This window comes from Dipodomys spectabilis, unplaced genomic scaffold, assembly GCF_019054845.1.
Source record: "Dipodomys spectabilis isolate Male_0828 unplaced genomic scaffold, ASM1905484v1 ptg000289l, whole genome shotgun sequence".
Classification (NCBI taxonomy): domain Eukaryota; kingdom Metazoa; phylum Chordata; class Mammalia; order Rodentia; family Heteromyidae; genus Dipodomys; species Dipodomys spectabilis.
The window spans coordinates 1,473,577-1,609,168 of record NW_024870966.1 but is presented as its reverse complement, the minus strand read 5'-3'; the positions used below and the strand labels follow the sequence as shown (position 1 = coordinate 1,609,168).

General features: G+C 45.7%; 2 protein-coding genes across 8 annotated transcripts; both read left to right on the top strand.

Annotated features, from left to right (window-relative positions):
- Window positions 1-36,362: 36,362 nt before the first annotated feature.
- Tial1 (TIA1 cytotoxic granule associated RNA binding protein like 1) lies at window positions 36,363-61,136 on the top strand. Of its 6 annotated transcripts, XM_042701303.1 has the most exons (14): window positions 36,427-36,914; window positions 38,975-39,042; window positions 39,507-39,568; window positions 43,756-43,852; window positions 50,995-51,144; window positions 51,384-51,438; window positions 51,607-51,694; window positions 53,549-53,624; window positions 55,156-55,264; window positions 56,281-56,376; window positions 56,485-56,569; window positions 56,810-56,933; window positions 57,316-57,455; window positions 58,371-61,136. In XM_042701303.1, the coding sequence occupies exons 4-14, from the start codon at window positions 43,841-43,843 to the stop codon at window positions 58,495-58,497; spliced, it is 1,062 nt and encodes a 353-aa protein (XP_042557237.1). In that variant the 5' UTR covers window positions 36,427-36,914; window positions 38,975-39,042; window positions 39,507-39,568; window positions 43,756-43,840; the 3' UTR covers window positions 58,498-61,136. The 6 variants fall into 6 exon arrangements, with proteins under 6 accessions (XP_042557236.1, XP_042557239.1, XP_042557235.1 ...); XM_042701304.1 differs by lacking the exon at window positions 38,975-39,042; XM_042701302.1 differs by lacking the exons at window positions 38,975-39,042; window positions 39,507-39,568 and having other exon boundaries at window positions 36,363-36,914; window positions 51,046-51,144.
- Window positions 61,137-75,254: 14,118 nt separating this feature from the next.
- Window positions 75,255-115,441, top strand: Rgs10 (regulator of G protein signaling 10). Of its 2 annotated transcripts, none has more exons than XM_042701363.1 (5): window positions 75,255-75,382; window positions 91,247-91,365; window positions 92,683-92,769; window positions 102,186-102,329; window positions 114,865-115,441. In XM_042701363.1, exons 1-5 carry the CDS (start codon window positions 75,334-75,336, stop codon window positions 115,009-115,011), a joined length of 546 nt encoding a protein of 181 aa, XP_042557297.1. In that variant the 5' UTR covers window positions 75,255-75,333; the 3' UTR covers window positions 115,012-115,441. The 2 variants fall into 2 exon arrangements, with proteins under 2 accessions (XP_042557297.1, XP_042557299.1); XM_042701365.1 differs by lacking the exon at window positions 75,255-75,382 and adding an exon at window positions 82,681-82,702.
- Window positions 115,442-135,592: the final 20,151 nt, after the last annotated feature.

Here is a 135,592-nt window from a genome sequence, read left to right as displayed (position 1 = left end):
AAGACTCTGGTAATAGGTTCTATAAATACACCCTGGTGGAGGAGGAGGGGAGAAATCAATATGGCTTAGCTGCAGTGTTTCAGATTGCAGCACTAACTTTGCATCTGTTTGTCATTAAAAGTTAGTCTGGGTGTGCTCTCTAGCTTAGCTGCCCTGTGCTCTCTGAACTCATGTGGCAGGTACATCCTGTAACAAGCATCTGGACCTTTAATCATAAACTCTCCTTTCTTGCTAATTAATTGTCTGCATTCTTCCCTGAAAGAATGGCAGGAGCTGTGGAACCTGGGGCTCTGGTGGTAAAAGCTAAGAAAAAGTGTGTGTGTGTGTGTGTGTCTGGTGGTAAAAGCTAAGAGAGAGGGTGTGTGTGTGTGTATGTGTGTGTGAACTCCACCAGCTTTTATGCTCAGGGCTAGTACTCTACCATTTGAGCCATACTTCCACTTCTGGCTTTTTGGTGGTTAATTGGAGATACTGGTCTCACAAACTTTTCTACCGAGGCTAACCTCAAACCACAATCCTCAAATCTCAGCCTCTTCAGTAGCTAGGACTACAGATGTGAACCTGTAAAGGTGCTTGGCTAAAACTACATTTTTCTTTTTTTTCTTTTTCTTTTTTTGGTCAGTCGTGGGGCTTGAACTCTGGGCTTGGGTGCTGTCCCTGTGCTCTTCAGCTCAAGGCGAGCGCTCTACCGCTTGAGCCACAGCACCACTTTTGGTTTTCTAGTGGTTTTTATTGGAGATAAGAGTCTCACGTGGGCTGGGAAGATGGCTCAGTGGTAGAGCTCTTGCCTTGCATGCCTGAGGCCCTGGGTTTGATTCCTCAGCACCACATAAGCAAAAATGAAAAAAGCCGGAAGTGGCGCTGTGGCTCAAGTGATAGAGCGCTAGCCTTGAGCTGAAGAGCTGAGGGACAGCGCCCAGGTCCAGAGTTCAAGCCCCACGACCGGACCCCCCCCCCCCAAAAAAAAAAAAGAGTCTCACAGACTTTCCTGCCTGGGCTGGCTTTGAACCACAATCCTCAGATCTCAGCCTCCTGAGTAGCTAGGATTACAGGCATGAGCCACCAGCGCCCGGCAAAACTATGTTTTTCTGATGAGAGGGTAGGAAGGAGTGAGGAGCACTGAGACCTGAAGTATTATGCTGGCCAGGAGAAGGCTAGATGCGCAGGAACAGGGCCAGGGGGTCTAGAGAAGAACAAGTCATATGGGGAAAGACGCTAAGAGTTGCAGCATGACTCTAGGCATTGCTGGGCAGGTAGGAGAGAGCTGAGCATTCTGGGGTAGGAGAGAATAGATCTCATCAGCTGTGACTGGTGTGGATGGAGAAGTGAAGGCTATCTAAGGTGTGGGCAGGAGCTCTTCAACATAGAAGCACTGCCGTTGCTGCTCACTCCCATCCTAGACAATTTCAGGGTAGGGAAAGATAGCCCAGCTGGTTTTCAGTGACAATACATCTAACCCCAGTGTGATGACATACTCCTGTAACTCCAGTTACTCTGGAAGCAGAAGGATCACAAATTTGAGGCGAACCTAGGCAACACAGACCCTGTCTCAAAAAATAAAATAGCTGGGTGCCGGTGCTCCACGCCTGTAATCCTAGCTACTCAAGAGGCTGAGATCTGAGGATCATGGTTCAAAGCCAGCCCAGGCAGGAAAGTCTGGAAAAATATTTTTTTTTTTTTTGGGTCCGGTCGTGGGGCCTGAACTCTGGGCCTGGGTGCTGTCCCTCTGCTCTTCAGCTCAAGGCTAGCGCTCTACCACTTGAGCCACAGCACCACTTCCGGCTTTTTTCTTTTTGCTTATGTGGTGCTGAGGAATCGAACCCAGGGCCTCAAGCATGCAAGGCAAGCGCTCTACCACTGAGCCACCTTCCCAGCCCTGGGAAAATCTTATTGCCAATAAACCACCAGAACACCAGAGGTGGCGCTGTGGCTCAAGTGGTAGAGTGCTTGCTTTGAGCTGAAGAGCTGAGGGACAGCGCCCAGGCCCAGAGTTCAAGCCCTATAGCCAACCAACAAATAAAATAGACACATCCTGTGAGAATAACTACTTCCTTCCTCCCCAGGTCTCAGACCCAACCTGTTCCCCTCACTTTCATCTCAAGACTGTCAATGCCCTTCTCGTTGCCCAGCAGCCTGAGGAGGCATGACTGCTAGTAGATACACTGTATGATTGAAGAGCTATTAAATAACTTGCTCAAGTTCACGTAGCTGAAGAGCCAGGATCTGGAAGCAGGCCTGTCTGCTTCCATGACCTATATTTAACAGACTAAACAAGCCTCTTGCCTTTTGTGGCAGCCTTTTCTTCCAATGCAAGTCCTAGCTGAGAGACTGCACTGGGTTACACAGTATTCCCGCCAAGTTCATGCCCACCTGGAACTGCAGAATAAGACCTTACTTTGCACTTGGGATCCAATCAAGACAAGGTTATACTGGATTACAGGAGGCTCTCGCTTGATGTCCTTATGAGAAGCTGGAACTGTGGGCAAAGAGACACAGACACACAGGGAAAAGGCTGTACGACTGGAGTCATCACTCATCTAGAAGGACCATGGATTTCACAACCATCAGAAGACTGAAGAGGCAGACAGAATCCTCCCCTAGAGGTTCTGGAGAGCATGGCCCTGCAGACACCCTTCTGATTTCTGGCCTTCAGAACCATGAGATAATAAATTTCTGCTGCTTTAAGCCATTCAGTCTATGGCCCTTGGTTAGGAAATGAAGGCTGCAGTCACACCATAGATCTTTATTGCTCAGCCCAGCTGTCACTTCTGTAACCACAGCAGGAATACCTCCTCCCTCCTCCTCTCTCCAATCCCCGCCCCAGCATGATGGATACTTTTTCTGGTTTGTTCTTCATTTGGTGTGGTAGTCCAGTGAGGAAGAGTTTCCTGGTTCTTTATCCATCCTTTTTCCAGGCAAAAATTATCCTGTTTGAGAAATACCTCTTCTAAATTGTACTAAACACTTCAGTCATTTGAAGGGCAACTCTTAAAATCTTGTAACTGATTTTTTCCCCCTCTTCTACCTATTAAGAATCTCCTAATCTTGGCTAGGCACTGATGGCTCATACCTATAATCCTAGCTACTCAGCAGGCTGAGATCTGAGGATCAAGATTGAAAACTAAGCCATTGCACCGGTGGCTCAGGCCTGTAATCTTAGCTACTCAGGAGGCTGAGATCTGAGGATTGCGGTTCAAAGCAAGCCCGGGCAGGAAAAGTCTGTGAGACTTTTTTTTTGGTCGTGGGCTTGAACTCTGGGCCTGGGCGCTATCTCTCAGCTCTTCAGCTCAAGGCTAGCACTCTACCACTTGAGCCACAGTGCCACTTCCAGTTTTCTGAGTGGTTTATTAGAGATAAGAGTCTCATGGACTTTCTTGCCCAGGCAGGCTTTGAACCTTGATCCTCAGATCTCAGCTTCCTGAGTAGCTAGGATTAAAGGCGTGAGCCACCAGTGCCCTGCTGATTTCTTTTTTCTTTTTTTGTCAGTTGTGGGACCTGAACTCTGGGCCTGGGCACTGTCCCTCAGCTCTTCAGCTCAAGGCAAGTGCTCTACCACTTGAGCCACAGCACCACTTCTGGCTTTTTCTGATTTTGTGGTGTTGAAGAATCAAACCCAGAGCCTCATGCATGCAAGGCAAGCACTCTACCACTGAGTTACCTTCCCAGCCCCCATGAGACTTTTATCTCCAAAAAAACCATTCCAAAAGTGGCACTGTGGCTCAAGTAGTAGAGCGCTAGCTTTGAACTGAATAGTTGAGCGACAGAGCCCAGACCGAGTTCAGGCCCTTTGACTGACAAAGAAAGAAAAAAGATAGAAAACTAGCCTGGGGGCTGGGAAGGTGGCTCCGTGGTAGAGTGCATGCCTTGCATGCATGAGGCCCTGGGTTCAATTCCCTAGCACCACATAAGCAAAAAGAAAAAGCTGGAAGTGGCACTGTGGCTCAAGTGGTAGAGTGCTAGCCTTGAGCTGAAGAGCTGAGGGACAGCGCCCAAGCCCAGAGTTCGGACACCAGGACCGGAACCCCCCCCCACCAAAGAAAAAAAAAGAAAAAAAAAACTAGCCTAGGCAGGTGAAATTTATCTACAATTAATTACAAAACACGCACACACACACACACACACAAAACCAAAAAAAAACAAGTGAAGCTGTGGCTCAAGTGTCATATGTTCAAGGTATCTGTCAGTTCTCCAGTAGCCAAAGGCTTGATCAGGGACGTAGGATCCCTCTCCTCTAAGGTGGCTCATGCACAGACTTTGTATATTGGTGCTTCAACTCCTCATGGGGATCTCCACAGGCTGCTGAGTGACTGGCTTCCTCCAGATTCAGTGTTTCAAGAGAGCAAGGCAAGGGCTGGGAAGGTGGCTCAGAGGTAGAGCGCTTGCCTTACATGCATGAGGCTCTGGGTTCTATTCCTCAGAAGCAGAAAAAGCCGGAAATGGTGCTGTGGCTCAAGTGGTAGAGTGCTAGCCTTGAGTTGAAGAGCTGAGAGACAGCGCCCAGGCCCAGAGTTCAGGCCCCATGACTGACAAAGAAAGAAAAAAGATTGAAAAAGATTGAAAACTAGCCTAGGCAGGTGAAACTTTGATCTCCAATTAACTACCAAAACAAACAAACAAACAAACCCAGAAGTGAAGCTGTGGCTCAAGTGCTAGAGCACTAGCCTGAGTATAAAAGCTCAGGTACAGTACCCAGGCCCTGAGTTCAAACCCCAAGAGACACAAACACACACACATATACACACATACACACATCTCCTAATCTTAGGATCAGGAGTCAGTTGTCATCTTAACCATAAATGAATTGCCAGGTTATTGAACAGAACAAAACAAAACAAAACAAACAAAACATGTAAGCAAACAAAAAAATACAGGAAGGAAGTGAAAACTGTCTAGGTACTAATTGCTTGTTTCAGAAAACATTGGTGACTGGTTCTGGGACTGTAATGTGCTCTCAGGAGTTAGGTTTTTTTGTTTGTTTGTTTGTTTTGTTTTTTGTCAGTTGTGGGGCTTGAACTCTGGGCCTCGGTGCTGTCCCTGCGCTCTTCAGCTCAAGGCTAGCGCTCTACCACTTGGGCCACAGCGCCACTTCTGGTTTTTTAGTGGTTTATGGGAGATAAGAGTCTCACAGACTTTCCTGCCTGGGCTGGCTTTGAACTGCAATCCTCAGATCTCAGCCTCCTGAGTAGCTAGGATTACAGGTATGAGCCACTGGCGCCCAGCAAGTTAGGGTTTTGTAGAGGTGAAGACCCTGTAAACAGTGAAACTACATTTACAATCTGGAAGATACTGTAGTAGACACAGCTACAATATGTTTGGGAGCCCAAAAGACAGAATGACCAGCTCAGCTTTTTATTTTTCTTTCTTTTGGTTGTGGGGCTTGAACTCCGGGCCTGAGTGCTGTCCCTGAGCTTTTTTTTGCTAGTGCCTTACTACTTTGAGCCACAGGTCTATTCGTTTTTAGGTTGTTAATTGGAGATGAGTCTCATGGCCTTTCCTGCTTTTGTACATTGAACCATGATCCTCAAATCTCAGCCTCCCGAGAAGCTAGGATTACAAGTGTGAGCCACCAGCTCCTGGCTCCTCTTAGCTTTTTTATTCAAGGCTTTTTAAAAAAATTCAAGCACCATTTCTACCGTGAGAGCCACACCTCTACTTCCTGTTTTCTGCTGGTTAATTGGAGACAAGAATCTCTTGGATTTATCTGCCTGGGCTAGCTTCAAGTGGGAGATCCTCAAATCTCACCTTCTGCATAGCTAGGAGTACAAGTGTGAGAAACTGCCACTGGCTTAATTAATTGTATCTGTAATTTATGTTGCCAAATAAGGTCACAATTCTGGGTACTGGAGATTAGTATATGAATATAGGGGATATGATCCAACCCTTAATAGGAATTCAATAACAAAAATAAAAATAGTAAGTCTCCTTTCCTCTGATGTCCCACAGCCTTCCTGTTCTCTGCCCAGTGGCCACATCCCCAGGTTACGAGGCGTTTTTCCAGGGGTCATTGTGCTGCTCATTCCTCCCCATCACCAATGCTAGCACAAAATGTGCTTAACAGAATCTGAAAAAAAAAAAAATTCAAACCTTCTTTACTCCTTAAAGTGGCTGTATTCCATATTTATTTAATGTTCACTTCTCAATAGACAATTGGATCGTTCCAGTCCTCTCTTACAAACAATGCCACAATGGATGGTGTTAGGCACATGTCATTCTGCATGAATGTACAAATAGATCTATTAGTACCTGGCAGTGAAAGTGCATGTTCCTCGGGCAGTAGATTTTAAAACGAGCTTTTCTGCCACCTTCCTGCCCCCAAGGAGGTCAGGGAAGGAGAGCCTCACACCAAGGATTCGCTGGACTGTACTAGTGAACATCCTGATGTTTGCCAATCTGATATTTTCCCCCTTGTGCTTTTAATTTGCATTGCTATCATTATGAGGGTAATTGGGCATCTTTTCATGCACTCAAAAGGCATTTGTGATTCCTGTGCTGTGAACAGTTTGTACCTATCCTTTGCCATTTTTTTTCTGTTGAGACTTAGTGGGAATTAAAAGGATTTTCCAGATGCAGAAGAAGAAATGAAACAAGACCACCAGGTAATTGTGGGCACACATAGATGAGGGATGGCACTGAAAAAATGGTCCAAAGTCTTTTAACCTCTGTGCCAATTACCCAGGATTTCTTACCCTCCTGCTCCTACCCAAGCAACAAAAGCAGCCTAGAACTAAGGGGAAAGATCAAATTCTGAGTGTAGAACTGCAGTTTTGCCCTTGGAATGTGAATTATCTAGAATCACCAAGTCCCTCTGCTGCGCTTCCAGGGGGCCAGTGTAAGACTGGTTGGTGAAATGAGAAATGAGAGGATGGAGTTTGTTGACTGCACCAGGAGAAGGCTTGAGAGAAACATGATGATCAAAGTAGGTATGTATGTCATTAAATGATGGTCAGAGGCCAGAGTCAGAGATTTTTTTCCCTAGGCCACGACATTTCTTTGTGTTGTTTGTCTTTTCTTCATGAACTGGCTAAGCTTGTGCTAAGTTCAAACTCAAATGAGCAGATGTTTCTGTCTGGCTCTGTGATGATCTTAGAACAACGGATGACTAGCCAGAGTTTGGGGGATGGGGAAAAGGATGAGGGTTGTGCTGTTGTGTTTCCGATGCCAAGTGATGTGCATAATGTTTCACAGTGGGGACATATCCTGTATAATTTCCAGAAGGGGCACAAAGTTGCCTCCAGAGGATAAATCCCATGCTTCCATGCTACACTTCAGGGATTTATTGAGTATCTGCTGATAAATATCCCTAATCAGGTCCCTATGGAAGATTTTAAGAACATATAGAAGCTGACTCATGCCTTCCAAAGATAGATTCTAGCTAAGGGATTAAGTGTTCTGTGGATGCTGATTTTATGTTAACCTGGCCCAATTATTTGGTCAAATATTATTTTGGATGATCCTGTGAAGGTATTTTTTTGGATGAGATTATAACTTAACTCTATGGACTTTGAGAAAAGCAGATCACCTTCCATAATATGGACCCCATTCAACTGGATGAAGGCCCCTGAGCCAGAAGGAATTCTGCCCCCAAATGCCTGCAAGACTCTCTTCCTTGGGTTTCTAGCCAGCCACCCTACCATACAGATTTTGGACTTGTACTTCCACAATCTCATGAGTCAACTTCATATGATCTCTCTTTGTATGTATAACAAATATAAATATATGAACATATATAAATACATATGATGAAATTATATCTATTTATATATTAATAAAAACAGAACCAACAGGATGGGTGCATACATGCTATATGTATGATTCTGCTTCTCTCGGGGAGCTCTAATACAAATACCGATGAGTTGTGACCCTCGAGATGACCTGTGACAGCACTAGCATGATCGATGCCAGCAGAAGGGACACCTCCACTCAGGGAGACTCTGATAAGGAGCTGGAGCCTAGAGCAGAATTTGGAATCAAAATCTACTTCGAAAAGGTGAGGAAGAAGCTAAAGCTTATGGGTAGGAAACATACAGAAGAGCAAATGTGTAGTGTGGGACTCAAGTAGGGACCAATTGCAGGGTCAGAGGTGCCTGTGGTGCTAGCATCTCCCTTGCGGCATCTGTCACTGCTGCAACTGGACTCTGATTGGTGGGAACATGTGGTGCTGCCCCCCCCCCCATCTTTAGGCCAATCACAAATGCCTTCCTCAGGCCTACTTAGTTCCATTCTCAGCATGATGATGTTGAATAAGTACTGCGGAATTAGTGAATTCACTTTGTCCTGGTGACTGATAATCTATGGCATAATTAGTTCCTTATACTGTTCCAAATGGTGTCAGGAACTTGGCAATGATGGTTATGAGACTCCCCTTTTCTGCTAAGAGATGATTTTATGACTTTTTGTTCCAAAAGACAGAGTTGTAAACAACACAGACAATGCATAAAACTAAAAATTTGAACATGTGTTCCCATTGCCCAGAGATGAGATATGAACGTGAAATCACCATTGGCTGTAAAATGTGACACATTATTATTGCCATGTTACTGGCTCTTTCCTTGCTCATGAATCCAGAACTCTGTACTTATGAGTACCTATTCACCTATTCTGTGCTGCTGAGAGGATAAGCCATGGAATATAAAGGTGAACAAGACAGCCATAGGGCAGGAGTTGCCTTCCAGGAGTTGCCTCATTGATGAAAGTTCTAGAATTGAAGCTTTATTTTTATTTTTGTGAGTCATAGGGCTTGAACTCAGGGCCTAGGTGCTATCCCTGAGCTCTTTTGCTCAAGGCTAGTGCTCTACCACTTTGAGCCACAGTGATACTTCTGGTTTTTGAATGGTTAAACAAAGATAAGAGTCTCACAGGGACTTTTCTGCCCTGGCTGGCTTCAAACCACGAACCTCAAATCTCAGCCTTCTGAGTAGCTAGGATCACAGGTGTGAGCCACAGAACCCAGCTGAATCAAAGCTTTTATGGGCAATGCGTTGTTGTTTTTGTGCCACCTCTAGGCTGATGGACACAGTCTGTTTTTTATGATTGAAAACCTTTTTTCAAAACCCCACTGTACAATAGCACCCCCAACCCATTTTCCTCTAAACTATGGTGAAACGTTTCTCAGAATATCTCTGCAAAGTCATTTTCATTTCTTAGACACATGGTTTATTAAATTTTGAAGGGCCCTTTTGTTGAGTTCCTTTAGGTCCCTCTGAAGCTTGCCCTCCTTAGTTTACTGGTGTGTTTTTGTTTTTTTTTGTTTTTGGTGGATTTTTTTTTTTTTTTTGTGGTTGCTTGGGTCTGAAGATTACATTCTTCTGCTGGGGAACAGCATTCACCCTGACAGGCCAAACTGGTTTAGTTTGATCCTTTTCACAAATAAAAAGAAGCATTGTTCTTACTAAGTTGGAAAGAACACTTGGCACTATATTCTTTTCTTCATGTTTGCATTTTTTGTTGTTGTTGTTCTTGGTTGTAGGGGCTGAACTCTGGGCCTGGGAGCTGTCCCTTAGCTCTTAAGTTCAAGGCTAGTACCCTACCACAGCGCCACTTCTGGATTTTTCTGCTTATGTGGTGCTGAAGAATCAGACCCAAGGCCTCATGCATGCCAGGCAAGCACTCTACCACTGAGCCAACTTCCCAGCCCCTGAAGTGTGTGCGTGCGTGCATGTGTGTATGTGTGTGTGTGTGTGTGTGTGTGTGTGTGTGTCTTTCATGGGGCCTTGAACTCTGAGTCTGGGCACTGTCCCTCAGCTCTTCAGCTCAAGGCTAGTGCTCTACCACTTGAGCCACAGACAGCACCACTTCTAGCTTTTTCTGCTTATGTGGTATTGAGGAATTGAACCTAGGGCCTCATGCATGCAAGGCAAGCACTCTACCACTGAACCACCTCCCAGCCCTTTTAATGTAAATCTTGAAGTACATGAATATATAAAATCCATCATTATTTGAAAACATTTTCAGAGATTTAAGCCATTGTGCAAAAGCCACTTTTCATCTAACAAGTCTTAATTTGAACTTTCCTTGCTGTTTTTTCTTTTTCTTTCTTTCTTTTAAGCAGTGCTGGGGACCAGATCTAGGGCCTTAGGCATGTAGGCCAGGCTCTACCACTAAGCTATATCCCCAGTTCATTTCTTTGCCTTCTTTGGGGTTGTTCTTACTGGCCTAGGCTTGGAGTTTAACCTTGCTGCAAGCAGGAAAACTCATTAGTTTCTAAGTTTCTCTGATTAACTTTATTAAAGACCAATTGGTTAACAATTCAACTTTCCTCTACAGTTCACTGGCAACAGTATCCTAAGACCTGCTCATGTTGGTCTCTGCCTTTAAGGACTCTGGAACCTGGTAAGGCAGCTGTAACCTCTCTCATAGGACTAGTCATATGTTAATTCCACACACAGACCACCATGTTGGTAAAGTGGAGAGAAGCTCATCAGCCTCTGACCTTACAGAGGAATCCTCAGTGAGCTTCCTGTCTTACTATGTTGGAAGGCATTGACTACAAGGTATGCAAGAGTTCCTAAAAACACAAACCAAGCGTGCTAGTTCTCTGCTTAATTATACAGGAGAATCCATTTCCCTTGGGATTAGCTCTCACACCCCTGTAGGGGCTTTCTGATGCATGCTGGCCCTGTCTCCTTTCCTAAAGATCCCTTAGCACAGACCTCACAACTCACTGAGAAGCACTTCCTCCCTCTAGTCTTTGTGTGAGGGCCATTAGGTTACTTTTCAGTCTTGCTGAGATACTCTGGGAACCTTCTCCTTTGTTCTGTCCCACACAGTTGCAACATTAGGTCTCAATAAAGACAAGAAGTCTTTCATTGCACATGGCCTTGTATTGCCACTTGAGATCTTCATCACAGGTAGAGTAGACTGAACTTGTTGCATAAAGAGCAGAAGAGCTCCTGGGCTTTTAGCCCCTGACCCACCCAGCAACAGTGAGAAGACTGCCAGAGTGCCTCGGAGCTGCTGGGACCGGAAATGGTGGGCCATGAGACTAGGGAAGGCAGAGGCTGTGCAGAGGCGAAGGCAAGAGCTCCGTGCCAGGCTGCTGAGACGAAGGCAAGAGCTCCGTGCCAGGCTGCTGAGAGGGCGTCTGAGAACCAGGGGCTAAGAGCCGGAGGTCTGACACCAGGAGCTTAGAGCTACAACGATGGTTGCTGGGCTGCTGGCACTCATAGCCAAGTGCAATAAACTTCTGATCTGAGCACCTAGAGATGTAAATCTCTGACTAGCTTGGAGCAGTAAACATCTGATTTTCAGCCTAGACTCTAGGGCCACAAACTGCTGGAGTTTTTGCTTTTATTTTTTTTTGGGTCCGGTCATGGGCCTGAACTCTGGGCCTGGGCGCTGTCCCTCAGCTCTTCAGCTCAAGGCTAGCACTCTACCACTTGAGCCACAGCGCCACTTCCGGCTTTTTTTTTCTGGTTATGTGGTGCTGAGGAATCGAACCCAGGGCCTCAGGCATGCAAGGCAAGCACTCTACCACTGAGCCACCTTCCCAGCTCCCAAACTGCTGGTTTTTAGAGCCCAGCTTTCTTTGCTCTGAGAACCTAGCGCTACAAGCCTCTGGATTTTAAAACCTAGACCCATGAACTACAGGCTTAGAGCTGTAAACTGGTTCTGTTTTCCTAACCTATAAGCCCCTAGGACTCAAAGAGCTCATGGCTGCCTATTATCAGGGAACTTCTTGCCATTTCCATCTGAAAACAGCAAAAGGACATTTAGCTATTCTTTTATACATCACGATCCCATGAGTAATAATACATCTCATTCTTACTGTTGACTAACAGACAACGTGGAAGCTCAGAGAAGTTAAGAAACTTGTCCAAGGTTTCAACTCAGGGCTTTCCTATCTATACCAGAGAGAACATGGACAGACTCAAACTTACTCTGGAGTAACTAAGAAGCATTTGGTGCTGGATGGGATAGATACTTCTGTGAGCCCAGCTATCTAGTTAGTTTCATTTGTTATCATTGGGACAGCTAACACAAGGTGCAAATATATTATAGATATAGCTACGAGAGAAAAGTTGCAGGTTAATTTACACCAAATAATAGCAAGCACTTATATGAACTGATGTCACATAAAGCTCATCTACTCTTCCCTTACTTCTCTTCTCTTCTCCTCTTCTTCTTCCTCTTTTACCTCTTCCTTCTCTCCCCACTTTCCTGCTGAAGATCCAGCCCAGGGCCTTGTGCGTGCTAGGCAAGCACTCTACCACTGAGCTCACCTAAAACTCTTTTCAGAGTATAATCCTTAGATGACAGACACATTGAATCTTCACCCAAAGCCTAAGATACATGTCACAGATAACAGGCATAGAGAGCTCAAGGAACTTGCCCACAACCATACAGTAGGAAGTAACAAAAGGATGCTGTACGTCAGGGCAGGCTTGTGACAGAGTGAGGCCTTTGAGCCCCTTCCACAGTGGCTCTCCGTGAGGCCAGCCTAACCAAAGCCAACTATGTCTCTGAGCAAAAAGCCCAGGAGCACACTTTTGCCTCTTGGATCATTCTATAAATGTAATCAGTGACAATGGAAATTGACCCTAAGCCATTTGAACAATAAAGTTTGCAGTCTGGCACTTCACTTCCTCGTGTGGGAACCTCAGGTTGCTCTATGCTTCTTGTTGATTCAGCCTTGACTGTGAAAAAGGGTCCTTTGTTCAGACACTGTATTCTGAATTGGCTGGATATTGTAGGAGCCTGAGGAGTTATTTGATGAGTCTCCGGGGAAACACTTCCTGGGCTTCCGATGAAATCCTCATTATACAGATGTGGTCTCCCTGGTACTTACTAAAGGTTTGCTTAATTTGGTGCTTGTGAGATTACATTCGGAGAGATTGCTATTAACAGAAACCAGTGGAGGAGCAGTCATGAATTCTCATGAGCTTAGATGTCTTTCTATAATGGAGAATACATCTTTCGAAAGAAAAAAATCACACTTAGTCTTTGTGAACTGGACTCAGTAAGGGAAGGGTGCTCACCTACATCTTAGCTTGGGTCCAGTCTTTCTTAGGTTGTTGTCAGGTGAGCCCCCGGAGCCTCCAGAGTCCTCATTACTGTGCAGAATCTTTCACTGCTCACAGAGCCTGCCAAACCCATCCCTGAGACCCCACAAATGTCCAAGCCAGTTTTCCTCCCAACCCATCTCCAGCATTAGCTACAATATCTCACCTTCTCCCAGAATACCTTCAGCAGCCTCCAGGAACGTAGTTCTCACTTCTCTTCATGTGGTAAACATCTCGTCCTTCAAAACTCAGAGTCCTCTTAGGAGTGTTCCCCATCTGCCGCACAATGGTTATCCTCACCATAGAGCTAGCACCCGGGGTGCTTCTACAACAGCCTTATTAGGCACACATTGTTTTGCTCTGAGCATCCTCCTCTCTAAATAATAAGGCTAAGCATCTGTGTCTTTGCCTTTGTTTTCTTTCTCACCCTAGCCTCTGGTTCCTATATAGGCACAATGCCTACAAGGCAGTGACCATGTTGGACAGCCTCGAGACTTGTCCTGACTTATCATACCTGCTATCTCATCTCAGCCGCACTACCCTTACTACAGCTTTAGCTGCAGCGAGGGTGCCTATAAATCCCTACGTCTAGGCTAGGCATGGTTCTTTAGAAGCTAATACATCATATGACTTAGGGTGACCTGAAAAAAAAAAAAAAAAAGATGAGTTGAGCTACCAGGCTCTGCTTCTAGGAATGTGAGCTAAGAAACATGGGAAGCAGGCATGAGGACAGGGAAGGGGCATGGCTGAGCCATGTGAAGGAGAGAACAGGACTAAAGACAGCCACATCTACTATGAAGTGCCCAGAGCTGCCTGAGCTCTTAGGATGATCTCCAGTTCTTGCTTCTGGGAGGCTCACCTTGATTTCTGAGACTCAGTGTTCCTTGACAGAAGCTATTCTCCAAGATGGCCCCATGATCACGATGTCCTGGTATCTGTCCTTGCACATCCCTTTTCACATTGAATAAAGTGGACTTGTGCTACCAATATCAGTAGGCTATTGAAGAAGTCATGGGTCTTCAATAGAAGTTTATCTCTCTTCTTAGGTCATAGAAATCATTTAAGAGTATGCCTTGCTCTCTCTGTCTCTCTCTGTCTCTGTCTCTCTGTTGGTCATGGGGCCTGAACTCTGGGCCTAGGCACTGTCCATCAGCTCTTTAGTTCAAGGTTAGCCCTCCACCACTTGAGCCACAGCACCACTTCCGGGTTTTTCTGCTTATGTGGTGCTGAGCAATAGAACTCAGGGCCTCATGCATGCAAGGCAAGCGCTCTACCTCTGAGCCACCTTCCCAGCCCCTGCCTTGTTCTCTTGAAACACTGAATCTGGAAGAAGCCAGTTACTCAGCAGCCTGTGGAGATCCCCATGGGGAGTTGAGGCACCAATATACAAAGTCTGTGCATGAGCCACCTTAGAGGAGAGAGATCCTACTTCCCTGATCAAGCCTTTGGCTACTAGAGAACTGACAGATACCTTGAATACATGACACATAAGCTAAAACCCTCTGCTAACCCACAGAAACTGTAAGATGATAAATATTTGCTGTCATTTTATGCCATTAAATGTTAGGGTAAGATGTTATGTGGCTGCTTTACAAAAATATTCTGGGGTCAGTTTGTAAAAGCAGTCAAAAACAGCCAAATGCTTTTTGGACTGTATATGCCATGATGGTCTTATAGATTATGTTGCCTTAGTAACTGCATAGTGTTCTCAGGTTTGTGTAGGTACATCCTATGATGTTTGTACAATGACAAAATCACCTAATGATGGCACTTCTCAGACTATGTCCCTATCTTCAAGCAGTGCTTGGCTCATGGTTACTTTGTGTGGTTAGTGGGTCCTACATACCAGGAGACAGTTTGTGTGTGTGTGTTTGTGTGTGTGTGCATGCCAGTCCTGGGACTTGAACTCAAGGGCTGGTCACTGTCCCTGAGCTTTTTGCTCAAGGCTAGTGCTATACACCTTGAGCCTCAGTCCCACAACTAGGTTTTTTTTTTTTTTTTTTGGTGCTTAATTGGAGGTAAGAGTCTCATGGACTTTCTTGCCCAGGTTGACTTCAACCTGTGATCCTCACATCTCAGTCTCCAGAGTAGCTAGGATTATAGGTATGAGCCATCAGCTTCTGGCTTACTAGGGGACATTTATGTTCTGCTACTGGCACATTGGAAAGGCCGAAGAGGAAGAAACCTCTCTGCTTTCCCTCTCCCTCCTGCCCTTTGTCGCACACTCATTCACACATAACAATATATGGATAATGTGCATTTTGTAGTGCTTTCACTTATATATGTGGCCAATAGATTCGTTCAACAAATATTTATTGAGTTCCTGCTATGAATAAGGGTTAGAAGACATAGAAAAGCAGAAAATAATCTTGCCTTCAGAGAATTTATAATCTAGTAGGAAACTTCAAACGCATTAAAAAATAAAATGTTAGGCAGCAACTTCTGAAGCCCTATGCATAGGACTAGGCAGTAGCCTTATCTTAAGTGCTGTACCAAAAGCTTTAAGTGGATAATCTTCCCTGCTAGAATATCATCTGCATAAGAGCAGGAATTGTCCTTAACTCCAACCCCCCAGAGCTGTACTCAGCACAATGTGCTACATTTGGCACACAGTAAATATTTATTAGCAAATTCCACCGTGTCCTCATAATAACATTATGAGAATTACTTAGTGTTTTTAGATCTAGAATCAGTTTCCTGAATTTGGATCCTGGCTCTACTATTTGTTGAGAAGTGATGATGGAGAAGTTACTGTTTCTTTGACTCAGTTTCCCAGCATGACAAGTATGATAATAATAGTACCCAGCTACACACTAAATAATGCAGAATTATCATGAGGATATCATGAGATAATTCATGTAGCACACTTGGCACAGAGTTTTGACACATGATAGGCATGAATACTGTCACTCCAATGAGCCCTGTTTCATAGACAAGGAAATGGAGGCTTAGAGGTGCTCCCTAAGCCATGCCTGCTGGGGATACAGCCCAGGATGGATGATGGGAAGTGCTCTCCTGCCAAGCTACACCCTCACCCTTATGCCAGCGACTTTCTGTCACCCTATCTTTGAAAAAGATGGTAAGAAAGCAGACTGAGATCAGTGCATTTTTCCCTCCCGCCAGTTCTGGAGCTTTAACTCAAGGCCTAGGCACTGTCCCTGAGCTTCATTTGCTCAAGGCTAGCACTCTACCACTTGAACCATTTCTGGCCTTTTCTGTTTATGTGGTACTAAGGAATCAAACCCAGGGCTCCATGCATACTAGGCAAGCACCCTACCACTAAGCCATATTCCCAACCTCAGTGCATTTTCTTGTAAAGATAAGGAAGAGTTTGCTTGCATACAAAGATGATGGTCCAGCCTCTTGAAAACAGTCTGTTCTAACCTGAGGCCAATGGAATCTTTGCCACAAGTAGCTTTTACTACTTTCCCTCTTGAGAGGGTTGATGGTTTCTGGCGTATAAGCTCTCTGGGGTGGGGGAGACAGGCTGGCTCTTGGTGCCACAATTTCTGCACGACTCATGAGGCAGTTTATAGCACAACTTGGAAACACCAGGGATAGCAGGATTACTAATCAGGCTGTCTGCTGATGAAAACTCTATTTAGATACAATAATGGTCTAAAATAACCTACAATACAATTACCACCCTGAAGATGAGCCCGGTTCAATGACTACAGGAATATCATTCAGATCGTTCATTAACTAATTACAGAGCCCACAAACAGAGCTTCCTGCAAGGCAGGGGCTGTGGGGATGATTCACCAGGATGAGCTCAGGGCCACAGGGGCATTCAGTTTTCTCTTCTGGTGCCAGTATCACAAAGTGGCGTGTGTGTGTGTGTGTGTGTGTGTGTGTCCACACTGGGATTTGAACTTGGGGCCTCTCACTCTGAACTTGGCTTTTTTGCTCAAGACTGGTGCTCTACTACTTGATCTACCCACCTACTTCTGGCTTTTTGCTGGTTAATTGGGGATAAGAGTCTTAAGCCTGCGCCGGGCGCTGGTGGCTCACGCCTGTAATCCTAGCTACTCAGGAGGCTGAGATCTGAGGATCGCGGTTCAAAGCCAGCCCGGGCAGGAGAGACCGTGAGACTCCTATCTCCAATAAACCACCAGAAAACCGGAAGTGGTGCTGTAGCTCAAGTGGTAGAGCCCTCGCCTTGAGCTGAAGAGCTGAGGGACAGCGCCCAGGCCCAGAGTTCAAGCCCCACGACCGACCAAAAAAAAAAAAAAAGTCTTAAGCCTTTTTTTTTTTTTTCTTGTCGGTCATGAGGCTTGAACTCTGGGCTTGGGCGCTGTCCCTGTGTTCTTCAGCTCAAGGCTAGTGCTCTACCGCTTGAGCCACAGCGCCACTTCTGGTTTTCTAGTGGTTAATTGGGGATAAGAGTCTCATGGACTTTTCTGCCCGGGCTGGCTTTGAACCGGGATCCTCAGATCTCAGCCTCCTGTGCAGCTAGCATTACAGGCAGGAGCCACTGGTACCTCCATTGCTGTCTATAGCACCCATGAGAAGGTATTGTGGAATCCCAGAAATACTTCCATGCCATACTTACATGGCATGAGAACTACCCTCCCCCCCCCCACCCCACCCCCGCCCACATGGTTCAGGATAACTCAACACAGAATCTCAGATAACTTCAACAAGGCAGTGTCAAGCCACTCAGTCTCAATCTATTGTCTTTGCTGTCTTGAACGGTTCGTTGTGTGCTGCATGGGAAAAATATTTACAAGGACAAAATGACTCCACTGCCCTACTGCCTAGGAGGTTCCTGCCAGGGCAGCCCCCTGTCCACTGCGCTGGTGTCCTACCCGCAAAAGTGGATTTTTTTTGCTAGTTCTGAGACTTGAACTCAGGACCTGGGCTCTGTCCCTGAGCTTTTTTTTTTTTTTTGGGGGGGGGGGGGTCCAGTTGTGCATCCTGAACTCCAGGCCTTGGCACTGTTCCTCAGCTCTTCAGCTCAAGGCTAGTGCTCTACCACTTGAGCCACAGCGCCACTTCCGGCTTTTTTTTTCTTTTTGCTTATGTGGTTCTGAGGAATCGAACCCAGGGCCTCAGGCATGCAAGGCAAGCGCTCTACCACTGAGCCACCTTCCCAGCCCCCTCCCTGAGCTTTTTTTGCTGAAGGCTAGCACTCTACCACTTGAGCCATAGCTCTAATTTAAGCTGGGCACTGGTAGCTCACTAAGAGCTGAAGATCATAGTTCAAAGATAGCCCTGGCAGCAAAGTCTGTAAGATTCTTATCTCCACTAACCACCTGAAAACTGGAAACAGAACTGTGGCCCAAAGTGGTAGAGCATTAGCCCTGAGAAATAAAAAGCTCAGGGATGGTGCCCAGGCCCTTCAGTTCAAGCCCCATAAACCAACCAAAATTTTTTTTAAAAGGTATATATTTAGTTGCAAAGCTATCTGCAAAGCATGTAGATATCCTGCAGCTTTGGACAAACCACTTGAACCTTAAGTCTGTTCAACTACAATGGGGTAGGTGATGCAAAGAAAAAGTGAATCAGATGCCATGGGAATGTAATGTTTTTGGCCAGAACCTTGGCTGGGCAAATGTGTAGTGGTCTTCAGAGAACAATTCTCCTTTCCTTGCATGCAGCTCTGTCGGGGCTCAGGCCTCATGTTCAATCGCTAGTCTTGTGATAGTACTTACAGGCAACTACTCCCCAGGTGCCAGTGGCTCACATCTGTAATCTAGCTACTCTGGAGGCTGAGATCTGAGGATTATGGGCCAAAGCCAGCCAGGGAAGAACAGTCTGCAAGACTCTATCTCCAATTAACCAGCAAAATGCTGGACTGGAGGTGTGGCTCAAGTGTTAGAACACTAGCCTTGAGCAAGAAAGCTGAGCAAAAGTATGAGGCCCTGAGTTCAAGCCTTTGTACTGGTGGAAGGAAGGAAGGAACGAAGGAAGAAAGAAAGGGAGGGAGGGAGGAAGACCAACTACTGAAAAAATTTTCTCAGCTTTTAGAATGACAATAGCATTCTATCTCCTGCCTGGCTAAAGTCAACAGTACCATTTTGGAAAAAAAAAATCTTTGTGTCACATAACTGAGCCTAGCTGGCCATAGTACCCTATTTTTCTATTTTCTCCAAAGTCAGTGCCAGAGATTTCTGGGGCCAAAGATAGGATTAACATTTCTCGGCCTAGTAAATAACTCCCATCTGGATTCATCACAGGGAGCATTAGTGTTCCAACTATTTCCTGTAATCAGCTTAAACAATCTAGGTTACAAGCTTGGAAATTAAATTCTAGAAGTGATTTCCCCCATCTTGGATGCTGTTTCAATTACAGTGTCTTGCAGATGAAACTTGGGTAAGCAGCAAACTTAAAAGCTCTGGCACTTACGTAATGAGTTGGCAGGAAGAGAAGCTGGCCATGACACAAGGAAGACGCCACCTGGAGGCTGAGACCATAAGCACCATGCAGAGCTGGGCAGGGCCGGGCAGGGCAATGCACCTGCACTGAGCACTTGAGATAAGCCAGACATCCAGAGACTCAAGCAACCACAGGGAGCAGGATTGGACTCCTCCTTAAAGACTTGTGAGCTGATGGAGCAGACAAATTACCAGGTCATTTCCAGGCAAAGGTATTGTGGAAGCACACACTCTGCTCAGCGTGGGGCTGAGGAGCTGATGCTCCATGATTAAACATCAGTCAGCTTTCTGAAGAAAGGTGAGGTGGTTATTTCTGGTAGCATAATGAGCAGGCAAGGACCAAACGGTGTGCACAAGTGTGTGTATTTCACGTCTGTGCAACTCCAGCCAAGATTCAAGTGCAAAGATGACAGTTCCAGAAGACAAGCTGGGCACACCTGCCTTTCATCTTTTTTTTTTTTTTGGGTCCGGTTGTGGGGCCTGAACTCTGGGCCTGGGCGCTGTCCCTCAGCTCTTCAGCCCAAGGATAGCGCTCTACCACTTGAGCCACAGCGCCACTTCCGGCTTTTTTTCTTTTTGCTTATGTGGTGCTAAGGAATCGAACCCAGGGCCTCGGACATGCAAGGCAAGCGCTCTACCACTGAGCCACCTTCCCAGCCCATCTGCCTTTCATCTTCAGACACTACCTGGGTATCCTGTCTTTAACAAACCAGGTTTCTAGGGTGTGAGATATGAGTCCCAGGAGTCCCCCCTAAGATTTGTAGTGGGTACACCTTTGCAGCTCCAAGCTCCTTTTTAAGAATGCAATAGGGCCTTGTAGTAGCATTAGGCAGAACAGCCAATCCACCAGGGCCAAGGAGCCAGGTCTTGGGAGAAGACCTCACGAGACAATATCCAAGCCTGGAATGTCTCTACTAGGCCACAGGAATGAATATTAGAGTGACATCACAGGTCATTAGGGAGGTGGCCATAGGGGGATTTGATAGCAGGTACTTGGTGAAAGTTCCTTGTGTGGAGATGAGCTGGGAGTCAGATGGAGGCCTTTCCACACTTATGATGCTTCTTTTTTTCCCTGTGTTTCACAAATTGGGTGAAGGCTACTCAGTAAGTGAAGGTTAAATGGAGGAGACCCAAAGGATCTGGCTGCCCTCAGCTCACTAAGAGTAGTCTCAGACTGTGTGAATTAGGTCCTAAAGGAGCACTTGTTTGTGGAACCTACATGACTTCATTTTGCAAAATGTTATGTTCTTCACTGTTAAATGGGGATGCGCATCACAAGGAGTGTTTAATAACAGGTTTCATTCAGGTGCACGTTGTAGCTAATGCTCACTGCAGGGGGGTGTTTGGAGTTGCCCTGTGATGTCCCCATATTGGCCATAGGGTTAGCCTGCCTGTAATCACACAGGTCAGAAAGCAACACCAACGATTCCTCAGTGCCTCCTCCAGCCCTTTCTTCCTCCCTGCTCCGCTTCCACTGAGTTCTGCACACGAGCCTGCTTGCTCCCTAACCACCTTCTCCACACCAGGCTATCAGAAAAAGGCTACCTGCTAGAAGTAATACAAAGCTGAGTTGCCTTTTTTCATTTTAAAATTCCAGAAGGAAAGATTTAATTAGTTTATTCAGCTAAAAAAAATCCCATCACGTACTGGTGACTCATGCCTGTAATCCTTGCTAGTCAGGAGGCTGAGATCTAAGGACTATGGTCTGAAGCCAGCCTTGGCAACAATATCCATAGGTCTTTTATCTCCAATTAACTACAAAAAAAGCCAGAAAGTAGAGCAGTGGCTCTAGTGGTAGAGTGTTAGCTCTGAGGAAAAAAAAAAAAAAAGCTCAAGGCCAGCGTCCAGGCCCTGAATCCAAGTCCCAGGACCCATGGGTGCACACACGTGCGCACGCACGGGCACACACTCACTCCCACCATAAATGGTATAGGACGTTAAAGTTAAATTGCCTTGCTTCTCCGGGCCCAATTGCTAATCTGCACATGAGAGAGAGTGGAACTACCTCCCTTTTAGGATCACAGTGGAGATTTGAAAGGTAGCAAAGGAGAAGCACTTGGTGCAATGCTTGGCAGGAAACAAGTCCTGACGTGCTGTAGCAATTGCCATCATAGCCGTCCAGCGGCAGTTTAGGATCTCGTTCCAGAAACACTCCATGCATGTTTGCAAGAAAATACATTTATACACCCATGCACATAGGGAGAAGTTTTTTTGTTTTTGCTTTTTGCCATTACTGAGGTTTGAACTTAGGGCCTTGAGCTTGCTCAGCTGGTGCTCTACCACATGAACCATGCTTCCAGACTAGCTTTTTTTTGTTGGTCTTAGGGCTTGGGTGCTGTCCCTGAGCTCTTTTGCTCAAGGCTAGAACTCTACCATTTTCATTTATTACACCACTTCTAGTTTTCAGGTGGTTAATTGGAGAGAAGAGTCTCACAGACTTGCCTTTTTTTTTTTTTGATTGGTTGTGGGTCTTTACTTGGCCTGGCCACTGTCCCTGAGCTCTTCAGCTCAAGGAAAACACTCTACTGCTTAAGCCACAGTGCCATTTTCCATTTTCTGGTGGTTAATTAGAGATAAGAGTCTCACGGCTTTCCTGCTTGGGCTGGCTTTGAACTACAATCCTCAGATCTCAGAGATCTCAGCCTCCTACTGAGTAGCTACTGGCCTAGCCTATTTATTTATTTATTTGTTTTTTGCTAGTTAACTGGAGTGGGATCACAAGGACTTCTCTGCCTAGCTGGCTTCAAACCTTATTATTCCAGATCTCAACCTTCTCAGTAGCTAGAATTACAGGCATGAGCCACTGGGGCTGAACAGAGATACTCTATTTAATGCTCTTCAACTTGCTATTTTCACTTAATAATCTTGGGTGTTTCCACGATGTATATTGATTCCCCACATTCTTTTTTAATTATTGATCAGCATCCATTACCATAATTTATATGCACAAATGGGGAGATTTAAAATATAGAAGTACATATTCATTCTGAGGGTTTATATTTTAAAATGAACATGGACAATCATTTGAAGAATTCAAAGGTAATTTTCAGCATTCACAAATCTGATAAACAATGCTACTGAGAGACAAACTGGAATCTCAAATTAAGAGCATGATGGGCCAGAATGGACATGTCTAATGGGACAAATTAAAACTACTATAAATTACTAAATTTACCCCAGATTAATTTGGAACAGAATGCAGTATTAGAGGAGGTGTGATAGTTGTTTATTCAAGCTTTTAACTAAAACATAAAAGGTCCAGTGGTTTTAGTATTGTATTTTCCAATTGGTTTCCCAGCACCTCAAATTCAATCAGTGTCCTGCTGTTCAAAAGTATTTTGAAATCTGCCAAGTCTTAATTGAAGTGGAAGTGCCTGAAACCAGAGCATCAGGGAGTCAGATCTGTGGAGGTAAACTGTTGCTGGCTCTGCATTTCAACTCCTCCTTGCTCCTGGGGCCAGTTTACATTCTGACTGCAGACTGGATGGTGGGGGACTGGATTAGACAGGTCAGAGATGCAGCTCTACTGATCCTAAGCTTTGGGTTCCTGTGGAATTAAGTGTTATGCTACAAGTTCCAGGGCTTGGGTCAGAGGGCACCTGGCATGGCTTCTATCAATAATTACAAAGCTTATAGAGTACATCAGACCCTGTTCCAGGAGCCTGAAATAAGATGGACAACGGGATGAGACTGCGGCTCCATCCTCAAAGGGCATCCATTTTAGTTGAGGAATCTGACATAAATAAAAGCAAGTAAACCACACAGAGCTTTTAATTAACACCATGAAAGAAAACTACTAAGTGACGATATACAGAACACCACAACACCACGAGAATTTACTGCATCCATCCATTTTCTGTCATGATAACAAATATCTAGTGCTGGGAACTTTATAGAGAAAAAGTGTTATTTAGCTCACAGTTCTAGAGGTTCAAGAACCTTGCATCAGCGGCTACTTGTCTCTGGAGAGGTCTTCATGACGGATGACATCATGGTGTGAATATATGCAAGAGGGAAAGATTGCCTGGGGAAGCACAAAGCAAGAGGCTGGGAAGGAACCGGCTCACTGGTTTCTTGTTTTTTTTTTTAATGTTTTTTATTGTGAAAATACTGTACAGAGGGGTAATGAGTACATTTCTTACCCAGCATTGTTGCCTCCTCCTTTGTTTTTCCCCTACCATCCCTTCCCTCCTACCTCCACAACTACACTCCCCTCCAGCCCCACCTAAATTCTAAAGTTCGTTGTTCAACAGTGTCTTGTACATCTCATTGTTACAATGGGTCCAGGCTCATTTGTATCTTAATAACTCATTCTTTCGCTTGTTCTGCTTTCCTTCCAAATTTTGGAGACAAGAGTCTCACAATATAGCTCAGGCTGGCTTCAAACTCACAATCCTCCAGCCTTAGTCTCCCAAGTGTGGAGATTACAGGCACCTATTACCACAACCCATTACAGCTGGACCTAATCCAGTCCCAAGACCTACCTTAATCACTTCAGAAGGTGGAGCCCATGACCTACTTACCTTCTACTAGGTCCCACCTCTTAAAGGAACCACGCTGTCAACACCAACATAATGGCATCCAAGTATCCAGTACATAAACCTTTGGGATTACACACACTTTTTTTTTTTTTAAACCACAGCACTAGCTTTGAGTAGATATGTGAACTATGACTTGACAGTGAGAAGAGCCCAGCTCTGGGGAGAGCTGCAAAAAGCATTCCAGGCAAGCAGAACAGGGAAAAAGGCACTTGGGTAGAATGCTTTATAGTCTTTTTTTTTTGGGGGGGGGGAAGGGGGTCTGTTTTGGGGCTTGAACTCAGGGCCTGAGTGTTGTCCTTAAGACTCTCTGTGCTCAAGGCTAGTGCTATACTACTTGAAGCACCACTTCTGTTTTTTGAGTGGTTAATTGGAGATGAGTCTCATAGGGACTTTCTGGCTTGGGCTGGCTTTGAACCATGATCTTTAGATCTCAACCTCCTGAGTAGCTAGGATTATAGGTGTGAGCACCAGCTGCTTTGTACTCTTACCAAGAAAAAGCCCACATGGATCATGAAGAACAGAAGAAGCAAAACCAATAGGTGACAAATCTTGCAGGGGGTTGTATTAAACACAGGGAGTAGTTTAGATTTTGTTTTAAATGCTATGGAGGGGCTGCAAAGGTGGCTCAGTGGTAGAGTGCTTGTCTATAATGCATGAAGCCCTGGGTTCAATTCCTCAGTATCACATGAACAGAAAAAGCCAGAAGTGGATCAAGTGTTAAGGTGCTACCCCTGAGCAAAAAAAAAGCCCAGGGACAGTGCCCAGGCCCTGAGTTCAAGCCCCAGGACTAGGGGGAAAAAATGCATGTTATACACAATAAAAAAAAAAAATTTAAAAATGCATGCTATGGAGACCACAGATTTTAAGCAAACAATTGAATTGTCTGACTACTGTGTGGAGACACTTTTAAAAGAGAGAGACCAGTGGAGGAGGAGGCTACAGATGATGCTGGGGAGGCAGCAGCTGGAGCTGTGGATGAGCAGCATGGTATAAATCCCCTCTATCAGGCCAGAGCCCTGTGTAGGCTCAGAACACAAACATACCCAGGGATTCCCAACCAGCTGCTCATCAAGAAGTTAAGGCCACATGTGCCTCCCTGGGAGGATCAAACATGATATTTTAATCGTAAGATGCCAGGGCACAGGCATTAGTGAATATGGACACTAGAGTCAAAAAAAGCAAGGACAGGGGCTGGGAAGGTGGCTCAGTGGTAGAGTGCTTGCCTTGCATGCATGAGGCCCTGAGTTCAATTCCTCAGCACCACATAAGCAGAAAAAGCTGGAAGTGGCTCTGTGGCTCAAGTGGTAGAGTGCTAAGCATGAGCTGAAATGCTGAGGGATAGTGCCTAGGCCAAGAGTTCCATCCCCATGACCGACAAAAATAAAATAAAAAATTTAAAAAAGCAAGCAAGGACAACTTTGTTGGCATCCCACATGCCTGCCTTTGAGACTAGACAAAGCTATGAACTGTGGGCTGTCGACGCCATTTTCCTTTCCCTGTCAGGAGTTCAGTCTGACCCATCTCTCATGCTGACACTCAACCCAGACCCCAACACTCATCAGGTTTTGGTTGACAGCTTAGTGTTCCAACTCTACCTACAAAGATGGAGTGACATGACAGTTATGAAAGCATTATGGCATGTCTTAAGAATCACTCTGTGTCTGCAGTTACCCAAGATCATTTAAGAAAAACCCACAACAGAGGGCTGGCGATGTGGCTTAATGGTAGAGTTCTTGCCTAACATGCATGCAGTCCTGGGTTCAATTCCTCAGTACCACAAAAGGGCCGGAAGTGGCGCTCTGGCTCATGTGGTAGAGTGCTACTAGCCTTGAGCAAAGCAGTTCAGGGACAGTGCCTTGGCCCTGAGTTCAAGCCCCACGACTGGCAAAAAGAAAAAAAAGGAAAACTGACAACAGTGAACTGGGAAGAGGGAGGGAAAATAGGGAGAGAATCTAGGATTACAATTAGATTAAAATGATGCCAAGGTAACTAACTCTTGGTCACTCTAACCAGTTTGAGCTGGAACTCAGGCAAGTGGGCCTTGGCAGCATGTACCTTCTTTTCTACAATTGGACAGGATGATATGTCACTTGTGTAGCTGACTGTTTTAGCCTTGGAAATTAATATGTTGTAGGCATGTACCAAACACTACTTTGTGTCTCCTTGGCTCACTGCTTATCTCTACCTGCTACCCAACCCCCTGGAGACCCTGAAGGATCCTCAACTTTAAGTTAACTTTGCATATCGCTATTACCTGTGTCTAATCTATGGAACTTAGGACCTTATCACGTGTCAGGCAAGCATCTACCTCTGAGTTTTAACCTCGTCCCACATCTCCTTGAACTCAGGGTCTGTCCTTTTTGATCAAGGTTAGTGCCCTACCACTTGAGCTGCAGCTCCACTTCTGGCTTTTTTGGTGCTTAATTGGAGATAAGGGTTTCACAGACTTTCCTGATTGGGCTGCTTTTAAACTGATTCTCAGATCTTAGCTCCCTGAATAGCTAGGATTACAGGCATGAGACACTGGTGCCTGGCCCCACATCTGATTTTAAAGAGGTGCTGTTCCTCAAATGGATTTTTCGCTTTGAGAGTTTGGTAGAGACATTTAAGGTCTATCTCTACCTAATGACTTTGACAAACAAACCTCTGCTATTGGTGAATGCGCCACACATATTATGTCACACATATTGGGTCTTAACAACTGTTCTGTACGTTCAGATAAAATAAATCTCTGAGCATAGAGACAAGCCCGGGGCAAAGCCTGGCTGGCTTTCACAGGCCAGTTTTTGAGGATGTGGGATATCCAACACAGGAGAAAAGGGGAGTGCTCAGGGAACAGTGTTGGCTCAACCTGGATGGAATACAGGCTGTGCTTTCCACAAAGGGAAACAGGGTAGGGCTGTGCCATGGAAACAAATCAAAATACCAGTCTGAACATTTGAAATAAAGTAATACTCTCTTCTGTTAAGAGAGGTGCAGCTTTTCTTTCTGGTTGCGTTTAAGACCTTCTCTGCTGTTCTGAAGTGTGCATTTCTTGTTATCATTTCTATTATTATGTGTCTGTCCACCAGTCTCTGTGTTGAAGTCCTAATTCCCAATGAGTTAATATGTGGGTATGTTTGGTGATAAGGTCTTTAAAGAGGTTATTATTTTAAATGAAAGAAGGCTGAATTCTAGGGCTGGGAAGGTGGCTCAGTGGTAGAGTGCTTGCCTTGCATGCCTGAGGCCCTGGGTTCGATTCCTCAGCACCACAGAAGCAAAAAGAAAAAAGCCGGAAGTGGCGCTGTGGCTCAAGTGGTAGAGCGCTAGCCTTGAGCTGAAGAGCTGAGGGACAGCGCCCAGGCCCAGAGTTCAGGCCCCACGACCAGACCCAAAGGAAAAAAAAAAAAAAAGAAGGCTGAATTCTAATCCGACAGGACTGCTGTCCTTGTAAAAAGGGGAGGTCAGGACACAGACACGCCGAGCAACCACGGAAAGACCATGTGAGGAAACAATGAGAAGAAAGCTACCTGTCAACCAAGGAGAGAGGTTTAGGAGGAAATAACCACATCTTCATCTGGATTTCAGACTTCTATCCTCCAGAACTGAGAGGAAAAAAAAAAGAAAAGAAATTTCCATTACTTAAGCCACACTGTCTGTGGAATTTTTTTCTTTTTTAGAATACTATTAGCAAATGAATGTACTTCTACGAATTCACGCCTTTCAAATTCTGGAAAATTCTAGAACACGTCAATATTCTAAAAAGAACATTGCTTCTTGTTCTGCTTTACTAGTCTGGAGTTCAACTTCATCACACACACACACACACACACACACACACATACACACACACGTTTCAATACCACACACACACACACACGATCTCACACACACACACACATGATCACACACTTGATCACACACACACGTTTCATCAATACCACACACACACACATGATCACACACACACACATGATCACACACACACGATCACACACACACATGATCACACACACACATGATCACACACACACACACACACACACACACACACACACACACACACACACGTTTCTTCATCAATACTCCATGGGCTGTTTAGTATTTCCCTTCTTCCCCTCTGGGTTGCATGCTGAGTAAGTTCTTCAGATCTTTTAGTTCACTCAATTTGTCAAATTTGGCTCTGACCTATCTACATTTATTTAAACAATTACACTTTTCACTGACAAAGTTTCATTTGCTTTCAAATTTATACTTTCTTATATTTCTTCTGTTTTTATTCCTTTTTAGTCTTTTTTTTTCTTTTTTCTTTTGGCCAGTCCTGGGGCTTGAACTCAGGGCCTGGGTACTGTGAAACTTCTTTTGCTCAAGATTAGCATTTTACCACTTGAGTCACGGAGCCACTTCCAGTTTTATGTGATACTGAGGACTCAATCCCAGGGCTTCATGCATGCTAGACAAGTACTCTACCACTAAGCCACATTCCCAGCCCCCCTTTTAAAAACTTTTTGAAAGAAGATGTTTCTCTATAGCCCAAACTGGACTCAAACTCAAGATCCTCCTGCCTCAGCTAATCTTTCATGTCTTGATACAAGTTAGATCCCCTACGAAGTATGAGGATTACTAACAATTCTCACTACCAATAAGAGAAGCTAAAAACAAGTAGACAATGACTTCAAAATGCCAGAGAGAAAGAAAAATGTAAATAAAAAATAAGCTTTGTGATTGCGATTTAGCAAGAAATGAATATTCAAGTCAAATACTAATACTGAGAGGGATGAGGTTTGTGAAATAAAGAGCAAAATTTGTAACGTGGGTATAGTGATTGAGTCAGGCAGGAATCATAAAAAATTACTAAAAACATCAATGAAATAATGTGGAGAAAAAAAGGTATTTACTTAGACTCAAATGATTATCTTATAGATTACTTACTAGCTACAAAGAGTAAAAGGCATCTTTCCAAAGGGGCAATCTGGCGGATGTTATTTTAAGCAAGTGTTAGACTTTCATTATTGTGACAAATTCCTGAGAAAAATGACTTAAGGGAATACTTATTTTACACGTGGTTGCAGCACCATGTGGGAAGTGGTGGAGACAAGTAGTTCATATCACAGAAAAAGTACTTCCCTCCTCACTTTTTTGTTGTTGTTGTTCTTGTTGTTGTGGGGCTTGAATTTAGGGTCTGGGCGCTGTCCCTGAGCTCTTTTGCTCAAGGCTAGTGCTCTACCACTTTGAGCCACTGTGCCACTTCTGGTTTTCTGGTGATTAATTGCAGATAACAGTCTCAGGACTTTCCTGCCCTGGCTGACTTTGAACTGTAATCCTCCTGGATAGTGAGGATTATAGAAGTGAGCCACCAGTGCCTGGCCCCCTTTACCTCTTCTCCTATCTGGCCTGCAGCCTGTGGGATGTCAGTGTCCATGTCAGGGTAGGTAGTCCTCCCTTTGATAAACCCTGAGTATATCTTACAGGTATACTCAGAGTTGTGTTACTAAACTCCTACATATTTCCCAATCAAATCAAGTTGACAAGATTAATCATCACACCAAATGGTCGAACTTAATATTGTCTGTAATGGACTAATCCATTATCAGGTAGCTTGGATGGGATATTCTGAGGGCAGAACATCCTCCTGTATTTCTACCAAAAGGACGTAGCCTGAATCTAATAATGAGGAAACAGTAAGATGAATCAAACTTGGGGACCTGAACTACCAAAAACTATCCAGTAAGAGAATAAATACAATTGTGATTAGTATTTTATTATTCCCAAAGAATCGTACCATCAATTGCCAGAGGTGCAGATTTTAAAAAATTATGCTTCCCAGTAATTGTGTGCCCTGGCAAATGTGACCCACTCCAGAGAAACTCCCTTTGGCTTTGTGGTCCTAATCAGGTTCAGGAGGGGAGGACAGGAAGGGATTGTGAATTTCTTTTCCTGGAAGACAACTCCCAAGAAAGCAGATCTAGTTCCTTATTATTATTATTGTCGGTTGTGGACCTGAACTCTGGGCCTGGGCACTGCCCCTCAGCTCTTCAGCTCAAGGTTAGCGCTCTACCACTTGAGCCACAGCACCACTTCCAGCTTTTTCTGCTTATGTGGTGCTGAGGAATCAAACTCAGGGGCTCATGCATGCAAGACAAGCACTCTACCACTGAACCACCTTCCCAGCCCCTAGTTCCCTATTTTATAAATTAAATGGATGCAGATAATTTGGGGCTTAATAAATATTGTTTTGCTTCCTTTCCATTCCATCTCCTGGAATAACAGGCTGGCTCAAGCCTTTCCATGGTGACTGGTATCACCTTTTCCTTTATTCCCTGCTAGGTCAGCCTAAGGAGGCAGGCTGCTAGGGCCAGAGCTCCCCCTACTGGCTCATAGGCAGGAGCATGTAGGATGTGGAACTAGTCTTTCCTAAGGTGACATCAGCTTGAAAGAATTGTATAGCATGGCCTTGTTTTACAAGGAAAACTGTCAGTTGCTGCAGATTAACAGTGTTAATATCAAGTATGGCAAGGGCTTTGGAGTCACCTAGGCTCCTAGATGACTTGTGGTAAACATCTGAGCTTCAGTCCTCTCATCTTTACAGTAAATGTAATAATGCTTCATCAGGGTTCAGTGAGGAAGACAGAAATTACATCTGCTGCCCAGAGATAAAAAAAACAAATAGGAAGGAACGTGTTCCTTCTTAGGGCCTTCTGTTTTTCAAATGTTCCGAACTGAGAGAATTTTTTAGGAAGTCTTCTGACAAAGGAGATGTATCCTGGCTCCCAGAGCACAGTACAGAATGGCAGGGGCTGAAACAAAATCTCAAAACTATACAGGGATGTTGGGAAGACTGGTATTGTCTGCACAGTTCATACCAAGATTATTGTTATTAAAAATCCTAACATTTGGGCTGGAAGCATGGCTCAAGTGTGAGGTCCTGAGTTCAAACAGCAGTACTACCATTTAAAAAGGGGGAGGGGGGACGACTGTACTTCAAAATGGGCATTGGTTCCTCACGTCTGTAATCCTAGCTACTCAGGAGGCTGAGATCTGAGGGTCCGATTCAAAGCCAGCCTGGGCAGGAATCCATGAGATTCTTTTCTCCAATTAACCACTAGAAAACCAGAAGAGCTGTGGCTCAAAGTGCTAGCCTTGAGCAAAAGAGCTCAGGGACAGGGCCCAGGCTCTGAGTTCAAGCCCCACAACCAACCACCCCCAAGAAAAACAAAAACCAGAAACAACAGTACCAATATCGAATAGGTACACTTTATTTCCTGACATTATTCCCTAAACAATAGTGTAACAACTTTTTGTATACATTGTATGTATTAGGCATTCTGAGTAATCTAGAGAGGACAAGATATGCAAGAGGATACAAGTAAGTCCTAGTAAGCACTGTCATTTATCTGAAATCGATGTATTTACCTTTTTTAAGATAGAATTTATACATTAGTCTTTCTTATCTGAGGTTATACTATCTGCAATTTCACTTAGTCAATCATAGTCTAAAATAGTAAATGGAAAATTCAAGAAATAAACATTTCATTTGTTAAATTGCTCATCACACAGGAATGACAAAGCTGCCCATCTATAGAGCAAACCGCAGATACAGTTGGGACTTTTTGGTTATTCTTCCTCCCATCTGCCTAGGAAATACTTTTTCTTAGGAAGTTTGGGGGTCTTATATCTGGCCTAGATACAGATGGTTGCAGGTGGTTATCTGCGAGACTATCTGCATAAAGAACGAACTTAAAACATTTTTCTTTTGTCAGTCCAGGGGCTTGAACTGAGGACCTGGGTGCTGTCCCTGAGCTCTTTTGTTCAAGGCTTGTGCCCTACCATTTTGAGCCACAGCGCCACTTCTGGTTTTCTGGTGGTTAACTGGAGATAAGAGTCTTACAGGTACTTTTCAGCCCAGGCTGGCTTTGAACCAAGATCCTCAGATCTCTGCCTCCTGAGAAGCTAGGATTATAGGCCTGAGCCACTAGAGCCTGGCTTTCTTTTTTTCTTTTTGAGGTCTTGCTAAGTTACCCAGCCTGGCTTTGAACTTTTGATCCTTCTGCAGCAGCCTTCTGAGTAGCTGTAATTACACTCGGATTACATGTGTACGCTACCTCACCTAGCACAGACAGCCTTTAGCAAGGTGCACTTTCCTTCTCCCATTTCTTATTACTTGCCTTCTCATTTACTACCAAAAAAACCTCCGGAGCTCTGGATTGTATATTACACACACTTCAAATGGCTTGCCCTCCAGTGGTTTGTCTTGTGTGACTCTGCTGTGTGTGTGTGTGTAGATTTATTCCTGTCCTTGCTTTTGTTACACAGAATAACAAAAAGGCTAGGATGTCATGACGCTTAGGTGAGAACGGATGACCCTCTGTTCTGCTCCGACATCACACAGCCTTCTCCTATTAGTTTCCCCATTCTTTTTTTTTTTTTTTTTGCCAGTCATGGGGCTTGAACTCAGGGCCTGGGCACTGGCCCTGCGCTTCTTTTTGCTCAACGCTAGCACTCTACCACTTGAGCTACAGCGCTACTTCTGGCCTTTTCTGTTTGTGTGGTCCTGAGGAATCAAACCTAGAGCTTTATGTATGCTGTGCAAGCACTCTACCATTAAGCCATATTCCCAGCCACTAGTTTCCCCATACTTAACATCTTACATATTAACAACTTAAGAGGGTATTTGGTTGATTTGGAGTAATTATGAATAAAACTGCTGTAATCATTTGTATGTAGGTCTTTGTGTGGATGTTTTCAACTCTGCTATGGTTTGTCTCCCAAAAGGTTCACATTCTGGAAGATTGGTTCTCAATGTTGAGGGGTAATGAACTTTAGGAAGTGGGGCCTAGGAAGGTCTTTAGATCGTTGGAGACAATGTCCTTGGGAGGGATAAATGTGGTTCTTCTAGGTCTCTACTTACTATAAGTGTCATCTTATAAAAAGAGGGAGCTTCACTGGGTGCCAGTGGCTCACACCTACAATCCTAGCTACTTAGGAGGCAGAGATCTGAGGATCATGGTTCAAAGCCAGCCCATCAGGAAAGTCCGTGAGACTCCATTAAACCACCAGAAAACCAGAAGTGGCGCTGTGGCTCAAGTGGTAGAGTGCTTGCCTTGAGCTGAAGAGCTAAGGGACAGCCGAGGCCAAGAGTTAAAGACCCATGACCAACCAAAAAAAAAAAAAAAAAAAAAAAGAAGGAGGTTGGGCCCCTGGCTTCCTGTCTTTCCACGTACTATCTCCCTCTCTCTTCCATTGCCATGCAACCTGCCACCCTGCCACATAGTGACATAACCAAGGGTCCCTACAAAGGCAAATCAGATGGGACCACATTCATCTTGGACAAGCCTCCAAAGCTGCTGACTACAGTATGCAAAGGATCTTACTATGTAGCCCAGGCTGGCCTTGAATTTGCCATTCTCCTACCCAAGTGCAGGGACTACACCTGTGTGCAGCTGTGCCTTTTCTGTGTATGTACCTCATTTCAGATATTTTGTTAAGACAAAATGACTTGAGAAATACCTAGAAGTTATGTTTAGCTTTGTAAGAAATTACCAACCTGTCTTCCAGAGTGGTTTCCACCAGCAATGAATATAAACTACTTCACATTCTAGGGTTGTGTTTTGAACTTTAGCCATTCTAATAGGTGGGTAGTGGCCATATTCTTTTATTATTAAGTTAAAAAATACTGACAATTAAACTGGGTGCTGGCGGATGATGCCTGCGGTTCTCGCTTTCTGGGAGGTAGGGTTTGGGAGGATCAGTCAATCAATACCTGGGAATAGTGGGATGTACCTGAAGTATAAATAGGAGGATCATGTTCCAGGCTGCCTTGGGCAAAAAGTGAGATCATACCTCAAAAATGCTGTAACAAAGCCGACGCCTGTAATCCTAGATACTCAGGAGGCTGAGATCTGAAGGTCATGGCTCAAAGCCAGCCCAGGCATGAAAATCTGTGAGACCCTTATCTCTAATAAACCACTAGAAAACCAGAAGTGGTGCTGTGGCTCAAGCAGTAGAGCCCTTGCCTTGAGCTGAAGAGCTGTGGGATAGCTCCGAGGCCCAGAGTTCAAGCCCCATGACCGACAAAAAAAAAAAAAAAATGCTGTAACAAGTGTTGGAACATGAAGCCTTAAGTTCAAACCTCAATATTAAAAAACAAAAAGTGAATATACCACACTTCTAAAGACTGTATATGTGGAACAAAACTTTATAACAGGAAAGAAGCAGTAAAGACAAGACAGATGATGACCTCAGATGTGGGAGGAAAAATTGTGTGTGGAGGCATACTCTCGATGAACGATCGTCAGATGGGGATGATGAAACTATCTTGACCAAAGTAAAAAGAGAGGACGATCAGAGCAGAAAAGGACAAAAAAAGCAGAGGTCACTATGCTGCTTTCTTGGTAGATGGGGCCAAGAGCCAAAGAATGCAGATTGCTTCTAGAAACCAGAAAAGGCAGAGATCCAGCCCTGCAACACTCCAATTTTTAACCTACTGCATTGCATTTGGACTTCTGACATCTAGAACTGTAAAATAGTCTCATATGTACTATTTTGCAGTAATTTTTTTTCTTTGCCAGTCCTGGGGCTTGAACTTAGGGCCTGGGCACTGTCCCTGAGCTACTTTTGCTCAAAGCTAGCACTGTACCACTTGAGCCACAGCACCACTTCTGGCTTTTCTGTTTATGTTGTACTGAGGAATCCAACCCAGGGCTTCATGAATGCTAGGCAAGCACTCTACTGCTAAGCCACCTGCAGTAATTTTCGTAGCAGTCATAGCAAACATATTGGGCAGATAGGGGCTCCTCAGCATGGTATATATTCTTGGCAAAATGATGGTCCATGACTGCCTCTCCAGCTCTAGCTTCACAGACCTACTCCATGTTGCACCATTAGTATCCCCCAGACCATGTTACATTTAGCCCTGCATCCTGCCCTCTGAGCCCCTCTGCTGTTGCTACTTTTTTTAAGATAGGGTGTCTTGGTATGTGGCTCAAGCTAGCCCCAAATTCAGGATCCTTTTGAGTGGAGGGATTACAAGCTAAAACACCATGCCTGGATCTCCCACTCACTCTTCCTTCCTTCACTCCTTTATCTCAGTCTCTGTAAAGTCAAGTTGAAATTTCTTCTACAAATACACATTATCGTGTTTTCCTGCATGGTGGCTTGTACCCACAAAAATAGTCAGCGGCACCTTACAACAGGAATGTTAACTGCAGATTTTTCTTCACTATTCCCTTTCCCTGACCTGCAAGGGCAACTTTTTCGTGAAGACGTTGGAGTGTGGGAAGCACATCATAAAAGTGCTTGTTTAAAAATTAAAATAAATGAAATAAAATGGTCGGGTGCTGGTAGCTCCTGCCTGTAATCCTAACTACTCAAGAGGCTGAGATCTGAAGATCCTGGTTCAAAGCCAATCTGGGTAGGAAAAGTCTGAGACTCTTACCTTCAATTAACCACAAAACCGGAAGGGGCGCTGTGGCTCAAAGTGGTAGACTAGCACTAACCTTGAGCAGCAAGCTCAGGGGCAGCGCGCCCAGGCCCCGAGTTCAAGCCCCATGACCAACAAAAAGATCAAACAAGAAAAGACACTCAACAAGACTGGAGAGCTGGTGTTTCCGGTCCCAGTCCCTCCACGGCTAGCTTCCCAAGGCCAGCGCAAGCCTGGCAAGTGCGCCTCGCTGATAGTTTGAACGTGGCTTCCCACATCTTTGGTCTGCCTCACATAACTTGATGTCAAAACACCACCTATGCGTTACCTCTTTTTATCCTCATTGCAAGAATGAAGGCGTTTCGGTGCCAGGATTTGAACTCGGGACCTCTGTGCTTGCCAGGCAGGTGCCTCACCACTTCGCCACGTCTCAGCCCAGGACAAAGTCACCCCCGAATCCGATGAGATCACGGATAAACCAATTTACCAGCACGAGACCAAGGCTAGAAATACCTATTTGCAGGAAAACGCGCCCCAAAGACGTGCCTGGGCTCCGGGGAGCACAAGGCCCGCCCCGTCCCTCCGGCGTGAGGGGCTAGCCTCTCTCCAGCCCGTCGCGTGAGGCGGCGGTTGCTGACCACGGGCCAGCAGTCGGACCAACAGAGGAGCCGGCAAGGCTTGCCGGGCGGGACACCACGCGGAGCCGGCGCACCAGCCAGGCCTGCGGGCCGGGAACACCACGCGGAGCCGGCGCACAGCCGGAGCCGCAGTTGAAGAAACCGCTCTCCGGCCAGACGGAGGCGGAGCAGAAGCACACGCTGCGCCAACAGAAGAGCCTCAGTATGCCTGAAGCGGTCCTGAGACAACCCCCGGCGCGAGGCACTCTGGGACTTGTAGTTTACTTCCCGGACAGCGCCTTCTCCACTTTGCGCGCCGGCCTGTTAACGTCGCTTTTATTCCTCCCTCCTTCCTTCCCGACACACCGACTTCCTGTTCGCCGCACAGCCTCACGTAAGACTACAATACCCAGAAGTCCCTTCTTCGGACTACAGTTCCCAGAAGGCCCCTGGAGAAGAAGTGCTTCCCTCGCTCCTTCCCTGGACCACAGTTCCCAGGGACTTCGCTTCACGGCGTCTGTCTTTCTGTCGGACCTCTTCTGGAGCTGGCTGGGCCTCGGCCGGTCAGCAGGCCCACAGCGACGACGTGGCCCGTCGCGACCCGGCGCAGGGTTCCCCCCGCGGCCCGGCTCTCTGCCCCCTCGGCTCTCCCCAGCCAGGCCGTCGCTGCTGGCCTGAGCGGTGACCTGGCGGGCCGCGCCTGCGCCCTGCCCCGTTTCCTGCCTGGCTGGTGGCGGCGGCCATTTTGTTCATCCTCCTCCTCCTCCAGCTCCTCCTGGTTGGAGCGCAGTGTCCGGAGCGGGCTGGGGGGAGAGAGCCCGAGAGCAGGGTTCGGTACCTTCTCCTCTGTCCCCAGCCGGCGCCCGGAGCCCCCCTCCCCTTCTTCCCCGCCCCCTCCCCTCCCCAGCCCTGCCCTCCCCCTTGTCCCGGGATCGCTCCGTCGCACCCACCATGATGGAAGACGACGGACAGCCCCGGACTCTGTGAGTACCCGAGACCGGGGGTGCCAGGCGCCGAGAGGCCCGGGCACCGCGGGACGCGGAGGGCGGGCGCTGGAGACCGGGGCCGAGCCGGGACTCTCGGCGGCTCCTCGGCCGCGGTGGCGCGGACGCAGCGAGCATTCCTCCTCTGTCCGCTGCTCCTCGGGAAGGAAGAAGCCTTCCCTTCCCCCAAACGCAGTCACTTCCTGGGGTCCGGGGCTTGGCTCGACCCCTTTCTCTCTCACCCTCCTTGGCGCACCCTTCCTGGGCTGGGTCTCTGCATGGCTGAAGCTGTCAGGCCCGGGCGAGCTCCTGCTCCCCTTGGCTCCGGGGGCCCGGCCCTGGGCCCGGAGCTGCCGGACCCCTCGGGGACGGGGCCTGCTGGGGGTGGTGGGACCACCTTTGCATCTCCTGCGGACCCGGAGGAATCAGCCCTCACGCCCTCCCTGTCCTCAGCTTCAGTCTCTCTCGGCTCTTCTCCGGAGAAGGCGGGATTCTGTTCAGCCGCCGGAGCCCCTTCTCTCTTTCTGCCCCCACGTGCCCCCGCCCACGCTGTCAGAAACACCCGCCCAGCGCCCGCTACTTTTGAAGTGCCAAAGGGATGCCGGCGCATCTCTCCCTTCTTGGATTACGAAGTTTACTTTGAGCGCTCGCTACGCCACACTGACAACCAGTTGTTAAAACTCCTTTCGCTCTGTTGGTGTTGCCGCTTCTCAATCTGTCTGTGCGTCGAGGCCATCGGAGGTGGATACAATGCTGTCTCCATCCGCTATTTGATGTGTGTCTCTTGGGGAGTTTCTGCAGTCTTGCTGTTGCGTTTTACCTGAAGCCCAATCTAATGAATGAATTTCATCTTCCAACCGCCTAAATCGAGTTTCCTAATGTAAGAGTGATGAGTCAGCACTTGCATGCTTTCCTCTCCCCCCCCCCCCCCAAGTAGTTTGACACTTCTCTTTTTCTAGCATCCTTTTTAGAAGCCAGAGTACTTTTTCAAATAAAGTGTTTAAGTTGAACGCCTTTGGCTTTCCCCAGCGTCTGGAGGCCCACTACTCTTGTCTGGAATACAGGGAGTCAGATCACTGCTGTTTCTTTTGCCTCTGCCAGTATTGATAAGATCAGAGTTCACTTGGCTGGGTTATTTGATGGGGAAAGTACTTTTTGAGGAATAGGTAGAAAAAGGTGGATGGGCCCTCGGGAAGTGTTAACTAGCTTTTCAGAGCTTCAGTTCTCTCAGAGATAGTGTGCTTAGTAAAGAAGATAGCTATCTATATTCAGAACTTGATTTTGATTTTTGTCTTTTCAGACTTGTGCTCTTTCTTTTTTGTTTCTCAGCATCTTAAAGTATTCACCATCCTGTTTTGGGAGTTTGAGGCCAAAAAGCTCATCTATGAAAAGCTTGCTTGGACCTTTCATGTTGCCTTTCATTTCTGCCGTCTCTTCCCAGAAAAGAGGGAATGGAGACAAATTTGAAATTTGTCCTTCAAAATTTGTTAAGCCAAAACTTGACATTCTGCTATAGTAATATGTACTTGGATGGAAGTATTTGGGAAAAGTTAGATTTAGGGCCTAGCTAAGCGTGTATTTAAGGTAACAATTACATTCTATCTAAAGTGTCTGAGATGTCATCATTGCATCATAATAGCTACTGAATAATTGGTAAATTCTCCTGGCACATGTCTCATTAACTGTATCTATTTGTTCCTTTGAAGAGGAATTACTGGTTTTGTCCTGCTAAGTAATATGCTTTTTTAGTATCTTTTCCTGTAACTCTTTACATCCTGCTTGTCTTCATCTCTGAGATCTTTCAGTAGGCTAATGAGCTCATTCATTGTTATTTTATCCCTCTCTTCTCCAGCCTCTTTTCTTTAAAATACTTGAGTTGTTTGTATTTACTGTTGTCTAAAAATATGATGCATATATAGATGAGTAAATAAACAACATAAGCTGTTATTCCTGTATGTCAGTACATGTTTACTATTCTGTCTTCCATTTTTCCTTCTGGAACTGTCTTATACTGTTCTCCATGGGAAGGGTTTTTTTGTTTGTTTGCTTGTTTTTTTTAGACAAAGACTGCTACATCTTCCTAGGTTTTACCCCTCCAGCACTTAGTTCACTGCCTGGATCATAAGAGGTACTCAGTAACTATTTAACAATGATTATACTTCTTTCACTAAATTAAGTCCTTTAAAAAAAAATCCTGAGTGACTTAAATTATAGGCAGACATTGTCATATCTGATGAAGTTTGTTGACTTTTATGTAGTTTTTAAAACTTTTTAATATAAAACCTTGAGATAAAAGTAAATGTTTCACAATTGAGATTATAATAAAAAATAATGCATAGTGGTTTTTAAGGGTATATATTTTACGTGTTTCTTCTCAAATGGCCTTTTTTAAGATCCAAATAATGGGATGAAAATTTTGAACATAATTTTAGAGATTTTATTTTGTTCATAGAGAGCCTATATTTTGCATTGTGATCTATGGACTAGGTTTTCAAGTGGATAGTATGCTTTAAAAGAATGTACTCTTAAAGCTTATCTTAACCTGTTTCTTTAAAATGCCTGTGTGTTACTAGTGAGGTTTTTTTCCCGCAGACACACACAAGCTAAGACATATGGTTCTATCTTCAGAAAACAATATGGTGTTTATAGCCTAGGTAGGTCTTTAAATATTCATTACCTATAGTATTACTAATTTATTTGATGGTATTTAAAGTGGTATAGAATTGCTTTTATATTGAGACTAAAGTTTTATTTGTCATACAGTTGCTGTAAAGGTCTGTTTTCTGATGTTCTTCATTTTCATTTGACATTTGTTTTGGGGTATTTTGTATTTTATGTAGTGGGTAACTTGTGATCTTAAAACAAAACAAATGAGATCATGCTGATGTTTGGAGTGGCTCGGCCTTGTAGGACACACATTTCAGGCTTGTGTTTTGTGTGTCTTTGTAGTGCAGTGATTTGATCCATGGTATATCTGAATCTACAGTATGGCACTAATTATACTAGTGTTCTATTGAAGTTTTTTTTTTTTTTTTTCATCAATTTGATACACCAAAATCAGTAGGAATTGGGATTCTTGGGTAATAAGTTATGTTATGCAATGCCATCCTTTAAGGCTATTTGTTCTTCCTGCTAATCAAAAGGAAGAAATAAACCAATGATTTAGAGTATAATCTGAACATGTAAGAACAAAGCAGAATAAAATAGTGTAAAATCTCATTATAAAATTGACTAGCTATACTATGGATTTGGTTATATTGTGGCTATAATCAAGTCTCTCATGCAATTTAATCATGTTCTCTTTCTTTGAAATGTGTGTGTCATATCCCTATAGATGCTCAGTTTAGTTGTATTACTTGCACTTTTCACCATACCTCCTTCCTAAAACCAAATACTGACAAATCAAACAATTCTTTAGAAGGGCTTAATATTAAGGAATATTATTGCAAAAAATCTCCTCTTGTCTAGGAACTTGTCAAGAACAAAAGCAAAAATGTTAGCTTTGTGGAAATTTAGCCATAGTGTTTTGTGTAAAAGTACTGTAATTCAACTTTCATAGGGCTACCCTTTTTAGAGTGAGAGCACATTCAATGTGCAAAAGCTGTCATTAGTTTTCTGCAAGGCATGATGTTCTTAACTCAAAAATTCTGCCCAGTTGGACATAGGAAGTAGTTTAGCAATGTGAACTTCTGCCTACTGTGTAACTGCCAAGAGTCTAGTTGCAAATTGGATTTTAACCCTGATGTTAGGGATAAAGGTATCATTTTCAGTTTTTAATGCTTCAGTTCCTACAGTTCCTGTTCTTAGAAGACAGACTGTAAGGTATGCCTTTCTTTATTTTTTTCCCTTTAGTTAAAAATCATTTTGGAGTTTTCTACGTGTTTTCTCCTTTGAATTGACCTCTCAATATAAAACCTCAAGTCATTTGTCGTTTTCTGTTATTTTGTATATGCTCCTCAGGTAGAAATTATATATTTAAAATCATGAAACTTTAGAATATGTTGACTACTTCATAACCACAGCAGAAAGAAATTGAAGTATAGAGACTCATATGGAAAAGGAAAAATCTATTTTAGATAAAACTACCAAATAATGTTGCTTACTAGATCAAATATAAACTTTGTCTTAAATGTTTTTTTTTTGGTATCTATTTTCAGCCAGATTGTCTTATGATAAGCAGCATAGTACATTATTTTTAAAGCTACAAAATGTGCTCTACTATGATGCATGAAGACATACTTAAATACATGAATTACAGAACTATGAGTAAAAGAAAGGGCAATCTAACTGGGTGCCAGTGGCTCATCTCTGTAATCCTAGCTATTCAGAAGGCTGAGATTTGAGGATTGCAGTTAGAAGACAGCCCAGACATTTCTGCCCAGAAGTGGAGCTGTGGCTCAAGTGGTAATGTTAGCCTTGAGCACAAAAGCTCAGGGACAGTGCTGAAGCCCAGAGTTCAACCCTAGGACTGGCCAAAACTAAACTAAAAGCAGGCTGGGATGGTGGCTTAGTGGTAGATGGCTTGCCTTGCATGCATGAGGCCCTGGGTTCGATTCTTCAGCACCATGTAAATAGAAAAAGCTGGAAGTGGCACTGTGCCTCAAGTGGTAGAGCACAAGCCTTGAGCTGAAGATCTGAGGGACAGTGCCCAGGCCCAGAGTTCAGGCCTGACAAAACAAAACAAACAAACAACTAAATAAAGGGCAATTTAAAATGTGGATAAAATTGAGGTGAAATTATATAGTATATTGTATCTTTTGCATCCCAGTAAGCTAAGATGTTGTATATGTTGTGGAAGAGCTTAAGTATATCATGACATTCTAAACAACTTATTTGACATCAGTGCTAGAAATGCAGATAGATAGTACATGTGAAGGTAGTGCCCCTGGAAATTCTTCAGGATCTTTAACTGATTGAAAATAAGTTGACTTGAAATGTGAATCCTTACTATTAAATAGCAACCTCTTCTTTTGTGACTGTTAGATATGGAAGCTAATTAATGCCATGCAGTTTTTCTTGAACAGATCAATGTTTAAGGAGTGTAAACCATTTAAACTTTTATATTAACATAATAATTCTACTTTTGTTACTAGCTAGTTTTCAGCAGGTAAAAGTCTTATCCAGTCTTCTTTTCTCTCTGAATTAATTACTAGCTTTTTAGGTTGGATGAGCACAATATTTAGGATATCGAGATCATCTGTTCATTTTCCTTTTAGATAAGTTGGGGATACAGGCACACAAACCTACAAGTTAAAAAGAGCGAAGCTGTTAGCTATGGCTAGCTCATAATCCTATATGACTTTTCATTGACATGTATGGGCCAGCTCAACTTAAATGTAAGGAAAAGATGGCAAGACCTAAACCAGTTTGTCAACTAATTTAATCTTCAGTTTTGATAACATTGGACTTTTGTATTTCAACTTTAGAATATATATCCTAAAGTAGTTATAACCATTACAGTGAAATTCCTAACTAAACTGGAAAATCGCTGCTCATCCTTACCTCCTACTATGAAATTGTCCTTTGGGTTTTTAACTTATCTCAGTCTTTCTCTTTCAGCATGCTCCATCTTAAAACAGTTAATGTATCTAATGTGGCAACTATGTTGCAAGACCTTTTTTAGTCTGTTTCCAGATGTTATTTATTATGGTTAGAAAAATAAAACGTAGGTCCTTTTACTTTCCAGAAGAAACTGTGTTAAATTTTACAAGTATTCTTTGGTTTATGAGGTGTTCATGACAGATACAAGTTTGAGGAATTATTGTTAAGTACCACAATAGCTTAAAAGTTTCTCAGTTTGTTGAGAAAAATTAAGTCCATGGTATAATACAAACCAAAGGGGTCAGCTCTTGACAGTGACAATGATATTTCTTTCTTTAAACTTCTTATAATATAGAATGTACACATACACACATGATTTGTAATTAGGAGGAAAAAATCCTACGGCTTTAAATATTCATAGTCAGAAATATATTTGGAATTGTCCTAATTTTTTCTAAATTGCTTTTATTGGGGGGTCCAGTCGTGGGGCCTGAACTCTTGGCCTGGGCACTGGTCCCTCAGCTCTTCAGCTCAAGGCTAGTGCTCTACCACTTGAGCCACAACGCCACTTCCAGCTTTTTTCTTTTTGCTTATGTGGTGCTGAGGAATCGAACCCAGGGCCTCAGGCATGCAAGGCAAGCACTCTACCACAGAGCCACCTTCCCAGCCCCTTTTTTCTAAATTTCTAAAGAAATCTTCATATTTGCTTTTAAAAATTCTATGTAAAGGTATAGTTTATTCATTCTAATGCATTTTTAATTAGGAAATTTTATTATTTTGCTCTGTTCACCTAAAAAAAGAAGGCATACTATTGCCAATAAAAATAAAACCCACCACCTTCTGTATGTTTTGTTGCAGCTTTACTCTGATTCTGTTCTTTGCTTATGTAATTACTTTGGTTGGGAATCCTAGGACAAACCCACTAACGTCTAGTGTCTAATATCCTCTTATGGTGAGGTGTTTTAGTGTATCAGAATTTATCAAATTTCTGTGTTAAAATTATTTTAAAGTAAGACTTGCTTGAATTTTTAATCACTGTAATAAGAACATGCTATAAGGGGTATAAGATAATATACCTTTGGGGCATCAAGGTCATACTGATTTGTTCTCTAAAATGCCTTTGAAATAGTATTTTAGTGGTGTATGAACAACTTTTGTTTTCCCAAATAAGGGTTAATCTTTATAAGATTAGCTTTATTTGGAGGAATTTTGATAAGATGCTATAGAAGATAATGAATTAAAAGATACTATTAAAGCTATGGCTAAGAAAAGTTGCTGATAATTTTTTTTTCTTGTTTAGATACGTAGGTAACCTCTCCAGGGATGTAACGGAAGTCCTTATTCTTCAATTGTTCAGTCAAATTGGACCCTGTAAAAGCTGTAAAATGATAACAGAGGTAAGATCTTCCCAGTTCCCAGTGCTGTCTATTCACATGATGTTTACCATTTTGAGATATTTGGGCTGATTAGCATAATTTTCAACTTTTATTTTATGCCTCAAGCTATTCTGTTGGAGAGAGAGTTGTGTTGATTTACTTCAATTTGGCTGATAAACTAGCCCTAGAGTAGAGTTTTATTTGGTTATTCTTCATGGTATTATATCTTCAGGTGATACTTCTTGTACATAGCTCTTCTAAGAACTGTGAAAACATTGGTATTTCATACCATTAATAAGAATATTAATTCCTCTATACGTTTTAAAAGTTTAGGACTTGGTATGCATGTAAAAAACAACATAAGGCTTATGGGCATAGTGAAGCAGAATATGTCTTGTGCGTCTTTAGGATAGTCCTTTTTTTTTTTTTTTCGGTCATGGGGCTTGAACTTTGGGCCTGGGCGCTGTCCCTCAGCTCTTCAGCTCAAGGTGAGCGCTCTACCACTTGAGCTACAGAGCCACTTCCGTTTTTTTAGTGGTTTATTGGAGATAGGAGTCTCACAGTCTTTCCTGCCCGGGCTGGCTTTGAACCCTGATTCTCAGATCTCAGCCTCCTGTGTAGCTAGGATTACAGTCGTGAGTCACCAGCGTCCAGCTATCATCCAACACAATTTTTGACTGTGTGTACCAGATACTGTAGTAAGTGTTAGGGATACAGCAGTAATAAAAAAGTTCCTAGGCCTTATCAGTAGAGAGACTTAGAAGTTAGCAGGCAGTTAGGATATAGAATCATATGTCACTTGGAGGCATATGGTCTTAAGTCCAGGAAGCTTCTTGTAGGAACCAGTGCAGAGGCTGAAACTCAAAAGGATAATGATAGAAACTTGCTAGAAAGGAATCGAGGGAAGAAGGGATTCTAGGTAGAGAGAAGAAATGTTGGTTAAGGTTGGTAGACTGGACAACAGGAGTGTATGTGAAGGTAATGGGAAAAGAAGTCTGTTTTCTGCTAAAGAACTAGGGTTAGAATGGTCGGAGTTCAAAATGGGATTAGTGATAAGAGATGCCAGGAAATGAGGCAAGAGTGTTTGGAAAGTGCCAGCAGCTGTGTTCCTGTTTTATCCTGAAATGGGAAAACCTGTTACTTACCTATTGATCGTTCTAGCTAATGACAGTCTTCATTCTGTCTGATATATATTACCCTTTTTATTCCTAGCTTTGGCCATTTATTCATGCATCTTTCATTAATCAAAACTTACTTTGCACAACTAGGTTATCTTCAAGACACTGAGGATGTAATAGAGAGCCAGACAAATAAGGTCCCCAAACAAATAGGGGTAAGAGCTATAAAGAGAATAGAGTTTGAAGATGAGGATTGAAGGATTGGTGCTAACATAGGCTAAATAGTGAGGGAAGTGTTGCTTCTGAGCTGAGGCATGAATTAAAAAGGACTTGGCGATGGGTGGAGAAAATACAAAGGCCTTGATTTCTGAGCTTGTTGTGTTTATGGAGCCAAAGACCCCAGGGTTTGCTGGTTTAATGATCGAGGGTAAGTGGTAGGAAACAGGCCCAACAAGATAGATGGGATTTAGCATCTTAGAGCAGTATATATTATAACAAATTTTAAGATGAAGTGGCAGACCATTAGAGAGGTTTAAACAGGAGAGTGAGGTACTCAGATTTGCATTTTTAAGACTTTGTGTGGAGAAGGACTGACTAGGAAGTAAAAACAGGAGGAGACAAGCTAACTGGTTTTCTGCAATACTCTAGGTAAGAGCTAGTGGATTCTTTAGACATTTGGTTAACAAGTAGAGCTAGGTAAATTTGGAGTGCATTTTGGAGGTAGAATCAATGACTGTATTGGCTGTGGGAAATAAGGGAAGGAAATCAGGAAAGATTTGTTAATGCAATTGTGTAGATGGTAATACTAACTAAAATGAGGTGACTGAAAGGAACACAGGATGGATGGGAAGAGATGAGAATCAAGAGTTGTCTTGGCATTGTCAAATTTAAGATGTATACTTGATAACTAAATGCACATTAAGCTTAGGCTATTGGATAAGCTAGTTTAGAACTCTGCAGAGCCCAAAGCTAAAGCTTGCAGTGGTATTTGCAGCATTGAGACATGAGCTCATTTAGAATGATGCCAGAGAAGAGGGACTGAGGTCTTAGTCCTTGTCCTGGAACAGCATAGCATCTAGAATTCCAGGCAGAATTAACTTGAGGCTGGGTACCAGTGGCTCAAGCCTGTAATCCTAGCTACTCAGGACACTGAGATCTGAGGCTCATGGTTCAAAGCCAGCCCGGAGAGGAAAGTCTGTGAGACTCATCTCCAGTTAACTATCAGAAAACCAGAAATGGCACTATGACTCAAGTGGTAAAGCATTTGCCTTGAGCTGAAGAGCTCAGGGACAGCACCCAGGCCCAGAATTCAAGCCTTATGACCAACAAAATAATAATAATTAAGGAGAAAGATCTTCCAGTGAGAAAACAGGAAAACCAAGAGTATGATAAAGAGTTTAAAGGAGGATGGACCACTGTTTTGAATTTTTACTGAAAATCAATAGAAACAGAAAAGAATCAACAGTTTTGGTGGCATTGTTGGTTTGGAATCTCATAGAAGTTGGTTTAGGAATAAATATGAGAACATGTTTGAATCCTTAGAAACATTTAATAACAATGTGATAAATACTTGTTTTAGTAATAGTTTTCTTAAATGTCTGGTTTACACAGACATTTGAGGAGTGAATGACTTTTTACAATTGATAGTCTGTAATTCCTAGAATTTGTAAATAGTTACAAAATCTTATGTTTTTCTGTCTTGACATTTATGTCATTCAACAAAAATTGGTGACAACAACTTATTTAAGGTAAGGACCTGGTTGAACTTTGGAGTTTTGCCTGGTGGTGGTTTAACTGGGAAACTTGGAAGGACATGAATTTTAGTACAGAATATGTAGTGTCTAGATATTTCTTTTCACTTATTTTGATATATGAAAAAATCCTGTTTTATGGTTTTATTACATTAGATGTTTCTTCAAGTTCTAGCTTTTTTTGTGTAATATAATACATATTCTATTTTCTGGATTTCTAAAGAAAACATTAAACTTCTTTTCTCTGGCAGTTGAATTGATGTTTGACTTAAAAATCAGTGGATATCTTAGGTGAAACACAGAGTGATGTGAAGATACAGTTCTATGTAATACAGATATTTAACAGTATGTGTGTAGAGTGGTTCTCCTTTACCTGGTTTCAGCCAATCTGTTCAAAAATGTTAATTAGAAAATTCCAGAAGCTGGGCACCTGTGGCTTACGCCTATAATCCTAGCTACTCAGGAGGCTGAGATCTGAGGATTGTGGTTCAAAGCCAGCCCGGGCAGGAAGGTACGTGAGACTATAACCTTCAATAAACCACCAGAAAACCAGAAGTGGCGCTGTGAGTCAAGTGGTAGAGCACTAGCCTTGAGCTGAAGAGCTGAAGGGACAGTGGTTCAAGCCCAGGACTGACCAAAAAAAAAAATCCAGAAAAACTATCCAGAACTTGAAAATTACACACAGTTGTGAGTAGTGGATTAATCTCTTGCTGCCCTAGCTTGGGCATGAATCATTCTTTTGCTAAGTATATTCATGCTGTAGATGCTTAGCCACCTGTTAGTCACTTAGCATTCCTCTCTAATCAGATTGACTAATGTTCCAGTTAACCATATCTAACTTGATAGAATGACCCCAGAGTGCAAGAGCAGTGACCTTGGCAATTGGGAATGCCAAGATGGTTCCTTTATGTGAAAAGGTGAAAAATCTCAATAAGCAAAGATAATCACGTGTTAAGCTTCCACAGTAAAAATGACAGTCCTGTTAAATTATTATTATTTTATTTTATTTTTATTTTTTTGGTCGGTCCTGGGGCCTGAATTCTGGGCCTGGGCGCTGTCTTCCAGCTCTTCAGCTGAAGGCTTGTGTTCTTACCACTTGAGCGTCAGCCCCACTTTGGGCTTTTTCTGCTTATGTGGTGCTGAGGAATTGAACCCAGGGCCTCATGCATGCAAGGCAAGCACTCTACCACTGAGCCACCTTCCCAGCCCCATGTCCTGTTAAATTATGAAAGTAAAAAATTTGTTAGTTTTGCTGTTGGACTTAATACATACTGGCCACTGTATGAGTTAAAGTGCTTAGTTAAGATGGAAAATACATGGTATCTATAGGGTTTGGTACTATGCTAAGTTTCGGATATCCACCAGGTCAAAACACATTCCCTATGGATAAGGAAACATACATATGCACACATACACACACATACATACATACATTAAATGGCATCTGCCCTACTGATAGTATGATAAAGTCTCGGGCTTTTTGTAGCTCTGCCTTTGAACTTCTGTAGTTTAAAAATAATTATCAATGTTTCTCTTAGAGACACTTAGAGAAAAAGGAGTAAGATAAAATATGAAGCAGCCCAACTTGAGCTTTTTACCATTGTGTGTGTGTGCTGTCCTGGGGTTTGAACTCAAGGTTTGGGCACTGTCCCTGAGTTTTTCTGCTGAAAGCTAGCATTCTACCACTTGAGTCATAGCTTGAGTCATAGCTCTACTTCTGGCTTTGTTGTTGTTGTTTTAGTAGCTAATTAGGATAAGAATCTCACAGGTGCCTAGGCTGGTGGTTCACACCTGAATCCTAGCTACTCAGAAGGCTGACATCTGAGGATCAAGGTTCCAGCCCAGGCAGAAAAGGCCAAGTGACTCTTACCTTCAGTAAACCACCCAGGAAAAGCTGGAAGCTGCACAAGTGGTACAGCACTGTCCTTAAGCAGAAGCTCAGGGACAGCACCCAAGTCCAGAGTTTAAGCCCCAGGACCAGAAAAAATATTCTCACAGACAAACGTTCCTGCTCAGGCTAGCTTCAAATCACCATCCTCAGATCTCAGCCTTCTGAATTAGATAGCATTACAGGTATGAGCCACCAATGTCCAGCTGAGCTTTTTCTTTTAAATCATTTCTTCAATGACTGTTTCTGGTGAATGTTAATTTCATGAGAGGAACTTAAATGTATGTTCTCATTTGGAATCTTTTCCCCTGATTTTCTTTCTCTACCCCTTAGGAACAGTGTTTACATGGCTTTGACAGTAGGATTTGTATGTGAACCCATGGTTTTCTTGTCAGTGCAAATGACCCCACTTCTTTTTCTCAAGGAAATGTTTCTGGTTGCCTTGTTACTATTGTTATATGACTAAAACTTTTCTGGAAGGAAAAACAGTGGTTGTTGAAAAGATCTTTATTTTATCTGATTTTTCTTTTTATCCCTTAGGAATCCATTTAAAATTCCCCAGATCTTAAATACTACTCTTTAAGGGCACTTTACATTAAATACTGATTGTTTTTAGTCTTAAATAAAAATGTATTTGGCTGGGAAGGTGGCTCAGTGGTAGAACGTTTGCCTTGCATGCATAAGGCCCTGGGTTCGATTCCTCAGCACCACATAAGCAAAAAGAAAAAAAAAGCCGGAAGTGGCGATGTGGCTCAAGTGGTAGAGCACTAGCCTTGAGCTGAAGAGCTGAGGGACAGCGCCCAGGCCCAGAGTTCAGGCCCCATGATCGGACCCCCCCCCAAAAAAATAAATAAAAATATATTTGTACAGTTAGCCAATACAGGTCCCAGTTTTTATAAAAATCCATTTTTATTTTGGTTGTTAGATGGCATTCCTTATATGTACTTGCCAACTACAAAGCATATATTTAATAAAGTATATCTTTAATATACTTTGTTTTTTGTCAGTTGTGAGGCTTGAACTCAGGGCCTGGGTATTGTTCTTGAGCTCTTTGAGCCACAGTGCCACTTCTGGTTTTTGAGTGGTTAATTGGAGGTAAGAGTTTTATGGGGACTTTTCTGCCCTTGGGCTGGTTTTAAACTGCAATCCTCAGATCTCAGCCTACTGAGTAGCATGAGTCACCAGTGTCCAGCCTAATATAATTTTCTTTTTTTTTTTTCTTGGCCAGTCCTGGGGCTTGAACTAGGGGCCTGGGTTCTGTCCTGAGCTTCTTTTGTTCAAGGTTAGCACTTTACCATTTGAGCCACATTGCTGCTTTCAGCCTTTTCGGGTTTATGTGCTACTGAGACTTCATCATGCTAGGCAAGCCCTCTACCACTAAGCCACATTCCCAGCCCCCTGTACTTTTGAGTTATTGGTGTTTTTGTGATATTAAATTGTGGGTTTGTCCTAGATTTTTCTTTTGTTTATTTAATGTTCTGAGGATCAAACCCAGGGCCTAGTTTATGTTAGGTAAGTGCTTCTACCACTGAGCTACACTCCAGCCCTGAGACTCATTTTCAGAAATTCTGTTCTAGATCGCTAGTGTATTTTCTGGACTTTGGAAAGACCAAAATCAAAGTCTATCAAAACTCTAGTGCCTATTTGTTTGTCTTGTTTTTTGAGGCAGGGTTTTGCTATGTAGCCTAAGCTAGCCTTAACTCTCACCAATCTTTGAATCCTCCTGAGTGTTAGCATTTACAGGCATGTACTCTACTATTCTCAATTAGACAATTTTGAAAGATAGGGAATTCATTTTACTAGTTATAAATGCCAAATTTTTCTATTTTTATTCTCATTCTTTCCTTATCCAAAAAAGAGTTAGCAATGCAAAGTACTTATAGCAGGAATCCTAATTTGGATCAGGAGTAAAAAGTAATGTGGGCCCTCTTGGGTGGCTCACAACTGTAATCTTACCTACTCAGAAGGCTGAGGTCTGAGGAACAAGATTTGGAACTAGGTAGACAAATCTAAGAAACTCTTACCTGCAATTAACCAGCAAAAAGTCAGAAGTGGAGATGTAATTCAAGTGGTAAAGTGCTAGACTTAAGCAAAAATAAGCAAGAGTGTAATGCCTTGAGTTCAAGTCCCAGTACCAAAAAAAAAAAATTGGAGGAATAGTGGTAAGAAGTGGACCTTATTCAAATTTGAGTTCAGGGTTTTGCTTAGTATGTAAGTTGCTATTTTATGTTGAACACCAGAATACATATTTTAATACTCATACTCATAATTCTACAATGTTCTGAGCTGCAAAGTCAGCTTTGGCTTTGTCTTTTTTTTTTTTTTTAAGTGTTAGGCTTTCATAAACTTATGCACCTTGTACATTCCTAGCTATCAGTAATGTTTTTTCCTGGATTTTCTTCTCAGCAACCCGATAGCAGAAGGGTCAACTCTTCTGTTGGATTTTCTGTTTTGCAGCATACAAGCAATGACCCATATTGCTTTGTGGAATTTTATGAACACAGAGATGCAGCTGCTGCATTAGCTGCTATGAATGGGAGAAAAATTTTGGGAAAGGTAAGACAGTAGGATGGTGCCACCTTATGAGTGCATATATTTGCATGTTAAATTAGTTTTGTGTTCTTCCTTAGCAAGTTTTTAAACAGACATTCACCTGCTGAGTGATGGCTTTATTTTATCCAGCCTAGTGCTGTTACAAAAGTAATCCAGCTTGATAAATGATTTATTAAGTGGTAAGTGTTACAATTCATAATGACATGCCTAATAATTGTGTTAAATATAATCTTTATTTTTAGGAGGTCAAAGTAAACTGGGCAACAACACCAAGTAGCCAGAAAAAAGATACTTCCAGTAAGTACTCCTGCTGCATTTTACTGTGGGAGATTCTGAAATTATCTTGGCAGCATTTCCTGGCAGCTTAACTAGGATTTTCCCCCCTCCTTTAATACTACCTTCAAAAGGTTTCATAACTTTTTTTTTTTTTTTTAAGTATTTGATTACCAAATGCTTTGATTTCAGATCACTTCCATGTGTTTGTTGGGGATTTGAGTCCAGAAATTACAACAGAAGATATCAAATCAGCATTTGCCCCCTTTGGTAAAATATCGTAAGTATCATAAGCAGTAATAGACTAAATAGTGGATAGGCAGAATTGTATATGATTAACTTGTATTGGAATTAAGGTTTTCTTTCTCTAAGTAGTGTGTTTTCCTTTTAGTTTTGGTTTTCTATTTTTGGTTTATTTTCTTTTTGAGTAGATGTGGTTACAAATGTTAATGTCATTTCAATGTTCTGGGGTCTTGTTTTTATAAAATCCTGTGTATAATAATGTTTATAAGTTTTAAATGATTCTCTTATATTTGAAAAAAATGTTTGGATGATAAAACTTACGTCTAATTCTTTTGTCAAATGTTTTCAAAACTTGGTGGTTAAAGAATAATGGGCTAATAAAAAGTAAATGTGACTTAAACTGTGTATTAAGCTTTTTAAAATTTATAAGTGGGGGAAAGGAGGTAAATCTTTGGATACATTGTGTTTAAATTGGATATGTTCATGCTTAGAATAATGACAAATGTGTTCTGATATTTTAGCTGTAAGTTAAAAGTAGTACTATTACAGTATTAAGATATTTTGTGTCTGAATCTTAAATGTGAGATTAATTTAATTTTTGTGGTAACATTCGATTTGCTAGTGAGAGGCAAATGTTTGTTTAGTAAAGTATTTATCCTCAAATTTTATTAACTTGATCAAAATATATCAAAAAGTTAAAAATGGTTACAAGTTTGATAATCTGTGTGATTAAAATCAGTTCATATTGTATATTTTCTATAGATTTAAATTAATCACTTTAGTACTACTTTACAGAAATGTTATAATTAAGAACAACAACTTTTTCTCTGTATAATTTGTTGTTCTATAGATTTATCTCAAAGAAGTAATTCTAAATTTTCTATTTTGATATTTGCTTTGCTTTTTAATCTTAATGTGGTAAGTAGTGCTGTTTTAAAATTAGTATAAAATAATACAGGTTGCTGTTTTTTTATCTTTATTTATACCTGAGACCTGCAGTTTTCTAAAGTCCAAGTCACAATTAAAAGTAATAGCATTCTGGTTATTTTGCAGAATTGCTCATAAGAATGGACAGGATCTTGAAGGCTAACTGCAAGGAACTGTGCACACTGGAACTCAGTTGTAGATTTTTTTTCTCATTTCTATTTATTCTTATTATACATTATTTATATATACATACTTTAGTATTTACATTTTAACATTCTATATTCAGTGGAGTTCTATATTTCCAATCATTTTAACTTACTCACTAAAATTTCTGTGTAAATTTGTTGTTTTCGTACTGGTGTGCTTAGCATTGTTGTTAGTTTTTTATTCTCCTTTCTTAAATTTCTGAAAATGTCAATTTTTCAAAATTTACAGCTGCCCAAACTCCAAAATGATGGTAGAGAATTGACCAAGAAAAATAAAGAAATCTGTTAACAGGCCATGTATGCCTTTTTAATTCCTATTTTTTCCTCTTTTTCAATTTTTTAATATTTTATATATTTTGTATCACTAGGCAGAAGACATTTAACTATTTAGATATTGCATGGTAAAGTAGTTAGCATTGTTACAGTAATTTATAGAATCAGTAAATCTTAGAGGACACTAGTAAATAGAATATTAGAAAAGGAAACTATTGTTCCTATTAATCTTCAAATTTGAGCATTTAGTTTAGAAAGCTCAGGCTGTTTGATTAGGTTGCATGTTTATTACATGTTTTTGTCCTACTGCTTTTTTCTAACAGGTAAAGAAGCATTAGGGAGAGTTCAGGAATGGCAGTAGTTAATTAGGGCTAACTGGAATTTTATTTTAAAAAATGCTCACAATACAGTGTGTGTGGTTCCTTTTAGTTTTTATTTTGAGGATGACTCTTACTTCCCTCATTTAGCTGTGCTTCTTTTCACAGGGATGCTCGGGTAGTTAAAGACATGGCAACTGGAAAATCCAAAGGCTATGGTTTTGTATCTTTTTATAACAAACTGGTACGTTCTTTCCAGTTCAGATTTTTAACTCTAAGCTTAATTCATTTAGTTTGTATTAAGATAACTGAAACTGGGGCTGGGAAGGTGACTCAGTAGTAGAGTGCTTGCCTCACATGCTTGAGACCCTGGGTTAGAATCTAAGCACCACATGAGCAGAAAAAAAGCCTGAAGTGGGGCTGAGAAGGTGGCTCAGTGGAGAGCGCTTGCCGTGCATGCCTGAGGCCCTGATTCCTCAGCACCACATAAGCAAAAAGCCGGAAGTGGCGCTGTGACTCAAGTGGTAGAGCGCTAGCCTTGAGCTGAAGAGCCGAGGGACAGCGCCCAGGCCCAGAGTTCAGGCTCCATGACCGACAAAAAAAAGATAACTGAAACTTAAATGTGCTTGGATGTTAACTACAAATAATTTATTGTATAAATTAATAATGGAATATAATTCATTCTTTCATAAAATTGAAAATAAGTAACCAGGAAGGGATAGTGGTTACACAGAAAGGAAGATATTAAAACTGCATTTGTGCAGTGGGTGTTGGTGGCTCACTTTCATAATCCTAGTTTACTCAGGAGGCTGAGATCTAAGGATTAGGGTTTAAAGCTGGGGCAAGAAAGACTGTGAGATGTGAGACTCTTTTCAATTAACCCCTCCCTCACCCCCCACCCCCCCCCCCAAAAAAAAATAGAATTCCAAATCAAGCACAGATGAATGGGAGGCAAGTTCTTTTCAGTCTTCATCATGAAAATCAGAATTTCACCAGGCGCCAGTGGCCTACGGCCTGTAATCCTAGCTACTCAGGAGGCTGAGAGCTGAGGATCATGGTTCAAGGCCAACCTGGGCAGGAAAATAGTCTGTGAGACTATTGTCCAGTTAACTGTCAGAAAACTGGGAGTGTTGGTGTGGCCCAAGTGGTAGCGCACTAGTTTTGAGCTGATGAGCTCAGGGACAGCACCCAGGTCCAGAATTCAAGCCCCACGACCGACAAAAAAAAAACCAGTTTCAGCAACTTAAATTACATACATTTTATTGATATGGTAAGATAAAAGACTAGTTATATTCTGTGTTTGGATTATCTGTTCACATTGATTTGAATAAACTTTTTATTGTTAGCCTTTAAAAATATTCTAAATCATAATTTATCCATCTTCTGTCTTAAAACAAATTCTTAATTTTATGGCATATTCATAATTTATAACTAAAAATACAAGTAGAATTTGAAAACTTCTTGTCTTCTGTGATTTTTGTATTTCTTTAATTTGGGCTAGTAACTAGTAACTGGCATTGTGATTTTGATTTTTTGTTTTTGTTGTTATATTTGAATGTCATGAATTTTCATTTACTTGAACTTAAATGTTTTCTTAGTATTTGGATTCACTCCTAGCTTTTACAATTCACTCAAGTTCACTTTCTAAGAATGTTACTTTGATAAGATTTATTGGCTTCCGCTATGCTAACTTCCTTCTGTTTCATCATGCTAGGACTTGTATATCACTCTATTTTGTTAGTAATTGCTCTTATTTTCTCTTCTTTCCTCCATAGGATGCAGAAAATGCAATTGTGCACATGGGAGGTCAGTGGCTGGGTGGCCGGCAAATCAGAACCAATTGGGCTACACGTAAACCACCTGCACCTAAAAGTACACAAGAAAGTAAGCTATCTGCAAGAATGTTAAAAGTATAAATTCTTCACTAGCTGTAAATAGGCTTTTAATACAAATACCTCTGAAGCTGTGAACCACTTGACTTATTTATAGTTTGTCCACATAGCTTGTCTAAATCAAGCACTAAAATTATGTCTTCTCATCCCACCAAGACATTTCTTTTTCTTTGGTAACTCAGGGCCTGGACACTGACCCTGGGCTCCTTTGCTTAAGCTAGCCACTCTACCATTTGAGCCGCAGCTCTGCTTCTGGTCTACTGGTAGTGAATTGGAGATAAGAGTCTCATGGACTTTTCTGCCTACTCTGGCTTTGAACTGTAATCCTTGGATAACAGCCTCCTGAGTAGCTAGGATTACAGGCATGAGCCACTAGCGCCCAGCTATAAAGACATTTCTTTTTTGCCTCTGCTTTTTTTTTTTTTTTTTTTAATGTCAGTCATGAGACCTGAACTCTGGGCCTAGGCACTGTCTCTCAGCTCTTCAGCTCAAGGCGAGTGCTCTACCACTGGAGCCACAGCGCCACTTCACCTTTTTCTGCTTATGTGGTGCTAGAGAAGTAAACCCAGGACCTCATGCATACAAGGCAAGCGCTCTACCACTGAGCCACCTACCCAGCCCCCCCCCCCTTTTTTTAAGGCATTTGTTAATAGTATGTAATAATAAAAGATAGTTTGTAGACTGGGAATGTGGCTCAGTGGTAGAGCACTTGCCTTGCATGCATGAGGCCCTGGGTTCGATTCCTCAGCACCACATAAGCAAAAAGAAAAAAAAGCCGGAAGTGGCACTGTGGCTGAAGTGGTAGAGCACTAGCCTTGAGCTGAAGAGCTGAGGGACAACACCCAGGCTCAGAGTTCAGGCCCCATGACTGGACCCCAAAAAAAAAAGATAGTTTGTGTATATGTTGTGCTGGTATTGAACCCTGTGTAATGTAATATACCCCTAGCTCAAAAGATAGTTTTACAACACTGTAAAACAGTTGCATTTTCATTTTCTTCCTGCATGTAGATAACACTAAGCAGTTGAGATTTGAAGATGTAGTAAACCAGTCAAGTCCAAAAAACTGTACTGTGTACTGTGGAGGAATCGCTTCTGGGCTAACAGGTATAGTGTTAGGTTTCCTAATCACCTTCTGTTTGGGACTCCTTACTGTTCTATGAATTTCATGACTTATATAATTTTCATGAGGTATTTTTATGATTTTGTTTATAGATCAGCTTATGAGACAGACATTTTCACCATTTGGACAAATTATGGAAATAAGAGTTTTTCCAGAGAAGGGCTATTCGTTTGTCAGGTAGTGGTTCACATGTAATCCTCCTGTTGCTGCTCTTACATTTAATAATTCGTTGCACTTTTGTGTTTGACTCTTCCATGGTATGTTTGCTAATTTAGTACTTTATAATATAGCACTTTTCACACCTAATGTAATTTGAAAAATCTACATTAAAAGATGTCAGTTAATGGGTTTATTATTTACTCATGTTTTTTTAAAAAAATGAAAAGACAAAAACCTTACTATATTTTCTTCATTTAGGTTTTCAACTCATGAAAGTGCAGCCCATGCCATTGTTTCAGTGAATGGTACTACGATTGAAGGACATGTGGTTAAATGCTATTGGGGTAAAGAATCTCCTGATATGACTAAAAACTTTCAACAGGTAATTGAATTTTTCTTAGCACTTTTTAAGGTTTCCATCTTACCTATCTATATAAGAGCTTTGGAAACTATTATATATATATATATGATATATATATATGATATATATATATATACACACATATATATGTATACATAAAGAATATAGCTACTTTCAGTTGCTTGTATTAATGCTATTTCAAAATTATTTTGCGGTATTAACTGAATCTTAATACTTTCTTTTCACAGGTGTCACCACCCCAATAAACTTAGACAATGATAAATAACAGAGTCCTATTCACATAAGGGTGCTTACTTAGTTTTTCTCTTCCTTGTCTCCCACTCTTTCTTCAAATACGGTGTTTCTTACTAGTTCCCTGAAATAGTACTTTGTTTTTTCCTAGGTCGACTACAGTCAGTGGGGCCAGTGGAGCCAAGTTTACGGAAACCCACAACAGTATGGACAATATATGGCAAATGGGTGGCAAGTTCCACCTTATGGAGTATACGGGCAACCATGGAATCAACAAGGATTTGGAGTAGAGTAAGTTGTTTGAATAGAGACAGATTGATTTCTGCCATAAGAAATGAAAAAAGGGAGGATCTGTTTATAGTATATACATGGAAGTATTTGGATTATAAACATTTATAGAAACAAATGAAATGAATTTAATTATGCTGGGAAATTCTCATTACCTAGGTGAAAAAGCATAGTTAGGGTAATACTGGGTATATCTGTAATTAGCTGGTAGAATCAAGGTTGGCTACTTGTAATCCTCCCCCCCTCCCCAGGCCAGTCTAGACATTTTTTTTTTTTTTTGGTCAGTCATAGGGCCTGAACTCTGGGCCTGGGTGCTGTCCCCCGACTCTTCAGCTCAAGGCTAGTGTTCTACCACTTGAACCACAGCACCACTTCTGGCCTTTTCTGCTTATGTGGTGCTAAGGAATCAAACCCAGGGCCTCATGCATGCAAGGCAAGCACTCTACCACTGAGCCACTTTCCCAACCCCTTGTTACTTTTTTTGTTGTTGTTTGGTCCAGTCTTGGGGCCTGAACTCTGGGCCTGGGCACTGTCCTTCAGCCCTTCAGCTCAAGGCTAGCACTCTACCTCTTGAGCCACAACGCCACTTCCGGTTTTTTTTTTTTCTGCTTTTGTGGTGCTGAGGAATCGAACCCAGAGCCTCATGCATGCAAGGCAAGCCACCGAGCCACCTTCCCAGCCCTTGTTACGTTTTTTTTAAGTCAGATCTTTTCAGACTTGTGGCACATTGTGATTATATTATCAGAGCTTTACAATTAATGTCTGAATATGTATTGTCTATATGCATATTGTTTACATTTTAATTGTTATAATTTGTTGATTTTTTTTGTTGATTTTTACTTGTCTAATATGAACATCTAGATTTTTTTTTTAAGCCATGTTTACTGAAAATTGTCTTTTTTTTTTTTTCCTTCCAAGTCAATCACCGTCTGCTGCTTGGATGGGTGGATTTGGTGCTCAGCCTCCCCAAGGACAAGCTCCTCCCCCTGTAATACCTCCTCCTAACCAAGCTGGATATGGCATGGCAAGTTACCAAACACAGTGAGCTGGGACTCTAAACAAAATTGTAATTCATGATAGGCTTCGATTTCCTGTGACACTCTGAAGACATGAAAGTAGACATCGGAAAATGAAAATATTTATTTTAAAAATTGAAATGTTTGGAACCTTTAGCACAGCTTTGCTTTGGTGAAGGACACATGTCTTCTAGTTCTGCCTTTTTAAGTTTTTGTTCATGATGGATATGAACATGATTTTTCTTTGTGTACAAAAACTAAAATAAAGTCAATAAAGACAATTCTGACTTCAAATTTTGATATAATAGGCGAAATGGGTAATTTTGATTCTTAGATACTATTACATTTTTATCTTGCTGTTCAGTATTTTAATTCACTGTGTTTTTAAAAGAGCAAAAAAGGGAGAATCGTGGAAAAAAAACAAACAAACTGGGAATTACCTAAGTTCATCCTGAATCCTGATCCTCCCCTCCCCTTCCCTGATGTGGACCACATTTGAAGTCAGCAGAAAAAAAGTGATATTCAGAAGAAATGCATGATTTTGGAATCGCTCTGGAGGAATTATTTACTTTCTCTATGCCTAAAGAAACTGAAGCCAGACAGACTGAAATTTTGCAACCTAAATAAGGAGCAGCGTTGTCTTAAGTTTCTTGAGCAAATGTTGATGGTCCATATTAAGACATATTTTTTAAACTTCAGAAAGTGTTGATTATTAAAACTGTAGTATATTACATTTCATTGGGGGTGGGGAAATTCCAAGTATGGTGTTTGTATTAATACAAAGACAGTCATACTTGTGCTTTTACATGAAGTTTAAATGCTATACATTGTAAATATTGAATAACTACAGTGTTTAATGAGCATGCTTCAACATAGAAGTAGCAACAATGTAATTTGAAGTAACACTTAACACATTCCACTGCAATCAATGCAGTGGATTGATAAGAATGTTTAAGACTGACATTTTCAAGGTTGGCTATGTAAATTAAAATAACACAAATTACACAGAAAAAGCCTTAAATTTTAATTTCATACAAATCTTTGATGCATTAGTACATTCTAAAATGTAATTGGAAATTAGGGTTTTGGGGGGTGTCTTTTTTGTTTGTTTTGCTTTACATTATTTGGTATGTAAATACCTTGATTAAAACCTTGTGAAACAATTTCAAGGTTCCTATAAGTTGTATAGCACAAATGTTTTTTAAAAATATTGGGGTGTTTTTAAAAATTAGATATATTTTGCCCCAGGATTTTTTTAAACAGATTGCTAAAACATCTTATTTAGACAGTTTGATGTACCAATTTATAATTGGATATTCAGTTTAACTAGTACACAAAGTTGTGACTTCCTCATGAGGAGTGTGAGTGGATGACAGGCCTGAACGGAGGCTTGAGTTTGTTGTATGTGTGTAGTTTGTAAATGAATCAATTGGGAAGATGCAGAGATTGAGGTTTGCTTCCAAGATATTTTTAAGTCTGTGTGGATCAAATCTGCCTCAAATTTCTATAAAACAGGAATGTATAATAGATAAAATCCTATGTATTTAAATTGTGACAGTTAGGGGGTATGCAAGTGTTTTGGAAATGTATTCAAAATGTTGGCCAGGACTCCCAAACAGAAAATAGTGTTTACAGTAAGTTAAGTGGTAAGATGTACCTGGCACCTACCAATGGTCTGTTTTAAGCCTTCAAGATAATGGTTTTATATATTGGTGACCACATAGTTTTAGTATTGTTTTCCTTTTTTTTCCCCACTTAGAAATATAGCCAGATGTATTCAGCATAAAAATTCACAAGGTTCTTTGAGCCAAAATTTATATGGTACCTTGGTTTTAGCCACAATAGTTATGTGTTACACTCTCCTATTATTAAATATACTCTTTATTTTGTTCATACTGTCTTTGGAGATGTGTTTTTGGAAAAGTTACTTCATATTTTAATGAGAGGACCTAAGAAACTATGTACTGTGCCCCTGAGTTAAATTTTTCATGAACATTTGTGAAATTTGGACTAAAGACTTAGTGATAACTGGTAAGAGCCTGTTGAGTTCTCAGTTTGCCTCCTTTTTTTTTTGTTTGTTTGTTTGTTTGCCAATATATTTTGAAGTGGCTTATGGAAATACCAGCTGAATGCAGCTGTATTTTTCCAAGTTATATATTCTATGATTTAACAAAATTATCCAGACTAGATAATTGCTGTAGTAAATGTGATCGATGAATCCATCTGAATTTGGGCAAGAACAAGAGTTCATGATCAGTTAATTCCAGTTATTTCATAGTAAACCATTATAAAATACAAAGGTACTTATCCTCGTGAAACCTGTTTAGAAAATAGGACTACCAAGTTAGCACAGACCCAAACTGTTTCATAACACAAATTGAAGTCAGTGCTGTCTTGATCCAGTTTATACCTAAGAATCGTTGCCTTTTTCCCATGTTCACTAAAAAAAAACAGCAGAGATTTCTTAGCTACTTTGAAATTTATTTTAATAATGTGTTTCTGCCTGCCCTCTTCTTTGCTTGAATCATCTTTCTATTAGTATTTCCCCCCACCTCATTTCCACTTGATTTTTATGTCTGCTGGCAGTGAGAGGCTAAAATGACTGGCCAATTAAAGCCAAAGCTGTAAACCACAGTTGAAGTAAGTCTTCAATAAAGACTAGACTATATGACAAGTGGGTTTTTTTTCCTTATTGTCGTTGATTACATAAAATGTACTTTTTAGCTTGCCATGAAACAGTGTGGTTTATTTCTATGTTAAAGTCCACTAAATGGACTTGAAGTGTAATCTCTGGATGCAAAGGAATAGAAATTTGTATCCCAAAAATGTGTCTTCTGTGGAATATTATGGATTAAAATCTCATCAATCTGGAGTCTACAAATATGAAAACATCATGGCTTAAGTTGATCATTGGTATTAACTATGAGTAATGATTATCCTTGGCAAAGGGAAATAAATATAATCAATGTTCTAGATATTTTTGAAGTATGTATGCCCTAATTAAATCTTCGACCATATGGGCATCTACCTAACACATTACAAATATTAACTTTGCATTTTTGGTTTGTATTAGAAAATAGATAACTTTGTTAAAGCCTTTTAACAGTTATTAAAATGCCTTCTCTGTTGGGCATAGGGTACATACCTATAATCTAGGCCTCTGGAAACTGAGACAAGAGGATTTTGAGTTGGATGTGTGTTCTACATTTTGTAATGAAATATCCTAGTAAGAATAATTACTTGAGGTTGCTAAGAGATTTCAGTCGATGCCATGTATATACGTATGTATGTATATCCTTTTATTTTTTTGGTCAATCAAAGGGCTTGAATTCTGGGTCAGGGCGCTGTCCTTGAGCTCTTCAGCTAAAGGCTAGTGCTCTACCACTTGAGCCACAATACCACTTCCAGTTTTCTGGTGGTTTACTGGAGATGAGTCTCACAGACTTCTTACCCAGTCTCCTTTGAACCACGATCCTTATATCTCAGCCTCCTTAGTAGCTAGGATTACAGGTGTGAGCCACTGGCACCTGGCTCATTTTATTTTATTTTATTTTATTGTGCTGGGGATTGAGCCCAGGGCGGTGAGCATGTTAGACAAAATACTGTACCTCTAGCCCTCTGCTTTCTTTTTATTGAGTGTCTCATTGTGTTACCTAAATTGGCCTCAATCTTCTTATGATCCTCCTGTCTCAGCATTCCCAAGTACTAGGTATGAGTCACCACTTCAACTTCATTTGTAAAGAAGGAATTATAGTAATAATTGTGGCTTGAAAATTTGTTTTAGATTTTGTGAAAAGACAAGCTCTAATTACAGAGCTCAGGTTGACCTCAGACTCAGGATCTTCCTCCTGCTTCAGCCTCCTGAGGTGCTGGGATTATAAGTATGAGCTGTCAAGGGTGACTGGTATGTTTTAAGTGCCATGTTAATGTGAAAAACTTGTGTGGAAGTTGGGTTTGTTTTGAAAGGTCGTAGAGATAGGCTAGGTGCTATGATAGGACACTTTGAAAATAACTTTTTTTTTTTTTTGGGTCCGGTTGTGGGACCTGAACTCTGGGCCTGGGCATTGTCCCTCAGCTCTTCAGCTCAAGGCTAGCACTCTACCACTTGAGCCACAGCGCCACTTCCGGCTTTTTTCTTTTTGCTTATATGGTGCTGAGGAATTGAACCCAGGGCCTCAGGCATGCAAGGCAAGCGCTCTACCACTGAGCCACCTTCCCAGCCCCGAAAATAACTCTTTTAAGGCAAGAATGACTTGGTTTTAGAACTGCCTAAATATAAGAGGTTCTGTTTATGAAATGAGTAGGGATGAGGGAAGTGTGTGTGAGAAAAAGATGTTGAGGAGGAAAGGGGAAATAATGATCTTTTACTAAAATTACACTTATTTAGGGGGGAAATTACAGAATTTTTTTTTTTTGGGTCCGGTTGTGGGGCCTGAACTCTGGGCCTGAGCGCTGTCCCTCAGCTCTTCAGCTCAAGGCTAGTGATCTACCACTTGAGCCACAGCGCCACTTCCGGCTTTTTTTCTTTTTGCTTATGTGGTGCTGAGGAATCGAACCCAGGGCCTCAGGCATGCAAGGCAAGCGCTCTACCACTGAGCCACCTTCCCAGCCCGAAATTACAGAATTTTTAAGGTTTGGTGCATAAGAGACTCAGATAGACCTAGGGCTTGAGATCAAGGCCTGGGTACTATCCCTGAGTTTTTATGCTCAATGCTAGCACTCTACCACTTAAGCCATAGCTTCACTTCTAGTTTTTTGGTGGAGCTAAGAGTTTTATGGACTTTCTTGCCCCAGCTAGTTTTGAACCACGACCCTCAGATTCCAACCTAGAGTGAGTTGAATTAATGGCTAGAATTGGAGGCATCACTTGGTTATTTGTGTGGAAGAGTCATCCATACTTGATGTCAGTGTTCCAACAACCGTTGGTGGTAGCGGTCAAACCCAAGACCTTGCACATGCTAAATGTGTGTCTGTCACTGAGCTCTATGCCCCAGAACTGGCACTTCCTGTCTCCCACCTTTTTCTTTTTTCCCTTTTTTTTTTTTGGTCGGTCACAGGGCTTTAACTCTGGGCCTGGGTGCTGTCCCTCAGCTCTTCAACTCAAGGTTAGTCCTCTACCACTCGAGCCACAGTAGTTTATTGGAGATAAGAGTTTCACAGCTTTTCCTGCCTTGCCTGGATTTGAACCTCGATCCTCAGATCTCAGCCTCCTGAGTAGCTAGGATTACAGGTGTGAGCCACCAGCACCCAACTTTTTTTTGTGGTGATTTTGGGGCTTGAACTCTAGGACTGGGTGCTGTCCCTCAGCTCTTCAGCTCAAGGCTAGCACTCTACCACTTGAGCCACAGCACCAAGTCTCATGGACTTTTCCAGGTTGGCTTTGAACCTTGATCCTCAGATCTCAGATTCCTGAGTAGCTAGGATTACAGGTGTGAGCTACCAGCACCCGGCAGCTTTTTTTTTTTTTTTTTAAGGAGAGTTTTTCTAGGTTGCACAGGCTGCCCTCAACTCCCAGATTTAAGAGATCCTTCTTTCTTAGCCTCTAGGGTAGTGAGGACTGACCACAGGTGTGCATTACTAATCCTGTCTCAGTTTTGAAGTCGGCTTGAGAATCCACAAAATGAATAAAAACTGAAGTGATTTTGGATAACTGTTAGAGGAAAGTATACTGAAAAGTAATCTGGTTACACTATCTAGTAGTTGAATTTGAAGCTGGACTTAGCTTTCCTATAAACCTCTTTTTTACTTCTTGAGCATTGATGAGGTTTGCAAAAAGCCTGGTCATGAAGTGAAACTAGAATTGTGGCACTTTTAAGACTTACCAAGGTCTGGGAAGGTGGCTCAGTGGTAGAGCGCTTGCCTTGCATGCATGAGGCCCTGGGTTCAATTCGTCAGCACCACATAAGCAGGAAAAAAAAAGCCGAAAGTGGTGCTGTGGCTCAAGTGGTAGAGTGCTTAGCCTTGAGCTGAAGAGCTGAGGGACAGCGCCCAGGCCCAGAGTTCAGGCCCCACAACCGGACCCCCGCCCCCCCCCCCCAAAAAAAAAGACTTACCAGAATTTGCTATATATATATCTGTTAGATAAACCATGAATATTTCTGTTTTTAAGCTTTCTTCATTAGATTTGTGTATACCCATACAAATAAGTCCAAAATCAGGCAAGATGAGCTTGAAATATGTAAACATGTAATTGCATATTCTGACAGCTGATACTGTGTCAGTTTTTCTACATTCAGTTCATTGATAGAATTGAGGGTTGAATTTTTCCATATGTCATTGCTTTTGCACAAGAATAAAGCTAATGTATAGGTCTTAACATAGATTCAAAAAATTGAGAACTCTTCTTTTTTACCTTAAGCTTCCTTTTGAACAAAGTGTGATAAACTAAGCTTCCTTGAAAAAGATTTTAACTGATTCCCTCTTAACTATCCTATGTTTCAGCATGTGGTACAGCTTGTGGCTGTGTGACCTGTTTACAAAGATTCTGATCAGGAGAAAGAAGTCAGGGTTGTCTCCTAGACAGCCCTGGGCAGATTTAGTAAGCCATTTGTGAGTAAACTAGGTTGGATGTCAATGTAGTTTATGAGCTATTGGTTTAAGATTATACATGTTGGGGGGGAGGGGGGCGCATGCGCGCATGCACGCCTGCCTGCTGATGCTCGGAACCTGATTATCTGAGCTGCTTTGCTTAAGGGTAACACTCTACCACTTGAGCTAGAGCTTTACTTCTGGCTTTTTTGGGGGGGTTGGGGGTGGGAGGAGGGGAGTAGTAGTTAATTGGAGCTAAGAGTCTCATGGACTTTGCTGCTTATCAGCCTCCTGAGTAGCTAGGATTACAGGTGTGAGCACCCAGCTTAATGATCTACATTGTATCAAGTCTAGGAGCATTATCAAGTTATTTGTTAACAACTTCTTTTCTGAGAGATGGTCCCTCCCAGTAGTACTTTTTGTGTGTGTGTGTGCGTGTGTGTGTGTGTGTGTGTGCCAGTTCTGGGGCTTAACCTCGGGGCCTGGGCATTGTCCCTGAGCTTTTTTTTTTGGGTGGGGGGATCGGGTCGTGGGGCCTGAACTCTGGGCCTGGGTGCTGTCCCTCAGCTCTTCAGCTCAAGGCTAGCGCTCTACCACTTGAGCCACAGCGCCACTTCTGGCTTTTTTCTTTTTGTTTATGTGGTGTTGAGGAATTGAACCCAGGGCCTCATGCATGCAAGGCAAGCGCTCTACCACTGAGCCACCTTCCTAGCCCTGAGCTGCTGTTTTTTTTTTTTTGCCAACAGTACTTTTCAATGTCCACTTTGGTGAGTTTTCTATCTATATTAGGATTTGGGGCACATATTACTGTTTGGCAATAATTGCCTTTGAACACTTGTAAAATAATGATGTTAGAAGAGCCTTTAAGATTCATATTTAACTTTGTATATGCGGGTGCATGTATGCATGCGTGTGTACACACGCGCGTGAGTGTGTGTGATATTTCTAGCAGCTTACCTATCTTGATTTTTTTTCTTTTTCTTTTTTTTTTGTGTGTGTGTGCTGATCCTTGGGCTTGAACTCAGAGCTTGGGTACTATATTTGAAGGGTTTTTCTTTTGCTCAGAGTGAATGCTCTACCACTTTAAGTCACAGCTTCACTTCTAGCTTTTTGGTGGTTAATTGGAGATAGAGTTTCACAGACTTTCCTGCCCAGGCCAATCTTGAATGGCAATCCTCAGTTCTCAGCCTCCTGAGTACCTAGTATTTATTACAGGTGTGAGCCACCAGCACCTGCATTTTCAATTCTTTGTGTTTCTCCACGAGGAATGGAGTAGGTGCTCTTCTTCCTTTTCCTTCATCTACACAATTCTATGGCCTGTACAGCACTTGGCGCATTGTAAATGTCATGCTCAAGGGATCACCATTGAGGAAATAAAAGCAAACAGGGGTTTTCATTTTCCTCTTGAAACCAGAACACCACCTGGTGTTCTATTTGAGTAGCATTTAATTAGAACCAACTGGCGACTTATCTAAAATGCAGGTTCGGGGGCTCTACAATTGTGAGTGAAGGTGCTCGGAGATAAAATGAATTAGCCTAGATTCCTTTTTTTTTTTTCCTCCTTCCTCGCTCCATCCTGACCATGTCATAGTTAACACTGGTCTTTTTGGAGTCAGTGATTTTTGTGACTACACCCAAGTATAGTTTGCCAAGTGTCTCTCCAAAGTGATGGAGATAGGCTTTGAATGGTAATGCCTGGATGGGCCTGGTCAGAGCCCCCGTGTAGCACTCTTCAAGGCTGGGGATAGTTGGGGTGCAGGTAGCTTGAGGAGGGTTGCTTTTCAGAACAAGCGGAGGCTGCTAGTGTAGCAGGATTGGATTTCTGAGGTCTGAGGGTGACAAATGGAACTAGCCATGGAAGTGACACAGTTGAGGTTTTTTTTTTTTCCTTGCCAGTCCTGGGGCTTGAACTCAGGTCCTGGACACTGACTCTGAGCTTCTTTTGCGCAAGGCTAGCACTCTACCACTTGAGCCACAGCGCCACTTCTGGCCTTTTCTGTTTATGTGGTACTGAGGAATCAAACCTAGGTCTTCATGCATGTTAGGCAAGCACTCTAAGCTACATTCCCAGCCCACAGTTGAGATTCTTGAAGTGGCAATTTTAAATGGGTGTGTGCTTCAGAATTCTGTTGGTAAACTGTAGCATAGTAGGACGTTTCTGGATTGTGAGAGTTAAATGAGGGCGATAAAGCAAGTTATAAAGACTGTAGCAAACCTAGGAAACAGTTTAACTGTGCAGCTCATCTACTGCTTGACAGCCCCCACAGTAGGGCATAATTAAATGCGTGTCACTGAATGTTATTTGGCCTTTCTATCTTGAGGGATAAATGTTTCCTAAAGACTATATTCTTAATTTTGTTTCGTCGGGTCTTAAATGTGTACCTTGAATCTAGATGTCCTATAAAAAAACAGCTTTTAAATTTTAATAGGTATGAAAATTATTTGTGCTTATTCACAGATAGAACCTTATTGTCAAGCAAATGCTTTGTTTCAACCTTAGATTTTCTGATGGTTCTATTAAACTTACTGGCCAGGAGACAATGCAAAATCAGAAAAAACAAAACTTCACCTTAATAGATCTTATTTTCATCTATTCTTTTCTACCTTAGTCTATATGATTAATGCCTTTCAGCCAGACTTCTGCGATATCTTTGTTGAGGTGTTGGGGATTGAATCCTGGACTTCAGGTATGCTAGACAAGTGCTGTACAACAGAGCTAGAGTCCCAGCTTGCAGTGTCTTCTTACCTTGCCTCCAACACACACACATACATGGCAGAAAAGATAAAATTAAGATTTCACAGAAAATTTTGCATCATATGAACAGCTTAGAATTTCTACAAAGTGGCTGCATTCGGGCACTTGACCTCAGGTCTCCGTAGCCCTGGGCTTCCTTCAGAGTGGCATGCAGTGCTGCCACACAGCCTCAGGCAGAGGACTGACACCATGAGACTGCCCTGGGAAGGATCACCCTCGAGGCAGGTCCTGTTAGGAGGCCTCTGCCATATCCTCACAGAGCTGGTGACTTGGGCAAAGAGGAACTGGCGAGAAGTGGGGGGTTCTGGGTTTCTTGTTGAAGGCTCCTAGAGATGTGGGAGATGGCCCTGTGGTGACTGCCTGGGAGCAGCGGCAGTGTGGTTGCACTTCATGGGGACAGAGCAGGTATGGGCAGAAGTGTTCTGTTTTGAATAGGGTGCACTGAGAGTCTGTTAAGCATCCTTGAAGTCAAGCGGAGAATCTAGGCTGAAGAGCACAGGAGGGGAGCTCTGCAGTCTGAAAGTGGCACTTGGCACTGGGCGGTGATGACAAGTCAGTGCAGGCTTGTCCGTGTGGCCCGCGTGCAGGAGTTCGGATTTGGGAAGACAGGACAACTTATTCTCTGTTCAATTTTGCTATTAACGTTTCTTTAAAAATTAAAGTTGAGGGGCTGGGAAGGTGGCTCAGTGGTAGAGTACTTGCCTCACATGCATGAAGCCCTGGGTTCGATTCCTCAGCACCACATATGCAGAAAAAGGCAGAAGTGGTGCTGTGGCTCAAGAGGTAGAGTGCTAGCCTTGAGCTGAAGAAGCTTAGGGACAGTGCCCGGGCCCTGAGTTCAAGCCCCTGGACTGGCAACACACACACATACACGAGATTTTTTTTTTTTTTTTTTAATTTAGGGCCAACCCAGAGCCTTGCTTGAAATCTGGACCTGGATACCTAGCTTTCTTCTCAAGGCAGGCTGGGGCTTTTCACCTGAGCCACACCTCTACTGGCTTTTTGCTGGTTAAGCACCTGGCTTTAACATTTTTTTTTAATTGATGCGATTCAGAGGCAATGAGAAAAGTAAGCAGAGCAAAGCGAGTCCAGGACTAAGAATACAATGTACCACCACTAGAGTTGGGGGAGCGGGAAGGGCTGAAGACGGTGCTGTTCCAGAAGTGAGAGGAAGAAAGTGGCCAAGAGGGAGGAAGCCCTGGACAGGATAACATGCTGAGAAAGATCGGGTAAGGCAGGCTGAGGACAGCGCTGGATTTCTCAAGGAGAACAGCACCCCTGGGTGGTGGAGATGGGGAGCAGCAAGAAGGTGTTCCTCTGAGCAGTGGCCATGTGAAATGGGGACAAAGACATGTTTTAGGTTTTGTTTTTGTTTTAGATCTGAGACCTGGACTCAAACTCAGTACCTGACACTTCCTATTGCTCATTGGCTAGCATTCTACCAACAGCCACACCTCAACCCCTTGTTTTAAAATATATTTTTACATGGCAGCTGGGCACCGGTGGCTCAAGCCTGTAATCTAGCTACTCAGGAGGCTGAGAGCTGAAGATCAAAGTTCAAAGGTAGCCTGGGCAGAAAAGTCTGCGAGACTCTTTATCTACAATTAATCACCTTGGATTGGAGGTGTGGCTCAAGTGGTAGAGTGCTTGGTTTGAGGGGGGGGAAAAAAAAGCCAAGCAAGAGTACAGGCCCTGAGTTCAAGCATCAGTACTGGCATACACACACACACACACACACACACACACACACACACACACACACACACACACACACACACACACACACACACACACACACACACACACACACACACACACACACACACACACACACACACACACCACACGGGACAGTAATTGGGAGAGAGCATTTGACTGGGTGTTCCGTATGCATGTATGGAAGTATCACAATATAACACCCTTGTACAACTAATGGCTGCTAATAAAAATGTCAAAAATAATTGACAAGTTAAAACTAAATATTCTAAGTATACAATGTAATGATGTAATGTAGGCTTACTGATGATCACAATCGAGTTGTTGAATGTGCCCCTCATCTCCCACGCTGAATGAGATCCTGGAACTCATTCATCTTATAACTGAAAGTTTGCAGACTTCATCACCATCTCCCCATGTCCCAGAGCCCTGACACCTGCCCTCCTCTTTCCAATTTCCATAAATTTGGCTCTATTAGATTGAATCGTGTTATTTGTCTCTCTGGCTCTGGCTTATTTCATTGAGCCTCATGCCTTCCAAGTTTATCCACAGTGTCACAGATAACAGGACTTCTTTCTATTTTTACAAGCTGATTGTTTTGTCTTGAGAATGGAGAAATGCAAGTTTCAGTATAAGCTGATAGAATTAGTTTTAGAATTGTTTAAGTAGAAATTCTAACTAGGACCTAAGGTTTACACATACAATGTCTTCATGCCTCTTCGTGGATTCAGAGTACCTCTGGGGAGAGGCACTCTGTAGTGATATTCTTGCCCGCAGTCAGGACCTGCCAAACATAGGTTCCACTTGGGTCTAAGCCTCAGTTTCCTCATCTGCAGCACAAGATACTGACCTCTTCCTCAAGCTGTGATATGCCAGGAATGTGTGACTGGAAATAGAGAGATCAAAGATGGGAAAGGCTGACTGCTTGCTTCTTCCATGGGAAACAGATGTATTTTGTTTTGTTTTGTTTTGTTTTGCCAGTCCTGGGGCTTGAACTCTGAGCCTGGGTTCTGTCCCTGAGCTGCTTTTGCTCAAGGCTAATGTTCTACCACTTTGAATCACAGTTCCACTACTGGTTTTTGAATGGTTAATTGGAGATAAGAGTGTCAAGGAACTTTTCTGCCCAGGCTGCCTTCAAGCCACAATCCTCAGATCTCAGCCTTCTGAGTAGCTAGGATTAAGCCATGAGCTACCAGTGCCTGGCATGAAACAATTTAAAGAAAGCAAAACTAATGTAAAAATGAGGGCTTACATATTTGTAGTGCTAAATCCAGTGATGATTTCAACCAGTTTCTTATTATTGAATCCCCCCTCTTGCCCTAGTTTCAAAGTGCATACACTGCAGATATTTTGCACGAAGGAGGAAATATACTAAAGCAAATCACTCAATATCCTATCATCCAGAGGTAAATGCTAGAAATATTCATGTGTAGTTAGCTGCTAACTTTGTATACATAAATATATATAACTGAAAATGTTCTGTATATATCCTGATTTGTTTCAATGAAAGCCTCATATGCATGCTCACACATCATCAAATAGCCTACACATAGTCTGTTACAACTGTTAAATAGTCCATCATAAGCATGTGTTATAACCTGGGCGCCAGTGGCTCACGCCTGTAATCCTAGCTACTTAGGAGGCTGAGATCTGAGGATCATGGTTCAAAGCCAGCCCAGGCAGAAAAGTCCGTGAGACTCTGATCTCCAATAAACCACTAGAAAACCAGAAGTGGCACTGTGGCTCAAGAGGTAGAGCACTGACCTTGAGCTGAAGAGCCCAGGGACAGCGCCCAGGCCCAGAGTTCAAGCCCCACGACTGACCAAAGAAAAAAAAAATGTATGTTATAACACCAGTGTTAGAATATATTATAGGCACCCATGTCTCATGCCTATTAATCTTAGCTACTTAAGAGGCTGGGATCTGAGGATCAAGGTTTAAAGTCAGCCTGGCCAAGAAAGTCTGAGACTCTTAGCTCAAGTTAACCAGCAAAAAGCCAGGAGTGGAGCTGTGGCTCAAGTGTAGATTGTTAGCCTTGGATGAAAAAGCTAAGGGACTGCACCCAGGCCCTGAGTTCAAGCCCCAGTAACATCACACACACACACACACAACCACACACACACACACACACACACACACACACACGTATGTTATAGTGAGCATTTTTAGCTACTATAAAACAAAAAAAGTATTAAGACAAATTTTTGCATTATTCTTTGACATGAATGACAAGTTGTAGAATAATATTTACTGGTCCAATAAACATGTTGCAGACTTCTAAATGTATTACCAAATCAAGCATCTTACTATATTTGCCTCTCCTGACCTACCAGGGAGGGATTGGGGTTGGTAACATTTGCTTTTCTCCTCTCACGTTTGTGAGCCTCACACTGTTCCTAGCCTGCCAACTTCCTAGTTATTATTATTTAAAAATAATAATAAAGCTGCCTGTGTCTCACCCCTGTAATCCAAGCTACTCAAAATGCTGAGATCTGAGGGCCCAGGCAGGAAAGTCCATGAGATTCTTATCTTGAATTAACGACCACAAAGTTGAATGGAGGGGTGGCTCAATTTGTACAGTGCCATTCTTGAGTGAAAGAGCTAAGGAACGGTGCCCAGGCCCTGAGCCCAAACCACAGTACTGGCACCAAAAAGCAAACAAAGCCCACTTTATTTTGGGACTTGAACTTGGGGCACTCCACCTTATACTTGTACCACACCTGTAGCCCTTTCTACTTTAGGTTATTTTTCAGATAGAGTAGCTCTTTGCATGGCGAGCGGGGGCTGTCAGCTACCTCTGCTTCCCATATGTGGAGCTGATCACCAGATGTGTACCACTATACTTGGCTTGTCTATCAAGGTGGAGACTCACTAACTTTTTGACCACACTGATCTCTTGGATCTCTGCTTTCCAGGTAGCGAGGATTACAACTCCTAGACCCTCAAAAGAGCCATTCAGAGCCATTTTTGTCTGTGTATAGGTTAAAGTTTATTATTTATCAAAACAGGTCTTGGAGGAGGAGGAAGAGTAATTCAGATGCCAGTAATTTTTGTGCGCCTACATGTGCTGGGCACAATGCCAGATGCTATTTTGTTTATTTCTGCTGCTCAACACCCCCTTGGAATGTACGTGTAATCCCTTCCTCGTGTGTCCCAGAAGGCTGTGCTGTGACAGAGGAGACACAGCTGGTCCTCTTCAGTCAAGCCTGGTACCCAGGTCTGCCCATCTCTAATAGAGAGTACTTATGTATTTAGTTACTGTTCTTTCCTTCAACTGGCCTCGCATAGTCTTGTTTCTATACATCCTGGTCATAAGAGAGACACTCTAAAATAGATTCACAGCTTACCACTTTCTTTTAAGTTTCTGAGTAAAACATGTTGACCTCAAAAGCCCGCTGAGGGTGGGAAGGTGGCTCAGTGGTAGAGCGCTTGCCTTGCATGCAGGAGGCCCTGGATTGGATTCCTCAGCACCACATAAGCAGAAAAAGCTGGAAGTGGTGCTGTGGCTCAAGTGATAGAATACTAGTCTTGAGCTGAAGAGCTGAGAGGACAGCACCCAGGCCTAGAGTTCAGGCCCCATGACCAAAACAACAACAATAACAACAAAAGCCTTCTGAATATTGTTTCTGGAAGACTCTAGGCTTTCTCTTCCCACCTGATCTGAAGGTCATGGAACCAAAGGTGAGACAGGGAGAAAAGTGTCTCCTTTCACTATGAATAAGGCTTGCCATTGTCTCCAAAGGCTTGATGTGAGTGAGGGGGGGAGGGTTAGGGATGGGCTGGGTGGGTTGCTGGACTGGACTTGGTGGTGGGCGCCTCCAAGGCATGAGTAAACTACAGGTAGGACCTATGTGTGTGTGTGTGCTTGGCAAGCTTTGGAAGGGAAGATGCTTTGTAACTTTTGTTTTGGTTTTCGGCACACTACATGTTGAAGACTAGCTTTTGGATTGTAGGACACTTAAAACAGAGTTCCCCAAGCCAAAAAAAAGAAAAAAAGAGAGAAATTGTATACATTAAACCTTAGTCATAGTCTTCAATACTATTTGATATGATAACAAGGCAGTGAAAGTGGTTTGAAGCTGTTACGTCTTTCCCCTTATTTAGGAAACGGCTGAGGTTCTAAGCTCAGGAAAGACCAGAGCAGAATGTCTGGCTGCCATTGTTTGTCTCCTTATTCCCTGCCTTAGGATTACTTGTGATTTAGTCTCTGGGGAAGTTTTCTCAGGAGGTGTGTCCCACAAATTCTGTTATTGTTTCGGAAACACAGTGATCTCATTGAGATCCAGAATCCTGCCAGTATTTAAAACCCCATTCTTACAAAGTCCTGAGTATATGCAAGTATCATTTCAACAGAACAGAAGCTTGTCCCTGGAGTTGGCCTATAAAACTTTTTTTGGGGGGGGGGGGTGGGGGGAGGAGAGTTGGTCATGGAGCTTGAACTCAGGGCCTGAACGCTGTCCTTGAACTTTTGTGCTCAAAGCTAGTACTCCACCACTTTGAGCCAGAGCGCCATTTCCAAAAAGAGGACATTTTTAAAGACCAGCCTGGAAGCTAGGTTCTAAGGCTCTTCACCTGTCACCTGTTCCCTTCCACACCTTGTCTGCAGGCAGGCCAATCCTCCGCTGGCCACGGAGGGCCAAGATGTGCAACTACTCTGCAGAAAATGACTCTGACTAAGAAGAGTAGGGAGAGAAATGAGAGGCAACCAGAGGGCCAGAGCTGGGGTGGAATTGGGACTGTGGGATGGGCAGAGGGAGGACGAACAAGCAGAACAGGAAGCTCAGAATAGAAGATAAAAAAGAAAGTGCCAACTAGTGAAAATACTTCAGAAGAATGGGGGGGGAGGACGACGACTGGGCTTAGAAAAATAGCAATTAGTACAGCTAAAAATAAAGAGCAATTTAGAGACAAAGCCAGATACACAAGGAGGAAAAAAAAACTCGCCAGAAAGACAATTCCTTGCAAACCAAATGCTCAAGAAAATGGGGCTAATGACCCCAATTCCCCCTTGGGCTGTTTTGTAGAAGAAGTTATAAACTGGAAGCGGTGGAGGGAGACGCTGCGCAGGTGACTGGGGGAGGGGGAGTGCCACGGGAGCCGGGAGCCTGGCAGGCCCTGCGTGATTCCAGTCTTGGAGCGGAAAGTCCCCCAAAGTTACACCAGTGTCTCGGGTCCGCAGAGCCTCGGGCCCAGGGCAGAAGGCGCCTGGCTTGTGGCGCCCACTCGCGGCGGCCCGACTCCCGCGCGCGGGCACCGCGGCCGGGGCCCTGGCGGCGCCTGTGGGGTGCGCGCGGGAAGGAGCGGGGACCTCAGATCGCCGGGACCCGGGACGCCAAGAGTGCGCACACGGCGCCGGCCTGTGCCGTGCCCGGCTGCCGGGAGCGGGCGGAAGCCGGGGTGGACTAGGGAGTGGAAAACCCGGCGCGCGGGGCGGCGTGGCAGGCGAGCCCCGCGGGGACGCAAGGGGCCCGGCTCTCCCCGCCTCCGCCAGCCGCCCGGGCAGGGCTCCTCAGTCCCGGACGGCGCCTTCGGCTGCCTGCTGGGCATCCCCGGCTCACTCACCGGTGTGTGTGTGGGGGTCACCTGGGGTCGCCCCGCCCCGCCCTGGCGCCCCGAGGCTGCATCCCGGGCCACGCGGCGCGGGCGGGCTGGGCGCACGGAGCGCGCCACGCGGCGCCTCGCCGAGAGGAGGCGGCGGGCGGGGGCTGGGCGCGCCGGGGCGGAGCCGCGCGGGCTCCTCCTCCTCCCTGCCCTCTCCGCCCTCCTCCTTCCTCCCTCACCGTCCTCCTCCTCCTCTTCGCCTCGCTCCGGCTCGGCCGCCGCGCCGCGGGGCTGCTCCACCTTGGGAGCCTGGGCGCCCGCGGCGATGTTCAACCGCGCCGTGAGCCGCCTGAGCAGGAAGCGGCCGCCGTCAGGTAAGCGGCGCCGGGACCTGCGGGGATCCGAGGATCGGGACCCCGGGAGAGACGGCGAGGAGCCGCCCGGGCCGGCGCTGCCCGCTGGGCATCCTTCCCTCCCTCCGGGCTCGGGCGTGGCTTGGAGGTGCCTCCCCGACGGGCGCCCCGGCCGCCCGCCGCTGCTCGCGGCTCGGTTCGCGCTCCCCGGGATCGCAGCCGCGCGCGGGAGAGCGCAGAGCTGCCGAGTCGCGCGGGGAGGAAGTTTGGCTGAAAGCAGAGGCAGGAGCCGGGCTTCGCTGTATTAATGATGGTCTGGGAGGGAAAGGAGAGCCCAACCCCAAAAAACTCTGCAGGGGGAGTGGGATCCGGATTCCGAAAGCGGGGTCCCCCTCGGGGCGGCGGGCGTGGTGGGACGGGCGCCCGCGCGCCGCGCGCCCGTCCCGGGGAGGCGCGGCGGGACCTCGGGCGCCCCGGGGCCGCGGCTCCGCGGTGCGCGGCCCAACCGTGGGGCCGCGAAGGTGGCCCAGCGCCGGGGCGGAGAAGGTTCCCGAGTGGGTTGCCCGGGCGGAGCCGTGGCGCGGCCGCTGCGGCTGTCACCGTGGCCCGGCCCAGCCCCAGCCCGGTGAGACGTCCGGAACCCCCACCCGGACCGGCCGAGCGCCTTTTGTGGGCCGCCGTCTCCAGTTTTGTCTCTTCACACCCCTTCCCTTCCCCGGAGAAAGGGGGAACCGAAGCTCGGAGTGTTGGGTAACTCGCCCAGAGTCACAGCTGCCAGGTGATGCCGCGTCTTTCCACTGCGGCCTGACCCCGCTTCGGAGCTTTCCCGTCGCCCCCCTTCAACATTCGCTTCGGCAAAGCGCCCGGAGTCGGCGGGTCGGCGGTTCTTCCCGCTTCCCCTAACATTCAACGTGGTTGGAGAGATTGCCACCAGCCTGGCCGGGTCGGGATGGCACCTTCACCGCTGGGCAGCCTGCGCGCGCCACGCTCATTGAGCACCGCATTGGAGCCTGCCCTCTCTCATCCACTTTAGGCAAACCATTCCACGTAATACTCAGGACCACCGTAATAAGCCCAGGCTTCACAGGGTTACTGTGAAGATCTTACATGCTGAGTGTCAGTGTGTTGCACGTGCATCAGGGTTCCCTTGGTGGGTGTGCGTGGACCTCGGTGTGGTGTGATGAACTTGAAGGTCTGACACTAAACAAGTTGCAGCACTGTTGCGGGCTGCAGTTTCAAGTATGTTGCATGGATTTGGCCCAAACTGGCTTGCAAAAGCCAGCTGTGGAGCCAGGTGCTGGTGGCTCATGTCCAGAATCCTAGCTACTCAGGAGGCGGACATCTGAGGATCTAGCTTCAAAGCCAGCAGAGGCAGGAAAGTTTGTGAGACTTTCATCCCCAGGTAACCACCAAAAAAGCCAGTGATTCACGTGGCAGAACTCCATCCTTGAGCCGATAAGCTAAGAAAGAGCACAAGGCCCAGTGCAGCATTTAAAAAAAAAAAAAGCTAGTTGTTAAATATTCAAGAAATTTGGGAACTAGTTGCTAAGCTTAGCCATCATGGGATATTAGCATCATGGAAATCAGCAGATGCTAGAAATCTAGGCTTGGCACCTGTGGGTCAGTTTCTTTACCAGTAAAGTGGGTTTCACAGGGCCATGGGCTTAACTTCACTAACACTTACAAGCCCGGAGCAGTGCCTGACATAATAAATGCATAAGTTTACTAGCTCTGTCTTTTCTCTCTTATCCTAGTATAAATAGAGCTGCCACGCACATTTCCACGCAAGTTGCTCATTGCTTTGGATCATATTTGGGATGAAGACTCACAAATAGAACCAATGAATCATGGGAGATGCATGGATTTAAGGTGCTTTTGCTTTTTTTTTTTTGGCCAGGCTGTATCCTCTCCCCAAAATAAGGCTCAGGGCAGTTTCTGGAACAGCAGTGTGCTGTACCAGATTCAGGGCAACAGACTTAAAGTCTGCTGAGATAGGATGGTGTCGCTGGTGGAGCGGTCAGCAGCCTGCACTCCAGGAGCTGGATTTCCTTGGAATTTTTAGGTAAATGTATGCTCTCCACAGGCAAAGAGACATCAGCCCCTGCCAGGTGGTCACCACAGCCAGCAGTAGGAAAAGGAGCCAAGTAAGAAAGGGAGAAGTATTGGGAAGCCAGCCAAGTGTAAAACTCTGCTGACTTTTGGGTGGGAATCTTGATTTCTCTTCCTTCAGATCTAGGGATTGGAGTCAGGGTCTTGCATATGCTAAGCAAGCGCTCTCTCCCACAAAGCCACCCCCAGCTGAATTATTTTTTCTTAAAGACTCTTGAAATTGTGTAAGCAAGCTCAGGCTCCACAAAAGCTGGATCCACCCCTGCATGAGTGCTGATTTGGGCCTGGCTGCAGTCCTATCTCCTAGAGAGCCTCTTGTTAGACTTCTTGCAAAATCTAATTGAAGTGATACCTTTAAACTAAGGCTCTGAGTTCTTCACCCCCACTTCCAAGATTCAAAGAGGAATTATAGTCACCTTTCAGGGTTTCACAGTGTGTGTCTTCCACCAACCAGGTGCGGATAGATGGAGCTTGATAACAGTCAGCTAGGCGCTGGTGGCTCACGCTTGTAATCCTAGCCAGTCAGGAGGCTGAGATCTGAGGATCACAGTTCCAAGCTAGCCTGCACAAAAGAGCCTGAGACTCTATCTCCAGCTAACCAGCAAACAAAACAAAACAAAACAAAACACGGGCCTGAAGTGGAGCTGCGACCCTAGTGATAAGAGTGCCAGCCTTGAGCGACAAAGCTAAGGGGCAGTGCCCATGCCCTCAGTGCAAGCCCAGTACTACATGCGTGCTTGAGCACGCACATGTGTGCACACACACACACACACACACACACACACACACACACACGCATATCTTGGCCCAGGTTTGCCGTTTCGTCTTGGGTTGACAAGAGTTGGCTGTATTTTTAACAGGTACCCCAGTTGATTGTGTTTGTGCCAGTCCTGGGGCACCCAGCTTGTCCCTCACAACAACTTGCATTATTGCAATGTGCCCAACTGACAAGCAAAGTTGGGGCCACACCTCTGCCTCCCTCTCCCTTTTCGCTTCCCCCAACCAGGTCAAGGGGTGACTTGGCAGGGGATTTCCCACCCTGCCAGGCAGCCACCCGGCCTGTTCTACATTATCCCATTCAACTCTTGGGAACTGTTTCAGATTTAGTGCTGGGCTTCAGTTTTTATTTAAAGATGACAGTCTACATAGCAATTTACCATCTTTGTTTTAGCAACCCAGCAGCAGAGCATTTTGGCAGCTGGGGACGCTTTCCCTGCAGAACCTCATGGGCTGGTTCAGGGAGAATGAGGCCAGCCTGGCCTGCAGGGACAGAGAGGCCAGGATGGGGAAGATGTTCTGAGCAGCTGAAGTCAGCCCAGCAGCCTTCTGACCCCTGAGCGAAGCCTGCAGACAGGTGGTCGGGGGTGCTCCTAATGTTTTCTTGGCTGCCACTGGTCTGCAGTTAATGTGTGTTAATTAATGTGTGTGTGTATGTGTGTGCACGTGCATGTGTGCTAGTACTGGGGTTTGAACTCAGGCCTGGGTGCTTTGCCTTAGTTTGTTTTGCTCAAGGCTAGCACTCTAGCACTTGACCACACCTCTTGACCACACCTCCACTCCTGGCTGGTTCATTGGTGTGTAGAGTCTGACAGACTTCCCTGCTGAGGCAGACCTTGAATCACAATCCTCAGATCTCAGCCTCTAGTAACTAGGATTATAGGTGTGAGCCGCTGTGTGCCCAGCCAGTATTTAGTCTTCTCTCTCCCTTCCTTGCTGGTGGCAGACCTGGAAACCTGGGCTGGGACCTGGCTTGGCCATTTCTTAGCGTTTCCTGGGTGAAGGAGCCGCTCCCCTCTCCAGGCTGAGTAATCCTCTCAGCCCTCTGAGGCTGGAACCTGCTGTTTCAATGGTACTAAATATACTTTCCTTGGTTCTTTCTGCTTCCCCAGATAGCTGTCCACTGCAGCAGCCTGGGGGTGGCCGTGGGAGCTGAGGGGGCCCAGGCAGGCAGCAGCAGCCCCTGATAAGAGCTGTCAGGAGGCGTCCACTGCAGCGAAACAGTCCCCAGCAGACTTCCGGGCTCTGCCATGTGCTCTAACCCAGTCTGCGATTCCTCCCAGTTCTAGTCCCCTGTTCCCCACCCTGAGGGGCTGGACACTCCACCTCTGTGCCTTTTGTTCCTCCAGATATTCTCTGACATCCCACAGCTCTGGTCACCCTGCTCCAGGCCTCGCTGCCCCTGATGGTGCAGCCTGGTGAGCTGAAGGCAGCCAGGCACGGGGATTTGTCCTAAACCAGCCATCACCTGAGGAAAGGTCTTGGGACAGAGAGCATGCCCTGGAACTTAGCCCAGCGCTACCTGAATCTGCATTCATGTAGTCACCTGCTTACAAATATTTAGAAGCTTGGCATAGTGGCTCATGCCTGTAATCCTAGCTGTTGGGGAAGGGGCAATAGGAAGATTGTAATTCAAGGTCAGCCCACGCAAAAATTTTGCAAGACCCCCATCTCCACGAATAAAACTGAGTGTGCTGGTATGAGCCTGTTGTCCCAGCTGAGTGGAGAGTGTACACAGGATTGTGACGCAGGCCAGACTGGGCATCAAGACATTTTTCTCTAACATAACCAGAACGATAAGGACTAGAGACATAGCTCCAAGTAATAGAATACACTAACAAGCACGAGGTCTTGAGTTCAAGCCCTGGAGCTTCCCCTAAGCGCGTGCGTGCGTGCGCACACACACACACACACACACACACACACACAGATCCACATACACACTTGGAGAATGGATATGAAGGTACCAGGCAACTCCTGGTCTCATCTTAACTCATAGTGCATCCCATGACCGAAAGTGCTGCTTTCATGTATGGAATCTTTTCTTTTCTTTTCTTTTTTTTGGCTGGTCGTAGGGCTTGAATTCTGGGCCTGGGCATTATCCCTCAGCTCTTCTGCTAAAGGTGAGTGCTCTACCACTTGAGCCACAGTGCCACTTCCAGTTTTCTGAGTGGTTTATAGGAGATAAGAGTCTCATGGACTTTCCTGCCAGGGCTGGCTTTGAACTGAGATCCTCAGATCTCAGCTTCCTGAGTAGCTAGGATTACAGGTGTGAGTCACCGATGCCCAGCTTATGTATGGAATCTTTTACATTACTTTTCTTCCCAGGCTCTGCAGCCAGCCTGCCTGGTGTGTATGGGTTGGGGATGAGGATGGTTGGGGAGCTTCTGCTTTTTCCTCTTCCTCTTCCTCCTCCTACTTCTCCTCCATCTCCTCTTCTTCTTCCTCTTCCTCCTCCTCTCCTTTTCCTTTCCCTTTTCCTTCTCCTCTCTCTCTTCCTCCTCCTCCTCCTGACTTTCCTCCTCCTTCTCCCTCTTCTCTTCCTCTCCCTCTTCTCTGCCTCTTCCTCCTCCTCCTCCTCCTCCTCCTCTTTTTCCTCCTCCTCCACCTCCCCTTCTTCCTCCTTCTTTTCCTTCTCTTTCTTCTTTCTTCCTTCTCCTTTCTCTTTTCTCCTTTTGGTGCCAGTACCGGGGCCTGAATTTTTTTTTTTGGGTCCAGTCGTGGGGCTTGAACTCTGGGCCTGAGCGCTGTCCCTCAGCTCTTCAGCTCAAGGCTAGCGCTCTACCACTTGAGCCACAGTGCCACTTCCGGCTTTTTTCTTTTTGCTTATGTGGTGCTGAGGAATCGAACCCAGGGCCTCAGGCATGCAAGGCAAGCGCTCTACCACTGAGCCACCTTCCCAGCCCCTGGGGCCTGAATTTAGGGCCTCATTCTCTCTCTTGGCTTTTTTGTTCAAGGCTAGTGTTCTACCACTAGCATCACTCTTCTCTTTCTGGCTTTTTGCTGGTTGGAGAGAAGAATCTCATTGACTTTTCTGCCCAGGCTTGCTTTGAACTACAATCTTTGGTCTCCTAAAGAAGGCTAGGATTTGTAGACATGAGCCACCAGTGCCTGGTTCCTTGCTTTTTTGGGGGGGTGGGGTGTCAGTCATGGGGCTTGAACTCTGGGCCTGGGCCCTGTCCCTGAGCTCTTCAGCTCTAGGCTTGTGCTCTACCCACTTGAGCCACAGCACCACTTCCAGTTTTCTGGTGGTTAACTGGAGATAAGAGTCTCATGGACTTTCTGTCTGGGCTGGCTTTGAATGGCGATCCTCAGATCTCAGCCTCCTGAGTAGCTAGGATTCCAGGCGTGAGCCAGCAATGCCCCACTGGTTCCTTGCTTTTCTGTAACAAGTTTCTTTACCTCTCTGCACCCCACTTTCCTTAATTTGAAGATGGGGCCACCAGTGGGAAAGTTTGGATAGTTACAGTAAGTGCTTCGTGAATGATAGCTATGTCTATTTACTGGCATCTTCCTTTCTGTGCCCTCTGATCCCTCGGTCAGTGCCCAGCTCAGCTCATTCCCCAGGAATCATTGATCATTGCAACCTGGATACAGGAGAGCCAGACTAGAGGCCGGCCTTGAGGAAGACATATCCCCGTGCTTAAGAAACATGCGGTCCTGAAGGGAAAAAGCCACTTAGCTTTAAAAAAAAATTAGATGAATTCATTAATTATTTTTTCAGAGCTGGGAATTCACCTAGAGTTTTATGCAGGCTAGGCGCACTCTCCCACACACAGCCACACCCTCAGCTCTGAACTCCCTCGTTGGAACTTGAGGCTGGAGCAGGGAACAAAGAAGAAAACAGAAGTGAGGCCACGGAGGAATCACGAGGCTTCTGGGAAGTAAGAAAATCAAAGACAGCCAGTTGCCAGTAGCTCACACCTGTAATCCTAGCTACTCAGGAGGCTGAGATCTGAGGATCATGGTTCAAAGCCAGCCCAGGCAGGAAAGTCCACGAGACTCTTATCTCTAATAAACCACCAGAAAACCGGAAGTAGCACTGTGGCTCAAGTGGTAGAGTGCTCACCTTGAGCTGAAGAGCTGAGGGACAGGGCCCAGGTCCAGGGTTCAAGCCCCACGACCAACCAAAAAAAAAAAGAAAAGAAAATCAACGACAGTCTTCATTTTCAGCTCAGGATGAGGCCTCTGGGACATTTGCTTTACTCTGAGCCTCTATCTAAAAAGTGGGGAAGCTACAAATAAACAGGTCCGGCCTTCTTATTTCCTTCCCTCCAGCAGACATTGGAAACTAGTGGCCATCTGTTGTTTGGTCCACTCAAAAGAGGATGTTGAGGCTGGCTCTTTGTCTGGACCTGAGGGTACTGGGAAGCTTGCTTGTCCCTGCCTTTCTCTCATGAAGCAGCTCTGAGAGAGCCGTGTGGAACATCTCAGGCGGACCCCAGAGCATGGAGCGTAAGGAATGCCCTCCCGCGCAGCTCCCTTAGTGGTCTTGGCTTGCTCATGGTGGTGACTCTGGTCCAGGGTGGGCAGAGGGGAGGAGAGAGGAGGGTGCCAGGCAGGCACAAATGCCCAGGTGCTCTAAAGCGCCGTTTGATGCTCTTCAAGGCCAGAGCTCTCCTGGGAAAATGCCATCATGCCTTCTGAGCTGAGCTAACTTTCTGCTGTATGTCTTTCTGCTCTTTATCACGCATGCTTGCCATTGTGATTATTTGAAAATACTGTCACTTTTATTATTATTCTCTACTATCTGTAGCTCACGTCTCCTCAGCCAGGGTGTTGAATGCCTATTAGGTAGTTCTTAGAGCTATAAGCTAGAGTAATGAACTTAAGTAATATTTAGATATAGAGTTTCCATGATTCTGTTTCTTCCCTGCCATTTGCAGATCACCATTTAGAGCAAATGGACTCTTATTTTAAATTGGGCTGAATTTTTTTTAGTGTAGTCCTCTTTATGTGGTATGGATGATGGTAGGCTTTTAAATAAGTTATGTGGGGTATGTACCTTGAAACTTCAGAGAAGCAGAGGGTATTTTGAAAGGAGAATGGAGTATGTGTGCATGTGCACACGTGCATACATTACATCAAACCACTTCGGAATTGAGAATTAATTTCGCTGCCTTTTCCTGGCCTTGATGATTTACTTTGGTTTCTGTAAAATTCTGGCGTTTGAGAGCACTTAAGACTGATCTTTTGAGGTGGAAAGTTCCCTTTGCAGTTGAGGTAGGAAGATAGTGCGCTCTTACTAAAATGTTATTTGACCTGGGGAAATTGTCCATTGCTAGGTCACTAAGTAGACCTTTCTGCAGATTAATGGCAGAAATTCGAGCTGCCAGCGTTCCGTTCTGAGGAGTGTTGTAGGTGCTTTTTGAGTGAGGATTTCTAGGGAATTAATATCTGGAGAGAAAGTGTCCATTAGCTATGACATCATAGCATCCATAAATAATGCATTATGAAGTAGGCTGCCGCCATCTGCATGGTCGCGCCGCACCCATCTCCCAAGACACAGCTTTCACTGAAATCAGAAACCTCATGACACAGATATAGATGGGAATGTATGTACACTGCGTTTGTGTACTAGATGTCTTGCCCCAGTCTCTTGTGGCTTTTTCCTGCATGGAATGGGTCCGCATTACCTAGGGTTTTCCTTGGCCAGCCTCAGTGTGACCATTAGCAGAAATAAAAAATATAAGCTGCAGGGCACCGGTGGCTCATGCCTGTAATTCTAGCAACTCAGGAGGCTGAGATCTGAGGATCGAGGTTCAAAGCCAGTCCAGGCAGGAAAGTTTGTGAACTTTTATCTCCAAATAACCACCAGAAAATTGGAAGTGAAGCCGTGGCTCAAGTGGTAGAGCACTAGCCTTGAGCTAAAGAGCTCAGGGATAGTACCTAGGCCCTAAATTCAACCCCCATGACCAACCCCCAAATATATATTTGCAGCAGTAGAGCCTTAGTCAAGACTGCTTGGCTTTGGACCATGACTCCGAATTTCCTAGCTAAATGACCTTTGGAAGTCCCTGTGCCTGTTTCCTCATCTAAAATGGTAAGGAGCTGTTAACCACATTGAGTGAGGGTTGAACGCTTTAGCTCACATGGAAAGCTCAGAGCAGATCTCTCACATTGTAAATAAATTTACAAGTGTTAAATGCTATTATCTCATGAATCCAAAGACAAATTAACTGAAAAAGTAGTAATGTACAAACAAAAATGTCATGATCTAAAGTTATTTTTAAAGAGTGCTAGAAGCCTCAGGGCTTGGTCCTGATGGTTTATACCTGTAATCCTAGCTACTTAGGAGACTGTAATCTGAGGATTGTGGTTCAAAGCCTGTCCAGGCAAACAAATCCCTCCAGCAGTTATCTCCAGCCAACCAGCAAAAAGCTGAAAATGGAGGTGTGGTTCAAGTGGTAGAATTTGCCAGCCTTGAGCAAAAAAGCCAAACAGGAACATGGGGCTCTGAGTTTAAGCCCCAGTACTTATACACACACACACACACACACACACACACACAGAGCCTAGGAGCTGTGTGGTTCCTTGTAAAGACAGTTTAGAGCTGAGCAAATAAAAACAACTAGACAAAATTGAAACAAGCAGCTGTTATCACAAACAGCTCCTCACAAGCACATGGACAGCTGTGACATCTCGGTGCTGCTTTAGATTTACAAGTAAAACAGCTGGATGGTAAGAAGGTTACTATTTCTTGTGTACATCATAGGTGAAGCATCAAAAATGTATGAGGTGGCTTGGCAGGTGCCAGGATTAGAGACTGTTTCCTGGACAAGGAACCCTGAGTCACAGAGATGTTCTGAGTTCAGGGTAAGCTCCAGGGCAGAGTAAAATAGAATAGACGCTGCTCAGTCTCAAAAGGTCAGGGAAAATCACTTAGAAAAGACAGATGCTACTGTGGTTTGGGGTACTTTGAATGGATACACCAGATTAGGTGTGTTGAAATTTAATCCCTGTTTCAGGGTATTTAGAAGGTACATGCTTAGGGATTATTATGTTTAGGGAGAATTTGGGAGGTGATTAGGAGCAGATATGGTTATCAGGATGGAGCCTTCATGATGATGGCTTTTAAGAAGGGAGAGAGAGTAAGACATGCAAATGTTCCTTGCCTCTCGTGGTCTGATATCTTCCACCACCCCAGAAGTCTGACAGAAAGAGTTCGGTAAGTGGGTGCTGGTAGCTCACACCTGTAATCTTCCCTGCTCAGGAGAAAGATCTGAGGATCATCTGTGGGACTCTTATCTCTAATTAACCACCAGAAAACTGGAAGTAGAGCTGTGGCTCAACGTGGTAGAGCACTAGCTTTGAGTGAAAAAGCTCAGGGACAATGCCCAGGCCCCAAGTTCAAACCCCATGACTAGCCCAAAGAAAGAAAGAAAGAGAGTGAGAGAGAGAGAAAGAGAAAGAAAGAAGGAAAGAAAGAAAGAAAGAAAGAAAGAGATCAAATCTGTAAGATGTGGCTTCTTGACCTTAAACTCTAGAATCATGAGCTAAAATAAACTTTTTTTAAAAAAATTAGCCTGCTTCAGGTATTTCATTATAGTAGTAGATACCATCATGAAATGAAATAATGATACTACATGCAATTAAGTACATGATGCTTGCAAATGCTTTGACGTCAAGATCTGTCTTATGCTGCTATGAACCAAGAAGGATGAAAGAAAAAAAGGAAGCCGGGCGTCAGTGGCTCACGCCTGTAATCCTTGCTACTCAGGAGGCTGAGATCTGAGGGTCTCAGTTCAAAGCCAGCCCGGGCAGGAAAGTCATGAAACTCTTATCTCCAATAAACCACCAGAAAACCGGAAGTGGCTCTGAAGCTCAAGTGGTAGAGCGCTCGCCTTGAGCTGAAGTGCTGAGGGACAGCGCCCAGGCCCAGATTTCAAGCCCTACGACCGAGAAAAAAAAAAAAGAAAAAAAGGAAGGACACAGTCAGAAACCTTAATTAGAAGTCAATGCAAGCCGGGCGCCGGTGGCTCACGCCTGTAATCTTAACTACTCAATAGGCTGAGATCTGAGGATCACGGTTCAAAGCCAGCCCAGGCAGGAAAGTCCATGAGACTCTTATCTCTAATAAACCACTAGAAAACTGGAAGTGGCGCTGTGGCTCAAGCAGTAGAGTACTCACTTTGAGCTGAAGAGTGCAAGGACAGCACCCAAGCCCAGAGTTCAAGCTCTATGACCAACAAAAAACAAAACAACAACAGAAGTCAATGCAGAAGTCTTAGAAAATTCCAAACCAATATTTCTGAGGAAGATAAAAGTGCATGGTAGATAGGGAGTGGGTCAAAGGTTGCCATAGGCAACCTATGGAAGAAGAAAGTGGGCAAAAGACAGAAGGAATTTCTCTTTATCAAGGGCATCAAGAGCTGAAAACCACTATCAGTGGCTATTCAGAGTAGCTTCTAAGCCAGCCTTGAAAACAACCTGCTCTTTCTATGACAGTGACAGTGTTACATCTGGTAGATGGGAGACAGGAGCTATGAGAAACCCAAATGAAGGGTGCATCTATTTCCTGTGTCCCCTGGAAACCTGGTGTCCTGTCGAGGTGTTCCTGCTGGGACAGTTGGTCTTGAATACTCATCTCCATGCAGGGATGGCTTAGCTGGGCCACTTGCAAAAGTCGTTTTCTTCCTTTCTTTTGCATCAGATGGGGTATGCAAAATAATTAGTGTATGAAATGAAGGGCTGGGTGGGTAACACTGCGCTAGCGGTTGGATCAGTTGTCTCTTGGTGAAATGGAACCCACTGTGTGTGTTTATTTGCCAGATGGCAGAGCGGTGGAACCTTAACATGGTTTGGGTTATTATTGAAAAGTGCCAGGAGGTTTGGCATGCTTTCAGACCACAGTTGAAAACTTATAGCAAAGAGTTGTTCAACAGTAAGAGAACTTGCAACTGTGGAGATGGTTCCTGGAACGGCCCACTCATGTCTCTGTTTATTTATATGAGAGAGGATCTGCTAGGGAAAAGGAGAAACTAGCATGCTGTTCTCTGGACAAGGAACATAGCAGTAAGGAAGGTAGCTGAAAGCCTGGCAGAATGAACCTTGCTGCAGAGACTTCTTAGAATGATGATCTTTGATCTGTGGGAAGAAGCTTAGTATTCAGAAGCTTGCTATGCCACTTGGACAAAGAGTAGGGAATGAATTTCCTCTCTGTGAGTTGGAGACTTACATTAGAAAACCATCAAAGTGGGGAGCCAGCCAGCCACTGGTGGGGCGCACCTAGTATTCTGTTATTCATAATTCAAAGCCAGCCTGGGCAGGAAAGTATGTGGGACTCTTATCTCCAATTAATCACAAAAAGGCTGAGCTGTAGCTCAAGTGGTAGAACACTAGCCTGGGATAGTGCCCAGGATCTGAGTTCAAGCCCCAAGACCAGCAGGAAAAAAAAAAGTGGGGGGCCAGTAGCTCATGCTTGTAATTCTAGTTACTCAGGAGGCTGAGATCTGAGGATCGTGGTTTGAACCCAGTCTGGGCAGAAAAGTTTGTGAGACTCTTAATCTCCAGTGAGCCACAAAGCTGGGCTAGAAATGTGGCTCAAGTGGTAGAGCTCCAGGTGTGAACAAAGAAGTCGTGAGAGAACTTGAGACCCCAAGTTCAAGCCTTGGTACTGACGTGAAAAAAGAAAAGAAAGGAAAAACCATCTGGGCCATTTAAAGATGTGTTTGAATGAAATGGCCTCTCGATGAGAGGAATGGGGAATGGGTATCCCAATAGTTTTCTTATTCCATCACCAGTGTGTTTCCATGCATAGTCCCTGCTGTGTTTCTTTTTTTAGGTGCTGAGAGATAGCATCTCAGCAGGTTAAGAGGTTATAGTGTGAGGCCAGATACCATTATTCATACCTGGTATCCCAAGACTCAGCCTGAGCTACATAGTAAGACTTTTGGTCTCTGAGTCACCAATGGCTCACCCTTGTGATCCTAGCAACTCAGGAGGCTTGAGATCTGAGGATCATAGTTCAAAGCCAGACTAGGCAGGAAAGTTTGTGAGACTCTTATCTCTAATTAAGCACCAAAAGCCAAAAGTGGAGCCGTGGCTCAAGTTGTAGAGTGCTAGCCTTTTGCAACAACAAAAAAACAAAAACAAAACTCAGGAACAACACCGTGGGTTCAAGCCCTATAATTGGCACCAAAACAATAAAATAAGGTGTGGGGTTTTACTCCCCAGTAGGACATAACATAGTAGCAGTACTGTGAATTCCAGGGGATTCTGATACACATTCCTTCATAAACATATTTAGTTCTATTGTCCCCTAGCAACTTTTAGTAATTAAAATTTATGGATTTTCATTAATATTTTTATTTTATTTATTTATTTTTTTGGTCATAGGTCTTGAACTCTGGGCTTGGGCACTATCCCTCAACTCTTCAGCTCAAGGCGAGTGCTGTACTGTTTGAGCTAGAGCGCCACTTCTGGTTTTCTAGTGGTTTATTGGAGATAAGAGATTCATGGACTTTTTCTGCCCAGGCTGGCTTTGAACCGTGATCCTCAGATCTCAACCTCCTGAGTAGCTAGGATTACAGGCGTGAGCCACCGGCGTTAGTGACTTGTCAGGTTGATTTCTTAGTTCAAAGTTTTATCTTCTCACTTCAAAATGTTTTTATAGAACCATGGCTCTCTGCATTGGACATGGATGAAAGTGAACTGTGCAACTCCCTGGTGGAGATGGGAGGGAGGGAATGGGAGATAACATTATGCAAAAGGAAATGTACTTATTACCTGATGTATGTAAATGTAACCCTGCTGCATATCACCTCTAAAACAATAGAGCAATTAGAGAAAAAGAAAGAAACAAAAAAAAGTCAGTGGGGAAAGAAGTATTAGCTATTAAAGTAATTCACTTGCTAGAAGGAGAAGGAACAAACACTGGTTGAGAATCTACTGTGACCCAAGTTACGTTGCCAGGTTCTGGATACTTCCTTTATTTCCACCGATTACCATATAATAATTATGCACATATATCGGGCCCTGTGGGGGGTATTTCAGTACATGTATACAATGCATAATGATCAGATCAGGGTAGCTGGAATGTTATCTACCTCCACTATGTATCACATCTTTATGTTAGGAACTTTGCAGTCTATTCTACTTGCTATCATGAAACACACAGTTGGTGCTTCTTTTCTGAATCCTTAGGATAATCTTAGTGATTAGGGGATTACCTTTAAATGCATGTAAGAATTTTGCCCAAGGTCAAGTATAGTTTGAACTGGCCAAGTTCAACTGGCTTTGGACTTGGCTTTGGTCCTGGGCCCATCTAAAGTGTCACCCTGGTGGTTTTTCCTTGACTCCAGGATCGGGTTAAAGTCTGTAGAATGAGCATATTTGTGCTGTCTCTTCCTCTTTTGGCCAAGAGGTCACCATGCATTAGTTGCATGCCCTCCATCCCCTCTCCCTTCGGTCAAGAGTTTTGACAAGTCTCGAGTTAGTCAGCAGAAACTCTGCTGTGTGACTATCTGATTCCCCTGCACACCCTGCACACGTTCAGGGTTGCTGGAAAACGGGGACCTCATGACAAGTGATGCTTAATGCAGTGTTTTGTTTTTTGTTGTCTGTGAGTGTGTGTATGTGTGTGTGCGTGTGTGCGTGCGTGCGTGCATGCATGCGTGCACGCACACATGCCAGTCCTAGGACTTGGACTTAGGGCCTAGACATTGTCCTTGAGCTTTTGTGCTCAATCAAGGCCAGTACTCTACCACTTTGAGCCACAGCTCCGCTTTCGGCTTTTCTTGGTTAATTGGAGATAAGAGTCTCTCTGCCAGGTGGTGGTGGCTCACGCCTTTAATCCTAGCTACTCAGGAGGCTGAGATCTGAGGATCTCAGTTCAAAGCCAGCCCAGGCAGGAAAAGTCTATAAGACTCTTATCTCCAATAAACCACCAGAAAACCGGAAGTGGTGCTGTGGCTTGCCTTGAGCTGAAGAGCTGAGAGACAGCACCCAGGCTCAGAGTTCAAGCCCCACGACTGACAAAAAAAAGAGTCTCTCAGACTTCCGTGCCTAGGCTGACTCTGAACCTTGATCCTCAGTTCTCAGCCTCCTGAATAACTAGGCTTATAGGTGTGAGACACCAACACCCAATAATGCAGTATTTTAAATGATCAAAATTAGTGCAAAAACCTTCGTGAGGGAGAGCAAAAGTTTGAACAAAGGCCAGACAAGTCACCAATGGGATCCAGAGCTATAATAGAGGCTGAGGCAAAAGGAAAATTAGGAAAGACTGATCTTGTTTAAAATGAATAAAATATTCATCATGGATTGTTTACACTCATTTTGATATTAAAGTGTTGATGGAAAGCAGGTGCTGGTGATTCATGTCTGTCATCCCAGCTTCTCAGAAGGCTGAGATCTGGAGATCATGGGTTGAAGTCAGCTCAAGCAGAAAAAAAATCCAAGAAACTCCATCTCCAAGATAACCAGCAAAAAGCTGGGCTGGAGGCATGGCTCGAATGGTAGAACGCTACCAAAGCAAGCAAGCTGAGCAAGCAGGAAGCCTTGAGTTCAAATCCTGATAACAGGAAAAAAAAGATATGAAGATATTTACCTTGGTGCCTCAGAATTTGGCAAGTCTTTTGATGTTTATTTGTTTGTTTTTTACATTTTCACCGACTCCCTTTGTGCTATACTTTTTTGTTCCAGGTAGAGCTTTGAGATTAGTGGGAACCAGTCTTGCAAGTGGTCCAGTGTGGTTATATGGGTGTGTGAAGGGTCAGGGCACTAGTTGCTGGTGGGAAGGGGGTTCAAAGGCTGCCTGGGAGTTGGCCAGCGGACACGATTGGGGGAAAGGCTGTGCCAGGAGACGGCTAGTCCCGTCATGGCTCTGAGCCTCAGTTTTCCTAGCAGTACAATGAAGAAATAGGCACTTCTGCCGTGTTACGAGGAGTCCTTCACACCAGGCCTCTGAGAGCCGAGCGTGGCCTGTGTTCTCTGTCCTTGCAGTCCGTGGTGGTAGACAGGATGCTTAGCTGTGACACCATCTGACTTGTTTTACAGACATCCATGACAGCGATGGCAGTTCCAGCAGCAGCCACCAGAACCTCAAGAGCACAGCCAAGTGGGCCACCTCCCTGGAGAGTCTACTGGAAGACCCGGAAGGCGTGAAGAGATTTAGGGTTTGCCTGTTTCATTGTTAACCAAGACGGATATCGTGGATAAAGAAGAGAGAGAGAGAGAGTGTGTGTGTGAGAGAGAGACAGAGACAGAGACAAAGAAAGACACAGAGAAAGAGACAGAGACAGAGAGAGAGAAAGAGACACAGAGAGAGATCAGGCCAGTCTTCAACACTCTACCTCACAGTGAGGCAAGACCTTCTATGTGTCATGATTTAGTTGGAAAGATTCTTGTGGCTGGCCCTAAAACACCACAGAGGTCCCTAATTTTCATATAGTTAAGTGAAAGAGGAGGTAAGTGATGGAGAAAAGGGCCATGACTGAGGAGTTTGTAGGAAGGATTTCTAGTATTACGCCACCTGAGAAGAGTAGGCTAGGTCTCTATGATATGGAGAGTTCTCTCTCTCTCTCTGACTCTCACTCAAAGCACTTTTCCACCTTTTGGGTGGCTAATTGGAGATACGTGTCTCGTGAACCTTGCTGCCTGGGCTGCCTTGGAGCCGTGATCCTCAGATCGCAGCCCCTTGAGTAGCTAGGATTACAGGCGTGAGCCACCAGTGCCCCGCTGGTTGTTCTCTTGAGTCTTGGATACTCTGTAGGATGCATTATTGCCAGTGAGGAAAGCCAGCACAGTGGAAGGAGGAGAAGGAGCTCCAAGAGGAGGGCTGATGGGTGGGTCAGCATCAGTGGGCCTAGGAGGACTTTTCTGCCACTTGGGGGGCCATGTATGAATTCTAAGACCAAGGCCCAGCAACTTTGTCTTTAAGTGTTGGGTCAGCATGCTATGGGCCCCCAGCAGGTTCCTGGTGAGGGCAAGGCCGCCTGGGCCCTGGACGTCAGGCCACTCTAAGTATCGTGTCTAGGAGGCCTGTTCGCTAACCTCCCAACTACCACCACAGGAACGCACACCTCCAATTTGATATAGCCCCACCATAGTGTTTTAGACATGCCTTATGTGTTTTCTTTTGTTTAAAAAAAATGGGCCTGGTTTCGGAGGAATGTACTTTGTTTAAACAATGCCTGGAAGGAACTAATACATCTTCCAGTTTAATTTACTTTTTGCTAATTTATTGTCAGCTTAGAAATACCAGTAGATTCCTGTTCCATTTTAATTCTTTCTTACCATGTCAAACCCATTAAAGTCAGATGCATCTGAAATTTGAGCTGATATTAACATACTTTGCTTTTCAAGGTGGGGTTTTCAAAGGATCCAGGAGCCAGGCTGTGTTACATTTGACCAGATCCATGCTTAAAAGGAAATGTATCATTTATCTGTTCAAATGGAATACTCTGTGACTTTTTTCTTCTTTTTACCCATAGGAATTTTTGAAAAAGGAATTCAGTGAAGAAAATGTCCTGTTTTGGCTAGCATGTGAAGAGTTTAAGAAAATGGAAGATAAGAAGCAGGTATTTTTTTTTTTTTTAACCTTGTAGTTACTTTGCGGGTCCTATTTTTCCCCTCTCCTGAGAAAATGCCTAAAGAAACCTGATTCATATTAGATTCCAGGGAAGATTGAAGTTCCCCTTAGGTATCTTGTGTTGATCAAATATTAATATTTGAAGAAGAATAAGTTAATCTATTTTTAAATGGAGCGGTTCTAACAGGCCAATATTTAAAGTGAAAATAACGATTTATGTCATCTATGAGTTTGTCATTATGTACAGATTTTTTTTTCTTCATGAATAAGTCATGAGAGTGTGTGCCCAGAGGGGACATGTAGCATTTTGGGGAATAGTAAAACACTAAGTAGATAGATGCATAGTGTCAGAAGAACACAGACGATGGGCTGGTCGTCAGTTACTCAGCATACCTTAGCAAAGAGTGCTGTGCTTGGCAGGTGTCCTTTACTGCAGTTGATTTTTGGTTCTTGGTGTCTGCTAGGTGGTCCCCCACCGAAGATGGTTGTGATGGGGCAAGTCAGATGATGCAGGTGGCCGCAGGGTGGGAGAGCTCGTGCATCTGTCTGTGTGCCGACTGGGAAGTGCTGTGAAGGAGCAGGGCGAAGGTGTGGGGCCGTAGGGAGGGATGGGGACTGGAACCAGCAGAGAATGTCCGTACTGCCTGGGGAGCCTATGCTGCTTTTTAAAAATTTATTTTATTTGATTTATTTTTGTTTTGTTTTGTGCTGGCACTGGAATTTGAACTAAGCCTTGCCTAGTTTTATCATGCAAGACTGGCACTCTACCACTTGCCACAGTTCCACTTTTGGCTTTTTTGGTAGCTGATTGGAGATAAGAATCTCACAGGCTTTCCTGCCTGGGCTGATTTGAAAGGAGGTCCTTAGAGCTCAGTCTCCTGAGCAGCAAGGATTACAGGCGTGAGCCACTAGTGTCCAGCTGGTGCTGCTTATTCGGATCTGGGCTTGGCTGGGCTTCTTTTGCTTTGCACTCCGTCTCCACCAGCACACAGGTCGTGGAGCATTATGACTAGTTGTTTGTTTGTTTATATTTCTTGTTCTTGTCCTTGGAGACCTCTCTTCCCAGGCCTCTTCTGGCACTTTCAACTCTGTGCTGTGCATCTGGAATCTCATATAAAACCATCTGAGGTATCCATGTTGGAACTCATTAAAAATTATTGTTATTTCAATGGTGATATAGAGAGAGGGGAATTTATTTTTTAAAGTTAAACTCTTGCCTGATATTTAGTAAAGCGTCTCCCTGGGCAGAGGTAGCCTGTGGACTAGCCAGGCTTTGGGCCTCTGTCTCCAAAAGCTGGGTCCCACGGGGCTGGCAGTCGCTCAGAGCCTGGAGAATACACACCGCAGGCTCATTCAAAACTCCCCGGCTCAGATGCACTTCTCTCTCCGCCTCCCTCTCTGGAGGTGGTGGGAACAGATGCCACGATGGTTTCCTGTGGCATGAATCTCCTAACTGGGCGTGACCTTCTGTGCCCTCCGGATGGCTTGCTGGAGCATCCTGGGTGGTGAAGGGTCTCCGGAAGTGGGAGGGTCTGCCTTGGGAAGGCCTGCAGAACAGGAATGCTCATGGTTCCCCTTGTCTCCAGCACCCAGAAAAGGCTCAGAGAACCGTTTATCCATGGGCTTCCCCCTCTAGTGTGAAAACGTAGCTCACAGTCAGGCAGGTGAGCAGGCGTCCACACGTAACGTGTCCTGGGGTGTGAGGGGCCTGCCGTACAGACAGGAAGCCAAGCTCCCCCTGTGCCCCTGCGGAACTGGACTTGAATCGCTTCCTGAGGTCACCCCGGAGTCCCTGGCACTTCTCTTTGTCCCTGTCAGTTCAGATGAAGCCACCACATCTTTGTGAAGCACCTGCTCAGTGTCAGGCCTGGTGTAAGCCCCGGGGACACCTCAGGACACCACAGGGACTGGCCAAATGATCTTTTTTTTCTTTTTCTTCTTCTTTTTTTTTTGGTGGGTCGTGGGGCTTGAACTCTGGGCCTGGATGCTGTCCCTCAGCTCTTCAGCTCAAGGCTAGCATTCTACACAGCACCACTTCCATTTTCTGGTGGTTAATTGGAGATAAGAGCCTCTCAGATTTTCCTGCCCATGTTGGCTTTGAACCAGGATCTTCAGATCTTAGCCTCCTGAATAGCTGGGATTACAGGTGTGAGCTGTCAGTGCTCAGTTTCGGCCAGATGATCTTTAGAGAAGGAGAGTGTACTAGTGTAGCTCATGTGAAGATGGAAGTGCTGGGTGTGGGCGCACAGGCAGTGTGGTCAGGGGAAGTCACTGGTAAGTGGGAGTGGGCCAGGGGGAGGGTACCCTTCTCCTCACACTGTCCCTGACACACTGTCAGGTCTTCTGGAAGGTTGAAAACTGGGATGGTGCTGGGGAGGGTGGAGCCATGGGTGACATTGGGCTGTCTGGGACTCAATCTGGGCCCTGGCCAGTTTCTGGGCCCAAGAGGCCAGCAGCAGCCCAGCCGCGGCCACCAGCTTGCTGCCCCTCTGCTCCAGGCCTGTCCTACAGGAAGTCAAACCAGAGGGCCCTGCTCGACCTTACTGATTTCCACAAGTAGAGGAGTTAGTGCAAGAGATGTTGGCCTAAGAGAATTTCATAGCCACATTCACCATCTCTGGCCCGACAGGAGTCACAGAAGGATTTATCTCTCTGCAGTCCACTAGGCTGTTAAGGACTTGGTGCTGGTGCTATGGTTTGAACTCAGGGCCTGGGTGCTGTCCTTTAGCATTTTCGCTCAAGGCTGGTGCTCTACCACTTGAGTCACATCTCCACGTGTACCTTTTTGCTGGTTACTTGGAGATAAGACTCTCGTGGGCTTTTCCTGTGTAGGCTGGCTTCAAATCACAATCCTCAGAACTCAGTCTCCCAAGTAACTTGGATTACAGGCGTGAGCCACCGGTGCCTGGCTTCCAATGCGTTTTTATGCTCAAGTCTTTATTGTTTATTGGTGCTGCTGAGCCAGAGAAGATAGTACCATTCTATTTCCCCTCCATGGACAGGTCTTTGCTTTTCCAGGTTTCCCATTCCTTGGTAGCCCTTAAGTACCTCTCACAGGGAGGGGCAGGGCTGGTGCTCTGGGATCCTGCTGCCCCGCGGCTTCCCCTGGGGCCCGGCTCCTCCGAGTCCTCCCACTGTGGCCCTCACCTGGCGTCCCATGGAGGGAGGGGTGACCCTTTCCAGGATTCTGCTCCTCCCTGCTGAGTCTTCCTCATATTTTCAGTTAGTTTTTGCCAGTCCTAGAGTCTGAACTCAGGGCCTTGCACTCATTTGGCTCATTTGCTTAGCTGATATTCAACCACTTGAGTTATGCCCCCAGCTTGACTTTTTTGATGTTGTTGTTGGTGGTCATGGGGCTTGAACTCTGGGCCTGGGCGCTGTCCCTCAGCTCAAGGCTACTGCTCTACCACTTGAGCCACAGCACCACTTCTGGCTTTTTCTGCTCATGTGGTGCTGAGGAATCGAACACAGGGCCTCATGCATGCAAGGCAAGCGGTCTGTCACTGAACCACCTTCCCAGCGCCCCCAGCTTGACTTTTTGCTGGTTATTTTAGAGGTAGAGTCTCTTTGGACTTTTCTGCCCAGACTGGCTTTGAACCTTGAGTCTCTGAATTTCAGCTTCCTGAATAGCTAAGATCATAGTATGAGTCACTGGTTCCTAGTTCTATCTATCTATCTATCTATCTATCTATCTATCTATCTATCTATCTATCTATCTATCTATCCATCTATGTATGTATGTATGTTTCTCTCTCTCTCTCTCTCTCTCTCTCGGCTCTATCTTGGCTCCATCTATTTGTCAGTCTGTCTACTTATTTGATAGCACTGGAGGTTTGAACTCAGGGCCTCCTGATTGCCAGGCTGGCATTCTACCAATTGAATCACACCTTCAGCCCTTCTTTCACATGTTTTGGAGGAGCCCAGTGAGCAACAGCTTCCTGAGAAAGGGCATCTGGGAGGCAGAGGTAGAAAGACCTGTGGAGTGAAAATGTTCGTTTCCTACTCTCCTGCCTCACTGTTTACCTGATTGATTGATTGATTGATTGATTCATTGTAGCACTGGGGATTGAACCCAGGGCCTTACATATTCTATGTAAGTACTGAGTCACATCACCAGCCCTTGGTTTTGGTTTTGTTTTTGTGCTGGTCTGATGGCTTGGACTTGGGGCCTGAACTCGGTCTTTTTTTTTTTTTGCTTGAGTCTAGCACTGTACCACTTGAGCCAGAATTCCACTTCTGGCTTTTCTGGCGGTTAATTAGAGCTAAGAATCTCACGGACTTTCCTGGCTATGTTGCCCTCAAACCAAAATTCTTAGATCTCAGCCCTGAGTAGCTAGGGTTACTAGTGTGAGCCACTGGTGCCAAGCTTCACCAGCCCTTTTTATGTTTATTCTTTTAAGACAGGGTCTTGCTAACTTGACTAGGCTGGCCTCAAACTTGAGACCCTCCTGCCTCAGCCTCTGGCGTAGCTGGGACTGCAGGCATGTAGCATCATACCTGTCTTCATTGTGAATCTTGGAAGCACAATTGCTTCTTGACTTTTTGGCTACAATCAAGTGTAGAATTTTGAAGACATTGTGCCATTATTTTTCACTTTAAATATTTTGTGTGTAAACTGTTTTTTTTTTCCTTTGGAATAGTAGAGGGTTGTGTTTTTATTATCACTATTCTAAAAGTGTCCCACTGAAGACTTTGGAGGGGCAGGTTCATTCAGTGGGTGGGTACTTTGTGGCGTCTACTAGTCTAGGCACACAGTTCTGGGAAATGTTTTGTTGTAATTATTTCTGCATTGTTTTCCCCAAACTTATTTCCTTCCATTTTCTCTGATCTTTTCCCCTTCTCTCCTCTTATCTTTTTTTGAGATAGGATGTTGATAATATTTCACTGGCTGTCCTCGAACTCTAGCCTCAGCCTCCCAAGTAGCTGGGACTGTAGGTACCTGCCACCATGTCAGCTCTAGTCTCTTTTCCAATGATAGCTGAGATACAGTTATTATTTTTTTCTCTCCTATCTTTCCATCTCATTGGCCTTCAGTTCCTACTTTGCTTTTAGAGATTTCAACTTCATGTTCAAATCCTCCTATTGAGCTTTTTCTGCTTTTTTTTTAATCTTCTCTACACAAGGGCTGTCCAGTCTCTTCTTGGTGGTCTGCAGACCTGGTATGTTCAGAATCTGAACCTTTCTCTAATCATCTGGGTTGGAGAAGTTTGCTGCGGGTGTGTGTGTATGTGTGTGTGTGTGTGTGTGTGGGTGTGTGTCTGTATTTAGGACTTCACATAGACCCTTAGATTTAGTTTGAGAGCTCATCCTTGTACTCCTTTTGGTCTCTTCTACAGCCTCTCTTGGTCAATTTCTTTAAAAAAGGAAAATTCTAGACTCCTGGAGTAGGGTGGGAGAGTTGTTCACTGGCCGCTCAGGATTTGCACTTCCTTCTGCAGGGGTCTTACAGTTTCCTCCTGTCGGCTAACCCCTTCCCTTCCGCCTGGGGAACCATGTCCCAAGCTTCTGCTCTTTCAGGTACCTAGGTTTGTTCTTCTTGCTCTGTGGTGTCAACTGCTTGGTCTTTACCTGCCTCCCATTTCCTGAGCCAGTGCTCTGAATTTTACCTTGCCATTTATTGGATATTTTCTTTATCTCATTCTGAAGTTTTTTGTTTGTTTGTCGGTCATAGGGCTTGAACTCTGGGCCTGAGCTCTGTCCCTCAGCTCTTCAGCTCAAGACTAGTGTTCTACCTCTTGAGCCACAGCGCCACTTCTGGTTTTATGGTGGTTAATTGGAGATAAGAGTCTCATGGACTTTCTAGCCTGGGCTGGCTTTGAACTGTGAATCCTCAGATCTCAGCCTCCCAAGTAGCTAGGATTATAAGCATGAGCCACTGGTGCCCGGCCTCATTCTGCTTTTTGGTGTGCATGAAGAGTGTGGCTTGGTCATGTGCTATTCTTACGTGCTTTTGTGCCCCCTCTGGCAGGATGGAGAGGAAGCGGCACCACGATGGGTGGTAGAGACAGGTGAGGGTAGCACTGTGCAGACAGGATATAGGCCATCCCCGGAGGTGTCTGTCACAAAGGGCTGTGGCTTCAGGCTTCCTGGAGGAGAGGCTACAGGAGCACTGGCCGGGAGGGGACCTCGCTTTCCCTCTGTGGGAAGTTGCAGGCATCCCTGTGACTTAGGCCTGTGTGGCTGGAGAAGCGTTGGCACACGGGGGCAGCAGCTGGGGGAGAGTATTAGGCTGTAGTGTTGGCTGAGCACACATTTACTGCCATCAGCCAAAGACAGGATTCTGGAAAACTCCAGAATGTCGGGAGGGCGCAGAGGGACAGGACCCAGTAAAGGAGGCAGACAGAAACAGGAGATGTTGGTGGGACAGAAAGCCCTTTCAGCAAGGGAGTGGGGCAGAGGAAGAAGGTAGGGAAGGTGCTCGGGGCTGGGGGTTGTGGAGCAGAGCAGTGCCCTTCTGTGTGACAGGACTCCACTGCCTTGGATGGATGGTGTTTCCGGGGCTGAGTGCCGTGGTTTGCTTCTCTGGGATGCACACTGGTTAGGAGCCAGGTTTGAGAGCTGATTTCCCATTGAAAGTCGCTATGGACCCAGCATTGCTGGGCCTAGAGGACAAAGCCCCTTGCCAAGGATGTCTGGAAGGGGGTCACCTGGACACAGGTACTCCCAAAAGTAATCGCCAAGGTAACAGACCTGGGTAATGTCCCTTTCCAGCACTTTCCGGGGTGATCAGAGGCTGGGCATGTTTGGTCTCCCCTGGGAGGCAGGGAGGGGGACCCCTTAGCAGATCACAGGCACCGAATTGACCCCACCACATGGCTGTTCTCTTCCCATCCTGACAGCAGCTAGAAGAGGGTTAACATAGCCCTGGAAAGATCTACCAAAATAGCAGCAGTGACTGGTTCTTCTTTTCTGTTCAGTGTTCTCGGTCTGGACACCAGGCCTCCCCGTGACCGGCTTGTGGTCGGCTGGCTCAGGGTTTCCCTTTTCAGTCACACTTCCTATCCTGGCCCAGATAAGCCCTGCTCGTCGGCCCCCAGCGCCTGCCCAGTCAGCCTGGGCCCCCAGCCTGTTTTCAGAGGCTCTGGAGCCATAGCTGTCGGAGGGTAGAGCTGAGACCCGGGGCTTGTATACCTGGCACCTGCTTCTTCTTCCTCAGAAGCCCTACCTCTAAGATATGTTGGATTCACCTGGGCAATGTGTGGCATATTTGTGTGTGTGCGTGCGTGTGTGTGTGTGTGTGTGTGTGTGTGTGCGCGCGCATGTGTGTGTGTGTGTGTGTGTGTGTGTGTGTGTGTGTGTAGAGAGGGAATTTTAGGGAGGGCAAACTTCAAGTGATTTCTGCCTGCAGACCTCCATGAGGTTCACTAATCTGACAGGCTGAAATTCTACTTTTATGAAGTAGCTTTTAAACAGGAAGTGGTTTTCCAAAAGTGTTCTCTTCTGACAGAATGGGGCTAGTGGGAGGGAGCTCCAGGCTCCAGGGAGAGGGTGATGTTTGAGAGGCACACACTTCCAAAGCGCCCCTCCCCTAGGCCTCCTGACGGTCCCCAGACCTGCTCTTGGGACAGTCATATTTATCTTTGAGTTTGACATTAATGAATTGTTCATGTAGAGAGAGCAGACCCAGAGCTCCACGTGCCACACCCTCCTCCCGCCCCAGCCCCCCATTCTTCCTGTCCATATTGGAGAGGAGGAACAGGGTCTGGCATCAGCCTCATGGGGTCTTTTGGCATCTGTACTCTCCAGAACCACAAAAGCTCTTTTCCTCCCCATTTCCAGGCACCAGTTATGAAAGCACCAGTAATTTCCATAAGACCAAAAGGTTCTCAGAGCCTGGGATTCCCTTAGTGAGGTTCTGCAGCACGCTCGGAACTCTGAGAGGGCTCTCTGGGGAGGAAGGTGGCTTCCCAGCCCCTGCGCCAGTCTGTATTTTAGAGGTCTTTCTTGGGTGCCCTGCTGTGGGGGTAAGGGGGTCTCTGGAAACGGCCATCTGTGCTGCAGGTGAGGTGCCCCCTTTGTCTTAAGGAAAATAGAACCATCTGGGTCGACCTCAGGGCACTGGTAGGCATGATGTTCTGAAGCCAGAGTCTTTACTGGGAAGCCTGCCTCTTCCATCGGGTAGCCTTCCTGCCCATCATGGTGGGTTAGGTGGATGAGCATCTTGCCACCTCTGCCTCCCAGCCTGCAGAGGTAGGCAGTGGTACCTACCTACTGAGGAATGATGCCTCCCAGTGGGGTCGTTCTTGAGATTCCAGGGCAGGCAGTGAGCCATTTGTGCGTTGCTTATGGGAAAACAGCCTGCTCTGGAAGATGGACAAGCCATGCAGCTTGGACAGGTTGATGTGCCTTACAGATGGGGAACTGAGGCAAAATCAAAAGAGCTTGTAGGCCAGGTGTCAGTGGCTCACGCCTGTAATCCTAGCTACTCAGGAGGCCGAGATCTGGGGATTATGATTCAAAGCTAGCCCAGGCAGAAAAGTCCATGAGACTCTCATCTCCAATTAACTACCCAAAATCCAGAAGTAGGGGTGTGGTTCAAACAGTAGAGCTCTAGCCTCGAATTAAAAAAGCTAAGAGACAGCACCTAGACCTTGATACAGAAGTTTTGGAGTCAGACCATCTCGAGTCTTCCTGCACATCACCTCTCCTGGCCCTGGCCCTCATCAGGAAAGCCTCACAAGAGGGAAATGGTCATCAGCTGGTCAGACGGTGAAGGAAGTGAGATGCCCTAAGGTGTCTGCAGCATAGTAGGTGCTGGTGGCTGGTGAGGAAGTGCGTATGTGGTTAACTTGACTTCTTTTATTGTGGTAAAATATACAGAACATAAAACTCTCCTTGATCCGATTTCTTTCTGTCTTGTACTGAGGATAGAACCCAGGGACTGTGTATCCATGGCCAGCGCTCTACCACTGAGCTACAGCCCCTGCTGCTAATCTTTCCACTCATCTTTCCATCTTTGTGGCTGTGCGTACTGTGGGTATTTCACATGAATGGAATCACATGGTTCGTGTCCTTTGGTGTCTGGTTTGTTTCACACAGAGTAATGGTTTCGGTGTTCATTAAGGTGGTAGTGTTTCTTGGTGCTGTATTCCTTCGTACGCCTGAATAATGTTCTGCTGAGCCTTTAATTTGGAGAATTCACGGGGTGGGCCTGAATGTTCCCTCTAAGCTAGGGTTCTTTGTCATCGTTGCTGAATGACTGGTGTAGCAATTTGACTACAGGAGGTATGGCCCTGGATGAGTGAGCGGGGCAGAGTCAGGGCCAGGTTGCTGGGAGCTCTGGTAGAGAGCTTGACCCTGGGTGGCAGCAGCAATTCTTTCTGTTGCTGGACAGAGGGCAGAGCTGGGCGCATGCCCGGAAGGGCTGTGCTGGCAGATAACACACGGCTCCTCTGTCTCCTGCAGATGCAGGAAAAGGCCAAGGAGATCTACATGACCTTCCTGTCCAATAAGGCCTCGTCCCAGGTCAACGTGGAGGGACAGTCTCGGCTCAATGAGAAGATTCTGGAAGAACCACACCCTCTGATGTTCCAGAAACTTCAGGACCAGGTAACCTGCCTTCCCTGCCCACTCTTGGATTTGAGAAATGACCATCATTTCGGGGAGTTCAGAAACACCAAACGCTAGATTCTGCGGAGACCAGGTCACTGAGTGGGGCAGGCCGGACAGGGCAGGACTCTGCCCTCTCGGGGCAGGCAGGGCCCTGGTGGCCCGGGAGTGGGCACTGGAATCTCAGGCTCAGCATGGGACCTGTGGGCTGATCAACCTGGACTGTTCACTCTAGATCTGCCTACTGTGTGAACCCGCAGGGTTCTCTGCCCTCTCAGCTCAGATGGGAAGAAAGACTGGGGTTACGTGGGGAACCTGCAATGGAGAACCAACATTGCTGCTGAGGGAAACAGAACAGCCAGGAAATAAACCCAGTGATTCAGATATTCATGCAGTTATCTAATGCCCCACCCCCACCCCCCGGGTATAAGGAGCTCTCAGGAGCTCTTGGCTATGATAATATGTCTTCATAATGTGTCCCCTGCGTCCAAATGACAGCGTGAACATTTGCCAGCTGGAAAAGGTAGGCTCAAAAATGGACTTGGGAGCACTGGGTATGGGTGGCTCATGCCTATAGAGTAATCCTAACTACCCAGGAGGCTGAGATCTGAGGATTACGATTTGAAGCCAGCCCGAGCCAGAAAACTGTGAGACTCTTGTCTCTAATTAATCACCAAAAAAGTTGGAAGTAGAGCTGTGGCTCAAGCAGTAGAGTACTACCCTTGAGTGAAAAATAGCTAAGAGACAGGGCCTGGGTCCTGGATTCCATACCCAGTACTGCCACACACACACACACACACACACACACACAGACACAGACACACACACACAGAGGCACACACAGACACACACACAGAGGCACACACACAGACACACAGTCACATACACAGACACACAGACACAGATATACCACACACATACACACAAGCCCAACTGGGGTAATGTGGTTCAGCTTTTGAATGTAAAGAAAGTATTTTTGTATCCCCTGGTTAATCATTGTTATTTGAGGGGAGAGAGAAGTACAACTATGCCCCCACAGCACTGTCGGAGGCAAACAGGGTCAGGTTGTCCCATTTTATGGTTCTAAGACCCGTCAGACACCAAAATCCTAGGAGCCTCTAATGTGAAATAGTATTTGCATATAACTTACATCTTCCATTCATTCTATATTGTTCTAGATCACGTAGGTAAATCTCATGCCATGTAAATACCATGCAGATAGTTGTTCTCCTGCATTTCTTGGGGGATAATGATTCAAAAAGCAGAGTCTGGTCGTGTTCAGTGCAGCCGCCGTTTTCATTTCTCGGAGCATTTTCGTCTCGCAGTCGGTGGGTTGAATCTGCGTGGGGAATCTGGCCTGTGGACACAGTCCCCCATGTTCAGAATGTGAGCTGATTTCACAGTGAGCCTCTGGGGATCCTGGCTGGAGATGGACTGCAACTCTTGGTTCCCCGCAGGCCCCCCTTGAGGAGGGGGCCCTGCTTTTCCTTAGTGAGGGAGATTAGAGCCAGGGGCCTGATTAGAAACATGAGAGTTCACAGAACTGACTTTGGCTGTGCGGAGCGCTGTGTGGTGTAATGGTGGGGCTGCCCTGGGCTGGTGCTCCCTGTCCTCCCCACCCCTCCCCGGGAATGTGTCTGGAGGCCCTGCTCCTCCTCAGGGTATGGATGGGCTCTGCTGCTCCTCCCGCTCCCCCCCCCCCCCCCCCCCCGCCCCGGCAGCTGGGACCTCCTAAGCCCTGGCTGAGAAGAAGTGGCAAGCAGGCTTCCAATTTAAAAGAGAGCTTTGTAGGATTTCATTCAGGTCCTGTTAACCGGATTTACATGCAGCAGCCTCACAGGTTTTAGTCCTATAGTTTATAGCAGATTTCTTTTTCTTTTTCTGCTGGTAGTAAGGCTTAAACTCAGAGCCTGGATGCTGTCGCTGTCTTGTGTTTTTGTTTTGTTTTGTTTTGTCGGTTGTGAGGCTTGAACTCTGGGCCTGGGCGCTGTCCCTTTGCTCTTCAGCTCAAGGCTAGCACTCTCCCACTTGAGCCACAGCACCACTTCCAGTTTTCTGGTGATTTATTGGAGATAAGAGTCTCACGGAGTTTCCTGCCCAGGCTGACTTTGAACTGCAGTCTTCAGATCTCAGCCTCCTGAGTAGCTAGGATTACAGGCGTGAGCCACCAGTGCCTGGCTATGTCTTGTGTTTTTCATCAAGGCTGGACAATCTTAAGTTGTAGGAAGCTGGGAGGGAGATGGCTGCTTTATGAAGAGTTGGTTTCCTCAGTAGATTGCAGTTCCATCCACAAGGACAATGCTGAGAAGGAATTATAACCCTGAGAGGTGGCTGTGAGCGGCAGGGAGGGACTAGTGCGGGTGTCCTCATCATGGAGGCTCTCCTCAGAGAGGCCACTGAGACCTGAAGAACAAGAGGAGCTACGTGGACAGACTAAGAATCACCATCCTCCAGCGAGAGGCCGGTGCAAAGAGTCCCTGAGGCAGGTGGTAGCTGGGTGCGTTGAGAGGACCAGGGTCAGTGTCCTGCATGATAGTCGGGCACTGGTGCGCTAGTCACTCCTTTAATGAAAGGATTTTGAGTGGGGGCTATTGATAGTGTGGCCCAGTTGGATGAATAGGATTTGATCCTCTTGAAAGCTGGGCTCCTTGGCTCTGATGTCCAGCTTTGGAGTCCTGTTTCCACCAGAGTCAAGACTGTTGGGGATGGCTGAGTGCAGAGCCATCTTTGTTACTGGAAGATCAAAGGTGATCCTTGACCTCCAGACCCAGGCCTCTCCCGCCTCTCAGACCATCACTTCCTGGATGCTGAGCTCAGACTCAAAGTCATGGTGCCTCTCAGCACCTTCCCAGAAGAGCCCAGTCCTGCCTCCATCTGACCTCAGGCAGGTTCTGTTCCTTAATGTGCGACTTTCCATAAGCGCTGTTGTCCCTGGAGGAAAAGCACCAAAAATGCATGGTACCTGGTGTTAAAATGCCATCCTCAGTAAGCTGGGTACTAGTGTTTACCCCTTGAATCCTAGTTCCGTGGGAAGCTGAGATCAGGACTGTTGTGGTTCTAATCCAGCCAGGCAGAAAAGCCCACGAGATTCTACCTCCATGGAGGGAATCTGGACACGGTGGCATGCACCTGTGACCCCAGCATGTACAGGAAGCCAAAGATAAGTGGATTGTAGCTCTCATGTGTATTCAGGCAAGCAAGAAGATCCTATCTCAAAAGTAACCAGCCAAAAACAGTGCTGGAGGCATGGTGCAAATGGTGCCCAGCAAGCATACAAAGTCCTGGGTTCAAACCCCAGTAATGCCAAAACAACAACAAAGTAGCCCCTGGTAGCCAGATCTTTATTTCCTTAGATTTAACTCTTCTCCCCCAAGTTCTTAGACTGTAGAATTCATCAGTTGTGTGATATTGGGCAAGATCCACTTTCATCTCTGTGCCTCGATTTCCTCCCACTGTTGACCCTCTCCGTGACCCTGTGACCTTTAGTAAGCTACAGAAAGGCCAACTTCAGCTGAACACTGCAGCTCTTACCTGGGGCGATTTTGCTGATAACTATGCCCAGAGGCATTTTTGGTTGTCATAATTGTTGGTGGAACATCTACTGGGTGGGTAGAGCTCAGGCTCGGCCCCACAAGTGCCCAGGGCAGCGCCCCCTCCCCCAACACAATTATTTGGCTCAGTATAATGTGCCGTCTCCACACACGGCAGATTCACAATCCTTACCCTCAAGTCCCCACCTGAAAAGCAGTAAATAGCAGCCAGGTCCATTTTTGACACTAGAAAAATGTCCAAACAAATGCTTGTCAAGTTCATGTGTGATTCCCGCATGCATCTCATTTAAGTTGAAGCTGGCTGGTGGAGCACGGGGCCTGGCTCCTTGTATACAGAGTTCATGGCTGGAAGGGAGGATGCAGAGCCTGAGCTCTGGGTCACCTGGACTCTTCCTGTCTCATCCTCATCGTGAGAGTCGGGGGCCTTGGAAATGTGGATTTGCCCACCATTGGGCGATTCCCTCCCTCATCACCAGCTTTTCACAGCTCTGGTACAAGCGGGGCATCGGTATAGATGGGGCGTCTGGTACAGGTCTTGAGCATTTAGTGACCTGTGCAGTTTCCTTCTCCTTTTCTGCGTGTATGCCACTCCTCTGCCACTCTCTCCTTTCTGTCAGTCCTGGCTGTCCCTCTGTCCCTCAGTCCCTCAGAGTCAGCTGCCACAGGAAGGGACAGATTAGGCACAGCAGATGAATCCCCTTTTTCTTTGTAAGAAAGATGCTGGCTGTGTCACATGTGTCCTGCTGACCTGCCTGGCCGGGAACCCAGGATCACAGGCCCGCAGTGAACCTGCCTGGCTGGGAACCCAGGATCACAGGCCCGCAGTGAACCTGCCTGGACGGGAACCCAGGATCACAGGCCCGCAGTGAACCTGCCTGGACGGGAACCCAGGATCACAGGCCCGCAGTGAACCTGCCTGGACGGGAACCCAGGATCACAGGCCCGCAGTGAACCTGCCTGGCCGGGAACCCAGGATCACAGGCCCGCAGTGAACCGTCCTGTTGTCCTCACTCAGGATTCCAAGCAAATTCTCCAAATTAGTATTTTGCCAGTTGTGGGGTTTGAACTCAAGCCCAGCCTCTATCACTTTGAGCCACAGCTCCACTTCCAACTTTTTCTGTCTATGTGGTATTGAGGAATCAAACCCAGGGCTTCATGCATGCTAGGCAAGCATCTGCCACTAAGCCACATTCCCAGCCCTCCCAAATTAGTTTTAATTGTTTATTTTATTTATTTATTTATTTTTTGGTCGGTCTTGGGTCTTGAACTCTAGGCCTGGGCACTGTCCCTTAGCTCGTCAGCTCAAGGCTAGTGCTCTACCACTTGAGCCACAGCGCCACTTACGGTTTTCTGGTGGTTAATTGGAGATAAGCATCTCACAGACTTCCTTACTTGGGCTGGCTTTGAACCAAGATCCTTAGATCTCATCCTCCTGAGTAGCTAGGATTACAGGTGTGAGCCACTGGTGCCCAGCTACACAGCTTTCTTGCTCTGGTCTGAACTCTGCCACACAGCACAGTCCTTTCCCTCCAGACCACAGTAAGGTTGGCGGAGGTAGAACAGACCAGTCATCGCCAAAGGTAGCGTCAGATCCTCACTTCCTCTCCCTGGGGGCGCTTAGGAAAGAGCGGGGTACTCTTGTGTCTCCCATGCTTCTCGAGCATCGGTGGCTGTTGGGCTTTGTTTGTGGTGCTGTGGCTGGAGCCCGGAGCCTCATGCATGCTAGGAAGCACTGCTTCTCTACCCCAGTGCCAACACCTGAAGCGGCCCGATGAGCAGCCGGCCATCCTCCCAGGCCACAACTCGTGTCTGTATCTAGACCAGGAAGCCAGGTGCTGGCAGCCGCTACCACCTGAGAGGAAGTCCTGACCCTCTGAGGCTGAAAACACATCTAAAAGACCTTGTGAGAAGTCAGCACGCCACACCGCCACTCCGCCACACGGCCGACAGACAGCGAACAGACATGGGGCCCTCCACACCGCCACACTGCACCGCTGACAGACAGCAAACAGAAATGGGGCCCTCCCCTTTTTGACAATGCTGTTTCTCTCAATTTCCCAAGAACCCAAGCAGTGGGGAAAATCCCCCATCACCCCATCCTTAGGAAGGGGTGGAGGGAGCAGCTGTGGGGCAGGATGGGGGCGGGGCTGCCTGACTACAGAGGTCATTTAGGGGCTGCTTACCCTGCCTTTTTTTTTTTTTGCCTTTTGATTGTTATTGTAAAGGTCAGGTACAGAGGGGTTATAGTTACACAAGTCAAGTGAAGAGTACATTTCTTTTTATTTATTTATTTATTTTTCTTTATTGGGATTAACTGGTTGCATAAATTTCACAGTATTGTGGAATAGTGATATCTAGCTAAAGTCACAAACACATTTTAGCCTTCACAAGGTGCATTGTCATCATCATGCTCTGTAAGGCTTATGGCCTCTGCGGACTTTGACACTACAACTATTTTATACCTCTGCCTCTTGTTTCTCCCAATGGGATCTCAGCCGGTGGTGGTGGCTGGAACTGGGGTTGGGGACATCTCTGTCTTAGGGGTGCTAGATGGCCTTCATTCCAAAGACTAAACCCATCCCAAACTCAGTGCTTTCTGGCTTGGTGAGCTAGAGAGGGAAGGTCGTGGTCTTTCATTCCTATGGAAGGCAAGATGATTCCTGTGTATTGTTACACGTGTGCTTTAGAGTAGGAAGGGGTGAAATACTTCCTCTTTTTTTGTTGGTTAGTTGGTTGGTTGTGGAGCCTGAAGTTAGAGGCTGGGGGCTCTCCCTGAGTTTTTGCACTCAAGGCTAGCGCTCTACCAATTTGAGCCACAGCGCAACTTCTGGTTTTGAAGAGTCTCACAGACTTTCCTGCCTGGGCTGGCTTCCTCCCCTGATCCTCAGATCTCAGCCTCCTAGGATTACAGGCATGCGCCACCAGTGTGCTACTTTCTGGTTATTTCCTCACAACTTTAAGATGATGTATAGGGAGAGAGGAGGGAGGGAGCAGATGCTGGGAGAGTATCGAACTCACCTTTGAAAGGCAAAACTAAAATCCTTCTTTCCAAGGAGAGGGCACTGTGTCACTTGAATCATAAGACAAGGACAGCTGCCCCACACGAGAAGCCTTGGGCCCACAGCCTCGGAGCATCATGTCCCCGTGCAGATCCAGACTCTTACTGGAGTTCTGATCCCTCCTGAGCATGCTGCCTGTCTTTGCCTGTGCACTGGGGGTCAGCCTTGGGGACAGAACCTTCCCGTGGCCCTCTCTGGTGCTTTGGGGCAAGGGCCATCTTCTTACCAGCTGCTGGCCAGCTGCCCGTGGACCACTTTTGTGGACTCTTTTCCTGCTTCTGAAGAGAGGGGGGAGCTTCATCTCAAGGGTGGGCGTATCTCTGCTCATAGCTGGCCCATACAACCTCCACACTTCCTGTTTCTGTCAGTCATGGAAGACTGCAGTAGGTGGGGCTTGCATTCCACTCACTTGGGTAGGAAAGCAGTCCAGGTATGGAGAGAGAATGAGTTCTAGAAGGTAGCTTGGAGACAGTGGTGCTTACTGCCTTGCAGCAATTTACATGTCTGTATGTATGTATGTGCACACATGTATACATACACGTGTGTGTTAAAGCCAAATGCTTGAAGCAAATACGAAAAATCATTCATAGAACTTTCTGTTGTGTTGAAGGATTGCTTACTCAGGTTGAAGTAACCTGAAAATGGCTTTGAAAAGAAGGGCAACGTGCAGGGCGCTGGGGCTCGTGCTCGTAAACCCCAGCTACTCAGAAGGCTGAGATCCGAGGATCATGGTTTAAAGCTAGCCCATGCAGAAAAGACTGTGAGACACTTACCTGCAGTTACCCATCAGAACAAACAGAAATAGTCCTGTGGCTCAAATGGTAGAGTACCAGCCTTGAGAAAAAATCTAGGGTCAGTGCCCAGGCCCTGAGTTCAAGCCCTAGTTTCACACACACACACACACACACACACACACACACACACACACACACACACACACACACACACACACACAAAAGAAGGGAGCTGCATGTTTCCCTTAGGTCTTCTAATATACTTGTCTTCTGAAAGGAGTTAAAGTATGTATTGCTCAGGAAATACTGGCCGTGGAGTAGCACTGAAGCTCTGCCTGGTGCTTGCTTCCCGGTGGAGGCCCCTTCTCAGCAGCCTGCTTGAACACTCTGAAATTGAGGTGTCACAGGAATATTTTCCCTTGCAGACCCATGGCTGCGTCTGGGATTCCAGGTGGTCTGCGCTTAGACGGTGTGGTGGCCCTGCGTGGGGAGGCGGATGCAGAGCTGCGCATGTGTGGGAGGCTCTTCATTTTCTTCCCAGTCCCTCTGCTTGGCCCCCAGGCCACTGTGCTGAGCTTACAGTGTAGGCAGGCAGGCCTTGCACAGATGTGGGGGCTGCCAGACGGCCTCGCTAAGCCACAGCTGTCTTGGCTAGAGAGAAAAAAAGGATACAGGAAGCAATGCAGCTGCCGACTCGTGTTTTCTGCTTCCTCCACTGCCGGTCTTAGATGGATCATCTGCTTTGCTCTGCCCATCCCGAGCCTCTTCACCCCTCCCACCCCCCATGCCAGATCTGCCTCCACTTCCTTCTCTTCCGGGCAGGCAACTTGAAGATTCTGACCCTGTCATGTAGGTGGTGGTCACGGGCTGGCCTGTCAACAGTCCTGCTTGGTGGAACAGCCGGAGACCCCTGAGGGCCAGCTCTTTTTCTGTGCTTCAGTGGGGGGACGTAAAATGGTGCAGGATACAGTGACACTTCCCAGGGTGATCTGCCCTAACAGGTGACCATCATCTGACTGGCATAGCCCGGCAGGAACCTTTCCTGCATACCAGGAGGCTGGAATTGGAAGTTCAGGGCTCCTTCTGGAAGCTGCTCTTACAATTCCGGAGGCTTTGTGAAACACCATCTTGTGGCGGTACCAAGCCAGCGTCTGCCTTCATACGCTTTCTTCCTGTGTGTCCTGCCCACTCTGAAAGGACACTAGTGCTTGGGTTGGGCCCTAATGCAGGATGGTTTCATCTTGACATCTTTCACCAACTCTATTTCCAAATAAAGTCACACATGGAGCTGACAAATGGCAAGTTTGTAGGGACCCTGTTCAGCCCACTCCTGACCTTTAGGAATAGAGAGCTCCCGTTACACACAGACACACTTGTTTTCACCTTTTGTTTTGAGATGGAGCCTTGCTATGTGTGCCAGACTAGCTTTGAAGTTTCTATGTGGCTCAGGTTGGCCTCCAACTCCTGATCTTCCTGCTTTTACCTCCCAAGTAGCTGGGGGAGGCAGGTAGGAGCCACTGCGCTCACGGCCACAAGCACACTCTGAAAACATTTGGAATCATTGTTTTTAGGTTTAGTGCATTAAATAAAATGAGTGTTCAGTTACTTCATATTCACAGATAGCATTCCACGTTCAACTCCAAGCCGGCTTCATTTTTAACAGCTGCCTAGTGTTCCATCGCAGGAGCAGCAGTGTGGCCAGTAGGAGTGTGAATTGGGGAGCTAGCTGCCAGGGTGAGCATCTCATGTGCCCCTCACCCACTGTGGGTGCTGAATTATGTCCTCCCACCCTTTGAACTTCAAATGTATTGGAGACAGGGGCTTAAAAAGAGTAATTAAATAAAATGAGATCCACAGGATGGGTCCTGGTCCAGTCTGAGCAGCATCTGTTGATGAAGAGGCGATTGGGACCTAGCCACACACAGGAGAGGACCATGTGAGTGCTGGAGAGAAGCCAACCATCAGCAAGGGAGAGAAGCCTCAGAAGAAGCCAGTCTGCTCTCCTTGGAACTTCTGGCTTCTAGAACATGACCCTTAGGTTTGGGGGACTTGTTTTGGAGTTGACCATGCACTCATTATCAGGCAAAGCACTGAGTTGAAAATCCCTGTTTCCTCCCCTATATAATCAGGGTTGTCGGTGAGTCGTGGTTATGGGACCGGATGCTCCGTCTGCCGTCTGGTGCATGGTTCTGGGGCTCTGCTAGGCAGTGTTGGTCCTTGTGGGGATCATTTCACCATCTGTGCACTCAGGGAGGCTTCTAGTCACTCGCTGGTAGACAAGTCTAAGCGAAGGCTGTGGTCAGTAGCGGAGTATAAGGCCTTTCACTCTTGGGAGTTTGGGAGCTGCCATCTCTGCGAGCACAGGATCTGCAGCAGGAGCGCCTGCACATACTTGAGGCCCTTTTCTGGGGACAGTGGGAGCCAGCGGTTGTGTAGAGCCATCAGCCTGGACACAGCCAGGGAGATGAAGTTCGCCCAGGTCTGACGGCCACAGCTGCCCCTGCGGTGAGGAGCATCCTGGGGCTGGAAGCCTCCACCCAAAGCCCCCGCCCACAGCTCCCCCACCAAGAGAGGGCTACGTGGGAGAGGAGTCTGTGGCCTCTTGGGATCTCCTGGCATCACCCTGAGCCCAGGAGCCTCCTCCCTGCACCTCCACCTCCTGGCCTCCAGCCTAGCCCCTTTTCTTCTCTCCTTTGAAGTCTGAGGCTCAGAGCCATTGTGGGCAAACAGGATGTTGCTCTCCCACTCACAAGGAGTTCAGACAAGACCTGGGGTACACCGCATCCTGCCCTGAGTGGTGGGTCCCATGTGCCGAGGGCCCAGGTGTGGGAGGGGGAACAGGGCTGCCTGCCCGAGGGGTCACATGGTGGGCATCTTTTCCAGAAATTTCCTTTGGGGGTCCTTGTAAGGGACCACCACACCTGCTGAGCACGTTCCTGAGGGGGCGTGGGAGGGCAGTGCCATTGCTCACCCTCACTGTGGCGTTTGCATTTTCTGGGGAGGTTTTTTTTTTAACTTTTAAAAAATCTTTATTGAAAAGGTGATGAGCTAGGGGGGAGCCGGGGGTGGGCGGGTGGGAGGGGCCCAGTTACAGAAGTCAGGCAATGGGTACATTTGTTTCTAAACAGTTACTACAACCCTTATTTCCTCCTGCCTGCCCCTCTCTGCTCCCCTCCCCCCAAGTTGTAAAGTTCATTTCCAACAGTGTTGCATTCGTTCATATTATTCAAATGATCACTACCTCTAGGATTGCACAGTTGCCACAAAATAGACAACTGCTTCAGAGGCTGGGCAAGATGGGAGAGAATATCAGGGAAAGAAGCAGCTTTACTTCATTCGTTTATAGAAAACCAAATACCCTAAGCCTTCCTTGGACTCTGCTCAGAATTAAATGTCTTGGGCAGTTTGATTCCCTTACAGTTTGCAGCAGCTTGGAAAATGGAAAAAGGTATAAAGGCTGAAAGTTCCCCTTCTTTCCGGATGTCTCTCCCGTCAGGTGTTCTGAGGCCTTAGAACCCATCGGATGTTTGATTTACTTAACAGTCTCTGCTTGTGGGGAGAGGGGGGCTTTGAAAGATGGCAGGATTTTGCCACCCACTTGACAGCCCCGCCCGGCAGCGAGTGGACTGGCAATGTGGCAGCTCTGGAACTTTCCAGGCGCTTGAGCCCCTGTTGGTGCCCCAAGAGAAGGCCTGGCGGTGAGTGGTGAGCCTGGTCCTGTGGAATGTCTTTGAAGTTAGGTTGAAAGGTCAGAGAGATGGAGGGTGAGGAATTTCTCAAAAGGAGATCATGCCCCGGAGACAGCAGAGAAATGCTTTTTAAAAAATCTTCTTTCTCTACCTTCCTGGTAGAGAGGCTGAGGGGCCAGGGCCCCAGCGGTGCAGGATTGGTTTTGGGTGGTGCTGGGGTTAGGGATGCTGGCTCAGAAGAGAGGCGACATACAGCTAGGGGACACCTGTGGTGCTGGCAGATGGCAGCCTGCTGATTGCAAGGACATGTGGGGGGGGGGAGTGGGGGGGGGGAGGGGGGGAGTAGGGGGGTCTTGCTTGGTGAAATACCTTCCTCTCTCCCGCTCCCTCTTCCTCTCCCTCTCCCTTTCATGCTCTCTCTCCCTCCTCTCTTTATTTGTGCTGGTATTGGGGCTTGAGCTCAGGGCCTAGGTGCAGTTCTTCACCTTTTTCACTGAAGGCTAGCTCTCTATCACTTGAACCAAAGCATCATTTCTGACTTTTTTTTAGTGGTTAATTGGAAGTTAAGAGTCTCATGAACTTTCTTCCCAGGCTGACTTAGAACCATGATCTCAGACCTTAGCTTCTTGAATATCTAGGATTACAGGCATGAGTCACTGGTGCTCTGGCTAAAAATCCTTTCTAGAATCCGTAGCCTGTCTGTCTGCACAGGTTTGAATTCTGGCCTAGACCTGTACCCAGAGCCTCTCCTGGCCTAAGCTGTATTTTTAACCCTGCTGCCCTACATTGAATACATCTTCTGTTTTTGACATGATAATAGGCTTGGAGTTTCTAATGCTGGACTTACTGGGGGTGTTCACAATCTTGGTTTCATCTGCTATGAGTGACCTTTGAACACAGAAAAGGTTTCTGCACTGCTATCTCAGCTTTTGGGGAAATAGCCCGGTGTTACGGAGATGCTTTAAAAACCTTCTAACATGAGCATATGAATCAGTGCTGTATGAATCTCTGCTTCCATGGAGAATAAAGATAGTTGTTCCATGCGTCTCTTCAAATAGTATAGTCAACTGGATGCTGGTGGCTCACGCATGTAATCCTAACTACTCAGGAGGCTGAGATCTGAGGATCACTGTTTAAAGCCAGCCCAGGAAAGTCTATGAGACTCTTATCTTCACTGAACTGCCAGAAAACCAGAAGTGGTGCTGTGGTTTAAAGTGGTAGAGTGCTAACCTTGACCAAAAGAGCCCAGGGACAGCGCCCAGGCCCTGAGTTCAAGTCCCAAGATTGATAAAAATAAAATAAAAATAAATTATATAGTCCATTGAGATCACTGCACCATGCAACCAGGAAATCTGCCTTGTTTAGCTGAGACCTTGCTTTAGCTTGCTGTGTATGTGTTTCTGTACAGTTATTTGTATTCTTTGGCCCACGTAAATATTTGAAAGGGTGATTTATAGTCTGGATTAGTCACAGCCATCAGACTTTTTTTCTTTCCCACTTAGATCTTCAATCTCATGAAGTACGACAGCTACAGCCGCTTCTTAAAGTCTGACTTGTTTTTGAAACACAAGCGAACTGAGGAAGAGGAAGAAGAGACGTCCGATGCTCAAACTGCAGCGAAGCGAGCTTCCAGAATTTACAACACATGAGCACCCCCAAGACCAGGACTGCTGCCTCTGCCTACGGGGAAAGGGACCCCCTCTCACGACTGTGGGGGTTCTCATTGCTTTGTCATGTGCCAGGACTGAAATATACAGAACCCTTTCTGGGATATGTATATTTTATTAACTGCTTGACCAGTAAGTTTTGCATGATCGCTAATCTTACATAAAAAAAAAAAAAAAAAAGAAACAAAACCCAAGTAGCTTTGAAGTTTCAGCTCACAGAACAAATGAGATTCTCAACACTGGACACTTAATTAAACTTCATGTGAGGCCACCAGGCAACACGTGACAGCCTCCTTTAACTCATGGGTCTTTGGCCTGCCTCCTTAGCTTCTCTCCGTCCCTCACACGCATGTCCTCCTCGGGTTCACTTGGCAAATAATCCCAAGAATGGAGCTGATCTGACAGACTCAGACTATGGAGAGTATTGTGTGTTAATCAGTGTGTGTGTGTGTGTGTGTGTGTGTGTGTGTGTGTGTGTGTGTGTGTGTGTATTGGTCTTGGGACTTGAATTCAGGGCCCGGACACTATCCTTTACCATTTTCACTCAAGTCTGGTGCTCTGCTACTTGAGCCACTCCTCCACCTCCAGCTTTTTAGTGGTTCATTGGAGATGAGTGTCACAGACTTTCCTGCTCTTGCTGGCTTCAAACCATGATCCTCAGCTCTGAGCCTCTTGAGTAGCTAGGATTACATGCATGAGCCACCACCAGCCCACTACCTTTTAAATTCAATATTTCCTGAGAGCAGGTTCTTGTGTTGGAGAAAGAAAATGAATCACTAACAGCTGCTAAAGATGTGAGTTGAGTGTAAGCGTCATTGAAGGGTTATTATTCCTTGTGTGTGGGTTGGTCCCTGTTTTACTCGAAATCCTTGACATTTCATGCAACACAGATAAATAGTTCAACTTGACAGAAACATGATCTCAACCAGGAAGAACAAAGAGACAAATGGGGACTTGTTCAGGGCCCCAGGGCTGCTGCAGGTGATATCCAGTGGGCGGGAAAGACCACGCATGTGCTGAAGATGGTGTTGGCTTCATAACTATAACCCACTTGGGGACTGATCCTGGCCCTTTCTTCTCTGCTCCTGCCTTTGCTGGACTTGGTAACTCTTGGCTTGAGATTCCAGCAATGAACCAGTGCTGTAAGGCATGCCTCCTGAGAAGAGACTGAGTGGAGCCCTGCCTGGCCTCGAGTCTGTAGTCAGCTCAGATAACTCCTCTGTTACAGTGGAGGTCTCTGGGGCTCCTGATTAGCTTCAGAACCCTCCTGCTAATGTCCCTACTGTCTGCGGGCCTCCCCTAGAATGTTTGCTAAGCCCTCAACTCCTCTTTGAACAGACAAAGCAACAAGCCTCTGTGGTTTGTGAGCCTCCAACCCAGACTGTCCTGACTGCAAAATTCCCTGATGTGGAAGTAATTGTATAGTTTATCAACCAAATAATGACCCTTTCAAGAGAAATGCAGGAGTGGGGATGAGTTTAGTAATTATGCTAATGCCTGTGATAAAGCATAAACTGGTCCTGTGCTGGGTACATCTGTTTGCTCAGTCACCTACTGGTGACCGTCTAGTGACCTTTCCTTCCAAGACTTCTCTGCAGTTTCCCAGATCCCTGGTGCCTCTGCCGTACTCTTGGCTTAGATTCGAACCAGAAATGCTGTTTCAGCTTTGTGGTCACATTCCTCCTGTCCTTTCCTCTGGGTCCTGGAGAAAGGATGGCCTTGGGCAAGCCAATCATGAGCAACCAACTGAGCATCTGTCAGGCAATTCTCCGCCCTCCTCAGATACTGCCCAGACAAGTCTCCTGTGTCTGTCTTTTCTGTGAACTTGGGGATGAGACAGTGATAGAGAGCATAGCTCCCAAGGGCCCTATCATCAGAGAAATGTAGTCACTGCCAAGCTGAACAGATTGACTTTTGTTGTTAGTCTTGGGGCTTGAACTTGGGGCCTGGGAGCTGTCCCTGAGCTCCTTTGCTCAAGGCTCGTACTCTATCACTTTGAGGCACAGTGCCACTTCTCATTTTTGAGTGGTTCACTGGAGATAAGAGTCTCACAGACTTTCCTGCCTGGGCTGGCTTTGAACCGTGATCCTCAGATCTCAGCCTCCTGAGTAGCTAGGATTATAGGCATGAGCCACTGACACCCTGCCCCCTAGATGCACTTTAAAGAGTAAAGATTAAGCTGGGCTCTGGCTCCTAGCTGATTGGGAGGTGGAGATAGGGAGATTGTGGCTCAAGGCAGCCCTTACACAAAAGTTTGAGACTGCATTACAACCTGTGGCTGGGCATGGTGGAATGCATCATGGGAAATGTCCCTAGTGTCCCAGAAACACAATGGCTGGGCACAGTGGCACATGCCTGTCATCCTCGGCGACACAAGTAGAGAAAGAGAGCCTATCTTGAAAATAACCAATGCAAAAAAGAGGCTGGTGGAGTTTGTCAAGTGACAGCGTTCCTGCTTCAACCCTCACTACTGCCAAAAAAGCAAAGGTAAAGACTAAAATTAAGGCAGGTTTCCAGCCCAGCTTTCCCTTGGCTGGCCAGAAGGGTAGAGACTGCGCGCAGTGCCGCTGCCGAAGGAGAGAGATGCAGGCGCAGACCAGCTCCTTTTGGAGAGACCCGTGAGGGGAGAGGCTGGAGCAGAACTGGGGGCCTCCGGAGCTCTGCCTTCTTCCCTTCCATGACGGGGTTTAGACACCCTTTTAGGATATAGGAAATAGAGTTAACCAGTAGGTTGTCTGCCTAAAGGAAAGTTCCCACTCCTCTGCCTGCTCCTGCTTGGCTACGTGCGGTTACAGATCATCATTTACAGAATTCAGTGCCTCGAACTCATTGCAGAAGTGAGAGTCACTTGTAGAAAATCCATGCAGCCAGATCCTTGCTTCTACCCAGAGTATCTAAACTACGTCTGCAATGTGCTAGGGCGTGTGTTAGGTGCCAGAATTCTGGGGAGTGGGGGAGGGGGTGCAGATAAAACAGCCCCACAGATTCATGGGAGATGCTGATTTTAGACTTTGGGTCTAGTGAGGCCAACGGGTCACTCCTGACTACCTTGAAAAGAGATTTCGCCATTCCGTTCCTGAGAAGAGGAGAAGCAGACTATGGTGTGCAGGGGAGCACCAGGGCAGAGCGAGGGGGAAATGTGGGCAGGAGCGTTCACCGATTTCTTGTGGAAGGCCAGAGAGGTTAGCACAGTTGGGATTGACTCATCAGCTTAATTCACTGGGCTCTGAAGCATAAGAATTGTCCAGCTGGGCGCCAGTGTCTCACACCAGGAGGCTGAGATTTAAGGATTACAGTTCAAAGCCAGCCTGGGCAATAAAGTCCATCAGACTCATTTCCAATTAGCCACCAGAAAACTGGAAGTGCTGCTGTGGTTCAAGTGGTAGAGTGCTTGCTTGAGCTGAAGAGCTGAGAGACAGCGCCCAGGCCCAGAGTTCAAGCCCCACAACTGACCAAAAAATAAAATTTGTCCTCCGTTACCTGGTACTTGGCCCATGGCAGACGAGGGCAGGTGGCTGGCTAGTGGCTTAGAGTAAGAGAGCTTAATAAAGGAGGTAATATGTTCTGATTGGCTGGTTTGCCTGGGAAAGGGACACTCTAATTAAGATCTGGGAATTGGTTGGTCCTGGGAGAGGTGGTCCCTCCAGTGCCAGCACCAGATGACATAAAAGAAAAATGTGCAGCTGGGCATTGGTGGCTCATACCTGTCATCCTAGCTACTCAGGAGGCTGAGATCTGAGAATTGCAGTTCAAAGCTAGCCTGGGCAGGAAAGTCTGTGAGACTTATCTCCAATTAACCACCAGAAAGCCAGAAGTGGTGCTGTGGCTCAAGTGGTAGAGTGCTTGTCTTGAGCTGAAGAGCTGAGGGACAGCGCCCAGGCCCAGAGTTCAGGCCCCAGACTGACAACAACAACAACAACACACACACACACAAACCAAGAAAGATGTGCAGAGGTCATGGTATTGTGTATGGTGGGGCCTGTGTTGTAAATCTCCATGTTGACGGCTTACACAGAGTGCCAGTGTCATCACGAGTTTGCCGCAGGCTCCTTAGTCCATGTTGCCTGCTTCTATATTTGTTGCCAGCTGGTTCATAGTTTGTACCCTCATCTCTATTTCTTGTGTACGGAGAACAGAACCTGGCTGGCCATTTCCTCTGTAACTTGTAGCTACTCATTCTCCCTCCTGTTGAACTCTGCTTTCTGAGGGCAATCTGTGATTTGTTTCCTCCCTGGGGTCTGGGTCCGACCTGGCTTCTACACTATAGAGCTCCCTTTTCCAGGTGCTTCTTCCCCTTAGCCTAATGCACAGAGATTTGGGATGAGAACTTTTGAGAGAACACCAAAATGAATGACATGACTCACGCTGGCATGGACTCACGAGTGACGGAGCCCGAGGCCCATGCCCAAGCCTCTGTAGTCCCTCCACTTGCCTGAACAATACCCATGCACTGCCGGGCTGTGATCAATACTGACCTTTTGGCACACGTGCACATTTCTCACTCAGCTGATATGTAACAAGCACCTACTACATTCTGGATCAAATCAAAGATACAGAAATGTCACTGGAGAAAAGAAAGAGCATTTACCTTACACTTTGGAAACAACTGGTCAGGCAATGGCCTGAGACTTCCCCAGGAGCTGCTAGAAGAAAGAAAGCGATCAGATCCCCAGGAATGGGCTAATGGGCAGTGACCCACTGGCCGTGCGCATCTGGCCGTGCGCATCTGCATCTATGAATCTCAACATCTGACTGAGGCTTCGCGTTAACAATGGCAGACACGCGATCTGTAGTAGGATAAGCTTTTCCAGCTTCAGGCAGCCTTTGGATCAGCCAGACTTCGTGAGCAGAGTTTCCTCCAGGGCTCTGCTCACAGGCCACGCGTGTTTGGATGTGTTTCGGAGTTGGGAACTGATTAATTGGTATCCAGCTCCCAGGCCCCAGCTCTGACTTTGGGAAGACCCTTTGTTTACAAGCTAAGCAAGCACAGTCATGACTCACAGTCTGTCATTATTTACTTTCATTTTGGCCGTGCGTGGTCTAGAACTTGAGTTTACTTAAGCGCTGAAGGGTCTCAACATACCATTTGTGTCCAGAGTTTTAAGGTTGCTTTTCTCCGCAAGCTTTGCTGGGTGCAATGCAGTGAGGGCTCTGAGGAGCCTGGAAGCTGGACAGGGCGGGAAGAACTCTCCAGGAGTAGATGGTCCCCAGACCTGCGGCAGAAACCAGGACTCGCCTGGGATTCCACAGGTAGTGCAGGCCTTGAAGTCCTAAGTTACTCACACAGAAGGGTGGAGTCTCTCTCGTCGGGACCTCTGGGTCAGGATCTGGATGAGAAGGGGTCCTGCTGTTTGCAGAAAGGGAGCCCCTTTTCCAGCTCCCATAAGATACAGCTGCCCCATGATCCCATCTCTCAGCCGTGGCTCAGACGGGCTGCCTGTTTCCTGTCTGGTGGCTGCGTGGCCTCCGCCTGTCCTGCCCTCTGCCTGTCCGCTGTCAGCCAGCACCACCAGTTAAGAAGCACAAGCCTGGCTGCCGGCTCACCCAGCTTAACCTCCGGTGCCTCTTCCTCATGCTCAGAATGAACATTCATGGCTGTGAGGGAAGGGCATACCTTCTTCCAAGTCTCTTGGGCCTTGTGTCAGATCTGAAAAGCAAGGGCGAGGCTGATCTTGAAGGTCTTGGCACCTGGAGGGGGTGGGATCCTCTGATCTCGGCTGCCATTCCTTGCCCTCTCATCAGAGCTCCTAGGAAAATACATTGCTGAAGACCCCCTGGCCGGCCCCTTGCCCCTGAGCCCCTCCTGGCTCCTTCAGAGTCTGATGTACGGATGATCACGGTTGCTGCTTTGTGACCTGCCTCCCGCAAGGAAAGGTCTCAAGTCGGTCTCACTGTTGCTGACTCCAGAGGGCCACACTGTAGGGACACTGGAAATGTCCCCTGAGTGAGTGTCTGAGTGTGCAACGGGCTAGGATGTGAAATTGCAGCCCATCTCATTCCCCGCCTGGCACCTCGGATGGCCACCCATGTTGTGTTCTTACGGATTGGAGGACCAGAGGATGCTGCACTTCCTGCGCACCTCCCACGTGGGATGCCGTGGTGCCTTGCACCCCCCCTCTGTGCACGGTCCCCGGGGATGACCCTGTCGCAGGTCACTGGGTGTAGTGAGTGCTCTGGTCTTTAGACCCCCAGGGCCCTTCCCCCTTTCACTGTACCTAGGCTAGGTTCCAGCTCAGCCAAATCTGTGTTCATTCTATAGATGATATGACAGTTTCTGGAGCAAGTCGCCGCCTACCCAATCAGGATCCATTTTTCCTTTTCTTCTATAGGACAAGATGAGGGGCATGGCCCCAGCCAAGGAGGTGGAGCCAGTGCGCTGCATGTTTGCAACTTCTCCCCTTCCCCCTCCCATCACCATTAGCCATAGATCATGAGCATCTTTTCATGCCAATAAACATAGTTACACACCATCCAAAAAAAAAAAAAGTCCTGTTTTAAGATGATCTGGAAGCTAAATGTTTCCCTTGTGCTAATTCCAGCACAGTTTATAGCTGTTTTGCAATGTAGGCAAACTGTTTTCGTCTTATTTAAGCATTTAAACTCTGTTTTTTAAATTGTTATGGCATACAGATCTCCTCAGACTAACAGATGTCGGCTTGATAGAGTTGTTCCCAGTAAAAGAATTTGCTTTTTTTTTTGTCTCTAGAGGAAGGATGACTTTGCAAATATGTGGCTTTTGGTCCACTTGTCACCCTCGGTCCCTCTTAGGGACTGGGAACAGATGCCATGCTGTGGGCTGACTTGAAAGTATTTACAGACGAGATTGATTACGGAGGGGAGATCCTGGTTTTCCAAGAGTCTCCTGTATCTCTGAGAGGAGCTTTCTCTGCATTTTCCTGGGTGTCAGGGTCACTTCAGTCCAGAGACATGGAAATGTGCACGCATCTTTAGTAATGTGCAGGGCTCTCCCACCTTAGCAGCCAAAGAACCCCTATCAATTACTTTCCTTCCTTCCTTTCTCTCTCTCTCTTTTTTTCTTCCTTCCTTCCTTCTTTCTTTCTTCTTTTTTCTCTCTCTTTCTCCTTCCTTCCCTTCCTTCCTTCCTTCCTTCCTTCCTTCCTTTCTTTCTTCCTTTCTCTCTCTTTCTCCTTCCTTCCTTCCTTTCTTCCTTCCTTCCTTCTTTCTTTCCTCTATGTTGTGCCAGTCTTGGGGTTGAACTTGGGGCCTGGGCTCTATCCCTGAACTTTTGTTCTCAAGGCTAGTACTCTACCACTTGAGCCACAGCTCCACTTCCGGCTTTTAGGTAGGTAACTGGAGATAAGAGTCTCATGGACTTTCCTGCCCTGGCTATCTTTGAACCACTATCCTCAGATCTCAGCCTCCTGAGTAGCTAGAATTACAAGTGTGAACCACCTGTGCCTGGCTGACGTTTAACATCGTTGTTACTTTGCTGGGGTTATCACAGGAATTTTGGTTACAATATACCATGGCATTCTACAGCCTTAATTGTAACCTGGCTTTGTCAGTTACTAGCTGCGTGATCTTGGGAAAGTCATGTATCTTCCCTCACCTGTCAGTGATAATGTTGGTAGCTATGATTTAGCCTCTTTGGGTTGCAAGGACAAGATAGTCTAGCCTAGGTAATTGATAAACAACAGAAATTGCTCGCATTTTGGAAGCCAATAAATCCAAGATCATGACATTGGCTCCATCTGGTGTGTCTGGGTCCACCCACTCTCATCACTATCACGTCGCACTTAGATTTCAACATATGAAGTTTAGGACACAAACCTTCCAACCACAGTACTCCATTAGAGTCCCTCAGTCACTGGATGTCGCAAGTGGAGCGCCGTGCTTCGCCATAAGTGCCTCAATAAATGGAGATCATTATGGGGCTGCCCAGCTACAGAGGGGTTGGGTGGTCAGCTCAGTGTCACACTGTCGAGGTGGAGATTCCTATTCTGGGGCTCTTTGTCACCAGTCCCTCCCCAACACACACTGTCCCCTTTGTTGTTTGGCCAGCTCCAGGAAGAATCCCGAGTGAGTGAGTAGGGTCTGGCCCGGGGTGGTCACTTCTACCTGGAAGTCAGGTTCCTCATCAAGTGGCCAGACTGGAAGAAGGGGAGGTCACTGAGGGGGGAGGAGAGCCGCTTTAGGGGAAGTAGTGAAAAGCTGGGAGCCGCACTGCATCCTTTCCAGATTGGTTGTATCTGGTAGAAAGGGAAGAGGATCCAGTAACTGCTCCTTGGAGGAACCATCTGGATCTCTGTGACTTCCCTTCGGCAAGCAGGAAAATTCCCAGAGAGCTGCCCACCTGCCTGACAGAAGGCCCCTGCCTGACAGGAGGTCCCTGTTTTACTGAAGCCTCCTTGAAGTTCCCAGCTCTACCTCAGGAGGGAGATAGTGAGCCGTGGAGGAGAGAGCCATGGGATTGCAGGGGGCCGGGGGAGGAGGGGGCCTCCAAGTGGGAGGACCCTGGACTGTCTCCCAGAAAGGTGTCCAGAGGCGTCCTCTCCCCAGGCCCAGTGTTGAGGGATTTCGTCCTAATCTCAGGTCCAAGACGGCAGCTATGAAACTGCCAGATTCCTGCCCAGTGACCAGAACCCCTGGCCTGGCTTCCAGTGTGAGGGGCACAGGGTAGGGGCAGCTGCATCTGGTCCCTTCTGGTCCTCGGTTCCAAGGCTGTTCTGGAAAGCAGAGGAGGGTCTGAGGCACTTCCTGGAGGCACACGGAGGTTTTCTTCCAGCTCCTCCCACTGGTTTTTGACCCTCTGTCCTAATTGGACCCCAGCTGGCCGCATAGAACCCAAATATCCCAGAGAGCCATGGTTGAGAGACTTCTGTTCAAGTCATACATTTAAAAAAATCAGTGACTAATTTTTAATGCTTGGAAGCAATATTTTGATGTAAATTTATTACTTAAAGAGCAGCAAGAGTTTGCACAAAAACTTTCATGTACTAGAGTTATATGAAAGATCAAGAAACGATTAACTGTGTACCTAGAAGCTTAAACATTTCAAAACAGTGGAGATACTCAGTTTCTCTGACTTAAAAAGCACGTATCCAAGTCCTCAACTTTATGTTGAGTATTATTCTGAAATGTAGTTTTATTTCAGCATCTTCCAAAATAAGAAGCTAGGCTTTCACTTTATTTTCCTTAGTTCTCTGGATTTTTTTCCATTGTGAAGAACACTTTTCTGTCTGTCTGTCATTGGGCTTGAACTCAGCATGAATGCCGTCCCTGAGCTTTTTCACTCAAAACTGGTGCTCTACCACTTGAGGCACAGCTCCACTTTCCGCTTTTTGCTGGTTAATTGGAGGTAAGAGTCTCACAGACTTTCCTGCCCAGGATAGCTTTGACCCATGATCCTCAGATCTCAGTCTCCTGAATAGCTAGAATTATAGGTGTGAGCCACCAGCACCTGGTTGAGAACATATTTGTTTATTTATTTATTTGCCAGTCCTGGGGCTTGAACTCAGCGTCTGGGCGTTGTCTAGCTTCTTTTTGCTCAAGGCTAGCACTCTACCACTTGGGCCACAGTGCTACTTCCAGCCTTTTCTGTTTATGTGGTTCTAAAGAATTGAACCCAGGGGTTTATGCATGCAAGGCAAGCACTCTACCACAGAGCCACATTCCCAGCCATGAGAACATATTTCTTTAGATAAAGGTATAATTAATGTTCAGTAAAGTGCACAGATCCTCAGTGGGCAGCTTAGTGAGTGTGTATTTGCCTGTATACTTGTTACCCGCAGTGGGTCCAACAGGGAGTACTTCTAGCACCTGGGGTCCAGTTTTTGTTGTTGTTGCTGGTGAACTCAGGGCCTGGGTGCTGTCCCTGAGCTTTTCTGTCCAAGGCTAGTTCTCTACCACTTTGAGCCAAAGCTCCACTTCTGGTTTTCTGGTGATTAATTGGAGATAAGAGTTCCTCAGACTTTCCTGCTCAGGCTGGCTTTTAACCACGATCCTCAGATCTCAGCTTCTTGTAAAGTGGTTTTTTTTTTTTGGGAAGGGGGGGGAAGGTCCGGTCATGGGCCTGAACTCTGGGCCTGGGCGCTGTCCCTCAGCTCTTCAGCTCAAGGCTAGCACTCTACCACTTGAGCCACAGCGCCACTTCTGGCTTTTTTTTTCTGCTTATGTGGTGCTGAGGAATCGAACCCAGGGCCTCAATCATGCAAGGCAAGCGCTCTACCACTGAGCCACCTTCCCAGCCCCAGATCTCAGCTTCTTGAGTAGCTAGGATTACAATATGAGCCGTCAGCGCCCAGCTTGGGGCCCAGTTTTTAAAGTGTTGTTGGCTTAGTCTGTCTGGGCACTGTAACAAGCTATGCTAGGTACAGTGGCTTATAAACATGGGAAACTTACTGCTCACAGTTCTGGAGACCAAGCAATCTGTTCAAGGCACTGGCAGCCTGGTGACTGGTGAGGGTCCACTTCCTTCTAGACGGACATCTCACAGTGTCCTCAGCCTGTGGGAGGGCCAAGCAGCAACCTGGAGCCTTTTCCATAAGGGCAAGCATTTCTCTCAGAAGGGCGTCAGACTCACCACTGTACGTCTTATTACTGTTGCATGGGTGATTAGTTTTAAGATACGATTTTTTTCAAAGACACAAATGTTCTGCCTGGACTGTCTTCAAACCAAGAGCCTCCAGATCTCAACCTCCTGAGCAGCTAGGATTACAGGCGTAAGCTACCAACAACTGGCTTGATGTTTTTGTTTTTGAAGCCAAGTAGAACACAAAATTCCCTTTATTCTAGATTTTTTTTTCTTTGTATCTTTTAAATGTATTTCTCTTACTTCTGAGAAGGAAATAGTAGTACTTAGGCTGACCTTGCCCATTAGTACAAAGGCAGTTTTCTTAGTTTATAATACAGTGTCTCAGTAATTTTTATCTTTGAACCAAACAAGAATGGAACAAAATAAACTGAACCAAATAGTTTATGTTTAAAAAAAAGTTCTGGGCGCCAGTGGGTCATGCCTATAATTCTAGGTATTCAGGAGGCTGAGATCTGAGGATGGTTCAAAGCCAGCCCAGGCAGGAAAGTCTGTTTATTTCCAATAAATCACCAGAAAATGGGAAGTGGCGCTGTGGCTCAAGTGGTAGAGCGCTCGCCTTGAGCTGAAGAGCTAAGGAACAGCACCTAGGCCCAGAGTCCAAACCTGTTGACTGACCAAAAAAAAAGTTAGGTCCAAAAGTCTTGGCAAGGGTTTGTGTTTTAAAGTACCAGTAGTTATTGGTAAAGAATAGTATTCACAAATTAAAAGGGGCGGGGGGAAGTGCCTGTATCTTAAAATAACCCAAATTACTAATAGGATGTGTGAGACAATGAGTATACAATAGCTTCTCAAACTTTGGAATCGAATTGACATCATCAGCTAATTTCAGTCCCCCACTGACTTTTGATCCAATGACATAAATAACAGGTTGCATTGTAACAATGGCAACCATGCATGCAACACCTCAGGTGGGTTTTAATCCCAGCAGCACAGAAAACACAGCTGTGTAAAGGTGTGACTCCTTCAAAAGGCAGGTAATGTGGTCGTGCGTAGAAACTATGCCTCCCCAGAGGTAGCTCACCCAGGGTCGACTGTCACCATATTGCCCTCGAAGATTTCAAGTGTTCCCAGGGACTCCTGTGAGTTTGCTATGACCTTTGGGTGCCTCTGTGGATAGGTTGGGAGCCGTGGAATGGGCATGATGTCTGATAATCCCAGCTGCAGGAATGACAAGTTGATTGAAGGCAAAGCTCCAGGGTGAAGTCCAGGAGTGGTCAGATGGAAGTTTCCAGTTGTTCTGTCCCAGTGGAGTCAGCAGGACATAGTTCTCTGGTCACAGGACATAGGTGGAAACACACACACCATATTGGCAAGCAGAGTAGCTCGCCAAGCCTTGATGTCCCGGGTTTTTATCGAGGGCCAGTCACATACACATGGAATGCCCACCTAGCTGATCTTAGCTATTGATTCTCTAGGGGTCAAACTTACACGATGGCCCAATGCTCCTACCACAAACCACAGTCCAAGGCCCTTGGAACACATGGATTCTCTTTCTTATCAGGCAAGAGATTACCAAGGCCTGGAATTGATGTTCCAGGAAATCCTCAGGGGCCAGACTTGCTCAGAACATGCAGGGTTTGGGCTCGCCAAGCCTGCTCAGCCAACCCTGTACAACTTTGTTTTGAGACATTCGGATGAAGGAATGGGCTGCAAGTCCTAGGGATGCAATGCACCTGCAGTGCATCCTGCTAGTCTCTGGAGACTTGTCTCCATAGAGCACGAAGATGGGGCTTCTCTCTCCGGGCGGACTGAGGGAGCACACCTGGCCCCCCACATTGCCGCATCTTCCATCGTCTAGTGGTTGCAGGCATTGTTCATGGCTTCACCCAGGCAAGTGAGTAAAGACTCCCAAGGTAAGTTCTTCAGTTTGCTATATATAAAAAACTCAGCAAGTTTGGGTGGGTTCTGTTTTTGTCTTGTTCATTTTGCTTTCTGCCTCAGCTGTTAGAAAAAAGAGGCCAGCCCCTCTTCCGGGGCCTGACTTGGCTTAGGTGACTGAAGCCATTTTCTCTCTCTGAGTCCCTTAGCCGTCTCCACTCTGCTTCATGCACAGGTGTGTGGTTTTATAGGTGGCTAACCCTGGGCCATCCAGAAATGTCACCATTAGCTCAGCAACCATGAAGGTAGATCCTTAAGCAGCAAGGCCCAGCTCAGGTCCTCGCTCAGATGAGGACAGGACAGGAACAGCCACTGCTCATGGGCAGAGAACAGTCCTTCTGGATCCTGGCCCGGCAATCTATGCCCTTTCTTAGGTAGGAACCCCTCACTCCACACCTCATGCTCAGACCTTGGTTCTTTTCTATCAACTATGGCCCACAGGTCTGGGTACTGATGGCTCATGCCTGTAATCCTAGCTATTCAAGAAGCTGAGTCTGAGGATCCATAGTCAAAGCAGCCTTTGCAGACAAATCTGAGAAACTCTCATCTCCAACTAACCAGCAAAATGCAGGAAATGAAGGTGTGGCTCAAGTGGTAGAGCACCAGCCTTAAGTGGAAAAAGCCATTCAAGAGATCAAATCTCACAATTCAAGCCCCAATCCTGGCACACAACCACACACACACACACACACACACACACACACACACACACACACACACACACACACACACAATGCCTCCACAGCACTCCTGTGGGAAGAGGAGGAGCGGGTCATTGGAACTTCAAGGCAAACATCAATAAACTTTAAACAAATCTCGGCCCTGCATATCCTCTATAGATTAGTTAAGTCCTTTGGGTCGCCTCTGAGAGACAGTTTGCTTTCAGGAAGAAAATGGAAAGGACAAAGGCTTAGTGAACCTAGGCAGCAAATGGTGTTGGTAGCCTGCGATGGCCCTCACCAATCCACTCTCTTGAAACCCTGCTGGCTGAGGATGCCTAGGGTGGTAGTCACCAACCTCGGGGCTGGGCTGGCCCAGAGCTGAACAAGCCTAGCCTCAAGTTCCTCTAGCAACTGAGCAAAAAGGAACATTTGCATTGGACATCTGGCTTGAACTAGAGCAGAGCAGGTCTGGAGCAGAGTTACAGAGTTCCTGACATTTTGTGGCCCCTTCCCCACCTCACACTAAATGAAGCCATTTTCTCCAAAACTCAGAATGTTGGAGACATTTTTGGGACTCTTTTCCATTTTTTGTTGTTGTTGTTGTTGTTGGTGGTGGTGGTGGTGGTGGTGGTCGTGGGGCTTGAACTCTGGGCTTGGGCGCTGTCCCTCAACTCTTCAGCTCAAGGTGAGCCACAGCATTGGCACTCTTTTTCAATGAAAATTCTTCTATTTCCTTGGTGAATCATTAACATTTTTTTTTTTTTTTTACCATTCCTGGGGCTTGAACTCAGGGCCTGGGCACTGTCCCTGAGCTTCTTTTGCTCAAGGCTAACACTCTACCTCTTGAGCCACAGCACCACTTCCAGCTTTTTCTATGTATGTGGTACTGAGGAATCGAACCCAGGGCTTCATGCATGCTAGGCAAGCTCTCTGCCACTGAGCCACCTTCCCAGCACTATCATTAACATTTTACATGGAAATATTGGAGACTTGTGGAGTTTCTTTATTCTTTCATGTAAATAACAGTGACCCCTGTGTTTATATACAGTGCTTTCCCGATCAGCTGTGCTTAGGGCACTGAAACTTACGTTCCTCCTTGTGAGGCCAGCAGAGCCGCTGTGTCTGAAAGATGAAGTAGAGTCTGGATGCAGAGAGTTCTTCAGCTTGACTCTGTGCTACTTCACTGGGCCCGGCGCCTGGTCCACTCTGCTGCCTTCCGGATTGACTGCAAAATTTCCCTCATGCTATTCTGGAAAGTAACAGTCTGAGATGGGTGAAGAAACCCTTGGAAAGTCTGGTTGATCCAATTCAAATTATTTTCCTTAAAATCTTCCATGTTCTAGAGCCTTGGGGGCCCCTGTTCTCTTCTCGGCCCAGTGTAGATGCTTTCCTGTCATCTCCCTGGTCACCAATGGCCCCGTTGCAGGGAGGGGGTGGGAATCAGTGGGGACAGAGGAGGCCAGTCCCCTGGGAGGCTGGCCTGGGCAGAAGTCAGACATTTTCCACACAGCCTCAAAGGGCAGGAGGAACATCCGTGCTCCCTAGAGCATTCATGGTGGTCAGGTGACCAGCCGCAGGATGTCCCAGGGATTCAGACCTCACCTGAGCCTTTGTCAGCAGAACCTGGAAACCTGCTGTTGTGAGCAGGCTAAGTCAGAAATATAGATGGACACTCCTGTATCTTTCCGCAATGTCAGAACCTACGAACAACAAACTTACAAACGATGTCAATTTTGCTGGCATTAATTCACCAAGTACTGCCCAGCTCACTTGATAGCTTAGGCCAGTGGTGAGCAGGGTTCTTCATTCTAATCTTAATTACTAACAGGGACTCTCAGATCGCACTGTAAGCTGTAGGATAATGGAGAGGTGACCGAACAGCCAGGGAGGGGTTAAAGCAGCCTGCCAGGCTTGCTTAGGCAAGAGCCTAGATAGATTTTACAGATGCAAAAGGAGTCTGTGCAGATTAGATACTAGTTACAGCCAGTCACAGAGCTGCTGAGTCTCTGGTATTAAAAAGCAGTCCAGCCCGGCCCAGTGTCTCACACCTGTAATCCTAGCTACTCAGGAGGCTGAGATCTGAGGATCCCAGTTTGAACCTGGCAGGAAAGTCCCTGAGAGTGGGGCTGCGGCTCAAGTGGTGAAGTGCTAGCCTGGATCAGAGGGGGAGTCCTCTCTGGAGCATAGCACTGGTTCAAGGGGCAGCGCTGACTTCAGGCAAGGTTGTGTCCAGGCATGGATTCTTAGTGGCTCTGAAAGGACGGCAGTTCCAGTGGGTTATGTCAAGCAGAGGATGAGCTGAAGCCCCAGGGACAGAGTCACCAGGGAGTTTATTGTCGGGCATCCATGACACATACACCCTGGTAGTGTCAGGACCCAGGCCCTGGGCATGCCACTGTGGGTCAGTGGTAGGAGTCTCTCCTTTTATATGATTCAGGTGAGGAATTTGTGTCAACTCAGAGTCTGGTGTCTGCCATAGATAAGTTCACGCTGGTATGAACTTTTGCTGATTAGATACAGTTGCTGATGTAATTGTTCATGGGCCCAAGAAACGCATTTTCGGTTTGGGGCTCATGGTGCTCTGACAGAGGGTGGTTGTTTCCTTGCGTAAACAAGATGCAAACTCACTCTGTTCTGACACATATACAAAGCGGAATGGCTTAGGCTAAAAGCCTTGGCACAGCTTTCAAGGTGCGGGTTAGCATCCTGGAGTCGCCCAGAGCGGTCCCTCCTGTTCTCTTCTCCTCTCCTGCTCTGAAGTGTGCTTTACATTTGAAAAACTAGACAGGCACTTCCATCTTCGCTTTCACTTGGAGGGAAAGCCAGACATGAGCATAGGGGGAGATTGGAGAGAGAGAAAAAAATAGCCCCAAAGGCAGGATTTGCTTCAAGGCTGCTACAAACTTTGTGGTGGAGGCCCAGACCAACTTTGAGAACATCCCCACACTTCATTCCAGTGGAGATAATAAACATTCATTCATTCCTGTTCCGCGGGGCCACGGAAGGCCCTCGTTACTCCCATCACCCATTACAGAAGAAGGATTCTGTGCAGCTCAGAGAGGCCAAGCTTCTCCATAGCACAGAAAGCCAGAGAAGAAGGTGTGGGGCTGTGGGGAAGGGGGCCTTCTGGTGTAGGGGACACAGGAGAGAAATGAGGAGACTAATTACCTCCCCCACAGCATTCACATTTGGTTCTCCTTCAGGGCTCAAGGAAAACCAGAGAAAAATAGAATGGACCTTGTATCTCCCAACAACTCCCCTCACGGCCAGGCTGTGAGGCTTGTGGGTTTTATTACACGATGAATCCTTGGGTGTCTTGGGCACAGATCCAGTGAAGTGGCGGTGCATCTGTGTGGAATGTGCTGGAAGAGTCTGTTCACCCACCTGATGTGCCTGAGTTATCCTGATGTCCACGCACGTGGCTGCAGTCCCTGAGGCTCTTCCTTAGCAGTGCCCACACTAGAGGTCACAAAGACATCTTCTTCCTCTCCGGAGCCTTCTGCAAGGCCAGAGACAGATGGGAAGGCCCATTAAGCAGATGGGAAAAACAAGGCCTTTTGGGTTTCAGGTGACAGTTACATAAGGAACCTCAGGGTGGAATGCTCTTCCTACCATGCACTGCTACATGCCCGGGCAACGCTGGGTGCTCTCCATCTGAATATGGAGAGCGAACTACTTGGTTTGGCTTCACTGTCCTCAGAGCAACTCTCAAGTAACTTTGGAAGTCAGGCTGAGTCGTCATTCGGGTTTTTTCCATGCCTTTCTTTCCTGGTCGTAGGCACTTTTCAAAGATCCATTGAATTGTTTGTGAAGATGAATGATGGCACATTTGCCAAAGCATCATGTGGGTGGTGGCATCCTGCTATCTATTCTGTGCACACAAAGAATGAGGCTGCTAATTACATCTGTCCCGTCTGGGTGTACCCATCCATCGCCTGCCTCAGTGCACTTCCTGCTGGTGGTGTTCCCAGTTCAGACGAGAAGGGGAGGAGCAGGAGGAGGAGGGGGGGGAGGAGGCCAAGAGCTTTATTCTTCCTACTGTGGTTATGCTGAGCCAAGGAAGGATGCTGCTGTGGAAGTTCTTATTTCCAGTTTTTTTCTGTTTTGGGGAGTCGTTGGGAAGTCGAGAGGAAGGGAGGACCAGGGCGTTTCTTGGAAGCAAACTGCTTTGTCTGGTCTTGGCTTGGCCTGGCCTGGCAGAAGGCAGCTAAATTGCAACCGAGAAATGAAGCCTTCTACAGTTGAACTTGCATCAAGTTCAAAGGATGTGCTAGGAAAACTTGCAGGTGCTGGTTCTGAGGTATTTGGGGTTTAGATGAAACAGAAAAGCAATCTTGGCAGCTCATCTGATATAGAAGGCCTGGTTTGTAGATGACCTTTTCTAACAAGAACCCCTCTCTGTGGGCCCAAGGCGGCCCCAGGAAATAGGAAGAGGTGGAGGGCAAAAGGGGGATGGTAAATGTGGTTTCTCAGGTTCCAGTTTTACTCAGGTTCAGGCTGTAGAAACCAGAATTTCATAATAGGTTGAACCAGTTTACTGGACCATTTTTTTTCTCTTTAAATGTAAAAGGAAAAATGTTCCGTGATGCTGTCAACTCCGCACAGAGCTCTGGAGAGGGGAGGGCCTGACTTATCATTTATTCCTTCAGGCCAGAAGCCAAGGGCAGGCATCCTGCTTTGATCCACCATGGATGACAGGGATGTATAGGCTGGGAACCGTGACAAAGAACTGAGAGGCAGGATATGACACGAAGGCTCGGACGTGGAACAGTTTATAGCATGGCCTCATCTGTTGCCTCCTAGGGAGAAGCGAGACTCCTTTGTCACCATCAGAGCCTGGTGGTCATCTCTGGTATGCAGGATGGAGCCACGTGGAGGAAGTTGATTCTGTAGCTAAACACTTGCCCTGCCACCAGGGGCTTGAAGAAAGCTAAAGGCCATGAGAGATGGATCCTTCCAGAGGATGTCTGCGGCAGCAACCCAGCCTGGCTGACTCCCTCTCAGGAGACTGCTCTGCCATTGGCTAAGCAGGATCACAAGGAAAATGGAAGAACTGGGGCCTGCGGCCTTACCCAGCCTTCATAACTAATAAGGACTGGCACCTAGAACACAGAGACAACTCTCAAACCTCAACTGTAAGAAAACAAAATAATCCTGTAGCTAGGTTGTAGCTCTGTGGTAAAGTGAGTGTTGGTCTTGGCATGAACAAGGGGTTGATCCACAAGAATAAAAGCAAGCAATCAAATGAAAATCTGTGTGGCAAAAATCTCATACGAGTATTTCATCCGTGATAATACACTTTTCCATATGAAAACAAACACATGAAAAGATGTTTGCTAGGTACAATGGCACACAACTACCATTCTAGCCAATCATGAGGTAGAAGCAGCAAGATTGTGATCAAAGGCCAGCCTGGGCAAAAACATGAGACTCTAATGACCAAAACAAAACAAAGATGTTAGGGAAATGAAAATTAAAACAACAACAGTAAGAATAATGCCTGTCAGAATGGCTAAAATGATCAACAGAGCCAACATCAAACGCTGGTGAGGATTTGAAAATATTGGATCACTTGGTGAGAATATGAAAAGGTAGAACCACTCTGGAATACACCTTCACAGCTCCCTTTAAAAATAAACTTGTACCTGCCCAAAAGCCTAGGATCTTCCCTCCTAGGCCACCAGCCTAAAGAAATGACTAGTTATGCTCACATAAAACAATTCACGTGAAAATTCACAACTTTATTCTAGCCCCAAATTCTAGAGCCACCTGGTTGTCCTTCACTAAGTGAATGGCTGGCCAACCTGTGGTCCACCCAAACCATAGTAATAAAATGGAATGACCCACGGGGTGCTGGTCGTACACACCTGGAATCCTCCTTAGAAGGCTGAGAGCTGAGATCCACGATGTGAAGCCAGCCCAGACAAGAATGTTTGTGAGACTCCTATCTCCAATGAACCACTAAAAAGCTGAAAGTGGAGCTGTAGCTCAATGGTAGAGCACTAACTTTGAGTACAAAGGCTCAAGGACAGTGCCCTGAGTTTAAGTCTCAAGATTGGCGTGCACACACCCCCACAGAGGCATACACACACACACACACACACACACACACACACAAATACAGAGGAATGATTATTCATATACATAAAGTGATGAGTAGTCTTTGTTGTCAATTTGGATTAAGAAGCACCTAGGAGATTAGCAAATCACCCCTCCTCTGTGTGTGTGTGTGTGTGTGTGTGTAAGAGAGAGAGCAATTTCCAGAGCAAGCTAACTAAACAGGAAAGACCTTTCCTGAATATGGGTGGTGTTATCCTGAGGGCCTGGAGGGAATAAAAGGGGAGAAAGGAGAGCCAGCTAGCTTAGGTGCGCTCTCTCTCTCTCTGTCTCTCTTTGTCTCTGTCTCTCTCTCTTTTTCCTGACAGCCATGTTTTAATCTACTCTGCCATCCTCCTTCTCCCTGCCATCATGAACTGAGACTTCTGAGTCTGTGAACCTTTTGGTTATTTATGTCCGATGTTCGTCATAATGAACACATATAAGAACCTGACAGATCTCCAGTGAATTATGCTGAATGAAAAATCTCAAAGGATTACAAAGGGTCTGATCTCTTTTTTTTTTTCTTTTGGTTGGTTGTGGGGCTTGAACTCTGGGCCTGGGCGCTGTCCCTGGGTTCTTCAGCTCAAGGCTAGTGCTCTACCACTTGAGTCACAGCACCACTTCTGGTTTTCTGAGTGATTTATTGGAGATAAGAGTTTCGCAGACTTTCCTGCCTGGGCTGGCTTTGAACTGTAATCTTCAGATCTCAGCCCCAAGTAGCTAGTATTACAAGCGTGACCCACCGGCACCTGCCTCTGATCTCATTTATAGAAATTACAAGCTTTCAGAGGTGCAGGTGAGAAGGTGACAGAGGATTGGGATGTGGGAGTAGGCCCTGGAACAGCCCCAGGAGAGGTCCTTGTGGCGGCTAGCACGGTCTGTATGTTGAACTACCTGGATCTCTCTTTCTATTATTTCTTACTATTTGTTGAGAAAGGTGGGCATTGAGTTCAGGTGCCAACTGTTCTGAGGGGAACCTTGAACTTTTCATTTCATAGAAGCCCACCCTTGGAAAGACCCAAGATACATCCAAGAATCACCAAGAAGGTATGCAGGCAGAATTATCCATTTTTAAATATTTTGTTTTCCAGAACTGGGGCTTGAATTCAGTCCTGGGGGCTGTTCCTGAGCTTTTTCACTCAAGGCTAGTACTCTACCACTTGAATCACAGGTCTATTGTTAGATTTTTGGAGATTAATTGGAGATAAGAGTCTCACAGACTTTCTTGCCTGGGCTGATATTGGGCTGTGATCCTTAGATCTCAGCCTCCTGAGTAGCTAGGATTACAGGTGTGAGCTACCCATGCCTGTTTGTCATTCTTTTTATTTTTTATTTTTTTTGGGTCTGGTCGTGGGGCCTGAACTCTGGG

Coding starts and splice junctions, on each gene's coding strand:
- Tial1 (XM_042701301.1), top strand. CDS start 36,883: ATGATGGAAGACGACGGACAGCCCCGGACTCT. Junction 36,915..43,755: donor GACGGACAGCCCCGGACTCT/GTGAGTACCCGA, acceptor TTTCTTGTTTAG/ATACGTAGGTAACCTCTCCA. Junction 51,439..51,606: donor CCAGAAAAAAGATACTTCCA/GTAAGTACTCCT, acceptor CTTTGATTTCAG/ATCACTTCCATGTGTTTGTT.
- Rgs10 (XM_042701363.1), top strand. CDS start 75,334: ATGTTCAACCGCGCCGTGAGCCGCCTGAGCAGGAAGCGGCCGCCGTCA. Junction 75,383..91,246: donor CAGGAAGCGGCCGCCGTCAG/GTAAGCGGCGCC, acceptor CTTGTTTTACAG/ACATCCATGACAGCGATGGC. Junction 91,366..92,682: donor AAGGCGTGAAGAGATTTAGG/GTTTGCCTGTTT, acceptor TTTTACCCATAG/GAATTTTTGAAAAAGGAATT.